This window comes from Adiantum capillus-veneris, chromosome 20, assembly GCF_014529385.1.
Source record: "Adiantum capillus-veneris isolate H3 chromosome 20, ASM1452938v2, whole genome shotgun sequence".
NCBI lineage: Eukaryota > Viridiplantae > Streptophyta > Polypodiopsida > Polypodiales > Pteridaceae > Adiantum > Adiantum capillus-veneris.
The window spans coordinates 13,235,435-13,379,613 of record NC_140950.1 but is presented as its reverse complement, the minus strand read 5'-3'; the positions used below and the strand labels follow the sequence as shown (position 1 = coordinate 13,379,613).

Genomic DNA, 144,179 nt, shown 5'->3' with positions numbered 1-144,179 from the left:
TTGAAGCATGCATTCCCACTAATATTTGCCATCAAGGTGCTCGAGGTCTACAGCTCCAAGGGCTATTTTCACGTCGCCGTCCGTTGTTGCAGGTCAACCAACTTTGCCTCAAAGCCAAGGATTCAAAAGCCTCAAAACTCACATATTTGAAAGCTATCTAGGCATTCAATCAAGGACTCAAGAATTTCACCACTTTGCTCATTGTGAAGAGTGACTTCGCTTTGTTCACAATCAGTGTAACAGAGGATCAAAGTTCAAGGGGGAACTATACTCACTTGCAATTGGCACATATGTATGCTCAATCCACCATGTATGAAGCACATGTGCATCAAGATCACATGGATATGTATTTTTACACATGTATCTTTGAGGGTGATTTCAACCTAGACACTGCCATGATACATGGTAAGACCTTCCTCATGAGGCATCAGATAATTCACACATGGACACTCACAACACTTGAAATATATGTTTATTTTACTCCATTTTTTGTGGAGATTGCGTTCTTGTTACTCCAGACAAACAACATTGACAATGAAGAACGCCACGACTACATGGCGACAATGTATGAAGCCAACATCAACAATAACGAATGACGACTACAACACGATGAATACACATTACACTAAGGTTGTATGATAGTGAATCCCGACACACTAAGCTTACCCTAAAACCCATGCATGGATGTATCCAAGTGTGAACCCAAGCGTGATGCATCTAATTAGAACCACGTCTTGATGAATCCGAATGTGAACTCAGGCCTATTCGTAAAGATGTCATTGTGAACCATGAGCTAATGAATCCATTGAGAACTAGCCAAGATGTATCCAAACAATCCTATGATAAAATTAGGTTTAAGGGGGTGATGGTTAGGGTTTAAACCTACTTCCATCCTATGCCTATGTGAACAACCCCTAATGGTGCTATTCTCACACAGTCTAGTGGAAAGCAACCCTATACTTTGCATGACTACCTATATGCCACCTACATGCCACTACAGAGTGCCACCTCCTATGCCATGTATTAGGACATATGGCTTAACATGTGGCTTAACACTAGACTTGTAATGAGATAGATATTTTTTGCTAGTTTATTGTTTGCGGGTCACCGCGACGGACGTCCATAGCATAGCTCTCACTCATCAACATAAAATATCAATACAAGGGAAGTGACCAGGATGAGGCATGGAAACTCACTAGGGTGTCATTCCTAATGAAGTGAACTCGATGAGATGCAACTACTAACTCTGCCAGCAAATCATACGCACTAAAGCTAAGTAATCTACCTATGTCCTTCTACACAGCGCTACAGTCATCACGCCCGTTTACCATGCAAATCATGTCGGAATCGCACGAAACTTGAAGGGGAGCTACAGGGGACTATTTAAAATATATCCTATCACTGTCAGCATTCTTGAGAGGTACAAAGATTGCGATCGTTCATCCCAAAGTCAACAAAAACAGTGAATAGGTGATCCCAAAGGGTCGTTTTAAGGTCCCTGAAGCCTCTCTTAGGGTCAAAACAACATAAAATACGTGTTTAAACACTCTAAATAGCGATTTAAGGTCTCAAACTCGTAGTTGAGCACCTACACCGAATCTTGAATGAATACACTTGAATGGAAGAGCAAAGTAAGAGGAACACAATGCAATAAACGAATCTAAATTCGGATTACCGTAGCCACAGTAGCGAAAATTACAAGTTGGAGCAAGATAGAGCTCTCAAACGTACGCTGTCTTCTTCACATAAAAGAGGATTATGTTCAAATTTACAAAGCTGACCTTTATAGTTTAGGTCTTTACAAATGGCTTGTCCGGCCAAAAAGTCCTAAACTTCTAACTGGATCTCCACTATACAAATGCTCTCGGAAAAATAATCAAAAATATCTTTACAAGTTCTCGGCTTAGAGAAGCTCTTTTACAAAAGGATGAGATTTTCGCAAAACTGTAGATTCCCTGAAAAATGTGACTCTTTCTCTAGAGACCCTTGCTTCGTTGCTTCGTCCGCCAAACACTCCCCCCTTCCTTATCCTTGCACGTCTTCGTGCATGTTCAGAGTTTTGGTCGTTGATGGGGCTCCAAGGAGGCAAGTTTTGCTGAAAAGCTTCGCGTGAGGAGTACAGCCTCCAAGGCTTCTTGATGCTGTCTGAAGGGGTTTTCACTTAATGTGTGCTGGTATGCTATGTACCATGCCTTGAGGTCCTACGCCATAGGATGAAAGATTCTTGAGTTGATTTCGAAAAAACCTGTGACGAAGGCCTCCTCGAATGTCTACAAGTAATGTGATGGTAGGTATATGAGTCTGGAGTACATTGCCATCAGGATATGTCGTGGTGGTGAATCTTGCAAATTCCAGCAAATTCCTCAATGCCCTTCTAAGAACAGATTCCACGGATGATCATCGTCTTCAGTGTCCTTGAACACCTGGATGCAGGTGACGATCATCCAGGCTATCTTTACCATCATCTGACAGGCTACGTCGGGGATATCCCGCAGCAAGGTGATTGTTGAATTGAGAGTGTTGACTACATAGGCTATTGTAGGAGGATTTTGCACTATCAGGACTGGGTAGTTCAGCTTTTGCTGCCTTGAGCCTTTCCATGTGGCAAACTCCTTCCATGTGCGTCTTCTAGGGACTGGGCAGAAAGTAGGATCTATTTGAATGTGTTGAGGAGCGTTGTGGTAGTTGGTTAGATCCTGTGGCCGCTTGTCCAGCCACTTCTGCCTCCACTTTGGGTGGTCGTCTATGAGTACCTGTGCTTCTTTAGTTATCAGTGCTACACCTTCGTAACCCCCGTCTTTGTTTCGTGGCAGGGTCGGCCACATCTTCTCCTTCCATAGGATTGCTTCGTGGCATATCAAGGGAAAAGGTAGGTACTCATGGCCAAACCCCTCCACCTGCTCTTCTGGCTGTAAGAACGCCAGGGCCGCTGACTCCATTATCTTCTTTTTGTATATTATGTAATCTTTTGCTGGTCCCTCTGGCATTTCCTTGATGGTCTGAGTTAGATCATCTCTTATCTCCAGATTTGCCTCTTCTGATCCTTGCTCTTGTTCTCCTTGGTGTGATGTTTCAGGCAAGTCAGGCATTTCTTGTCTTGGCAGCAGTTGCGGTTGCACTTGGGCTTCCTTTGTTCTGATTTGCGGTTGAGAACTCAATGCTTCTTTTTGTTTCAGCAATGTGTCACTGATCTGCTTCTGAGTCTCTAACTTTGCCCTTGCTTGTGCGAGTTGCTGCTCTAGCTCTTTTACTTTTTGCTCGTTGGCCACCGTCTGGGCCATCATTCCCGATAAGAGTAGCTATCTTTGAAGTTTTTCTTGCTCTAGCTCCCCTTTCAGCGTCGCTAGGGTGTTCACTACTGTAGCATTGTTTGATGTGGAGACCAATGCTCCAACAGGTTCCTGGTTCGCCATCAAGGTTGTTAGTGTACTTTTGACAGTGAGGTATGAACTATTAACTCTCTGGAACCTTGCGTTTTCGTAATCGAGTTGCTCCGTCGCTTTCTTTACCCTTGCTGTCAAATCTTGGCATTCCTTTTCTTTGGTTGTCAACTCCGTCCTGACATCCACCAGGTCTCTGATCAGAGACTGCCTGTTGTCACTCAGTGTCTCTTTCCTACGTTGTGAGCTCCAGTTGTGCTCACAGGCTCTCTAGCTCCTCTTGCCCAGATTTTTGCATGTGTTGAGCCTCCTGTACCAACTTTCCTTTTCTTCTAGCACCACGTGCTGCCATCGGAATTGTTTTTCCAAATCTTGCAAGGTTTTTCTGTAGTCAAAATCAGCCATAGCCTAACGGGCTTCTTGGTACCCTATTGCTTCAGGAGGGGGCACAGACTCTTTGTGTGCAGATGATGGAGGGGGAGGTGGTGGTTTTTTGGTTGATGGAGAAGAAGGAGGAGGAGGAGATTTTGGCGAGGGAGGAGGTGGTGATTTCTCCACTTCTTGTACATGCCTCTTTTTCGATGCATCTTCCCTTGGCTGTGAAGCAGATGCGTCTGCTTTTCTTTTCTTTAAAATCTTTATTATTCTTTGGCGAGTCCATTCCGCTGCTTGTCGTGCTTCCACATTCTTCTCTCTTTGAGCTTTCTTCAGCTGTTCTGCTTGGTTCGTGTCTTTAGCCACTTCTTTCTCCTTTGTTCCTTCAGTGGACTGAGAAGAAACGTCCACTTCTGCAGCCTTTTGTTCCGCTTCTAACCTTTGTTTTTCACCCGTATGCGAGCTGCATTTTCTATTCTTGCTTGTCTTTCCTTCTCGAACCTTAGTTTTTCTGTTTGTTGTGTTGCAGTAGCTCTTGCTTTTCTGTCATCCCGCAACTTGGTCCTTCTTTCCTCAATTCTTTGTTGGGCCTCTGCATATGGTTTTTGAAGGTTGGACTGCGGCACTGCACTTCTTTCCCTTTTTCTTCTCTCAAGCGGTGTGGTGGTGTCTTCCTCCTCGCTTTCTTCAAATTCAAATGGTCCTTTGTCTTTTGACCCTTGAGAGTTTCCCTCGTCTTCAGTCTCCGTCTTTTCTTCATCACTTGAGCTTTTGTCGGATGCCTTGGCCGAGCGTGATGATGTTGCGCTAGTGGTCATCCTTACTGAGTGAGCAACCAACTTTGCTTTCTGAATCAAGGCCGTTTGAGAATTGGCCGCCGGCAGGTCTTCAATCATTCCCAAAGCTTGGTATGCTATTCTTGTTAGCACTGGCCTTGCACTCATGTAGCTTTTGTTCTCTGCCGAGCCTTTAAAATTTGCTTCGATCAAGTTCTCCAAGATGTAAGAACCATAATCGCATCGGATAGTTCTGTTTTTAACTGTTGCTAGAGCCATGACCACTACAATGTGCAGGATCGGCTCGGTGTAGCGAGGAGGCTTTTGTACCCTGAAATGTTGAGAGATCAATCTCATTGGTAACTCCAGCTCACCGTATATCATGTCACTGTACTTGTACTTGTTTCCTTTTGCTTTGATAAATGCCTTCTTGTTATCCATTGACTTGGTCTTTGCCAGCAAGTCGTGTTGCCCTGGAAGGAAGTGCAAAGCTTTGTTGATGATTTCTTTGGTGATCTTTACTTTTACCTTTGAACCATCCTTGTCGATGAGCGTTGCTTGTCCATCAAACTGTATCGAGCTCATGAGCTCGTGGGCCCTCATGTAGTATGTTCCCCATGGCTGCAATCTGAAAAACTACTCCAAATGAACAGCCCGCACGGCTTCGATGACCTCCGGCCTTTGGTGGAGATTCCATATTTCCTGTGGCATGATAGTCGTCTTTACCATGTCACCATTAGCATCCCTAAACTTTGCGATGAAAATGTGAGCAGGGATCTGAGCTAGTGTTTCATTCGAGATGTGAGATTTTTTGTTTGTAGAGAGCTCATCCACTTCATATGGTGCTGTTGTCCACTGCCTTGCTTGATTTTGGAGAGGCATTCTGTGTCATTAGAATCACAAGCTATCAGGATTTTCCTTTCGCAAACAATAGCGTTTAGACTTTTAGTAAAAAACAGTTCAAAAGTTAAAATTGATCATAACTTGAACAAATCTCATCCATTCTTGTCCATATTTCACCAGTGGGACTAGGAAGACTAGAGCTATGATTGATTGAAATCTGAGCCAGATCTGGGCCTGAGGTACACCTATTGCAATCGTAGTACAGTGCCCAAAATGAGATTTGATCACATGAGTGGTTTGTTGATAGCTAGAGGGTCATTTTGGTCCACTTTGTCTTTTATTTGAACCACTTTTGAATTTACAAGTCCCAATTTTGGGTTACAAGGGAGTTTTGGACTAGACTTTGATTTTTCATGGGTTTTTGATGTCCAATTGGCTTGAAGCTTGATGTGTGACTTGAACAAGATGTGTACAAGAGATCTATTAGGTTTTGGTCAAAATCTGATGCTGAGATACACCGTTCACGATCATACTACCTAGTCTTTTTTGGGTGAAAACTAGATGGCTTTAGTCTCCTATGCCTGCCTAGCCCACTGATGATTTATTTTCAAGTTTGGACTTAAAATGAACAAATTAGAGCAATTTTTCACTGTTTGATCTTATTTTACTAAGTCTAACCATATTGGGTTTTCCTGATGAATTCTGGTTGGAGCCTGGAGTTAGTTGATGTTAGTTTTTGAGCTTTTATTGCTTCCATGATGTGTTGCTATCATCAGCCTACTCCACTGTCTGATTCTGACCTGATCAGGCACTTTTTACCCCGTCCTTGGAGATTTTCCAGACTTGTGCATTTTTCAAGCATTCTTTGGATACCAAAGGGATAATTGGGCATCTCTAAGTCGCCTTTTAGTCTTTGACATTAGTTCAGCCAAATTCTTTCCTTGTGTGATCACTCGAGACTGAAATGGTCATCTCCGTCCTGGTAGGAGATTCTGAGCTCCATTCAGGGTTTTCTACTACCGTGCTGACTCCTAGTCGGACAAGGACGCCTTTCAAACCATCCATCATAATTTTCAGTCGAATTTTGGTATTTGTAGGTCAATTTTCCCGATTCGGGTGTGTTTGACAAATTTGGCCCATTCTATGAGCAAAATTTGTGCATTTTTCATGAAAATTCAAGAGAGTGTATCCCTCACTGAGTTCTAAGCCTGGGCCAAGCCAAAATTTGTAAAATCTGATCCTGGGGCACCGATCGCGATCGTTCCATAGAACCCAAATTTATTTTTATCACCTGCAGGTTGTTGGTGAAGTTGAGGGGAGGCTTTTTGCAAATTCTGTGTCAATTTTGGTCAGTGGGGTACACCGATCGCGATCGTTGTACCACCACCAAACTAAGATTTGATCACATGGCTTTGTTCCTGACATTGTGGGGAACACATTGATGTGCTCTGTGCTTGAAAAAGTTTTGTTTTGATGCCTCTAAGGGCCCTAGATCTACCCGACCTAATCTGCCTTTGATTTGATCCATTCGCCCGTTTGTGCAATGATTCCCGCTTGCATGCGTAATAGACTTGATCTTTACTTGATAAGGAACATACCTGTGAAATCTGCTATGAAATCCTGGCTCCGATCGTTTGTATGGGGTAGAAATGTGGCAGTTGCTCTAGGTCAAGAAGCTCTCTTCTTCTCTCTCAAAATGTGAAAATGATCAATGAGCTAGAATTTGGCCTACCTGACCCATATCTTCCCGAGGTTTTCGTGACATAGGGCTGATTTTCCTTACCTTTGATCTCGAGATAATTTGTATACCACCTGTGGGTCGAACCGTTCGTCGTTCTGGCGTCGTATCACCGTTTGATGCGATTCTGGGGAAATGTGGTCATGATCATTAAGGCTGAAATTCGGCGTCTTCAGATTAGCTTCATATCTTCCATGCTTGATAACCCTATCATGATACTTTGGCGTTTGCTTCCAGAACTTGATTCCGACATTGTGGGCGATATTTTTTAATTTTTGGAAGATTATTAACGAAAATCAAACAAAATAAATTGAAAATACTTATTAACTGGCGAAAATTAGCTTAAAAATATTATACTCACCCCTAAGCATATATTTTCACTAGAAGCATCCCAATGCTCCAGATTTTGTCATTACAGCTCATTATTATGCTGGTTGGATGATAAAAAGGCTAAAAAATGCCAGATTTTGATCAAATTTGTTTGAAATTGAACTCTAAAAATGAAAAAAAAAAACAAACACACGCATTATGTACATATATACACGTTGGACCCCTTAATGGTCCTGACTGCTGCTAGATTCAGCAGTTACTCCCCCCTTCCTAAACTGAGTCATCCCGGACGAAGGTTGTGTGCTTGTGCATGGGTTTTGAAATCTGTGTCTATGCACGGCCGTGTAATGTGGCCCTATCCTCATGTTTGAGACAATGCATTGGGAAACAAAGTGTTGTGCAAGATGCGGGGACTGAATGTAATTTTCAGTGGCTTTGGAAGGCGAGGCTAGCTGTTTATGGAACAGAAGAGCTTGCAGTTTAATTGCTCTCTCCTTGATTGTTGGTTTTTTGATGGCAACTATTTTTGGAACCCATTTGTATTCAGTTTTTTTCATATTTGCCAATTTTAATGTAGGTTCCTGAATTTTCTTAGGTTTCCATTGCCATTTTGTTAGTTCAGGCTTCCTGTGTTGACTTTTTGGTCTCCCTTAGATCTTTGTCGCCGAATTTTTGGTTGTCTCCAACTGTGGTTTCCATTTCCACTCTGGATTAGCTCCTGAAGGTCTTTGATATGGTGTTGCTGTCGTCGGGAGTTGTGACTTGGGCAGCCATATCTGTCTCTGTTTGTTCTGTATGACAGTTTTCTTTATCCATACTTTTCGAACAGCCGCTTTTGGTGTTTCTGGCTAATGAGTTGATTGCTTTTTGTCGATGGGGATAATCAGCCACCACGAGTGATCTGTTTTGGTGAATGGAGTCATGTACGTGTTGGAGTTGTGTGTGTACATCAGCGCATGTTCTCACCATTCGGTAACTGCATTGTACGTTCTCATCCATGGAACTCCCAAACATAGTGATTCTCTGATTCCTCCGTCTTTCATTACGAGAAATTGATGAGGACAACTATTTCCATCAATATTGATTGGTAAGTTCACTATGCCCAATGTTGGCATTTTTGCCCCGTTCGTGGCTTGTAAATATCGTGTGGATTGCACTAGGGGTTCATCAATAAGCATCTTGTAAGTGGAGAAGTTGACCACATTGACTCTTGCCCCTGTGTCAATCAATGCTCGTTGACATCTGTCATTCGGAAGTCTGACATTGATGCGAACATCAATTCCTATTTCCCATTGCTCATCAGTGTGAATTATAGAAAGAGGAATTTAAGCCGTATCTGCTGGTTGAGGAAGTCTTTGTTGTTGTAATTTTTGTTTTCACTTTAAAATCCTGATTCTGGCCTCCTCCTGTGCTTGAGCTTTTGTCTCATTTGCTTTGTTCTTGCGCTCCTTCGCAACATGGATTTTGGCAAGCATCTCTAAGGTTAGTGGTAGATTGTACTTCTTTAACCTGCATCCACTAATCCAATTAGGCATCTCCTCTCCCTCTAATGTCGCAAGCTTAATGGCACCGCTAGATGATATGTCATGAATCACATAGGGTCCATTGCCTCGCTTTTTGAGTTTCCGGGAATGTTGTTTCAAGGTATACATTAAGACATAATCCCCCGTAGCAAATTCCTTGCTGATAACATGTTGATCAAAGAATGATTTCATGTTTCGTTTTTTTGCGTAGATTGATGCAACTGCTCTCAATCTAGTTTCATCTAGTTTTTCCAGGATATCTATTTGATTGAATAATTCATGGCCCGTCGATTCTAATTCTTTAGCTACCCGAAGTGTGGGGATAAGAAATTCAAGTAGAAAAATCACTTGAATTCCATAAACCATGTTGAACGGAGTCGTTCCGATTGAGGTTTTGTACACTACTCTATATGCCCATAAAGCTGAATGCAGCTTCTGATCCGAGTCGGCTCTCGATTCGCTAACACTTTTCGTGAGAATTGTCACCAAAATCTTGTTCGTACTTTTTGCTTGGCCTTTAGCTTGTGGATGATATGGAACTGACTTCTTGTGAATTACCATGAAATAATCCAATAGGAATTCGACCACTTCATTGACGAAATGAGTCCCTCTATCGCTCACTATCTCTATTGGTAAGCCATATCTGGTGAAAATGTTCTCATACAAAAACTGTGCTGTCATTTTTGCATCATTTTTGGTTGTTGCTTTCGCTTCAACCCACTTTGTTAGATAATCTGTTGCCACAATAATGTATTGAGCGTGCGTTTTATATCCAGGAGGCGCAATTGGTCCTACAAAATCTATTCCCCATTTTGCAAACGCTCTTGCCCCCATCATTGGTCTCAAGGGCATGTCATCTCGTGCTCTAGGAATCTTTGTCCTTTGGCAATCATCACATCGTTTCACAAACTCTTCGGCGTCCATGAATAGTGTAGGCCACCATATACCAGCAATAAGAATTGCTTTGGCCGTTTTGTCAGCTGAGAAATGTCCTCTGGCCTGTCCGCCATGTGCTTGCTCTAAGATAGGAACGTATTCCTCTTCCGTCGCACACATTCTCAATTGATTGTCCTTTCCCCTCTTGTAAAGATTGTCTTCAATCAATACATAGTTTTTTGCCTCTTTCGTGATCGTTTTGATACGTGATCTACTCATCCCTTCAGGCAGTATCCCGGTGGTGAGATATTCTACAATGTAGTTACTCCATCTGGGTGCTATAGATAATTTGAACAGAGTCGCGTGTTCTATCGGCTTCTGAAAAGTGCAGATAATACATGATTTGATATGCATATGAACACTTTCTTGGATTTTCGACCAATATACACCCATTCTCATCAATCTTTGATACGTCTGTGCATGCCCATTGTGAATCCCCGTTGTTTGTACACGAGACTAGTTTAGATACAAGTTCTGTTCACTTGATTCAACACAAAGCCTAAGGATTTGATCCGATCCCTGTTTGTATAGCCTTCCAGCCAGCATTACCAATGATCTAGATGTTGCAATGGTAGATGGTTTTCTTGTCAAATTCAATGACCCAATAGTCAACAAAGGAATTACATCCTCGCTCCATCTTGGAACCATTTCTATGTTGAAGAGATATGCATCTGGCAAATCATCATCCACTTCTACAGGGTTTTCTCCATGCACCATTCTAGATAAGTGATCCGCTCTTTGGTGTGTAGTTCCTTTTTTGACTACAACCGTGAAGTCAAACTTAAGTAGTATGATGAACCATCGTACAATCCGCCCAGTACTGCAAGGTTTGTTTACCAAGTACAGCAGTGTTGGTGATCAACGAAGAACACAAATTTATTGGAAAGTAGGTAATGTATAAACTTTTTCACAGCATAGATCATACCCAAACCCTCCTTTTCAGTTGTTGTGTAATTCTTCTCTGCATTGTTTAGTTGTCTACTGGAGTAACTGATCGAAAAATTCATGTTGTTTTCTCCAGGTTGTGCAAGTATGCATCCTATAGCATATGCTGATGCATCTACGTGGACGTGGAATATCTTTTCCCAATCTGGAGCTTTCAAAATTGGAGAGGATATCAATCTTTGCTTCAAAGTTTGAAAAGCTTTCTCGCACTCATCTGTCCACTCAAATTTAGTTATCAACGCATAAAGTGGTTTCGAAATTATAGCGTATGAGTAGATAAATCTGCGATAATATCGACAATGGCCCAAAAATGCTTGTACCTCCTTTACCTTTACTGGTCATGGTAGATCAACAATTACGCTGATCTTCTCCATGTCTATCAAAATACTATTTTTGGACACTATATGTCCCAATATTTTGCCTTGTCTCACCATGAAGACACATTTCTCCGGATTTACGCAAATCCGATACTGTTTGCATTTGTTGAACACTTTGGTCAAGTGCTCTATGTGCTCCAATCTTACGAGAGAGTGAACGCACAAGTCATCCATGTAAATTTCTAAGAACTATCTTAGATATTCTTTAAAAGCATGACCCATCAACCTCTGAAATGTGGCTGGTGCATTCGTTAAGCCAAAAGCCATTACCCTGAATGCAAAAATGCCCCATTCAGTTGCAAAATCCGTCTTGTGCTGATCCTCTGGCTTTATTGCGAGTTGGTTGTAGCCTGAAAATCCATCTAAGAAACTGTAAACTTCTTTTCCTTCCACTCTTTCTATTACATGATCAGTAATGGGTAGGGGATAGTTGTCCCGAATTGTAGCAGCGTGTACCTTCTTGAGATTGACGCATACTCTCAACTTTCCATTTTTCTTCGGGACCACCACAATCAGTGAAACCCAGTCAGTGTGCTCAATTTCATAAATAAAACCCAGTTAGTGTCCCGAATTGTAGCAGCGTTTATCTTCTTGAGATTGATGCATACTCTCAACTTTCCATTTTTCTTCGGGACCACCACAATCAGTGAAACCCAGTCAGTGTGCTCCTTGATCTTCCTTACAAACGTCTCATTGTAAGTATAAGGACGTTGTCTGCTTGGTTTAGCGTCATTCTTAAGGGGTATTGTGTGTTGACAGATACTTGGATCCACCCCCTTAAGATCTTTGTATGACCATGCAAACACATCTCAATACTGTTTAAGAGTAGCTATCAAAAGCTTTTCCTCTTCTTTAGTAAGATCCATGGCAATATATGCAGGTTTTGGATCTTCTCCTGGCTCCGCTAGATCTATTCGTTTTGCTTTTTCAGGATCGTCGTATGATGTACCAGGTTCTTTCAATTCCCTCATCGGTTGTTGCACTATGATTTTTCTATCTTGTGTAGTATACTTCTTATAATGGGACGGCACATCCATCTTGTCAGAATTCGTGTCCTCATCTATTTCCATTTCAGTTATCCATATGTCTTTGAGGGTCTGTTTGAGCTTATTGTACTCTGCTTTCCTCTCTATTTTGGTCATTCTAGACCCTGTTTCCCCCTCCTTATGTGTCTCAGTCATTTGCTTTTCGCGCTTGTTCTTCTTGTTGTTTTTCCATGGTTTACTTTTGATAAACCGGCCAGTGACCTTGTCTTTGACACAATCGTCATCTTTTACAAGCCTTAGATATCCCGTTTTGTCATTGACAAGAGGCATGGGTTTATGCTTATTTGCTCTTGATTTCCTTGTTCTCTTTGATCTATACCGCTCTTGTCGACTAGGTTTTTGGTTAGGAAACTCATAAAACCTGTCCAGTCTCGACATATACTTCCTATTCGTCTCTGATCCACTTGATCTTTCGTCATCGGCATCTATCATTTGGATTTCATCACCCAGAGGAGGGTCGCCGCTTAGTGAATCTGTGAATTCCTCCTCTGTTCGATTCCTATCGTCCACTACAGATATCTCATCAACTATTCTCTTACACTCAGTCTCACGTAGTGGTTCTTCTTGTTCTTCGCTCTCTGATCCTAACTCAAGGATGACGCTAGCCATTTGCAACGTTACTAGGTCGTATCCTTCATCGTCACAAAATTTTATAGGCGTGCATTCATTAACACATACATCCAAGGTTGACAATATTTGAGTCCACCCAAATGGCTCAAATAAATGTTCATGGAAAGGTTCTGGGAGATAAGCCTCGTCTTCTATGGACCTTTCCAACACACATTCCTCTTTGATTAAGTCCCCACAATCAGATGCTCCACACATCGAGACATGTGCTTTTGTTTGTAACCACGTAGGTATTTCTTTTCCATTCACTGTGGTTGAATCAAATTCTTGCATTGGTGTTTTTGCAACTTCTCTATAGCTGTGATCTTTCATGTTGATTTTCGTTATTAGCTCCTCATGCCTTAGGTAAATTTGGTCGTACCCCCAATCTTGTATCATTTTGAGTTGACGCATAAAAGGTCGCCCCAAAATAACATCAAAGTTGTTCGTTTTCCCGAAATCTACCACGGCAAAGGTGTGCTCATAGTTAATTCCACACGAAGATACAACTATTTGGTCCAAGACTCCCAATGGTCTCTCTACATACCCATCTGCAAGTTGGAGTTTCATTCTCATCTTTCTAAGAGCTGGACGGCCCCATTTCTCCCATATTTGCTTTGTCGCAATCGCAAATCCGGCTCCACTGTCTAGGATAGCTATTGTCTTTATATCCTGATATTCAACAGGTAAGGTTGTATTACCTTCCTCACCTTCACAGTATGTTAAGTATGGAGCCTGATTTACCCTTGTAATTTTCTGTGGTAAAAGCACACATTTGTAAGGCCCCCATTATGAGGAGAAGCCATTGTGCATGAAGGAAAATCACTCACCGGAAACCAAAATTTTCACAGTCAAAAATCAGGGACAACTTTTTCCGCCCCTGAGACTTTTTTTTTCCCTCACCGGAATATTATGGCCGGACGGCGACCGGAAAGCGGTCGAAAAACAACCGTCGGTTGGCCGGTCGCAGGTAGTCAATGGCCGGTGGTCGGAAGTCAATGGCCGGTGACCGAATTCAATGGCCGGTGGCCGAATTCAAAAGCGGACTTGTCTTCTCAAGGGAGGCCACACATGGGCGGATTAGAGGATCCGATTTGGACTTATTCACACAAGGGCGGCTACACATGGCTGCCTCTCATAAGAGAGGGCAACCCTTTTGGCCTATAAAAGAAGGTCGTTTCTACACACATTTCATAGTGTGAACTTGATGCAACAAGGTGGGTGTGAGGTGGTGAGAGTGAAGCAAGGCGGGAGCTCCAAAAGGGTATAAGCCATTTGTAAACTACTTCTTGTTTTGAAGTACTAAAGCCATTGAGTGGCTGCTTTCCCGTGGACGTAGCCCACACTGGGTGAACCACGTATATCGTGTGTACTCTCTCTCTCTCTCTACTCTATAATCTCGTGTATGTAGATCTGTCTCTCTCCATTAAGTAATCTACTCAATTATCTATTTAGCTACGTCTTATTTCCTAACAACTGGTATCAGAGCAAGGTTTGCTCGTAGCTAAATTATCTCAAGGAAAGGATTCCTTGAATTGAGTGGGAGTTATGGCGGAGGAAGGAAAGCTCAAGATTGAGAAGTTCAACGGTAAAAACTACCAACATTGGAAGATGCAGATTGAAGACTATCTCTACCAAAAGGACCTCTATTTTCCACTAGGCGGTCTTGCAAAGAAGCCCGCAACGATGGCAGATGAAGCATGGATTGTCCTTGATCGAAAGGCACTGGGAACAATCCGGTTAAGCTTGGCGTCAACGGTGGCCTTCAATGTTTCGGAGATGGAGACCACGGAGGACTTGATGAAGTCACTTGACAAATTCTACGAGAAACCATCGGCATCCAATAAGGTATTTCTTATGAAGCGCTTGTTCAATCTAAAGATGGCAGAGAATGGTTCAGTTGCAGAACACCTAAATGACTTTAACACAAACATAAGTAAACTTCGATCGGTGAAAATCAATTTCGATGACGAAGTGCGAGCTCTTCTTATACTATTATCTCTATCGGATAGTTGGGACAGCCTTGTGATGGTTGTAAGTAATTCTATTTCTGGCACAAATACTCTTAAGTTTGATGATGTTGTGGGTGTTCTCCTAAGCGAGGAAATACGAAGGAGAAGCACAGGAAAATCATCAAGTATTGCATTGTCAGTGGAAACAAGAGGAAGGCCTAAGGAGAGGTTCAAAAACCAAAAGGGTCGTGATCGCTCAAGGCGGAGCAAGTCACGCACAAAGTCAGTTCTTGAATGTTGGAACTGCGGCAAGAAGGGCCATGTCAAGAAGGATTGCTGGTCCAAGAAGAAGAAGGCGACAGAGTCTCAAGACAACAAGCCAACATCGGTGGCCAATGTGGCAGGTAAAGTAGATCAAGATGCTCTAATTCTCTCATTAGACAATGTGTCTAATTCCTGGATAGTAGATTCCGGGGCTTCATTCCATGCGACACCACACAAGCAACATTTCCAAGACTACACCAAAGGTAATTTTCGGTATGTATACTTGGGAGATGATGAAGCTTGTGAGATTGTCGACAAAGGTACAGTTTCTGTCAAAACTGCTAACGGAAATGAATGGAAGCTTAAAGATGTTAGGCATGTTCCTTCTCTTCGCAAAAATTTCATCTCTACAGGACAATTGGACGATGAAGGTCACAACATTGCATTCGGAAACAAACGGTGGAAGATCTCAAAGGGATCATTGGTGGTTGCCAAGGGAGAAAAGGTCGGTACACTTTACTTGTGTACTGTTAGCACGCAACCTTCAGCTTGTGCAGCAACAACATAAGTTGACAGTGCAGTGTGGCACTACCGGCTTGGGCATATGAGTGCCAAAGGAATGCAAATCCTTCAAACAAAGAAGCTTCTATCAGGTTTGAAAGAAGTGGACTTAGAGTTCTGTGAAGATTGTGTTTATGGTAAACAAAAGAGGGTAAAATTTCAAAAATCAGGAAATGAAAGAAAAAATAAAAAACTTGAGTTGGTTCATTCTGATATTTGAGGTCCTGCAAGTACACCATCACTTGGTGGCTCATTGTACTATGTAACATTCATAGACGATGCGACTAGAAAAACATGGGTTTATGTCATGAAGAATAAATCCGATGTATTTTCCATATTTCAAAGGTGGAAAGCCTTTGTGGAGAATGAAACAAGTACCAAGGTTAAATGCCTCAGATCCGACAATGGAGGTGAATATTGCAGCCAAGCTTTTGAAATCTTTTGTGCTAGCAATGGCATTCGGAGGCAAAGGACAACCCCAAGGACACCTCAGCAAAATGGTATTTCGGAAAGGATGAACAGGACAATCATGGAGCGAGCACGAAGCATGCGGCTACATGCAGGCCTACCGCTTGAGCTTTGGGCGGAATCTGTAAGTACGTCTGTGTACTTAATCAATCGGTCATCCTCAATGGCATTGGATGGGAGAGTTCCAGAAGAGGCATGGACAGGTAAACCGGTGAATTATGCATTTCTCAAAGTGTTTGGGTGTGAGGCTTTCATGCACATAGATAGAAGCCTAAGATCAAAGCTAGATGCAAAGTCTAAAAAGTGTTTCTTCATTGGCTATGGAGAAGGTGACTTTGGGTATCGCCTATGGAATCCTGAAGATGGTAAAATCTTAAGGAGTAGGGATGTAATTTTTAACGAACAAAATAAGTACAAAGATTACTTGGAAAGAAATCAAACAAAAGAAACAGGTGATGAATACATGGAGCTTGAGGACGGGGAAGACTCAAGGACTGCAAACGGTGACAATGTGCAACAACGTCAACCAAATGAGGAGCCTCAACCTATTCCCCGAAGATCTACAAGAGCAAGTAGATCTCCAGAAAGGTTTGTTCCTTCCTTCAACCATCTCTTGATCTCAGATTCTGGAGAGCCGGAATCATACAAAGAAGCTATGCAACATGAATCCAAAGAAGAATGGACGAAGAGCATGCAAGTGGAGATGGACTCACTACATCGCAACCAAACATTGGAATTGGTTGAGTTGCCTAAAGGTAAGCGGGCACTTCAAAACAAATGGGTGTACAAGGTGAAGGAAGAAGAAGGTGGGAAGAAAAGGTACAAGTCTAGGCTGGTGGTAAAAGGTTTTTCTCAAAAGAAAGGTATTGACTTCAATGAAATATTTTCTCCTGTTGTAAAAATGAACTCAATTAGGCTTGTCTTAAGCCTTGTGGCTGCTCATGATCTAAATCTCGAGCAAATGGATGTAAATACGGCATTCCCTCACTGTGACTTAGAGGAGGAAATCTACATGCTTCAACCAAAGGGGTATGAAGTAAAAGGTAAGGAGAAAATGGTTTGCAGATTAAAGAAGAGCTTGTATGGTTTAAAGCAAGCATCAAGACAATGGTACTTGAAGTTTGATCGATGGATGTTGGATCATGGATTCACAAGATGCAACTCGGATCCCTGCGTCTACACGAAGAATTTGGGAGATGGGAAATTTATCATCCTAATGTTGTATGTTGATGACATGTTGATTGCAAGTGCTAACATGCAGGACATCAAAGACCTAAAAGAGGAACTGTTTAAATCTTTTTCAATGAAAGATTTAGGTGATGCAAAGAGGATACTTGGTATGAAAATATCCAGGGATAGGACGAAGAAGACAATAAAGCTATCTCAAGAAGATTGCATCAAGAAGGTACTAGAAAGGTTTGCAATGCAAAATGCAAAACCAGTTTCTACACCTTTGGCTGGTCACTTTAAACTAACAAAGGATATGTGTCCAAAGACACAAGAGGAGATAGCCTATATGTCTAAAGTTCCATATGCTACAGTGGTAGGTTCTCTAATGTATGCTATGGTCTGGACAAGGACAGACATTGCACATGCAGTGGGAGTTGTGAGTAGGTTCATGGACAACCCAGATAAAGAGCATCGGCAAGCTGTGAAGTGGATACCAAGGAATCTAAGTGTGATTTTTTGAAAGGAGAAATTCACTATCTCGGGCACAGGTAATGGGCTACATATGGATCAATCCAAAGTGGATACAATCCGGCAGTGGCCTTCTCCTAAAAATCTAGAAGAGTTACATATTTTTTTAGGATTTGCAGATTTTTACCGAAGGTTCGTTTAAAAGTATGCTAATATTGTTGCTCCCATGACGGACCAATTGAAAGGCAAAGGCAAAGCTTTTCAGTGGGGACCCGCTCAACAACATAGTTTCGATACGCTCAAGGATGCATTAGCTACACCTTCATACTAACTATTGTAGATCCTTTGAAACCATTCGTTTTGGAAACACATGCCAGTGACCGTGCTATTGGAGCAGTCCAGACGGGCGGCCAATTGCCTTTGAAAGCAAGAAGCTTGATGCAGCACAGCAGAACTACTCTACTTATGAACGTGAACTATATGCAATAGTGTCTGCCTTAAAAACATGGCGACATTATTTGTATGGTGCTCAGTTTGAGATTGTGTTTGACCATGAAAGCATCAAATGGTTCACACAACAAATGGATTTGAAGGGTTGGAAAGCTAGGTGGGCTGAGAGATCCTTTAGGAATATGATGCCAAGCTCCAATATCGTAAAGGACGATACAATGTGGTGGCTGACGCTCTAAGTCATATGCCAGAGATCAATTCTCTCTTGTTCACGGAACTTCGTAGTGAATTTTTGAATTCTCTAAAGGGAAAATATGAGCAGGATGACGCATATTCCAAAGTGTGGAGCCATGTACAAATGAGGGATCCTTCTCACTCCAATGATGGTAGTGTAGCGTTAACCTCCACACATAGTTCTCCTCTATCGAGTGATGAACTACAGCGATGGAAGCATTTCACCATCAACAATGGGTACCTACTCCATAAGGGGAGAGTTTGTGTACCGATGGACACAGACATTCGGTGCCAAATTCTTTATAAATGTCATGATAGTCCAAGTGCAGGGCACCCGGGTATTAGAAAGATTTATGCTTTCGTACGATGACAGTTTTACTGGCCAGGTTTACATGGCTTTGTTCAAGCTTATGTATTGCATTGCCAAAAATGTCAAGTTAACAAAGCCGAGCGCCTGAAATCAGAAGGACTCTTACATCCTTTGGAGATTCCCAATGGTAAATGGGAAAGTATCTCTATGGATTTTACTGTGGGTTTACCAACCATTGTACGAGGTCATGACTCGATATGGGTGATCGTAGACCGGTTGACTAAACTATGTACGTTTATTCGAACCAAATCAACGATTAAGACTCTAGAACTAGCCAAGTTATTTGTGGACAACCTATACAAGTTGTATGGTTTGCCAAGTAACATTGACAGTGATCGTGTTCCCAAATTTAACAGTCATTTTTGGATGGTTGTGTTCAAACGATTGGGTACACAACTAAACCTCAATATAGCCGATCATCCACAAACAGATGGTCAGACTGAACGAGTTAACCAAGTGCTAGAGGATATGCTAAGAGCATACGTTAGCAAGAAACAATCAGACTGGGAAGAATATCTACCTATTCTCGAGTTTGCCTACATTAGTGCTAAGCATGTCACAACTGGATTTAGTCCTTTCATGCTCATCTATGGTTTTCAACCTAGGTCACCAAATCAAGAATTGTTAGGTTAGCTTTTTCACTTTGGCCATCCGTTTGTAGGTGATAGGCCAAAGAGAAGTTTAGCCTTGTCCCTAAATTCTCAAAGAGACCCTTCCAAAAATTACTGGTCATTCTAGTATCTCTATCCGACACTATGGACATTGGCAAGCCATGCTACTTGAAGATTTGTGATATGAAGAGGGTTGCCATTTGATGGGCTTTGATAGTCTTTTTGATAGGTATAAAATGAGCTTGTTTGTTGAACATGTCTACTATTGTTCATATTCATGTATTCCCATGGATAGATGTAGGCAATCCAAAGATAAAATCCATGGATATGCTCTCCCATGGTGAATTAGGGATTGGCAAAGGTTGAAGCAATCTAGGTTGCTTCCCTCTATCAAACTACGTCTTTTGGCATACCACACATTTAGAAACATACTCTTGTATATTTGCTTTCATGGTAGGCCAATAGAAATATGTTTCAATACCTTTTAGGGTAGACTGAATCCCTCTATGCCCCGCATAAGGAGGAGCATAAGATTCATACATTACTTTCTCACTTAGTGAGTTGGTAACGCATAGTCTATTGCCATAGAGAAGATAACCATCTTGTAAAGTAAATAGTTCCTCTTTCTTCCCTAGTGCAAGGGCTGAAATCATATCTCTAAAATTGGGATCAATAGCATACTCATCTATCATAGAAGATAGATCATTGTGAATTGCTATGGAAACCGCATTCACTCTTGACCGTCTTGAGAGTGCATCGGCTAATTGATTATGCTTGCTAGCAAATGTGAGCAATATGAAAATGAAATTGAGAAGGGGAATTTGCCCACCTCATTTTTTTGTCGGAGAGCTTTGTCTACATCATGAAGTACTTAAGGCTTTGGTGATTCGTCCGCAGAATGAAAGGAGTCCCAGTAAATAGTGCTTCCATGAGTCTAAGGCATGTAGAGCTGCGAGGAGTTCTTTTTCATATATGCCTAGAGCTTGCTCAATAGGGTCAAGTCTTTGACTTTCATAGGCTATGGCATGCCCTTCTTGGAGCAAGACAGCTCCAAGGCAATCACCACAAGCATCACATTGGACTTCAAATGGCTTTGAGAGATCCAGCAATGTAAGCACAGGTTGAGAGATAAGCTTTTCTTTAAGCCTTTTGAAAGCATTTTTCTCCTTGGCAGACCATGTATACCTAACGTTTCTCTTTGTTAGGTCATGTAATGGTACCACGATTTGTGAGAACTTTCCTATGAAGCGTCTATAGTATGCACACATACCTATAAAGCTTCTTAGTTCATGAAGATTCCTTAGATTAGGCCATCCTTTTATTACCTCTAGCTCTGATGGATCCATTTGGATGCCATCTTGAGAGATAATGTGACCTAAATATTGAATCTCTTGTAAGAAAAACTCACTTTTCTTTCGGTTAACATAAAGTTTATTCTTTGGTAAGACTTACAATATTACCTGGAGATGTTGCTTGTGTTCGTCTAATGAATTGGAGTAGATGATAATATCATCAAAGAACGCTCCTGTAAAGGTTCGGTGAGTCCTGCATAGCTTCTCCATCAAGCGGTTAAATGTAAAAGACCAAACGTAGTGCAAACTGCGGTCTTTACAATGTCTTGATCAACTATGCTTATTTGATGGTATCCGCTTTTTAGGTCAATCCTACTGAAGTAGGTCGACCCTTGCAACTTATCAAATAGGTTTTCACCCGTGGAATGGGAACCCTATTTTTGATAGTGATCCTCTTTAGTGCTCTATAGTCGACACACATACGATATGTGCCATCGTTCTTTTGCATTAATAATACGGGTGAGCAGAATGGGGTGAGCAGAATGGAGATGAGCTAGGCCTAACCATGCCCTTCTCAACTAACTCATGCACTTGCTGCATAATCTCCTCTTGTTGAGCTTGAGAAACCCTATAAGGAGGTTTATTAGGCGGTGAACTTCCTGGAAGAAGTTCAAATGCATGGCCATCATTGCCTCGTTTAGGAGGTAGCTCACAAGGGATGTCGTCAATAAAAACATATTGAAATCCCTTGAGAAAATTGGATAACCCTAATTCCTGGTGATTGTTTATATTTTCTTTTGCTAAAGCATTAGGTTCATTTTGAGAATCTTTAACAAAAATCATGTACATGGAAATAGAGCTCTTTATTGACTTATTGAAAGCTTGTGTATGTACAATGAGTATGATGTTACCCAACTCCTTGGCATCTATGTACATATCTTTTTCCCTGAACCTAACGTAGATTTTCCTTTTAGGGAATTTAACATTGGCAGCCATGCACTCAAACCATGGTGCCCCTAGGATTACATCCTCATGCTTGAGAGGAGAGATAAAGAAGTCCTCTTTGTCCACATAGTTTTGGACATGGAGCCTCAATTTCCTGATTAAGGGAATGACTGAAGCTTCTTGCCCCTTGAAAGCACCATCGGCGGGTAGGACATGTCCCATCTCATAGGCTTGGAGGCCTAGCTTGGTGGCCAACTCTATGGATATGAAATTGTGAGTAGAACCAGGGTCAAAGAGAATAAAAGCATCATGTTCTCTTACCTTTCCCCAAGCATGGCATAGAGGAGATATTTTGTGGTGAGTTTCCTCTTCTTGGATTTTGACCAAGGTATCTCTAGGAGGCTCATGGCGGATGTTCTTTTGGAGGCAAGCACGATATGCATGCCCTTGCTTGTTTTATTTGAAACAACGGTTATCCTTGCGATAACGCTCAAGCTCTTCAGGAGAGAGTTTGTTTTTGCCTTTGTAAACTCCCTTCTCCTTAGCTTTGTTGTTATTGGAATTGCCCTTAGGAGACTTTTGGACATTGTCCTTCCCCTGAGGCTCATTGGAACACTTGTTTTCCGTGGGCTTAAGATTTCTCTTAGCCCCTATTTAGAAATTGATTTGTGAAGCCACCATGGTATGGTGTATGACCGCCGTAGATATGGTGCATGGACACTCCGCCATATCTTCAGTTAAGCCTGCACAAATTTTTTGTTTTTGTTATCCAAAATCCATCTTTTTGAAGACAGTGGCTTTGAGATGTAAGTCCCAAAACTTGTCTACATATTTGTGAATGGATTCGTAGGGAGAGAGCTTCAAGCTTCGCCATTCGGTGAGTACTTTGTCTTTGGCATCGGTGGCTAAAAACTTCTTCATGATGGAAGCTCTTAAAGCTTTCCATGTTCGTGGGGCTTCACCATTTGCCCGTAGGCTAGACCACGATTGCTTGGCGGACTTTTGAAAATGCAGAGCTACATGGCATAGCTTAGAGGACTCCGTGAAGTCCTCATCTCCAAACGCAACATCAAATTGTTGGATGAAAGCCAAGACTTTGTCTGTAGCACCAAAGGTGCCATCGTAGGTAAGGAAAGAGATGTTCTTTCCTCCCTCTTTGAACTTCTTGAGCTTGGATGGCCTCTTCCACGCGGCATATGATTTCATATGGCCTCTTCTTTTTGGTGGTTCAAAAGTTGCACCATCACTTTCTTTAGAAGATGAAGAATTTGAGGAAGATGAAGAAGAGGGTGACCTCTTTCTCGCCTTTTTCTTGCCTTGTTCCTCTTTGTCTACACCATCACTTTCTTCATAAGAGGAAGAGGATCAAGAAGATGGATAAGAGGGTGACCTCTTTCTCACCTTTTTCTTCTCTTGTTTTTTATCATCCCTCTTTGAATTATGGTATGGAGAGGTGTGCAATGGTCTTCTTTGTTTAGGAGGTGATGGATAGCCTTTTGCCCGCCGTCTTCGTGGAGCCATATCCGCCAAGGTGGCAGGAGACTCATTTCTTTCTCGTTCCTTTGGTGGGGGCTCTTGAGCTCTCCTTTGGGAAGGAGATGCGTCATCAAGTAGTAACCTTTTGAGCCCTTTGTACACGGATCCTCTTCTTCGTCTCGAATCTGAGAGAGGCCTCTTTTGGAAGTCTCACAAGGAGGCTTCCTAGGTACTCTCTCTTCTTGGTGGGGAGTTTGGAGAATCCCATGAGCACAAAGATGCCGTTGCACTTCACTTTGGAGGGATGGATTGCCCATGGCTTGTTGAAGTCTAGAAACAAGGTAGTTAACAAGCATAGGGGCATCATTAGTAACCTGCTCATTAGCAATGTTAACCCTCACGCACATTCCTATCACCTAAGACGGACGTCGTATTATTTATTTGGTAGAGCCAGGTACCGGGCTTGTCAGTCCAATAGGAAAAGGGTAAGAGTGATCGCCGATGAGAGGCCCACTCTAATTGGAACATTCAAGGGATTAGTTGGCTAAGCATGGGTGCCCAAGTGTGAATGGGGCGAGCTCATATAAAAGTCAACTAAACCTAAAATTCACTCATTCTCTCATTTGTGCAATTGAAGATTGCTCTTGCTCCATCTCCATCTTCTTCTTCTTCATCTCCTTGTGTGTGTGTGTGTGTGTGCGCGTTTGTATGCGTGAGAGAGAGAGAGAGTGCGATCGAGCATTTGCGACGAAGGCACGACCACAGCAAAGCGGTTGAGCGCGGCGTAGCGGCGGCTCCTTCTTCTTCACGACGAGGAATCCTCCATAACAGCAAGCGTAGAGCGGTGAGTGACACAACATCGCCATCTTTAAGCTACTAGTTTAGGCTAGTTGCATGCTTGGAGCCATTTGTGGCTCACATAGTGTATCGGCAAGTTCCTTGCATTGACACGTGCGACAGATGCGCACATTTTTGGTGCCATTGCCGGGGAAATGCCATACACTAAGCTTGAGCGGCACTCTGTGCTTCTTTGTGGTGCAATTTCAATTGTCGGAAAGGTAGGGAAGGAAGGTGTGTGTGTTGAAAAGAAGGATTTTGTTTTGCTACTGTGTATTTCTTTGTTAATGAGGTTTTGAAAGGTACTGTGTTTTCTCTGTGATAAGGTGTTAGTATTAAGGTTATTAGTTATGTGTAACGTAAAGTACAGTAGTAGGAAGTAGATCTGTTAGAGCTAATGAAGTGTGTTAGTGTGTAACAGTAGGTGTATTAGTGTGTGTGCGCTCGCGCGCAGACCGCGACGACCTTATCTCCACAAAACAAAACAAAAAAAATTAAAAATTTTAAAGGTAGGACCAGGATCGGGAATATCTCCCAAACCCAAACCCAAGCCCAAGCTCACGCTCAGGCTTTCAGTCACCCTTTAAAGTTACATATTTTAGCCTCACACGTAGCAAAAAATCGACTTTTTTTAGGACCAACGGAGCTTCAGGTGACCGAACGTTGTGTTGTAAAGCACACCGCAACCCTTTGAGTGATACGCTCGTTTCCAGCTATCACACACTTTAATTAAAAAAACCGATCATTAAAAAAATTAAAAAACATCAAAAAACGAGTAAAAACGGACGCCAAAAAAAGTAAGCGGTTAATCTTTGAGGTTATTCGTTGACGCTTGTAGGGTGCCAAAGGCTCATGCATTTGCGCTCTGGTCGTGTGCTAGAGACGGAGCAACTAGAGAGAATTTCGACTTACGCGAGTTCTCATTATCCACCTACCTTAGGTTCCGGGCCCTCAGCGGGGACCCAAAGTAGTACAAACCAAGACCCGAACATAGCGGCTAGTGACTCTTCCTCTGACTACAACATCATGGAGGGTTTCCCAATGCCTAATCTCGATAGATCAAGCCAAGACATGCATGCCATGGGCCCACGGTCCGGGCTGAGCGTGCTTAGCCGCTTGAAGGAAACCTTTAGTAGAGCCACTCGCTCCAAACATGGAGCTAATGATGTAAATGAGGGGGGTGGGAAAGTAAATTTTCCATTCATGACCAACGTAGACGCTATATCATTAGAGAATGTGCACGTGAATACTCCATTCACTGCACCCCTTGACTCTTCAGAGCTATTTTCCTCCGAGGTTATATTACCTGATGGTAGAAGCCTTGCCGAAGTGCAAGAGGTTGAGCGATATATCATTGCGGCTAGGGAAAAGGAAATCGAGAGCTTACGCAAGGTGAAGCAACGAAGAGAGTTAAAAGCGAAAGCCCCTATGTCAATATCTTTGCTAGGAGAGCAATCAAGTGCTCCAGAATTAGCGACCACTAAGGGTCAACCCATAAAGAGCAACATTGCATCTAGCTCAAAGGACACCCCTAGCACCTCAAGCCTAGATGGAGCATTCCTAAATGAGAACTGGGAGTACGAACTACAAACGGAAACTCTAAGTGACCTATACACAAGTCACACCTATCACGTGGGTTGGTTAGATGTCCTACAATCGACAACGGGTGCTACTAGTCTTGAGGATCAACAACAAAGAGTTTGTGAGATCATCCGTAGGGTTATTGATCTAGAGAGACAGAACAAGGGGATCCACATACCTTCAACGGGTCTCATGAGATTCTTGGATACAGGGAAGGATAAGCAACCGACCTTATCACAAATGGAGACTCCCTCGGTAAGTCCGATGGATCCTCCATATGTTGTTTTGCCAGGGGTCTTAGTGCAATCTGAGCCCACAAGTGATAGCTTTACCTTTCCAAGTCTAGCTCATCTTTCCCTTGATGACACCACGGCTACCATGCCTACCCCAATGATGGGCATGCCAAGAAACACGCCATGGACCTCATTTGTTAGTAAAGCACCGCTACATGGTAGCTCAATGCCTGCAATAGTACCTAAAAGTGTGTACCAATTATATACACCCATAGGTCCTCGTACTCATGTAGTCCCTACCCCTCCCATTGTTTCAATTACCAATGCTCCACAACCACAACACCCAAGCTCTTATTTTCATGGGACCGTACCGGCTAGCATTAGCATGTCACATCTGACGTTTGCTATGCCCAGGGCCACCCATATGAACTTTGGGCTGCCACATGGCACAACACCGTACCAAATGTGGAACCCAAGGGCTTCCTATGCGTCAAGCCCAATGCCAATACCTACTCCACATGTAGTCTCTGGAGCACCTTCACCCACGGTGCCTTCTCACGTAGGTGACTTGGCAACATTTGCTTAAGCTATCGGTCAATCTATTGCTGAGAATATGCATAACACGCCTGATAGAGAGCCTAGAAGTAAGGCAGTACAAATAGCCAAGCTCACACAAAAAATTAGTGGAGACAGGGATGTGAGAAAGCGTATCGAAGTGTTTGAACAAATATGCGATTCTCTAGGAGAACACAATGACCTGCATAAGAGTAATGCTTTAAGCCTAATCTTAAGTGGGAAGGCAGGAGATTGGTATAGAACCCTAAGGGTGGAAGAAAAAACAATTTACCCTACTCTTAGGAGACTGTTCATCAAAGAATACATACAAGAGGGAGTGCTTTGGGGTGTAGCCTCTCAGCTCCAGAAAGCCCAACGAGAGGAAGGAGAGTCGGTGAGAGACTTTATTAGTCGCTTGAAGCATTTGAATTCTCGTTGTAATCCAAACGAGTGCTTCAATAATAATCAATTTCTTGATAGATTCATTAGGGGATTACGACATCTACAATGGCCTAGTCATTAGAGGTATCACCACTTGGGAGGCAGTCACCACCAATGCGATCCAATTGGAGGATAATTTAATGATTCAAGGAGAAAGAGTGTTTGTTGAGCCTAAATCTATTAGCTCGCAAGCATCGGGGCATCAACCAATGACCCTAAAGCCTATTGTTAAGGAGCCAAATATATCTGAGATGACTTTAGCAGATCTCACCAAGGCTATTCAAGAAAGTCTTAGAGGCAATCGTGCTCCGCAAAACAATCATATGTATCCAAGAAGGGAGCAACAATGGTGCTCAATATGCTATGGACCGCATAGTACCAGGAGTGCCCTACTTTTAGAGTAAAATTGAATGGGAACTGCAATGCCTATGGGAGGTATGGTCATCAAGCTAAGTATTGCATAGTATTTAAGCGCACGATGGCCAATAGACCAACCTTAGCATGGACAGACACACCTCGAGTGCCAGCATTGATGTACGCCCCACCTCTTGAACAAGCAGCACAACACATGGTCCCTAGGACCCAAAATGTTGTTCAAACAACACCCTTACCACCTCCAGTGCTAGGACCGCAACCACCACATCCAAGAATCATTTATGTGAATCAAGTGGGTTGTGAGTCATCTATTGCTTGTTTGGAAGGCTGTGAGGAAGATATAGATCCTATTATTGCCTATGGGATGGATGTGCTTGAAGAAAGTCCACAATACTACATGGAGGACTATTGAGGACAAGTCAAACCTGTCTATCAAGTATCTGCACTTGCTGCAAGAGGCCAAAATGTCAATTACACTGCTAAGAGACCACCTCTTCAATGCTATGAGTGTGGAGGTCCACATCCTGTAGCCGAGTGTCCTATTAGGCTACAAAAGAATGCCACACTAATGCAAACCAATCAAGCAAGCACGTCTACAATGCCGATACTCATGTGTAATCGATGTGGCATAAATCATTTGACTGCTTAATGTCCAAATAATCCAAATGCACCGAAGATCATGCCATTAAACTTAATTGAGGTTATCGAGGAGCCATCACAAAGTACATCTGTGGTACCAGTAAACGTACTCACACGATCGATGCTCCAAAAACAAAATTATATTCTTGAGGAAAGAGACACGGCATCAATTGCCCAATCTCAGAAAAAGAAGAAAACACGAAGGAAGAGATCGCAAAAAGCAACGAAGTCAGACCCCAATTCAAAGACCAACATAGGGATTGGTGATGACCCCGTATATATGAACGACGCTGAAGAGGATTCTGATTCAGGTGAAACCATGGAGACCAAAACAACCACTAAGATAGAAACCAATAAGGAAGATCTTCATGAGCCACAATGGCCAGGATCCAAGAAGAAGATAGGAACTTATCCAAACCCTACGGAGGAGATCAAGCAAGTCAAGCAATTAAGGAGTTTGGTAGAAGATACCCAAAGGGATCTAGAACCAGCACCTAGGCAAATCCAGATTGCAGACACCGTGTCCCCTACGCAACAACAACCTCACCAAGTCCATAGACCCTTAGCAATACCTAGTGTCATCTAAGAAGAAAGTGACTTAAAGTCATGGGAAAGTGGGCGTACTCACTTCTTGATGGAAAGAATGTTTACAGAGGGACTACCTGATCCTATCGAAGAAATGGAGATCCCATCTTCCCCACGTCAAGGGATTGAAGCCCAAAAGGTGCCGTTAAACATTGCCAAATTGATGGATTTCATGTCTTTAGAAGTTAGAACCACCATCATGTCCAAACTATATAAAGACCCTGAGCTAGTCTCAGCTCTTCGAGCCTTCCTCAATGGAGAACTGAAGTTTGGGCTACCACAATTTTCACAGATGGATGGAGCTGGGGAGATGCCAATAGAGGAGGAACACTTAGATCCACAACCCAACCTAGATGAGAACCTTGCTATAGAAATACATGTTAACAATTTGGGACAATACTTTGAGGGTGATGAATCCAATGCGACCATACTAATCACTACTAAGGGATTAACTGTGAAGGGAATCCTCGATGGTGGTGCTGGGGTTAGCATTGTGACTAAAAAATTTTGGGAAACTATGGGAAGACCTCACCTTGCGACCACAACCATAGTAGTGAAGATGGACAATGGGTCTATTGTTAAATCTATTGGGATGCTAGAAGACCTCAAGATCAAGGTCTTTGGACATAAAATAAGAGTTACCTTCATTGTTATGGATTTCTCCAAGCACACTATGGCATCTGAGATGATCTTAGGATGTCCTTTTATGAGGAAAGCAAAAATGGTGCATGACTGGTCTAAAAACCATGTCTACTTGCAGTTCCAAGATTCTGTCATTTGAGTGGATCTTGTAACTGGTCGAACACATCCCCTAGGAAACAGGTTTATAATTGATCATAGATCTGACACCATAGTTCACTCGGCCCCATTGCAGTATTGTTACACGTGTAAAGCAAACACTGATGTTGGGGAAGATTCTCCTTATATGGATGTACTACCTGGGATGACTGAGTCGGACAATGTGGATTGGGTCCACCTAGTAGCAACCATAGACACTTGGGGAAATAGGGAGACGACCTGGGTAACACCTGAGGGGGATGAAATGCCCGTACCCTTAAATATGCTACAAGCAATGCATATAGCTTCTGACAAGACTCATCCTAATATAACAAAGAAAACATACAAGTGGGTCCCTAAAGCTTCTTTAGCGACCATAGCTAGTGCTCAAAAAGAGAAGCCTTGTAAGAAACGTCCCACTCATCCCAAAAAATGTAAGGAAACGTGGCGATGGATTTCTAAACGACTATTGGAAGCCCAAGGCTACTATCAAGGAAATGATCAAATATGGGTGCCAAAACGTAGATTGTGTTCTTATTTGTCACCTGACCCATGTGCACCCAATCCTGTAGCTCCAAAACGAATTGACGATCATAGAAAGAAAAAAAATCATAGAATGCTATACACCCGCTCTAGAGCTAGTTTGGGTAAAGAAGAAAGAAGGATTTGTTCCACCTAGCTCAGGGAGGGGGGAGTCCCATGAAGCTTATAGCTCCTCATGTAATGCATCCATAGAGGTAAAAGCTTCTCCACAGCCTCCACCTACAATAGTGGACCTCCATAAAGCTACAAAGGAATCCACGCCTCCCAGCGTTCAACAATCACCTGATGAACCACTTCAAGTTCGATCCTGGGAGAGTACCTTACCACCCTTGCAACTCGGCAAGGCACCTAAGGTAATAGAAAACTACTGGAAAAAATCATCACCTATTACCAACTGGAACAATTGGTTTCAAAGGGTGACAAACACATTTCAAACGGTATAATCTACCCAAGGAAGGGGGGAGTGTTTGCTGACAGTCATCATTCACTCACTCCCTCTCAACCTTCTTTCCCTGACCTCTCAATCACCAATCTTAGGGAATGTATATATAAAGCCTTATACTCACAAAAAAAGAAAAAAAGTAAAGAGCAAGAGCAATTAGCAAACAAGTGTGCACAATAAAAGTCAAAACATTGACCCAGACCTAAATATTCACATCCGATATGATCAAACACCTTTGATCCTCATCACTCGAGTGATGGAGGGTAGGTAAGATTAGTACGATAGGAGTGTTTCTGTTTTAGAGTTTAGTGATTAGCAAAGTTCTTTCTTCCCATTGATGTGCCTTCTAGAGGTATTCTTGTGTTTCCTAGTGTGTACAGGAATGTGTTGTTGTTGTTAGGATTTGGAACTTCATGGGATCTTTCTCTCGTTCACTCTTGAAATCAAGTGCGATCATCAACACAAACAGGTGTTTCTTATCCATTAGCATTGCCCCTTATCTTTTTGCATCCATGTTTGTCTGCTTTAATTGTGATTGGTAGCATAATATCCAACGCATTTGGTTAGTATCAAACATTAAAGTCAATGTAATTTTTTGTCATAATCACTTGTCTTGGTTTAAAAATCAAGCAGTCCGACTAAGCTAGTTTGACCAAGTTAGACGTTAGAGATCTTCTCTTAATACCATGGGGAATGCCTTCCTAATAATCTATGGTTACTTAGGTTCTTAATCCAATTTAGGCAGCATTGTGTGCAATGTACTAGGGTTTTCTAGTGGGCTTAGTCTCTATTGACCTTTAGCTTAAGTATTATAAAGGGAGTTTACTAGTGCGATGAGTCTGGGGAGGGTAACACTATTATATGACCCCCAAAGTTACAAAATAAAAACGCTGAAAACAAACAAAAAAAAATCAAAGTGCCACAATGTAAAATCTTAAGCTGGAAGCAAAATCTCAACTTGATTTGGTACTTCACTCACATGTATCGCCTATGGTACTAGAGCCCTAGAGGTTTCCAGTGTGGGTGCTTTTCCTTGAAAAGCAAAAAACCCAAGGCATACAAAATAAGCACATACATCAAAATTGAAACAATGTGAAAAGATTTTAGGGGGTTAAAGAAAAGTAAATCACTCAGGCGATGATTTCATGAGAAATTCCTTTTATCGTAGCTTAACTACAAGGTCTTCTAGGTATAGCCTCTAGTCAGCCCTCGAACATGAAATACTTGACTCTCGTGATTAAACGACTTAATTGACCAGAGAAAATGAGAAGCTTGCCCATGGTATTAATAGTCAATCTTTAGTGCCTTTTGGCTGTTAAATTAGAGACCCGAGACTTGTTTAATTTTTTACCTTTACAACTATTTATGCATTTGATTATATTGCAATTTAATGTTTATTACTGACAAATGGTTTAAAATTTTGTTACCAATCAAATTGTCTGCCTACAATTGCATATGATTTTTAATTGTATATGAGAATGCAATTACTGTGCCAATGTTGTTTGATTTTGCACTGACTGAAGAAGGCTAAGGACAGTCATCTCAAATGCTCTTCCACCTCGACGAGAGAGCTTCAACTCAATAGCTTCCGAGGATGGAATCTACATTAGGAAGGGGGGCATGTTAACCCTCACGCACATTAGTCAGGTACCGGACTTGTTGGTCCAATAGGAAATGGGTAAGAGTGATCACCGATGAGAGGCGCACTCCAACTGGAACATTCAAAGGATTAGTTGGCTAAGCATGGGCTCCCAAGTGTGAATGGGGCGAGCTCATATAAAAGCCAACTAAACCTAAAATTCACTCATTCTCTCATTTGTACAATTGAAGAGTGCTCTTGCTCCATCTTCCTCTTCTTCTTCTTCATCTCCTTGTGTGTGTGTGTGTGTGTGTGTGTGTGTGTGTGTGTGTGTGTGTGTGAGAGAGAGAGAGAGAGAGAGAGAGGGAGGGAGGGGGGGGGGGGGGGGGAGAGAGAGAGAGAGAGAGAGAGAGAGAGAGAGAGAGAGAGAGAGCGAGCATTGCGACGACAACACGGCGGTGGCGAAGCGGTTGAGCGTAGCGCAGCGATGGTGGCTCCTTCTTCTTCGCGGCGAGGAATCCTCCATGACAGCAAGCGTAGAGCGGTGAGTGACACACCATCGCCATCTTTGAGCTTACTAGTTTAGACTAGTTACGTGCTTGGAGCCATTTGTGGCTCGCACACAGTGTATCGGCAAGTTCCTTGCATTGACACCTGCGATAGACGTGCACAAGCAAAATAAAAGCTATCAACACTAATTTCACTCTCTTTACTATTGTCAGCCATTCTAACATCTTTTAGGTGTAACTTTTTTAGGTGTACTTTGGCACTTCAAGCCCTAGTTGCTACTCCTATTTACCCCTTTAGAAAAGCACTCAATCTCCTGTACCCGTGGCTTGAATATCATTAATTTCAAGGAATAGAAGAGAATGTCTTTCAACACCAAAATAGTACCGGCTCTTGTCAAGCTTCTAATAGCTCAATAGTGCTTGGATGGAGAGAGCAATAAAAAGCATAACACCTAGTTAGATAGGCATGAACAATACTTCAAAAGAGAGAGAAATTAAGCTATTGACAAAAATTGAGGACCGGATTTACATGGAGCTGGTCCCCTTTCCAAAAGGCTATTTATTATAGGTTTTCCCCATCAAGGGAGACATTTTACAATACAATACTTTGTGTTCCTTCAATAACTTGCTGGTGCAATGAAGATGGAAGCTTCAAGCACCATGCACACACTTATAAAACACAACATCAATTCCCTCATGGTCTCAAACCCAAGACCTCACACACCTTCAAAGATGGTGAGAGCTAGCGGGGTATGAGAGTATATTGAGAGGAAGAAGGAGTAGTCTTATGAGAAAGAAGTATATCTCTCTTATAATCACTCATAATAGCTTAGCATAGCTTAGTAATTAGCATGGTAGAGGAGATGAGCATGCATTGAAGCTTGTCTCTTGGTTGGATTTGCATCACAAAGCCAAAAGTTGTTGGTGTAAGCCTCCCTTCTCACAAGCTTGGAGTAGATGAAGAGCTTTCTATTAAAGCTTGAGAAGGAGAGAGAGAGAGTCTTCTTGCTTCACACATGAGATTTTTAAAGTGTGTGTGTTAATGCCTTGCCAAAATTAGCCCCCCCTCTCTCTCTTGGTCGACCCCTCTTGCAATTTACTCATGTGTGGCACCCCATTGGACCCTACAATGCTTATCCAATCATAATTGAGAAGCATAAGTGATAGCCTTGTGACATGTGTCCCCCTTTCCCCTTTTGTGAGATCTTTAAAAAATTGAATATTGCAATTAAAATCTCATTGGACCCCTTTGTCTTCTGGCCAATAGGAAACAGGCAAGCCATTGGGCTGTTGAATGCTCATTGGACCCCTTGGGAGACTGTCCAATAGTCTTATAGAGAGCTTAATTCCTATTGGTTCTTTTATCAAGTGTTTTAAAATGAACTAAACTAAATGTACTCTAGCCTAATTCTCATTCGTCCACCTCTATGGCTATCCAATAGGATTTGAGTGCACCTTGGGCGCAACTAGACTAGGGAGCTGACATGTGTCCCCTATTACCTTTGTGTAAAGGGCTTGCAAGAGTGAGTGTGCGTGTGTTTCTCTCTCATTCCCTACTAAAAGGGCTCGCCCCCTCCTATGTAGGGATCTAGGAAGACTTTGTGTACACTTACAAAGCATCCAATTCTCCTAAGGTTTGACCATTGGAGTTACCCTTTGAAATTTGGAACCTTAGCATTTTGGAAGTCTTAATGGGCTGAATCTAAGGTCTTTGAAGCCCATTGCTTGCACATTTCTCTTCTACAGATGATCCCCCTTTGGATCCCTATTTTCCCTCCTTTGGATCCCTAGTGTGACCAATCTGCTAGCCTTACCAATAATCTAGCTTTTTCTCCCCTGGTACTTCCCCATATTAAATGATTAGTTTAACATGAGAAACTCATTTAGGAGAATTAGATATTAGTTATTATGACAAATCCTCTTTCCCAAGCCAACGGGGAGAAAGAACTACCAAGTAAGAGGTAGATGAGGGTGAAAAGAAGTATTTCTTTATTAAAAAAAATAGTATTTTGTATATGATTACTCCATGGGAACTCTCTTAGCATAGCTAGAAAAATAGAGAAGAATAAGAAGATGAACTTTCATGAATTCTTCTTGCTTGGATTTGCATCCATAGCCAAGAGCTTGAGGATAGAGACCATCCCGTGAGCTCCTGAGAGAGAGAGAGAGAGAGGAAGGGGGGGGGGGGGGGGGGGGGGGGGGGGGGGACTTTCTTGACCACAATGGAAACTTGAGAGAGTGTGAGAGAATAAGAGAGCATGCGAGAAAACACCATGATCCCCTCTCTTTTTCTCTCTTGCACACTTGCTAATTTCATATGGAATGCTTACCATATAGACCAATGAAAAGTAAGCACTTAAAATGCAACTAGTGCCTGGTCTAACACTTGTCCCTTCTTGCTATATTGAAAAAAACTTGCCGCCCCCTTCTCTTTTGACTTGTCTTGGCAAGTGTACACACACACACACACACAAACACACACTGTCCAACTTTCCATAAAGCAACTGTGAGCTACTTTGGACATGTAGCCTCGCCAGCCTTAGAAGAGAAGAACTAGAGTCAACTTTCTAAATATGGTAGGACCGATTTAACCTTAGTCCTTTCCTTTTTTCTTCCATTAATTTAAAACCATAGAATTACCTTCAAGTTACTCAACCCATGTACTAGACCTTTGCACTATCCTTTGGAGGCTCTAGAAAGCTGACTTGGGCTAGAGTCTACCTGCTAATTTGAAGCTACTAAATTAGGATGGACTCTGGTAAAATTAAACTTACCCTTGGGCTTTGGAGATTCACCTTCTGTGCAAAAATCTCTGACATAAATACAAATTCCTCTTGCACATTCCATGCTTTGGCTGCCATGCATACCTTTAAATGGACCCGTAGTCGCAAAAAATCTTGGAGAGTTTTTAAAAACCTCTCTTTAAAAAAAACATCCATTATGTATGTACTACTCCACAAATAGCTATTTCCTCAATCACATGAGCAAGGAGGTGCATTTGACTAACAAGAACGAATCAAGTAAATGCATCCTCAATGGCACACACTGTTTTCATGACAAGCGTTTGAATAGCAGGGATGGCATCTATTTCAATTTGTTTCAAGCTCACAATTCTACCAGATAGCACACAAGAGTACACTAAGTGCATGTTGTAGTGTATATAGAATAGCTTACTGGAATATAGCTATGATGTACCTTACTAACTTGTCAAGTTTGAAAATAGTTTTCCTCACTTTTTTCTCCCCACATGTGCACATACTCATGTGCAAAATGAACTACAATGTCAAAAGATTAAGAAAAGATATTATTTTATTCATACACAACATTCAAGATTTAAACTAAGTGAGGGAACACCATAAACATTGAAGAATTACCTATAGCATCTTGCACCAATCGTGAGACTTCAATCCATACAATCGCACACTTTTATCTTTCTTTGCCTTTATTAAAGCTCCCTTTAGTGATCTCATGTATCATATTGGTGTGTGAATAGAGACAATGGAACCCTTCACTTGATCAAGCTCATCTTTGGCTAGAGTCCATGGTGCTTTAGAAAGCACAATATTTCCATTGGGGCCTTGAGAGGAATCCCAATTCTCGAGCAAGTACTTCCGAGCGGACAAGAAACCGAGCAAGCATAAGCAATGACAAAGATTAGATCAAGATCTCAATAGTTACTCTATAGAGTATAGTGTAGCAAAGTAACCATGTTGCATTTCAAATAGTCTCAAACAAAAGAGCCATACTCTTCCTTTAATGTGTTCACACACATTAAAATAGTCTCAAACAAAAGAGCCATACTCTTCCTTTTATGTGTTTACACACACATTGATACACAGTCATATCCTTGCTTCTGAACCATCTTGTTGAGCATATTCCAAAACTCTATTTGTGCAAAATTATTCTCCATGGTAAATTCACATGTTGCAATTGTCATAAGTTCGTGCACAAATAGATCAAAAGATGGTAACTCAACATCATAATGCGTAGGTAGATCTTGAGCTTGAATGATATCCTTTGCTTGCTTGAGTGCCATGTGTAAGCTACTTTATGAAGGCATTGCATGTAGTATACCAACTACTCTGGAGGGACCATCGGACTATTACTAGTGTGTCCTTCATTCCAATGCCTTGTATGCTTTCAATAGTAATGCGAACCTTCTAGAATTGACATTGGCCATGATTGAGAAGGAAGATTTTTTCACCACTAGCAAGTTCAGGAGCCTTTATCTTCACTTGCTCTCCCATTAGAGTTAATGGATGCAAATGAAATGCATTAGTTATTTCATAATGTTGTATCACAAAAGAGATGGAAAGTGTGCATAGATGCTATCGTTAAACATAAGAACAATCTTGTGGCCACATTGTCGTCCATAAATGGTAGCAGAGAGGGAGTCACAAAACCTTTTGCTGATTCGAGACATGCAAGAGAAAAGGAAGCAAACGGGTGTGTGTGTGTGTGTGTGTGTGTGTGTGTGTGTGTGTGTGTGTGTGAGAGAGAGAGAGAGAGAGGGAGGGAGAATTGATACTGCAGTGCGGGCCCCTCTCTTGGATTGCATGCTTCCTCTTCGTCGTGGATCTCTCTCTCTCTCTCTCTCTCTCTCTCTCTCTCTCTCTCTCTCTCTCTCTCTCTCTCTGTCTCTTTGAACATTCAAGCGAGACTTCATTATCTTCACTAACTGGGAGAGATGGAGGGCTCAAATGAGAGGCATTTGGTTAGAGAACAGTGGCAAACTTTCGATGTAGATAACAACCAGAACAGGCATGTTCTGTAATCAAAACTGACTCATACCCTCAAGGTAATGCAATGAAACATGACGCAAGTAAATTGACAAAACGGGAGCAGGCACAGTGTACACGACAAAATAGGACCTTTCAACCAAATAAAAGGTTTTTACAAACTTCTCAATTAGCATACAAAGGAAGTGAGTGTCAATATCTGCTCCAAGTGATGGAGGTACAATGATCATCGCTCACTTGGTCAAGAAAGCCCAGAAAACGGTGTTGTGGCCAAGGTCGGAAAGATGGGCGGTAAGGTTGTCAACGAGGCCAATGCTCGTGTAGATTGCTTGGAACCAAGTACCCATAACGACCAACATAGCGAGTCCACCATTCTATATCTCCTTAGTCCTAAGCTCCTTGATCTTCTAAGGAGAACCAGAGCCCCAGCCAAGAGGGTCGAACCAGAAGCCACCAGGATATCCAACATTTGTGCTTGTTAGCTTGTTGTTGGTGAAGATGGGATCAGTATTCATTGATCCTGGAGTAATGATGTCTACCATCTTCGGCCCTCAGCCCAACCTAAGAATATAAGCTCCAATACGTCGAAGAGGGTAGTCGAATCTGTGAAATACTAGGCCTCTCTAGCTGAGTACCAGGATGGGGTGTTCAAAATTCCTACTTTGGTGAGAGCCTCTGTAATGAATATTCCAGTAGCACCCAACATAGCCCACCTGCAGTCCACTATCTCTGATTGCACAAACCACTTGAGAAGCTCAGGCTCGGATCCAAGACCAAGGGGGTCAAAGCCAAAGTCCCCAGGTAGGCTTTCATTAAGCCATTCCAGAGGAGTGCTGCCAAGGAATCGCAAAGGCCTATTGGCTACTATCATCGAAACAATGAGGGCCCTCTTTGATGGCACAATCGTAGCTGTAGTGAGTGGAGCTTGCAATGCCCGTCTGGACACAAAGGAGCTCTTGCTCATGCTAGACGCTGCCACAGCTGTGAGGCTGCTAGAGGAGCACACCATGGATGGCGTAGCCACAAGCTCGCCATGATAGATTGCAGTTTGCCGATCTTTCTTCTGGGCTGCTACCTCGCAATCACAAACACAGATTCTGTTGGGCGCCCACAAGCACAATGACTCTCTCTCTCTCTCTCTCTCTCTCTCTCTCTCTCTCTCTCTCTCTCTCTCTCTCTCTCTCTCTCTCTCTCTCACACACACACACACACACACACACACACACACAAAACTCAACTCTGTCAAAGAGCGCGCTCGGTGCGTGCTCTTTGAGAGAGTTTCACACACACACACACACACACACACACACACACAAAACTCAACTCTGTCAAAGAGCGCGCTCGGTGCGTGCTCTTTGAGAGAGTTTTGTTTAGAGCGAGAGGGGAGAGAGAGAGAGAGAGAGAGAGAGAGAGAGAGAGAGAGAGAGAGAGAGAGAGAGAGAGAGAGAGAGAGAGAGAGAGAGAGAGAGAGAGAGAGAGAGAGACTCTCAACACACACGGGGCAAGCGGACACTCACGAGCAGCCATGGTGATTCTGCGAGAAGTGCAATGGCAAGTGCGTGATTTGCGATTTGTATGTGCATCCGCCATGCACAATGGCATGCAGTCATGGAGGCAGGTATTGTGCAGGGAGGAAAAGGTGTTTTGCACCCGATGAGGGTGTGGGTTCATCAATTAATGGAGGCAGCGTGGGAATCCTGACGGATGAGGAAAGAGGGTATTGATAGTTGCCAGCCCTGTAGCTAGAGAGAGAGAGAGAGAGAGAGAGAGAGAGAGAGAGAGAGAGAGAGAGAGAGAGAGAGAAAGAGAGAGAGAGAGAGAGAGAGAGAGAGAGAGAGAGAGAGGCCTCACCGAATGTGAGAAGTAGCTTCAGCCTTCCAAGATTGTTTAGAGGCTACTTTCCGACCCTTGACGCATAGAAACCCTAAAAGATGTCGACTTTTCTCTTCACCTCGGAGTGAGTGAATGAGGAACATCTAGACAAGCTGTGGGATCAAGTGTCTGTGCTGGATGCATGCCTACAACAGGATCAAGAGAGTAAGGTGGCTTGTGAGACGTGCACCAAGACTAACATGGTGATGATCTTTGGGGAGATTACCACCAATTATGATAGATATTAACTATGAGAAGATTCGGGGCAGTCGCTGGGAAATTGGTTTGTGTCAAATGATGTGGGTATTGATGTTGATCATTCCAAGGTTTTGGTTAACATCAAACAGTAGAGCCCATACATTTCTCAAGGTGTGCATGGACATTTCACAAAAATAAGGAGGAGGAGATTGGTGCAAGAGATCAAGGGCATATGTTTGGTTATTATACTGATGAGATTGATAAGGAGCTTATGCCCCTCGGCCATGTCCTGGCTACCAAACTAGGTGCCATGCTCATAGAGGTAAGAAAGAATGGAACTTATGCATGGTTGCCCAAACGACAAAACTCAAGTAATATTTGAATACGAGAATGAAATGGTGCCATCAATGCCATGGTTCCCATCATAGTTCATATGGTCTTGATCTCTATGCAAAACAATGAAATAGTTACCAATGACAAGATTGCCACTGATCTGAAGGAGCATGTTATCAAGTCTATGATACCTAAGAAGTACCTGGATGAGAAGACCATCTTCCATCTGAATCCTTTTGGAAGGTTTGTGATTGAGGGGCCACAAGGTGATGTTGGCCTAGCAAGAAGGAAGATCATTATTGATACATATGGTGGTTGGGGAGCTCATGGCGGAGGTGTTTTCTTAGGCAAAGACCCTACCAAGGTGGATATATAGAAAGTAGAGCCTACATCATGAGGCAGGCTACCAAAGAGTGTTGTAGAGCGTGGTCTTGCATGCCACTGTTGATTCAAAGATTCTGGAAATAATCAAGTTTCCTCATCCCTGCCCCTACAACTAGTATAGAAGCTGTTGTATTGATGCTCTCGCTAAATTCTTCTGAGATTTAGGTATTCCATCGTCATTGCATTTGCATAAAACTTCTGGAGCGGCATTAGTTTGTCAGACGTAATATAATATCAACTAAATAATCAAAGTGTAGAATAACATTTCAAGAACTCATCATGTGCCCTCCCATTAGCAGCATATAAAATCATGCACAAGAGCACCCACGCACACAGAATCCCTCCTGGTATGATCTCTATCAACCTTAATGACGTTCATCGAGAAGAGTGTCGCATTTTGGTTGCAATGACCCTGATTTCACCTAGGAAGTAGTTAAGCCTTTGAAGTTGAGAAGGCTTAAGATAGACCTCAAAACTTGCCTTATATTTATTTAGTTTGAGTGGCACATTGGTATCACTACTACTAAACTGATTATATACATAAATTCCTTTTATTTTGTGTGTGTGTGTGTGTGTGTGTGTGTGTGTGAGAGAGAGAGAGAGAGAGAGAGAGAGAGACTATTCAAAGGGAAAGGAGTTTTGCACAGGATGAGGGTTGTGGGTTCCGCAAATGGAGCACATTGCAGGCGTAGTTTAGCATGAGAAGCTCTAATGAGGTAAGAGCATACCTAAATGGGCAACTAGGATGACATTTGTTAAGTATGGAGCCTGATTTACCCCTTGTAATTTTTTTGTGGCAAAAACGCACGTTTGTAAGGCCCCCATTATGAGGAGAAGCCATCGTGCGTGAATAAAAATAACTCGCTGGAAAATAAAATTGCTTGTCGGAAACCAAAATTTTCACGCCCAGTCTCAAGCCGGAAGCAAGGAGTCAGGCAAATTTGGGTACCGAAAGCACAGCTTAAGGACAAGCCGATTCAAATCTGGGTGCCCAAAACATCATCGACAATACCAAAGACGGTTCCAAATGTCAAAACACAGAGATGAACATCTCCGAGTAGGGAACCTAGCACGAAATGGATTTGGCACAAAAAAGTGCACTTATCTTCTCCACAAACGGGAAAACCAATCAAGCAATGGAGAGTTAAGCCTCAGAAACCTCAACCATACCGTTCTACACCAAGCAAACCAAGGTATCAATGGCGAGTAAAAGATCGACAACAGTCAAAAGTGATACCAACAACTTAGGAAATCAATGTGCTAAAGCATCCTGATGGCACAATCAAGCAAAGAGCACACATGTTACAAGATTTGCTCTTTGGAAAACAGCATCAGAAAGCCTTGACATCAGAACCCCTTGAGTTAATTACTCAAGACCCAACTCTTGCACACATAATGGTTTGAATTGCATTGATCTTCAAAGCATGGTAGAGCCAACCAAGGCTATGCATAGACACGATTGTTCAACCCATGCTCACAATCGTCCCGGAGTACGCCATCTAGGAGGGGTGGAAGAGTACTAAATAATTGAGGGCAATTTTTGAAGAGGGAGTAAAAAGTTTGATGTTAATGTGTGATTTTTTGCAAAATTACATAGTAATGCCCTTATAAATCATCAATAGGGGAATTTAACTGATGATATCTTCCCAATGAGTGTAAATAGTGTATATACTATCAAAAAATCATCAAAAATTAGTCATTTTTTATAAATTTTTATCATTTTTCTCGATGTTGAGACTTAAAAATAGAGAAATTCAATAAAAACAATAAAGCTGTGTTTTTCAATGAATTTTCTTAATTATTGAATTTTCACTTTACTTTTTTAGCGCATTTTCTTTGATTTTTTCAATAAACAGGTCAAAAATTAATATCAAATAGCAAAGGAGCTCAGATGGAAAAATTGAAGACATGGTGGTGATAAAAAAATCAAGGCGGACAAGCACAAAAATTTCAATCAAATCTGAAGATGGAAGTAGGAAGCCTAAATTAGGCGGCCAAACCTACTTTTGCCAAATTCTTGCAGAATGAGCTACAGGAATCCGATTGGGAAAATTTTTGAGTTTAACATAGATTTCACGGCCTAGTAGGACTAACGGGGGTATCTGAGAAAAAATGGTTCGAGAAGCTCAGGTATAGATATCCCAGGTAGGCTAAAACCACCTCATTTCCACTTGTTGCCTTTGGAAAGAGAGCTTTCCAACCTCTTTCGCGCATCTTTTCCGGAGTCTACAGTCACCCGTTTTCAGCGTCATCTCATACGAGATATGAGGGGTAAGTTATTTACTCAACAATGATCCATTTTGTACGGCCGGTAGCTAGTCTAAACCCCTAGAAAAAACCCTAGAATCCGAGCAGTGCACGAAGACCTACAACAAAAAATCGACCATAGCGACCCGTCAACTCAACCAAATCGGATAAGATTTGAACCGTAGCATGCTCCAACATAATAGAACACTTCTATATCACCAGTTGACCATTCGGCAAGGGTAGAGGGGGTCCCAAATAGAAAAGCTAGGTTTTTGGCAGATGCCAAAATTGCATTCTGACTCCACGGAGAGCTTACCTAAAATCAATCAAGCGAAGCCCTCGAAAAGCAGAAAACGGCTCAAAGGCTACAAAGCGTCAAATTCGACATACGGGGTCAAATTGACTCCAAATGGGCCAAAATTGGATGAGTTGCTTCACGACTATGTTGCGGACAAGCCCATAGCCTCAAAAGTGACTAACCAACTCAACAAGCAGTGTAGTCACAGAAATCGGTGATTTCAGAGTCGACAAAGCACAAAGTGATGCCAACAAGACCAAACTTTGCCAAATTCAATTTAGGACTTGTTTTAGGTGTATAGAAGGTGTTTAGGTCAAAATTTTTAAGTGTTGCAAGAAAAATGTGACTGCTGTAAATAATCGTGATTATTTACTTTTGCACTATTTTCGCTTGAAAGTTCTATCATCACCTCACCTATCACTTGTACACACCTATTACATGCCAAAATTCAAAGTATGAGCCAATAACTTGGAAAATTGCCAAAAAATGCAAAGAAGTCCTTGCAAGCCAAATTTTGAGTTATGAGCCACATTTTTTGATCCAAATCACCTCATATCACATACACAAGGTCTATACAATGCCTAGAACCAAGTTGTACCAAAAAATGTTCATTTTGGTAGAAAAGTTAATAATTGCGATTATTTACCTTTTGGCTGAAATGGGAGAAAATTGAAACTTTGCCATCATAGATCCAAAGTACATGATGTCCTAAGGCCACTAGCCAAGTTTGAATAAATTTGGATCTCAAAATCTCAACATTTCTTTACATCTACTATTTCAGAGACCTAAAGCCTTAATCTGGCACCATTTCACCCAATGCACTCAAATGAGGCCATATTTCACTCAGAGTATCAATTTGGTATATACTTCATGCCTGTAATGCCAAATTTGCAAAAAGTTGAAAAAAATATTCAGCTGTAAATAATCGCGATTATTTACTTTTGTTGCAAATTTTTGTATTGACTTTATGAATTTGATCTTTACATGTTTTTATGCATCTATGCATGCTCAAAAATTGATTTGAAGCAAATTGGACCAAATTTGTCAGCATTTCAGACCGAAGGACGTTTCAGAGAAAATCTGCCAAATTTGCTAACTTCGACACTTTATTTACTCAACAGGAACCATGCAAGCTGCAAAGAGGGCCAAGAAGAAGCTCTCGCAAAAGGAGAAGCTGCAAGAGTTACCACCATATCAACTAGACCCGATTCAGTCAAGAATGCCAAAGCGACCTATCTCTCAAAGGAACAGCTTGAAGAGCACAACACCACAGTGTTCTCACCGGCAAATTCAAGAGCGAGGAAGGACATCAGGTAGAGCTGCAACTTCTACCAAAAGAAATGTATGATGTCACCGCAAAGCCCGAGACCAAAGAAGCCAAGCGAAGGCTAGGACTCATAGATTTCTTTGAACAAGAGCCGTGTGGAGTGGACTTCCAAAAAACTTATGAGCTTTTGTCCATGATCAAAGAAGATGGAAGCTCAAATCGCTGACCCACAAGGGAATAAGGTTGAAATAGCGATTACCAAGGAGATAGTGGCAAAAGCACTCAGACTGCCAACAGAAGGAATGACAATGAGAGCAAGAGATAGAAAGACGGTCGTAACTTTCACCAAGGAAACCGCGACGGCCACATTTGTCGACCTCATTCAAAAACAGGTGGAAGAGCCTCCAAGGTTGTACCACCACCAAATCATGTGGTTGCCACGACCTTTACACAAGTTCTCAAATCAACAATCAGGCAACCAATTGACCATGCACAATATATTTTGTCCACATTAAAGGGGCAAATAAAGAAGGGAAAATCACATATCTGGGTGCACCAGAGGTTTTGACCAGGATTGCTTACCATGCCATCGGCATGGCCGACAACTTGTCGCCTGCCCCGTATTAGAACACTGGAATAACATCAGCACACCCCTCCCCTCGAGCTACAAGATCTGCTAAGGGAACATACAAGTCAGATTAAGAATCTGCTGAGAGCTCGCCAGAACGGCACAACAGTGAAAGCTTGGATAACGAGGAAAAAAGAGCACGACGGGAAGAAATGAAGAGAAAAGCCGTGGCAGCACACCAGGAGAAACCTGTACAAAAACAGGCCCGATTTGAAAGAGAGAAGCAATCTTACGAACGCAGTCGCCAAGTACAAGGCAAGGACCCAACAAAGTGGGTACCCATTGAACTTAAAGGACCAAGAACTAAGCATCATACCAGGAAACAGGCTAAAGATACCACGGAATCACTGGAAAAGATGTATCAAGAAGCAGAAGCCTTGAAGCTGAGAGAAGCCCAAGAAGCGGCAAGGAAAGCGAAAGAAGCGGCAGAACATCAAAAGCAAGCAGAGGAAGCAACTGAACAAGGAGCAACACAACATGATCAGGGTGATGTGTCTCCCCGCCCTTCTTCACCTATTTCTGAACAGCATGATCACCCCATGCCGAGTCCACCACCTTCACCAACAAGCAAAGCCACAGAAGCTGAACACACAAAAGAGGCAGAGCATGAACAAAGAGAAGCAGCTGAACTGACACAACAGGCAGCTGAATCTACACAAGAGCAACACACAGAGCAAGAGCCAGAACCTGAAAGGAGAGTGAGTCTTGAACCAGAGGAAAACACAAAGTTTGAGGAACCAAGAGAACAGAAGATTGGGGAAACACCCTCTACCTCAACACAGCAGGAGAAGGCCGAGGCATCCATGAAGCCTAACGATGACAAAGCGGAAGAGGATCTGCCCACAGCCACAAGGGCAGCAACAACCAGCCGCCATGACGCCGCCAAAAGATACACAAGAATCTGCAAAAACATCAAGTCAACTAGCACGAAACAAAGATTGGCAATCAAATGACGAAGTGATCCTGCAAATTAATGAGTATGCTAAGCAAATGCAAGACATGACTGAACGACTTCGCTCAGCAACACTTAGCCGTAGCACAAGGGCCAAAGAAATAGAAATGGTGATTGACGCACTCCAAGGGGAGTTAGACGACCAACTAGACGTCATCATCGATCTACAAAGGCAAGTGCAGGAGTTGAAAGCGGAAGCTGAACAACATCAGCTCGCAAGTTATAAGCAGCAGAAAAAGATGGGAGAGCTTGGTGAATTGCTTACGAAATTGTCAGATGCATGCAAAGCGAAGGATGAACAGCTGATAGAAGTCACAAATGAACTTCTAACTACAACCCTGTCAGTTTAGAAGATTCAGGTTCAGTTAGATGTAGCCAATGCCTCCGTACAGTACTCAAAGCAAAGAATAAATGATCATGCAATTTTCATGTGGCAAATCAGAGAAAATCCAGTCGTAGCCTCAATCAAAGGAACATACGAGGTCTACAAAGCATTAGAGGAAAAAGAACAAGGGCCTCGAGCTGGAACTAAAATTGGAGCAGTCTCAATGCAGAGACCTGGCTTTAATGCGGGTGCAAAGAGAAGACAAGCTGCTAAAAGAAATAGCTGAACTTAAAAGATTCGACCAATTGTTGCGAGAGGGATGGCCAGAAACACAAGAAGAGGCAGGAATTTCCGAGCAACCACAAATAGAGATCCCCTCAGTTTCATTTGCTGAGATGGACAACTAACTGAAGAGCTAAGTATGGAGGAGGAATTTCAAGTACACATAACCGAAACGGATATAGTGCCAATGGTCCAAATCTCAAAGGCTGAGGAAGATGCACTGAAAGAGAAGATTACACAAGAGGTAGATGAGCAGTGGAAGTCAGCAATGGATTGGGAGCTGAGAGTCCTTCATTTCGTCAACGTTACACAACACACTCAATCAAATCAATGCGCAATGGCACCAACAATCCCTACCTTACCCTCTGATAAAGGTGGAGTTGCTCCAGGTAAAGGAAAGACTGTACAAAGACATGCAAGAAGAAGGCGCAGATCAAGACCACCCAAAGTGGAGGCTCAGCTGGGTGAACAAGAATCCAAGGTATTTGATTATGTTCACAAGAGCACCTGCGGCCATACAAAAGGATCCTACTTTCTGCCCTGTACTAAGAGTAAGGGCCTGGAAAGAACAGGAGGCATTAACAAAGAAGCGGCCAACTTGGCTTAACTACCCCCGATTGCCTGCTCCAGAAAAGGGACCGCCGACTGAAGAGTACATGGTGAAAACCCTAACGGGCGCCATGTCCTTTTGTAAAAGTCTACCAGATTTATCATGTGCAATGTTATATAAAATCTGCCACATGTTGCTCACCTGCATCGAAGTCTTCCATGAGCCAGAGCAAGTAGGTGCCCCTTGGATGTCATTCCTCAAGGGTAATAAAGGATTATGCTATGACCTTAGTGGTCAACCTTCCGAAGAAGTCCTCTATGGCTTCTATGCCAGATGCATGTTTTTACCTTCTCACAATATGCTGGCATTTGAGGAAGCATTCTAAACAGGGTTCTTCACTTGGCGAATGAAAATATTTGGACCAGTGATCAGCAACCTAACATCTAGGTTTGTAGGCTACTCAACGGTGGAGCTGAAAAACAGAGTCACTATGCAGTTCTTGCAAGTGCCAGATAAAGAGAGGAAGATCAGATACCAAAAGGCACTAAATGCGCTTAAAGACCGCCTCGCCAGCCGTCAACCTGAAGACTACTTCAGCCCATAAAGCTGTCTTAAGGGACGACACAGGCGAGGAGGGGGGAATGTTAGCAGTAAGCTAACACGGATACCATTTATCGGAGCTCTCATGTAAAAATACTTATTATTTTTTATATATCAAGAATATTGTAACTCCTATTTTTCGAGTAAACCTTGTAATAGTTGAGCAAAGGCTACAAGCTTCCAGATTGTATCAACGTGTCATTACCTATCTTTAGTTAGAGATCCCAGATTATTAGTTTTGACCACCAAAAACCTTGGCTAAGGTATAAAAGCCAAATTTTGTAAGTTAATTGTAAGTTCTGGATAATGAAATAGCACTCACTTCTGTCCTTCTCGCGCTTCCTACTCCCTCTCCGGTTGTCACATTGCAGTAGCAATTGTTGCATTGTAACCGCAAGTAAGAGCTCTACGCATTGAGGTAAACACGTCACAGTGTTTCGTAGCTTTTGGCGTCGCCGGCGACGCGGGGCCTAATTTCATCATAAGTAGGAATTTACACTTCAAAATAAAAAACTAAGCATAGGCGGGATATTGGGGCATCATTGCTAAGCATTTAGGTGCATTCTGGGTCGAAAACGGCTAGGTCAAAAATCCATTGCTGTTAATAATCGCAATTTTGCAACGACCATAAGCATATGTGCTTAGGTCTTATAAACTTGTCATCGAGAAGTTTCGCTACGTTTGGATGTCATTTGATGCTGTAACGGATGTGATTTGTTTGTCGATGATCGATTGGCTTTTGGTGATTTCAGTCACTTGAGTGTAACTTGAGTTAGATTCGAGTTGTTTGTTGTTTTCTGAGAGATTGACAACCTCTTGTAGCCTCTATGCACTAGTCGGGTCAGCTTCGTCCCATGGATTGACAATTTAATCGTGGTTCTCGCTGAAACTGCAATAAAATACGATAGTGAGGTTAGACACACGTCCCACAAGGACAAAGTATGGTGTGGAGCCAAGCTTGAAATATTATTCTTGCATGGTTTATCTTAGGGCTTTGGAGCATGAAGAAGCGATTTGTCACCTTCTCTATGGGAAAAACCAATTTTTTTTTCTCAAGCTTGTATTTCATTGAAGATTTTTTAAAGTTAGAGACTAAGCCAAAGAAAGTAAGTTCTCTAATTTTTGATTGTTTCGTGTTCATGTGTCCTCAAATAAAGCTGAATTCAATCCAAAAACCAACATGAATCTTAGGCCAATCGTTGCTTCAAAGTTGAGAACAACAAGACTGTTGTGATGAACTGAACCAAGATGAGGAGGGCGAGGAGAAAAAAAGAAAGTTTCTTTCTCTCACACCTTCAAAGTATAATAACTCCACCTTCAAAGTATAGGAACTCCACCTAGAGGGTTGCGATTATCTTTGATAAGAGACCTTACAAAGACTCAAGAGCAAGCTACCATCGATACAAAAGGTGCATTTATACCCCGTCTTCCAATTTTATGAATGTGATATAAAAAAGTATGTAGATAAATTTACATCACTTACATCATGTGTCGTTAAAGCAATCAATTCACATCACTTATATCTAAAAGGTTGTAGATGAAGATAACAAGGACCCTAATGAGCGAGCTCAACTTCTACAATGTCCAATGAGTGGACACCAAGAGAGTAGGCCATAGCATATCATTCACGTCATTAAGGATTTCACAAGTCTGCATGAAATTAAAGGTAAAGAATTCTTCCTTGTGCAACTGGAGTATTTTTAAAAGAAAGTCCCTCTAACACTAGAGGCAAAGCGTAATTTGGAGGGGATAAAAGCAACGGGGAAAGAGCACATTCCCTATGTTATTTATTAACAATGTGGAGAATAGTGCCAACTCCACACCATAGAGAGTCTTATCATATAGTCCTTTTTCTTTTTAACGGGCACAAGTATCCCATGCACAAAATGCATCTCTTTGCATTTCGAGAGATTATCATCTTTAAATTCTTTTCCTTCATGCATTGTCTAGCTCCAAATTCTAATCGTGTCGTGAGGTCACAGAGCTTTGAGGAGAAGCTTCGAGGAGATATGTTATGAAACATTGAGAATAAGCTATGCTATGAGGTGGCATGTACAACACTACTCCACTTTTAGAATTTACACCATTTCCTTAGTGAAGCAATCAAGGCAAACTAGTAAGTTGCACAAAAGTTTTTTGAGGAGTTAATTAGTGGGTATCTATCAAGATGCTCTTACGTGTTTGGTGACAAAAAGCTAGGGCTGGCGCGCGCGCGCACACACACACACACACACACACACACACACACACACACACACACACACAGAGAGAGAGAGAGAGAGAGAGAGAGAGAGAGAGAGAGATGTCACATGGGAGGAGGTCTGTTGAGCTTTGTTCAACGATCTTTTGGGGCTTCGTCAAGGGGAATCATGAAGGGGAGTTTAGGAAATGAAAAGACCTATGAAGATGAAAAGTCAAAAGACTTTTATTTTTCCCTTAGCTTGTTCTTCTCTAGAAAATGTCCTTCCACTATGTAGATATAGATATAGATAGTGATTTTTTGTATTTTTGTTTTTTTAGCCATATGTACCAGCGATAGAGGATTTTGCATCTTTTTTCTTTTTCAGAATTTACACCTCTCACCTTATGTCCTCCACATTTAGTGGGGCAATGAAGGATTTATAACATGCTGAGCTCGCTGCAACATCGCCAGCTTCCTTCTCAACTTTGCAACGGGCCATCTCGGCTCGATCACCATCCCTTCTGCAACTCGGCCCGTTTCGTACATCTTCCTTGTTCTACCCCTACAACCCTGTCGTCGTAAGTCTCTCTCTCTCTCTCTCTCTCTCTCTCTCTCCGCCTCTTGATGTTCTTCATACATGACTCCTTGCAAATTTTGGTGCAGTAGTATACAGCAGAAGCATCCTTTGAGAACTGCGAAAATGGCATCTACCAAGGCAGAAGTCCCTTCTACAACAGAAGAGCTGAATCTCTTGGAACACTACGAACTTCTTCAATCAATTCACCGGATTCCAAGCATCGACAAAGCTTGGCTGTTGCCCTCCAGGACAGGTGTGCAGCAGTTTCTGTGGCATAGTAGTACTTTTGATGCTCTCATTACGCCTCCGAATCACCACCTCAAATTTATGGCACTTGAGCTTGCAATCCACACACCTGATGACATTAAGCACACAAATTTTCACTGCTGCATATCAGCAATTCACAATGGCAGATGGTTGAGCTGTATGCACATGTTTTGATTTCTTGTGGCTCTAAGTTGTCCTTAGCCAGCTCTAGAGCACTCTAAAGTGTGCTGTCAACATGCAGGACATAGTTTGGAGGCACTGGTTGCAATGAGTGAAGTCAATCTAGTGGCCAACAGCAAGAGAAAATATCTTTCATTCATCAATATTCCAAAAGAACAGGAGAAAGAAGCCACATGCAACTGGTCAGCCTTTCCTTTTGAATTGACAGGAATATCTCTCTTGCTCCCTTCCTCGTCTGGGCAAAAACTTCTTGTAGTCAGAAACAGTGACTCTACCCCCAAAAATGGTGCTAACCCTACAAAGTTGGAGGTTTGGAATTCTGCTCAACTTGTGAAAGAGATATGGGTTCCCGCATCGATCCATGGCTCTATATATGTTGATGGATGGTAATGCTGAGTGCTAAAATCACTTTCAATAGTCAGAAAATCGACTTCAACTGTCACTATAGGTTCATAGCATTGACAGGCTGTAGTGCTTTGTGTTCTATTCCTGTTGGCTGTCTGCTTTTAAAGGTTTGAAGGAGTGTCATGGAGTCATGATGAGTCCTATGTCGCATATGTCGCGGAGGAGCCAGTTATTGGCAAACCAGTTTTTGGGAAAGCGCTTGTTTCATCCAGTACTCAAGCAAATGACAACGATGTTCATTCCTGGAAAGGCCAGGGAGACTGGCAGGAAGATTGGGGTGAATCATACACTGGGAAACGCAGACCATGTCTCTATGTAGCGGACCTACAAAAGTAAGTGGTGTGGCAGCCTGTCAGCTTATCAGTGTTTTGTCCAGTCATAGTGCTACAAATGGTAAGTTTTCTCTTCTCTATGCTTGTAGTGGATCTGTACAGAAGGTGGATGGTGTTCCCGATGATTTGAGTGTTGGCCAAGTCACTTGGGCACCAGGTGATTCTCGGCTGCTGATATTTGTTGGGTGGCCATCGACCTCAAGTAACTTCAATACCTTAAGAAAACTTGGGATTAAATACTGTTACAACAGGCCTTGTGCCCTCTATGCAGTACAGGCTTTTCAAGATGAAAGGTGAGGTTCTTTGCAGCAATTAGGCCCCGGTAAATTACAAATATGTTCTATGTAAGAGTTTTGACAGGCTGAGTTTGTGCCACATTGCAAACAGGGTCTCAGATTCTCCAAGCAGCGTATGCAAACTGACGAATTCCATAACAAGCGCTTTTTTACCACGCTTCAGGTGAGGATGTGTTCCATCAAGTGTGCTTGAAGTATTAGTTGTCCTTCAAGGGATTTTAAGACAACTGCGGAACAAAATTCTGCTAGTACTAGTGGAACCGAGCTATGCTGACATACCGGGGGGTTTGTGGTGTTTATTTATAATATTTTTTTTCTTGTGAAAACTAACTATGATGAAAGTAGGTGAAATAAGCTATGCTATTATACAACTTTTCTGTTTGAAATTTGTGTTTTCCTGGATTTAATTACGAGAAAAGGCTGCGTTGTTTGCAATCAGCACTTTTGTGATAGTTCTTCCATGCCAAAGTTTCCTGCTGTCCATTTTTCAGTTGTGCTTAGCTGTTGCAAAAGCCTGGTTTTTGGCACTTTTCAAGAATGAGTCAAGTTTGCATACTTCATATTTTTCTATGTGAGCATTTTTTAGATTTTGCTTGTCAGATGGTGGGTCATGCGGAATTGTGAGCTACAAGTATCTGAGAACCACAAATGAGCTTACTGGTTATTTTGCGTGTGGAGTATAACCATAAGATAAGGTCATCCTAAAGAGGTACCCAAAACAGGTGGTGCAAGCCTTGAATTCTAGACTCTGAGTGAAACCTTGTGCAGCTGAAGCACTCCTAAGTTATGGACAGTTCTATTTAATGTATGTGGGCATTCATTCAATACTGGGAGGTGAGTCAACTGTTTGACCTTATCTGAGGTCTTAGGTGAACCTTTTCAAAGCATGCAGATTTTGTGCTGCAGAGGCATTACCGTAGTTCTGATGGCATGGTGCATGTTCCTCCATTTCTCTTTGACGATTCTTCACATCTCTTTATTGCATTGGAGGTCGACTGGATTGCATTGTGGTTTGGTAAGGCATGTCAGTTTTCTGGTGATATGGGTGAAAAGGTGTGAAGCTCTCTCTTTCCTTTTAGATAGAAAATGCTGTACTTCTACTTTGAACTTCTAATTACCAGTTCTTTAAATGAGTGCTGTACCAATTATTGACTATTTGTAGGGAGAGAGAAAGTTGTTGCTTAACTTCTATTCTGACCATCTGATTTGTTGGCCAATCATTTAATAGCGTACTTGTGACTTGTATCATACAGGGTCAGAGGAGTTGTTTTTGAGGTGTGACACGAGTATAGAACGTGTTATGGTTGTCACATATGTAAACAGACAGTTCAGTTGCCAAAGTATTAGCTGATTGAATGTCAAGAGCTTAGATTGCACCTTTGCAGGTCACACTTGGAATTCAAAGGGCACATAATCGCCTGAATGTCATCTAAGAAATTGCAATGTTTGAAGGCTTCATCGACTTATTTAAGTTAGGGAGTAACATATGTATTGGCCTCTTCTTTCTGATTGTAATGCAGTCCAAATGGAAATTGCCTTATGTTCTTGTCTGCTGAAGGAGCTGTCACCACTGGAGTCCACAGTGGGACAAACTCATTACACGTTGTGGAATGGCATGGACTTGAAACTTCAAGTTCAAACTTAGACATCAGGGAGGTGGTAAGTCAAGAGAGTTTGACCATTTATTTAGTTTTTTTCTACTTCAACTTTGTTCGAATGTAATTTTCTGTTACTTCAGGTGTCTGTGGCACAACCGGCAGGGGGATTTCCAGGCCTATATTGTCAGAGTGTAATTGCATCCCCATGGCTATCTGATAACCAAACTATTTTACTGTCATCTCCTTGGTACAGCACCCAAGTGATCCTGGCTATCGACATTGGAAGGTGCATTATTTGAAGTTGACAACCAGACAACAACGCCCCCCCCCCCCCCCCCTCCTGGCGCCCCCCTCTCTTCACACACACACACACACACACACACAAATGAAATGAAATGAATTGAAATGTTATATTAACGTCTTCAAAAGGCCAAAGTGACCTATGAGACCAGAAAGTTACAATGTGGTGGATCTGATACAAAGTCAGAGTAACAAAAACTAACAACATAACAAAACAAAACAAAAAAATACTATGGGATCCGAGACTGGTCGATGTGAACTAAGCAAAATGGGCAGCTGGCCGGGATAGCTAAATCACAGGAGATCTAGCATTGGGCACTGGCGGATCTCATCAATCTCCTCCATAGTCAGTAGTATGACTGGGTGTCGTGCATGCCTGGCCAGAGTGCTCCGAATCTTCTGATGAAGCCTCCGTCGATGTTGTGTAGTCCTCCGCAGTCATGGGCGCCTGGATTTCCCCAGCTCACTCGCTCGGTCGATCAATGTGCCTCTTGTGTGAGACAAAAGTGAGCTCTTCTATGGTAGTAGCTCCTGCGGCTGCCCAGTGTCTGCTCTAAAGAAATCTGTCATCCGTCTCTGAGACTGGCTAGCCTCTCCACTCATCAGGCTATCTCTGTGTGCGTAGCTCGAGCAAGAACAAACTCAAGCATCTCTGATCCTCATATCCCATGACTCTGGAGAGTGGTCCAAAACCCCCTCTGAACAAGCAATGGAAGCGGCCTCGTATCTCGTAGTAGACGGGGCAGGGGCATGTGTAGTGCAACTCTGTCTCAGGCTCCATGTCACACAAGGGGCAAGTCCTGGCCTTTGCTGGTACTCCGCTGTATCGCCCAGTCTCAATCCACAACTGGTGAGAAGATGTGCGTAACTGGCCAATAGCACATCGTATCCCATGAGACAAGTGGGTGTCCATGTATCTGGGTCTCGTCACAAAACCATCCTCCGTAAGCTGGAGAAGATGCTCTCTGTAGAAAGCCATCTTCGTGCCCAGCTCCTGCGCCGGCTGTATCCATGTCCTCCTAGTGTCTAGCTGGGTCAGGTCTTGGCGGATGAGCCTGGTGATCTCGGACTGTGTAAGAGTGAGAGATGGTGCATCCAATGAGTACTGGAAGGGTAGCAACTTGTCTATGCTGAACCCATGCGCGTGAAACCATGATGTCATCTCCCCATACCAGCATGCTGTATCTCCCTGCATGGCTAACTGTTGAGAGGACTCAAGTGCAATGCGAGCATATCTGTCTCTAGGAAGTTCCCACATGCGGTGTATGAAGGAGACTGATCTGGTGAGCGCCTCACTAATGGGGGGGCCACTAGCTCTGCTCGGATAATGGCATGTGGTGCTGATGCCTTGAGGGGGGGAGAGAGAGAGAGAGAGAGAGAGAGAGAGAGAGAGAGAGAGAGAGAGAGAGAGAGAGAGGGGGGGGGGGACGGGCGTACGAGGGGGAGACGAACTTTCTATTTGCTGTGCCCCCTCGCGTCTCAGCAACGTGCAACTGCTCTTCGTGCTTTGGTCTGCCTTGCTGCACCGTCTCTGCCTGCCGCAAGACGCTCTTTGTGCACAGGCTTTCTTGTGATGGATGCTCCAGTTGTTCGCCTTCTGTAGATAAATCCTTTGCCCCCCCTCAAAACACACACACACACACACACACACACACACACACACACACACACACAGAAAGCGGGGGGGGGGGGGGGGGGGGGGGGGGGGTGGTTACGAGGGAGAGGTACGCTGCTCTAACTTTCTATTTGCTGTGCCCTCTCACTTCCCTCTGGCGGCGTGCAACTGCTCTTCGTGCTATGGTCTGCCTTGCCGCACTGTCTCTGCCTGCCGTAAGTGGCTCTCCGCGTACAGGCTTTCATGTGATTGTGTTGCTAATTGGACTATTTTCTTATTTTTAATGATTAATCTCTTTTTTAGGATATTTTATTATGTGCACTAAGAACTGTTAAAAGATTGTAGCTACAGGAACTGCCATCAAGAACGGACAAACTCTGATGTGTCATTTGATGGGTGACGGTAAACATTGCGAAGGAGTTTCCGTAAGTTCGGTGGAAAGGGCCGGGTTACGAGTGCCCTTGATGCGTCACATGATGGGTGACGGGTGCATCAGTAAGGGGGCATTCCGTAGGCTAAGGAGGAAATCCGAACTAAGTAAGAAAATACGCGTAAGAACGCAAGCACAAGAATAAAGATGGGTTCAATGAAGCTTTTTACGAAAAGCAAGAACAGTCGCGGGAGGACAGATGTTTTCCCGCGAGGAGTCTGTGTCTGCATTGCATCTGTGTCGTGCCTTGCACCCGGGGATGCCTGGAATGTGTCCGTGTAGCATTGTTTTCATTGACTAAGTGAGTTTTTAAAGTTTGAACAGGTTCACACTTTATTTTATTAAAGTGGCCGGTCACTTTTAAGTGATCGGGCCTTTATTAATAAAATAAAGCAAGTCCTTCAAAAAAAGGCAGCGCTAGAAAAGCTACGCAGAGGGGGGGGGGGGCTGAATTTGCGATCTTTCTCTCTCCTCTCTCTAGGGACGCTGGCTCTGCTTTTTGGGCCTCTATTCCCGCCAGGTGTCAGAGCCTATAAAAGGGCAGCAAGCGTTCCAGTTTTGATACGCCGGGAGCAGCAGCAAGAACTAGCGCTGGGATTCTGGAGCACGTGCTGGCGATAGAATTTGCAAGTGATCGCGTGACGACTGAGTACGGAGGTCGATTCTCCGAGCAAGGAACGACAGGTATAAGGTGTTGATACGCATTGAGAATTGTTGCTTTGTGTGGTTTGTTTTGCAGGAATCTCCCGTCTCACGGGAAGGCCCTTCACGGGAAGTACGGCTTCACGCCTAAGTCCCTTACGGGAAAGTACGGCTTCGCGCCTAAGTCCCTTACGGGAAGGAATGGCCTTGTGCCCAAGCCCTTTACGGGAAAGCACGACCTTCGGGTCTAAGATTACAGAACGGAGGGGTTTCCTCGGGTTCTCGTGCTTGTATAAGAATTCTCCCTGAATAAAAGAATACTCTTAACGGGGGGGGGGGACCAGCCCATCTTCTGGTCCCCAATACTGTGTCGATCTTCTCCCTTCTCTCATGTTTTCAAAGAATTATAATTTTCAGATTTTCTAAGTGCTCGTGTACGCTCCCGTTTTGTGACAGATTGATGCTCCAATAATCCAACCACCCCCCCCGCGACCGCCCCAAACCCAACCATTCGCCCTCCTCCCTCCCTTTCCTCCTTGGTGCCTGTGGTTGTTTAATTGTTTTCTGTTTTGTCATTCTTAGGCAGGTACATTTCTTTCTCGTTTTCCTTTCTTGTTGCTTGATACTGTTGCTTGCTTGTCTATGCTTTGTTTTCTTTGTGTGAAATTGCTTGTGCATGGGGTTTCACTTGTGTATGGGGTGTGTGTGTTCTGTGTGATTTTGCATGTTCTTTTCTCTTTCTTCTTTGTTTGCTGGGCACCTTGAGTGTGGTGAAAAGTTGGAGGATTTCACAGCCTTTTCTTCAGTTCTGTCCAATCCTTCTTTACGCTTCTGCAGGTTGCAGAGCGTCATAGCCCTGTTTAATATTGCAAGGGAAGAGTCTCTCTCTCTCTCTCTCCAGGATTTTGATGCAAAGTGGGTGTGGAGTGGTGATGCCAATTGTGTCAGAGTGCACCGTATGGCCTTGGAGATCCAGAACGTGATATTGGAGATTCTTTGGTGAAGTTTTTGGTCTCTTCGTTGCAAGTTTCGGGTGGCGAGTTTCAGGATGAGTGCTCAATGCGTACTCAAGGTTTCTTTTATTTCATGAGAGGGATGTGCAATAGACTAGAGAGAGGAGAGATACAGTGAGTGAAGGTTTTGTGAGTGTAGAGAGAGAAAGAAGACCAACACCGGATGGGGTCCAAAACCCCCTTCCAAGGCCCCCCCTCTCTATCGCTACATAGGTATTTGCTTTAGATTGCACAAATACTGATACAATGGTCCTAGATGCTAAGATGCTGACGGGATCTTGTGATAGATGCTTGGATCTGCGAAGCTAAAGGCTGAAAATGCAAAACGTGAGGGGAACTGCTGGGGATTTGCAATCTGAGACGGGGCTATGGTTGAAAACTAAAACCGATGAAGATCTAGGGCTGAATCTGCAAAATGCTGGATGATCTGGGTTGCTAGGCAGATCTAGTACTTGGCTGAAAACGCTGATTGCTGATGCAAAAAGGTTGGTTGGATCTGGTGGTACTTGGTAAAAATGTCAAGGGATCTGCTTCATGAGGGACAACAGCTCTGGAAACTTGATGTAGAAACCTGGTAGAGCGAGTTGAGAGCAGATCAACAAGTCAGCAAACGTAAACCCAAGTAAACCCAAGCGAAGAACACAAGAAAACAAAGAAGGCAAGAACACTGGGGAAGATAAGAGCAAATAAGAAACTGAGGAATCAAACGAAAGAAACATACTCCAAAAACAAACTCCTACGCTCCCACCCAAACACACACCCCTATACGTACTCACTATCCCCAAAGAGTATGAAGAAAACAGAGCGTGCAAAACCAACTTTACACACACACACACACACACACACACACACACACACACACACACACACCTAGCAGAGCAAGAATTGCAAGCTGAAAGAAAACAAAACAAGAAAAACAAACAAAAAGCAAACAAAGAAAGCAGATTTGCCTAGCAACTTTTACCATAGTTTCGCTAGGGCGAGAAACTTCCACTCCTCCACGGATACCAACCACTGCAACTCGATGTAGGGCCTTGTACATGCAAGGCTCGCTGCAGGCCTGGTTGAAGCATGACCGGGGAGCCCCTCCAAGGGGTTTCCTCTACACTGCACAGGGGAGGCCGACGATGCAACCTAATGCTCACATTTTGAGTAGCAAACAAGAGCACGCATTGTGGGGTAAAGGTTTCCAACCAAGATGGAAGACCTTTGGTGAAGGCAATGAAGTAGAGCTTTGTAAACCTTAAGCGGCTACCATAGTGGGAAGTACGGTGGTTGCTTAAGGTGGGGAGCTGTTCGTCACAATGGAAAATCAATCCACTGCTAATTGAGGAGTGTTCTTGATTTTCAGCATGGAGCTGGACGAGATCTGGGCTATGTTCTGAAGACCAGAAGGTGATTCGAGTGCAACAGTTCATGCCTGATGCCTTAGCAGATTTTTGCTGCTTGTTGGAGACTTGTGTGCGACAGAGGGAGAAGAAGAACGGCATTGAAGAAGAAGAATGTTGTGGAGAGCTCTCATGATCGGGATGCCAGAGAAGTCGTCTAGGTAGACATAGTGGATGATGTTTAGAGCGTTTGCGAAAGTCTACTCTGGGGAGTTGTAGGAGTTACTTGAGAGGAAGATTCCAATGTTGCTAGGGTCTCTATAGGATCATGCCACCAACTACCAGGACTGGAAGGCGGGTGTGTAGGCGGTATTAAGGACTGGAAGGCGGGTGTGTAGGCGGTATTAAGCTGATCTCTTCGGAAGATATGGCTATAATCTTGGTGACGCATTTGACTCCCAAGTGAAATGCTTTCTATTTAGCCTTGATTTTTGGGGAAGACTAGTGATTTGACATGGGAGAAGCTTATTCCCATGGTGTTGGATCAGGACGACCAACTATGGAGGTTCGTATTTAGAGGGGGCTTAGAGGCAGACTGGCCATCATGGCTATCACATGATATTGACTTTTAAGGAGGTGTCTCTTGATTAGTGTCTAGATGCTCGTTGGTAGCCTGTTTGAGTGGTGGGCTCTTAGGGGTGGTGCTCTTGTGTTGACCTGGTTTTCACCGCAAAGGAGGCATAGCTTTGGAGGTTGCAAATCTGGCAGGGACAGCCACTGGTTGAGTTGGAATGGGATTTTGGTGACTGGTAGTGGCCTTCTTTAGAGGCTAATGGGGCCCTCTCTTTCCTTTTTTGAGTACATTGTATCCCTTGGGAGGAGGATCATCTTGAGGACACATTGCCTGGCTCATTGTCCACGTTAGAGGTACGACAAGATCAACTCATCTCTCCAACTTTTGAACTTTTTGCGACAGTTTTGGTCATGCATTTGGAGTTTCAGGATGTGCCGCTAGGTATTTTCTTTCATGTGAACGATTGTTTATGCAAGATTGCTTATGCAAGATTGCTGGTGGCACTTGACTTGAGATTACTGGTCATGATCCACCTTGCTAGAGATGTACTTTGTAGCATGAGTCCTGTTTTTGTCTTTGTCCGTATGCTCAACCAATGTGGAGGGTAGTATGTTATTTTCTAATCAGAGCTGCTTTTTCCAAAGCGTGAGAAATCAATAGCAACTGTCACAAACGGGAGCGCATAGCAATATATAAAATATATATTCGTATAAATAGGATTTATCACTTAATACTGAAGCCAGAGGATATAGAGAGAAATAAATAGAGAGAGATATAGAGTGAGAAGATCGACACAGTACTGGGGGCCAGAAGATGGGCTGGTCCCCCCCGTAATAGTATCTTTATTACTGAGGAGAAGTCTATACAAGCACTTGAACCGAACGTATTACCACGTTTGTTCTAGAATAAGACTTGATGGTTCCTGGAAGCCTCGGCTTCCTATTCCTAGGGCAAAACCCTATTCCAAGAAACTTCCGTTCCTTATTCCAAATCCTCGAGAATCAAGGTTCTCGCCTCTGGATCTCACCTTCCAGACTCAGGTCATGGCATCCCTGCAACGCTTTTCCGACTCTGTTTCCAGAGTCCTCTTCTTGCAAAATAACTCCGCTTTTGTGGACACGAAGTCCTTCCCTTGGGAATTTCAACATCCGGATCACATCTCGAGAGTCTACCTCTCTTCGATCCGTGGATCTGCTTCCCAAACTTGGGTACGAAACCCTTGGGCTGATTTGGCTCGAGTTCCTTAGAGCGCTTTTTCCTGCAGAGGCTCATGCCTTCCTCTGCTCCTACCCCCTCACTAAGAGGAAGTACACCATACTTAGAGATCATAACATGAAAATCGTTACCTTCAAAGTCTCAACGCTCGAAACGCAACTGGGTTCTCAAAAAGCAATTCCCTGGAAGAGATCTCTACATAGAAAATCCTCTCTTCCAATCCTACACACAAAAGAGGTGTGTTCTCGGGTTCCTTCTCGTAAATCAGCCCCGTCTACGACGTTTATGGGCTGAAAACAGCGAAAAAACAGCAACTTGTCGCGATGGAAACACGCTCTGTAAGCACTTCTTTGCGAGGGAACTCGCGCATTGGGTCTTGGCGACATCTGGTATACTTGGGGCAGCCATAGGCATCACCCGCAACGTCTTCTTTACGGCTGAAATCTACAGCAGCATCTCCTCCATGCAAAGACTGGTCTTCCCTTTGGGCGAGAGTGTGTGATGCTTTTATAGCTCCCTGGCCACGACAAAGATAATAGAGCATTGGTTGCTTGCGTAGAGATCGCGGCCGTTTTTCCTTTTTTTTTTTTCTTGGCGCTGCTCTGCCAGAAAAAGAGAGAGAAAAATCGCGCTGGCTGGTTTATACTGCTTTATTTAATCATAGGCGGCCCACTTATTAAGTGGGCGGCTGGTCACCTTTAAAAATGGTCTGAATTTGTCCAAAAACTCAATAAAACCTTATAAGTTAAAAACAATGCTTTCACAGCACTTCGTAGGCATCCCTGGATGCAATCACATGCACAGTTGCAATGCAAACATAGACTTCCTCGCGGGAAAGCATTTGCTTTCCGAAAAGCAATCCCGCTTTCTTAGAAAGCATCTGTTTTTCCTCAAAGTTTCCTCTGAACCCATCTTCATTCAAGTGCTTGCTTTTCCTTGTGCACAATTCTAACACAGTTTGAAATTTCCTCCTGACTATAGATATTCCCTTTCTGATGCACCCGTCACCCACCTTGTGACGCATCAGGAATATCCATCACCTAGTCTTTTCCTACCGAACTTACGGTACAATCTCCTTCACGATGCTCTTTGTCACCCATCCTATGATGCATCAAAGATGGTCGGATACTCATTCCCAATGCTCCCTGTCACCCATCCGATGTGACTCATCAGAAGTACCCGTTTCTGGTGGCCTTAGAGATATTTCTGTTCTCAGTGCTTTCGTCATTACTTTGAATGACGCACTAGGAATACTCTGTACTCGGATGTCTCTAGTGAGAAAAACCCTCTCACTTAAAATACCAATAATTCATTTAGAATTCTTTCTCCTTGGTGTTCCAAGCGAGAAAACTCTCTCACTTTTAAATCCAATAATTCATTTAGAATTATTTTTATGTCAGATAAAGCCAATTTAGCAACATCCCTCTCACTTATAAATAGTTGTCCTCAACTGTAGAGGTCCAACTGAACTGCCCGGAGAGAAACCGAAAAAATTCAAAATCTTGTTCAATGGTAAGTTGAGCTGATCCTTTCTCAGAAGAGAACCTAAAAATTAAATTAAACAAAAATTCAAGAATTCAATACTTACCTTACCGGTTCATGTCCTTCCTCTAGTACCTCAAGGATATCCTTCACCAATCATCAAACTTATGAGCCATGTAAGTACTCGTCATTTGCGTCTTTCCAACAAATTGGAAGTTTCCTTATGCGAGAATCTGTTAACTCAATTCCACCTTCTCAATCCGGAGAAGAATAATCCTCCTAGAAATCAATCTAGGTCTTTGTCCTTGCGCATAATTCTACGCTGTTAGTCCTAAGATATTAAACCTCTTGTGTCCTCCCACATAGGGAATGCCCAAGTCATAGAGTATTAAGCTCGATGTCTTTCTAGGCTGCGATCACCTTGAAGAAGGTTCTTGTTCCTGGCCGTCGCTCAACGTAGGTAGACGGTTCCAGTCCGAAGATTCCATGTGTACGGGGACACTTTCCAATCTTTTTCTCCTTCGAGTTATTACTACCAGCAGTGTTTTCCCGACGCGCATTAGCGTCTCTCCCAATCTGTGAACATAAGTTCAAACTCGGCCCTTTGAAGGGCGAACCTGCTTTAGATCTCAATGATGTTCTCGCATGTATGGTTAAGGTAATTCTTATCATTTTAAAACGATTGGTGAATTATACTCTTATGAACGTAATTGTTCGAATTTATTCCAGCAGCGTGTAAATGCTACTTGACCTCCTCATGGAGAAACATATACCGCAACCAAATGTTGCTACTGTAATGGTAAAAGCACATAATGTACTCGATAATCAAAGACCATTAGAAAACCTCTAGAGAAACTCAAATGTCTTCTACCGAACACATCTCAAATAGAGATTCTCGTGTCGGAATGTCCTTGCGCGCAAAAAGGCGCTCAAGAGAGTATAACAAACTTGCGTCCAGTTCCTTGGCATAGGTCTGCATCTTCGTGTTTTATCCATGTACCCAAAGGTGTACATAATTCTTAAGTTGTGTTAGAGTTTTGGTGAACCTGGGAAATTACCTTCCCTTCGTAAGATCCGTAGAGCTAGACGCTCAGCCTGACGATCCCTTGGCTCGACCTTAGAGCAAAACCTGCTCATCACATAAACTTGGATTTCAAATGTGGAATTGTACGAGCATAGGCCAAGGCCATCTCTTGCTTCTTCCCTCATAAAGAGAGTATTCCTCACTTGTGCAAAAAGCACTACCATATCTTCCCTTACCGGGTAGGGGGTGTGGGCTTAAAGAGTACTCAAGCTTAATGAAAGTTTTTCTTTGCTTGAAAGCTCAGAATGGTTCCTTCATAATTTCCTACCCATAGTAGCAGGTGATCTGTTCGAGAATTACCGGATACCAGATCAATCATGGACCTTCTGGATGGCTAAGCAAAGCAGCTTATCGTATAAAACAATGTTCTGACTCAACCCTACTCTCATAAACACTCAAGAGCGATCACTCCTGGTTAGGCATATGCATTCCTTGTGCAAAAAGAAAATGCACTTTGTAACTTTCTCAAAGATGTAACTTTGATCAGACCTGCCCTCTGAGTTTGAGGGTCTTCTATTCAAAAACTGAGGAGTTAGATTGAATTCCCTTACTCCAAACTTTCTCTGAATAGCAACGTATCCTTTGAGGAGAGGTAACAAAAATTCATTGTTTCTGTGTTCAATGGTTCCCCTCCCACTGCGGGGATTAGATTCTATGTACACTAAGGTGTACACTTTCAGCTTTTATTGCTGACTCCATCTGCTGCAAAGTATCTTGCAGATGCGTTTACAAATTCGGGCAAAAGTCCTTCGTTGAATTTCATCATCTTTCCTTCCTAAGAGAGGATCAAGAGTGGAGCTACCTTGGCAAGAGTAACCACTACTTGCTTTGACTCGCTCGTGTTCCTATTGGGCAAACCGATCCCAATCTTCTTGGATTTTTTCCTCAAAGCATAGAGGAACAAAATTTGTCGGAAAATTCAGCCTTGAATTGAATCCAAGTCTTGCTGTAAGTTCCTTGCAGAGCTTTGGTATACCACCAAGTACTTGCAATCCCCCTTGAGGTGTTTGGTCACATGCCTCACCTTCAACACTTCTCAGAAATTGCCATTTGCAAAGGCAACTTCAATCTATTTACTGCTTTCAGGACATCTTCCCTTCCGTCAAAAGTATCAAACTTGACTAGAGTGTTCCTAGGTCTAGAGACCTTCTTCATATCCTTCTCGAAATGACGGGATTTCTTGGCTATGGTTCTGGATTGATATTCATGGATATCTTTTGGGTTCTGAATGATCTTGAGAATTCCGCTCCTTGGATTCTCTAGGTTCTTGAGCATCATGCTCGTCGCCTTCTCAGAGAATCCCAAGTCTTGTGTCGACTTCTTGCAGAGAAATTTTCCCAACTCTGCGAGCTTTTCCTTGCAGGACTTAGGGTTCCGCCTGCTTACTTCTCTCTTGGGTTGTCATGGCTTCTTCCCGTATCTTCCCAGAGTCGTCCACCTTTACAGAGAAAGAGAGGAGAGCATGCTCTGATACCACTGTCACAAACGGGAGCGCATAGCAATATAAAATATATTCGGAAGCCAGAGGATATAGAGAGATAAATAGAGAGAGAGATATAGAGAGTGAGAAGATCGACACAATACTGGGGACCAGAAGATGGGCTGGTCCCCCCTCCGTAATAGTATCTTTATTACTGAGGAGAAGTCTATACAAGCACTTGAACCGAACGTATTACCACGTTTGTTCTAGAATAAGACTTGATGGTTCCTGGAAGCCTCGGCTTCCTATTCCTAGGGCAAAACCCTATTCCAAGGAACTTCCGTTCCTTATTCCAAATCCTCGAGAATCAAGGTTCTCGCCTCTGGATCTCACCTTCCAGACTCAGGTCATGGCATCCCTGCAACTCTTTTCCGACTCTGTTTCCAGAGTCCTCTTCTTGCAGAATAACTCCCCTTTCCTGGACACGAAGTCCTTCCCTTGGGAATTTTAACCATAGCAGCTAAAATACGCGTATTTTATTTAGAATACACGACGTCCCGTATTTAAACGTACAATACGTCTCATAACGTTTTATATTCTAACGTTTTTTTCCTCAAAACGCATGTCTTTTTCTAATTGATCAATTGTGTTTTAGAGCTTCATGGTGGTTGTTTATGTATGCTATGGCTAAATATTGAAGAGTCATTGAGGAGGTCCACGAAACCGCTTCATTTGTTCTTATGTAAGTATCATATCTAAAAAAATTGAAGTATTTTATTTTTGATTCTAAAAAATACGTCTAGTATGCGTATTGTACACCGCGTATTAAACGTCCCGTCCCGTACCGTAGCTGCTATGATTTTAACTTCCTGATCACATCTCGAGAGTCTACCTCTCTTTGATCCATGGATCTGCTTCCCAAACTTGGGTACGAAACCCTTGGGCTGATTTGGCTCTAGTTCCTTAGAGCGCTTTCTGCTGCAGAGGCTCATGCCTTCCTCTGCTCCTACTCCCTCACTAAGAGGAAGTACACCTGCAAACAAATACTTAGAGATCATAACATGAAAATCGTTACCTTCAAAGTCTCGACGCTCGAAACGCAACTCGGTTCTCGAAAAGCAATTCCCCGGAAGAGTTCTCTACATAGAAAATCCTCTCTTCCAATCCTACACACAAAAGAGGTGTGTTCTTGGGTTCCTTCTCGTAAATCAGCCCTGTCTACGATGTTTATGGGCTCAAAACAGAGAAAAAACAGTAACTTGTCACGATGGAAACACGCTCCGTAAGCACTTCTTCGCGAGGGAACTCGCGCACTGGGTCTTGGCGACATCTGGTATACTTGGGGCAGCCATAGGCATCACCCGCAACGTCTTCTTTACGGTTGAAATCTGCAGCAGCATCTCCTCCTTGCAAAGATTGGTCTTCCCTTTGGGAGAGGGTGTGTGATGCTTTTATAGCTCCCTGGCCACGGCAAAGATAGCAGAGCATTGGTTGCTCGCATAGAGATTGCGGCCGTTTTTCGTTTTTTTTGTTTCGTTTTTTTTGGGTTTTTTTTTTGGCGTTGTTCTGCTAGAAAAAGAGAGAAAAATCGATGGCTGGTTTATACTGCTTTATTTAATCATAGGCTGTCCACTTATTAAGTGGGCGGCTGGTCACCTTTAAAAATGGTCTGAATTTGTCCAAAAACTCAATAAAACCTTATAAGTTAAAAAAAATGCTTTCACAACACTTCCCAGGCGTCCCTGGATGCAATCACATGCACAGTTGCAAAGCAGACATAGACTTCCTCGCGGGAAAGCATCTGCTTTCCCGAAAAGCAATCCCGCTTTCTTAGAAAGCATTTGTTTTTCCTCAAAGTTTCCTTTGAACCCATCTTCATTCAAGTGCTTGCTTTTCCTTGTGCACAATTCTAACACAGTTCGGAATTTCCTCTTGACTATGGATATTCCCTTTCTGATGCACCCGTCACCCACCTTGTGACGCATCAGGAATACCCATCACCTAGTCTTTTCCTACCGAACTTACGGTACAATCTCCTTCACGATGCTGTATGTCACCCATCCTATGACGCATCAGAGATGCCCATTCCCGGATGGTCGGATACTTCTTTCCGATGCTCCCTGTCACCCATCCGATGTGACGCATCAGAAGTACCTATTCTTGGTGGCCTTACAAATATTTCCGTTCTCAGTGCTCCCGTCATTACTTTGAATGACGCACTAGGAATACTCTGTACTCGGATGTCTCCAGTGAGAAAAACCCTCTCACTTAAAATACCAGTAATTCATTTAGAATTATTTCTCCTTGGTGTTCCAAGCGAGAAAACCCTCTCACTTTTAAATCCAATAATTCATGTAGAATTATTTTTATGTGAGATAAAGCCAATTTAGCAGCAACAACACACGAATAGAAACTTCAAAATTACTGAAAAGTCCTACTTCAAAATGATTCATTCATAAATTTACAAAGCAAAATATTGTCAGTTCATTTATAATTTTCTATCTAGTATTTGTTCTGGAGCGAGCATCTCCTTACCCTGTTCTATTTTCAATCTTGTCAGTCATTCTCATTCTTGTGCCTTTTTGGGCCAATTTGCAGATATATGTCCTAGTTCACCACATTCAAAGCACTTTCTCGTTTTGAAATATTCGTCTTTCTGTTCTTCTGTCAGTCGAGGTCTGTATCGTCTGCTTCTGTTATGACTTGTTGAAGGTTCATATGTTGGATAAGTCAAGTTACCCGAATGCATAGCAAAGCCTTGCTTAGCATGTCCCATCAAGTGTTGTATGGAGTCAGATTTTTGTAGCAAGCAATAGTCTTGTATCTCTTTGGACAGTCCACAACAAAATCGCTCGATTTGCTGCTTGAAACTGATCTTCTTAAAGGATGAAGCCAATAGAAAAACATTCCAAAATCTCTTAAAGTAAGTATCCAAAGTTCCTGCCTTGAACATTTGAAGATGATTCCAGTCAGTAATCACGTCTCGTTCGTATTCTTGAGTGAGCCACGAAGAAATAAAGGGTCTCTTGAACTTTAGCCTCTTTGTCGGTGCTTCTTTTCTTAACAGATGAGTGGACCACCATTTTTGTGCATTGCTTTTTAAAAAAATGATGCTGCCCGTCGAATCTTGGAGTGCTCTGTATAGCGGCCTCCAAAATATGCTATGTCAAACTGTGGAATTAAGGCTAAATCCTTAGGAGCATCTCGAAACCCTCAAAAGTTTATGCTATGTCAAATTGTTGAATAAAGGCTAAAGCCTTAGGAGCATCTCGAAACTCTGAAAAGGTTTCAAACTTTATTGCGTGTCCACCCTCCTTGGATTCCTTTGTCTTTTTGCCCTTGTCCTCGAGAAAATCATATTGATTGGCTCTGTAAAAGTGCTTCCTTTTTGAATAAAACGTATGGTCATCGGAGTCCTCACTCTCAGAAGAGGATGAATCCTCATCAAAACTGTCAGAAAAGTGTCGGGATCCGCTTTTCTTTGCCTTCTTCTTGTTCTTTCCCAATCTTTGGTTCTTTCGTGAATTCTTGCCCTTTTTGTCCTCATCACTTGAGTCAGAAGAGGATGAGTTGTCCGAGCTGTCAGAAGAAGCTGAGGACGAACTGGACAATCCTTCGAAGCGTACATGCTTCTTCTGTTTTCTTGCATTTGCAAAAGAGGATTTTCGACCCAAACAACCATGGTAGTCAGTTCGCTTGTTGTGTTTCTTCAATTGCTTCTTCTTTGCCCCCAAAAGTTGGTTGATCCGTCTTTCAACAATGTCCTTAAGTTCGTCTTCAGTAAACATCCGTGGGACATGAGGTTTCTTAGGGCTGGCTTTATTGGGGAGTCCATGGATTTCTGCCAATGGGAATGCACTTCATCGATCGGGTGTCAGGTCATAAATTTGGCATACTGGGGATCCTTTGCAAACTGAAGCATCTGCTTTGCACAATCATCAACCTGCTATTGACGCTGCATCTCCATCAATTGATACACCGTAGGCCGAGGTTGCCCATACTCTTGATCTGCTGATCCATTTGAATTTCCCGTGTTGCCTCCCGTTCCAGAAGTGTCAGTAGGGTTCGTCTAATTCTTGCGGGATTCGTCGTTTGAATCCATGTGTGTCGCGGTAAGAGGATCGGATTTCTTAATAGAAGAGAAATCCGTTGTGCTATGATATTATTGTTACAGACTTGGGCACCCCAAGTCGGAAATCTGGCACGACACATGAGAGAATCACTTAAAATATTTCACAACTTTATCACGCTTTAAATTTAGAGTCAACACGGCCTGGCGTAGTTCTGCGCTCAGAGGTAGTGGCCCCAAATCTGGCGCCCCTTTTGGTATTTATTTTTATATTAATACTTGAGCAAAGTACAAGACCCGCGGGACCTCTGCTGTCTGACTCTGCGTCTAGATGCTCTGCAAAGTGAGGTCCCTAGGGTCTACTTATTCTTACAAGGGATGCCCCAAAAGCAGAGCCCCAAAATTAATAAACTCAAAAGCAATTTGTCTCGAAAGCATATGGTCCCAAAAAGTGCCAAAAAGCATCCAACGCAATTTGCGGAAATCCGTACAGTAGCCATGTCAGCAGTCAACGCTTTTTGTGGAGAAGCCGTACGGCAGCCACGTAAGCATGTCAGCGCATATCGCGGGAATCCGTACTGTTTGTCCACATCAGCAGTTGGGCAGCAGTGCCATGTCATCATTTTGTGACATACCCCCCTCTTAAAAGAATATTAATCGCCCTTGATTACGCTTGCAAAATCAGACATAAGCCATAAACCAGCTCAATTTTCACTCGCTCTAAGTAGCGATGCACTAGACGACACAAATCTAGCCTCGTACAAAGACGACAGTCACATCACATTCAGATCATATCACATAGAATCCATTTTGATCTAGGACCATGATTCCTGGCAACGTATTTAGCAATCGCATCTAGATCCGCAATCGTGTGTGAGTTATCATTTCCGGGAATTCCAAGCCATCAATCAGACACTAAGTTCATAGTGAACATACTATTTCGATCATTGTCAAGTTTGGATCTTTGTTCTTCTTTGGTTATTTGCAGCCTCTTCTTCGTAGGTTTGTAGTAGTATTTATTTTTTGATTTCGTATTTAGCTTACGTTAGGACTTAAGAATTTGTTTCTTTAGAAGTTGTTGTGTGAAGTTTGATTCCTAGGATTAAGTTTTTAAGATGCCTTATCTTTTTTTGTTTAAAGTTTGAGTACTTGTTTTAAGTTTTAGCCAAGTAAGTTGTGTCAACTTATTTTGCGCATGCCTTTTCTAAACCATTCTTAAGTTAATAATGTTTTGTTTTATCTAGTTTTGTTTTGTAGCAAATAAAGTGATTTAGTTTTTTTTTTTCCTTCTCTTTTCTTGTCTCCCTTGCTTTTATAGTTTTATGAGTGCTTTATTCCCTCTTATATTTCGTGAGTTTAGGGTTTAGGGCATGGCCTAAGGACAAAACTTGACTTAGAGGACCTTAAAAACCAGAAGAAGTTTTCCAACTTACAGTTTATGGCCGAGAGGCCTAAAGGGGTCAGATTTTTAACCCTAACCCCTCCAAACTTGCAGAACTTGGGAGAGGGGCCTAAAACCCTTAAAAAATTAGCAGGGCCCAAAATTGCGTAGAATTGATGACATGGCATGCTGTATGGACTGGCCCACGAATTGGGGAAGAGCAGGTGAGGTGGCAATGTATATGGACATCCCACTGGACGCTTACTTTTGGAGCCTGATGCTTTTAAACTTACAGCTTTTCATGTAAGTGCTTTTGGATAGGCCAAGGGTCTTAATAAGTGTGCCCAGGGCCTTACTCTTGGCAGTTTGCTTGGGAACGTCGCCAGAGAGGACCCTCAGACATTGTACTTTGAGAAGCATAAGAATAAAGAAATACCAAGAAGGGGCACCAGTCTTTGAGACCAGTGCGTTTGGGTGCAGAACTCCACCGCGCCGTGTCGTCTCTCCTCTTCTCTCTCCCTCTATTTTCAAGTTCTGTTCAGTTGTTTCCAATTTCTCTCACATGTGTTGTTGTAGATCTTCGGCTTGGAGTGTCCAAGTCTATTACACTCCCCTTCTCCTAGCTTTTGTTGTATCACCTATCTTTTGTAACTTTGCATCACTGGTAGTTTTTCTCGTATGGTTTGTAATCATTGAATATTCAGGGGTTTTCACTATCAGATCCATTATCCTTGTATGCCTATAGGTTGATGTAATGCCTTCGGGCGTGTAATCTGAATACATAATACAAAAGGGTACCAAGCCCCACTTCTTTTGCAACGAAATAAAAAGAGAGAGAGAGCAGAGAGCTGTTTCTCCTTCAGCTCAGGCCACCCTGACATCAAGAGGAGGCCGAAAACTTCCTCAGTCCCCTGCTCCTAGCTTTTGTTGTATCACTTATCTTTTGTAACTTTGCATCACTGGTTGTTTTTCCCCTATGGTTTGTAATCATTGATATATCAAGGGTTTTTTCACTATTAGATCCGTTATGTGTGTGCCTTCGGGCTTGTAATTTTGATTCTTTTTTGAGGGGGGGGGGGGAGAGAGAGAGAGAGAGAGAGAGAGAGAGAGAGAGAGAGAGAGAGAGAGAGAGAAGAAGAAGAAGAAGAAGAAGAAGAAGAAGAAGAAGAGAGTTTTAATTTCGTAGGTAACTATCCCAGGAGACCTTAAAGATCTAGCCGACGAGGAGTTAAACTCAAGACCTGTTATTCAAGAGGGAAATGATATAACCAATCTACCACACTTAGGAGAGAGAGAGAGAGAGAGAGAGAGAGAGAGAGAGAGAGAGAGAGAGAGAGAGAGAGAGAGAGAGCTGCAATGTCGAAACCCCAGACCTATGCTTCCTTTCTCGTTCAAAACCCTAATCCCCATCCTCTCCACCTTCCCTTGCCCTACCCCCGTATTCCCCTGCCCTGCGTGCTGCCTGTGCAGGTCACATTGTTGCTCGCGTAGCCTCTCTGCCACCCGTTTCTTTCTCTCGTCCATGTGTTAATGCCTCTGCTAACCTACCTGCCATCGCTCTTGCCCACCTTGCCCACGCCTTTGCCCCTGCACGCCCATGCTGTCCCGTTTGCTCCCGCCGCTTCCCCTACTGTCCCCGCTTGCCCTTGGCACCTGTCCGCATGCTCCTGCTGCCCGTCCTTGCTAGCCTCTTCCGCCCTCGCAACCTAGCCCTCCCTGTAACAAACTTGGACACCCCAAGTCTAGATTCTGTCGTGACACAATAAAGATTCACTTCAAAATACTTCACAATTCATGAGTCGACACGGCCCGGGCAGGCGTAGTCCGTGCCAAGAGAGATTGGCTCCAAAGACTGGCGCCCCTTTCGGTATTTCTTTTTATATTTATCTTTGAGCAAAGTACAACTCCCGGGGGTGCTCACTCTTAGACTGCGTCCAGATGCCTTGAGAAATGAGACCCTTGGGACTTATTTATTGATACAAGGGATGCTAAAAGCAGAGCCCCAAAAGCAGTAAACTCAAAAGCTTCTAACTCAAAAGCAGAGGGCCCAAAAAGCAGCTATCGCTATCTGCGGAAATCTGTATAGCAATGCCACGTCAACTCTCACCATATAGAATATACTCGGACAAATAGAATTTATAGTAATATAGAATATACCCGGACAAATAGAATTTATAACTTAATACTGAAGCCAGAGTATACACAGAGAGAGAGAGAGAGAGAGAGAGAGAGAGAGAGAGAGAGAGAGAGAGAGAGAGAGAGAGAGAAGATCGACACAGTACTGGGACGAGAAGATGGGCTGGTCTCCCCCCGTAATGGTATCTTTATTACTGAGAAGTCTATACAAGCACTTGAACCAAACGTATTACCACGTTCGTTCTAGAATAAGACTTGATGGTTCCTGGAAGCCTCGGCTTCCTATTCCTAGGGCGAAACCCTATTCCAAGGAACTTCCGTTCGTTATTCCAAATCCTCGAGAATCAAGGTTCTCGCCTCTGGATCTCACCTTCCAGACTCAGGTCATGGCATCCCTGCAATTCTTTTCCGACTCTGTTTCCAGAGTCCTCTTCTTGCAGAATAACTCCGCTTTCGTGGACACGAAGTCCTTCTCTTGGGAAGTTTAACTTCCGGATCACATCTCGAGAGTCTACCTCTCTTCGATCCATGGATCTGCTTCCCAAACTTGGGTACGAAACCCTTGGGCTTATGTGGCTCTAGTTCCTTAGAGCACTTTCTCCTGCAGAGGCTCATGCCTTCCTTTGCTCCTACTCCCTCACTAAGAGGAAGTACACCTGCAAACAAATACTTAGAGATCATAACATGAAAATTGTTACCTTCAAAGTCTCGACGCTCGAAACGCAATTCGGTTTTAAAAAAGCAATTCCCTGGAAAAGATCTCTACATAGAAAATCCTCTCTTCCAATCCTACACACAAAAGAGGTGTGTTCTCGGGTTCCTTCTCGTAGATCAGCCCCGTCTACGACAATTGTGGGCTGAAAACAAAGAAAAGCAGCAGCTTGTCGCGATGGAAACATGCTCCGTAGGCACTTCTTCGCGAGGGAACTCGCGCACTAGGTCCTGGCGACATCTGGTACACTTGGGGCAGCCATGGGCATCACCGACAACGTCTTCTTTGCGGATGAAATCTGCAGCAACGTCTTCTTCTTGCAAAAACTGATCTTCTCCTCTGAGTGAGGGCATGTGATGCTTTTATAGCTCCCTGGCCACCCAGCAAAGATGGCAGAGCATTGGCTGCTCACATAGAGATCGCGGTTGTTTTTTTTTTTTAATGGGGATGTTTTGCCAGAAAAAGAGAGAGAAATCGCTGGCTGGTTCGTATTTTAAAAATAGTATGAGTGTGCCCAAAAACTCAATAAAACCTTGTAAGTTAAAAACAATGTTTTCACAGCACTTCCCAGGCGTCCTTGGATGCAATCACATGCACAGTTGCAATGCAGACATAGACTTCCTCGCGGGAAAGCATCTACTTTCCCGAAAAGCAATCTCGCTTTCTCAGAAAGCATCTGTTTTTCCTCAAAGTTTCCTCTGAATCCATCTTCATTGAAGTGCTTACTTTTCCTTGTGCACAATTCTAACACAGTTCGGAATTTCCTCTCGACTATGGATATCCCCTTTCCGATGCACTCATCAACCACCTTGTGACGCATCAGGAATACCCATCACCTAGTCCTTTCCTACCGAACTTACAATACAATCTCCTTCACTATGCTCTATGTAACCCATCCTATGACGCATCAGAGATGTCCGTTCCCGGATAGTCGGATACTTCTTCCCGATGCTCCCTATCACCCATCCAATGTGACGCATCAGAAGTACCCGTTCTTGGTGGCCTTACAGATATTCCCGTTCATAGTGCTCCTCTCATTACTTTGAATGACGCATTAGGGGTACTCTGTACTCGGATGTCTCTAGTGAGAAAAACCCTCTCACTTAAAATTCCATTAATTCATTTAGAATTATTTCTCCTTGGTGTTCCAAGCGAGAAAACCCTCTCACTTATAAATCCAATAATTCATTTAGAATTATTTTTATGTCAGATAAAGCCAATTTAGCAACATCCCTCTCACTTGTAAACAGTTGTCCTCAATTGTAGAGGTTCAACTGAACTGCCGGGGAGAAACCGGAAAGATTCCAAATCTTGTTCAATGGTTAGTTGAGCCAGTCCTTTCTCAAAAGAGAATTAAAAAAATAAATTAATTAAAAATTCAAGAATTCAATACTTACCTTATCGGTTCATGTCCTTCCTCTAGTATCTCGAGGATATCCTTCACCAATCATCAAACTTACGAGCCATGTAAGAACTTGTCATTCGTGTCTTTCCGAGAATTTGTTAACTTAATTCCACCTTCTCAATCCTGAGAAGAATAATCCTCCTAGAAATCAATCTAGGTATCTGTCCTTGCGCGTAATCCTGCGCTGTTAGTCTAGAGGGTATTAAACCTCTTGTGTCCTTCTACATAGGGAATGCTTAAATCATAGAAGACAAGACCAGTGTTAGCAACTTCCATAAGCTGAGTGAGGGTAGCCACTCTGTTCTTGGTACAATAATCATGAAGCCCTTTAGGAAACCCACAACAATACTTCTCTATCTGCTCTGTCAATGGCACAAATCTGTAGGAGGTCACTGAGAGTAACGCTTTACAAAACCTCCGATCGTGCTCCAGTAAGCTCTTGCATTTAGCCGAAGTAAGCTGGTGCCAATCTGTCATGGCGTTGGCTTCAAACGAACATTTGCTTGAAGTAAACCCAAGTGGCGAGTGCCTGTCCTTGCATTAACAACGTCGTCCACCATGTAAGCGCATTGTCCTTTAAGAAAGTGGCAGCTTTCCTGACCTTAGAGGCTTCTGTAAAATTTCCTCCTGCATAAGCTGTATCAAATTGCTGGAGGAAAGTGAGAGCCTTTGCTTTATCCTCAAAGCCATTGAAAGTGCTGAACTTCACAGCTGCACCACCTTCTTTGTAAGCTTTCGACTTTTCTAGTGCCCCCAAATTGTCATACGGAATAGTCTGCAACATGGGCATTGTAGTAGGCATCATCGGCACATCTTGGCCATTAACATTTTGCGTCAGAGGTGCCATATCTGGCTGTTGTCCATAAAAACCAGCCATGCCAAAATGACCCCGTGGCACCCCAAACTGGCCCTGGTTGCACTGAAAACCTTGCTGCATACCGATGCTACCATACATGGGGTTTGGCATCATGCCTTGCATACCCCCAAACACTGTTCTTGGCATGTACGGCTGACATCCAGGCGCATAACCAGCCATACTTTGGAACACTGATCCACCCTCGAAATACTCGGGATGTATCGTGGGTGGTGGAAAACCTGGGTGCATTGCCTGGTAACAAGTTCCCTGTCCATTCAAGACAGCATGCGGGCTCTGAAAGGTGGCGGGCAGAACTGGCATAACCTGTGGAATAGGCGTCCTAACCACCTGTTCAAGCACGGGAGGAACCTGTTTTGGAGCCCTTAACTCTGCAACATGCGAGTGTTCCCTATCCTGTTGAGTCGTATGAAGTACTTGGGCTTGAGCCTCAACAAGCTCTGTACGCGGTGTAGGTTGCCTATTTTGCTGTTGCACTGGTGGCGCTTGCAAGAACTCCATAAACCTTGGATTTTGCACCAGTTGCGAAAAGACATTCACCGCGGCAACTAACTGAGTCCTGAACGCATCATCCTCAAGTTGCCCAGCCATAAAGCCCTGTACTACTGGAGGGATAGTAACATCAACAGGAGGTACAGACTGACATGGCCGTGAGCTCTCGCCAATCTCGAACACCATAGTAGGTTCCTGTCTGTCCTTCAAAGAGGAACCCTCTTCCATAATGCCCTTCCCATTGTCGGCCATAGTGTAATCCCGCGTTCCTATACTTTGTGTCTTTACCCAAAACAACCGAGGCTCACTCTTTAAGGAAAAAGTGATTGACGTCCCGGCAACGGAACCTTGAAACCGGCCCATGGGGCGGTAGACTTTGTCTTTCACCCGAAATTCTTTACTTTAGACACACACACAGAGCACTTTGCAAAGGGAACATGCGACGGCAATTAACACTTATGCACACACACGGCTCAGAAGCTAGAATGCTCCGAGCAAACGCCGACAACGTGTAGGCCCCAAAATTGGCGCCCCTTTCAGTATTTCTTTATATTTTGAGAGGGTAAATTACAAAGTAGAGTCCTGGGAATCCTTTACTTGTATCTAGCTAGATACCACCTGTCTGGCCAAATTTCGGCAGCATAACAGCCCCAAAACTTGCACGAAACCAATTTCCCTGTTGGAACTCACTTCCACTGGCATAAACTCTCTGATTCCTACCCAAAGACAGTAAATTCAGCACACTGTATTTACTGGTTTTTGCCCTGTTTTCAGCCCTAAACAGTCCCCGAACTGTCCTCTGCCAGTGGGGCACTGTTTCCAATGGTTCTGGTGTCCGTATGGCTGAAAAACAGTCAATTTACAGCGCATACATGGCACTGAAAACGCACCTGTACGGTGAAGTTATGACTCTCACCGGTGCCTGCTTTGGAGTAGCAATTAGCTACCCTTGTTCCTACTCAAGGAGGTTCTTGCCTCAGCACAAAAGCATGAAACCACACAGTTGTACATCAGTCAAATGAAGAGCCCTCTTGTGGGGCATCACATAACTGCATGTAGGGGAGAGAGAGAGCAGTGTGTAGTGTTCAGGGCTTCACTCCTAGCACCACACTATACATTGAGTGGAAAGAAAGCACTCCATAGCTCTTAACATGTGACAATTGCAAAATAAGGCCTCTCCCAACTTAAAAATCAGCGCCACTTCTTGATGCAAGAGGAAAGTGCACAAGAATGTGCCACTTGGCGCGTTTACAAGTGTTTTTCCGTTTTGGGGTTGCCGCCTAAAAATCTCCCGACTGGTTGCCCAGTTGACTTTGCGGCAGAGTTGTAAAATGTTCCCCTTGTCATTCCGCAAGTAATGACGCGAAAGAACACATTTCATGGCCTAAAATAACAGTTCCCTAATTTTTAGGAGATGCTTCCGTTGGGCTCCCACTGGTCATCTGACTATCTAACCTCATTGGGACCGCATCCAAAAGTGCAATGTGGCCCAACTGTCGGATACTTTCTGTTGTTGATCCCACCTTGACTTTATGCCTTTATTGAGTTCACTTCCTAGTATTCACCAACTTGCTAAGTGCGATGGGGGGACCTACATGACCTTGCACTGAGCCTAGACATCCTCTTACTATACGAATTCCAGCGCCGACCAACTTCCCGTCTGCGGGTGAAACTACCATTCACATTGGCCATACAATGTGTAACCATTTGCAACTTCAAAAAGAGGGTCTCAAAATAAAACAAAATCATTGGAAAGAAATCAACAACTAAGGTTAGCAATTGCCACATCCTCGTGACATAGTTAACAGTTGCCACGTCCTCGTGACAAAGACCGCTCCCAGAATACGACCACAAGCGTCACAATAAACTTCGAATGGCTTTTGCAAATGTGGCAAAGCCAATACTGGTTTAGTAGTCAATTTTTCTTAAGTGTCTAAAAAGCAGTCACCTATGTTGGTCCCCACGAGAAAGGGACTCCTTTCTGAGTCAATAAGTGCAAAGGCGAAGCTATCTCTGCAAACTTCCGCCCAAAAAGCTTCTAACTTTATGAACATTCTTCAAGTCAAGCCAATCGGCTAGTCTCAATTTTGGCCGGGTCCATCTGTACTCCTGCTGTGCTGAGACAATGTGTCCCAGGAAATGTATCTCTAGCAAGAAAAACTCGCTCTTTTTGGCATTAATAGCCAATCTGTGATCACGCAATGCCTGAAAGACCTGTAGCAGATGGTGTCGATGCTCTTCTTCATCCTTGGAGAAAATTATAATATCATCAAAGAAAGTGCCCACAAAAGATCGATGCTCTCTAAAAATCCTATCCATCATTCGGTGGAATGTTGCTGGAGCATTGGTAAGTCCAAAAGGCATCACCAAAAATTGGTATGTCCGAAAGGTTGTCTTGTAGACATCTCTCGGAGCAATTCTGATATGATGATATCCACTTTTCAAATCAATCCTGCTAAAACAAGAGGATCCCTGAAGTCTGTCAAGAATATCATTGATCCTTGGAATCGGGAATCTGTTCTTGATGGTGATTTTATTAAGAGCTCTATAGTCAATGCACATTCTCCAAGATCCGTCTTTCTTTAGTACCAATAAAACCGGAGAACAGTAAGGTGAAGTACTAGGCTGGAAGAGACCCTTTTCAAGAACGTCTTTCACTTGGTTCATGATTTCTTCATTTTGGGCTCGGCTAACATGGTAAGGTGGCCGGTTCGGTGGTGTGGTTCCAAGAATCAGATCATTAGTGTGGTCCTCAGGACGAGATGGGACCTAGACATCTGTGCCATTTGTAAAAGTGGCTACTATCCCTTTTACAGTTTTTTCAGATACCATTACTTTTGAGTGGAAAGGGGTGCTGCATTCACAGAGGATTGTGGTCACGGGTAGATCGAACCAGTGTCGTAGATGTCATGAGATAGGACACTTGGTAAGGGATTGCCCTAAGGTGCGATAGCAGAGACAGAATGTTGGAGAAGGAGACCACCCTCATGGCCTCAACAAAGTTATGCACAGCAGCAAGACTCCTCGCAGAGTCAGCAGCAGCTGAGTAGGCATCTCTTATCCTGATATCTCATGATTCTAGCCAACGGTCCAAAACCCTCTCTGAATAGACAGTGAAAGCGCCCTCGTATCTCATAGTATACCGGACAATGACAAATGTGATGTAGGCATATACTGGCTTCTGCTGGTACTCTCCTAAATCTGCCAGTCTCAATCTCTAGCTCCGGTTTGATCACATATCCATCCTCTGTTAGTTGGAGGAGATGCTCTCTATAGAAAGCCATCTTCGTGCCCAACTCTTGTACCTGCTGTATCCATGTGCTTTTGGTATCTAGCCGAATCAAATCCTGACGTATAAGTCTACTGGTCTCTGTCCGTGTGAGAGAGAGGGAGGGTGCATCCAAGGAGTACTGGAATGGAGGCAGTCATGCTGAAGCCATGTGACTGAAACCATGATGTCATCTGCCCATACCAACATGTTGTGTCCCCTTGTGGCGCTAGCCGTCGGGATGACTCAAGTGCTAGCCGAGCATATCTGTCTTTGGGAAGGTCCCATAAATTATGCATGAAGGAAACTGATTTAGTAAGGGCCTCAACTACGAGAGGAGGGGCAGCTAGAGAGAGAGAGAGAGAGAGAGAGAGAGAGAGAGAGAGAGAGAGAGAGAGAGAGAGAGAGAGAAATGAAATGTTATATTAACATCTTCAAAAGGCCAGAATCACCTATGAGACCAAACTGATACAAAAGTGGTGAATCTGTTACAATGTTTGGGTACCTTAGTACTAAAATGCTAAGTGTGAAAATAAATGTGAAAAAACTAAATACAAAGTATTAAATAAACTTCTTAGGAGCATTCTGGGTGTCTGGCTAGAATGCTTCTAATCCTTTGTTGTAGTCTCCTCCGGTGAAGTGTGCTTCTGCATCTCGGTCGTGGTCGTCTCGATTTCCTAAGCTCAATCGCCCTGTCAATGAGGGTGTCTTTGGTATGAATGTGGGTACTCCTTTGTGTTGGCTGCTGGCCTCTTGCTTCTCCTTCCACTCCTGCTTCTCTCGATCCGAAGAAATCTGTGATCTGCCTCTGAGGCTGTAGTGCTCTTTGTATTCTCATTAGATTATCCCTGTGCCAATGTAGTTCCAGAAGGTACAAGCCTAAGCATCTTTGATCTTGGTATTGCATGACTCTATCTAGAGGTCCAAAGCCTTCTTTAAATAGGCAATGGAAACGCCCACGTATACGGTGCAATGGCATATGTAGTGTAATTCTGTCTCCGGCTCCATTCCACATAACTTGCAAATTCTGCTCTCAGGTGGGATTCCCCTAAATCTGCCAAATTCAATTTCCAGCTGGTGTGAGGATGTACGAATCTGACCAATAGCACATCTCAAACCATGAGACAGGTGGATATCCATGTAGCTCGGGCGAATCACAAATCCATCTTCAGATAGCTATAGGAAGTTTTCTTTGTAGTCGGCCATCTTCGTGCCCAATTCTTGTGTAGGGTCTACCCATGTCCTCTTAGTATCCAACTGTATAAGATCGTGACGGATGATTTTATTAATCTCCGTTCGTGTAATTGCCAGTGATGGAGCCTCAAGAGAGTATTGGAAGGGGGGAATTTTTCCATACTGAACCCGTGTCTCTGAAACCACGAGGACAGTTGCGCATACCAGCATGATGTATCCCCTTTCATTGCTAATTGTCGAGAGGATTCGAGGGCCAGTCTAGTATATCGGCAATTATTTGTATCCCACAAACCATGTATAAAGGACACTGATCTGGTAAGAGCTTCAATTTCTATCGGAGGGGCAGCTAGTTCCGCTTGGGTAATCGCGTGTGGTACGGAGGCCTTGGCTCTAATCATTCGGGAAATCATAGATACCAAAGGTCTCTCCATTGACTTCCAATTATCCTGATCCACAGATGGTCCCCAAATCTGGACCCCATAAAGCATAGTCGAAGCCACCACAGTATCAAAGAGCCAAAGTTTTGTTCGTGGTTCGTGAAACTGCACTTGTGAACACATCCTCTCCAACCCTCCCAAGGCCGCAGAGGCTTTGGACAATCTAGCATCCGCTGCTTTCTTAAGAGTAAACTTCGGTCCTGCAAATACCACACCAAGGTATGTGTATGCATCTGTGTACTCTATTGTATCCTGGCCATATGCAAATGTAGGTGCCGATCTCCTAACCCACTGCGGTGTGGTGTTAAACACCATAACTTTGGTTTTACCCAAGTTTACCGACAGTCCACTTTCCTCTTCGAATTTATGTAATGCATCTAGCTGCCTATGCATTCCATCTGGTGATTTTGCTATCAATACAATATCATCTGCATACAACAACAAAGGGATCCATGACCCTGCAAGTTGAGCACCTCTGTCACCCTCTCTATCAATGTAATCTAATACCTCATCTATGTACATACCAAATAAAGTAGGGGACAGTGGGCATCCCTGCTTTACTCCAACGGTGGAATGAACAATGTCGGAATCCCCTTCTGGAGTACGTACATAACTAGGTATTGACCCGTATAAGGCCATGATCCCCCAAATAATCTCTTTGGGGACCCCTAACTCTTGCATCCTGCGCATCAATCTGGCCCTTGGTACTGTATCAAAAGCTTTCCGAAAATCCACAAAGCAACAATACATCCTTCTCCCGCTTGCTCTTCCTTCCTCAATAATGGCTCTGAGCGTAAGAATATGATCTAAAGTGGAATAACCCCTCCTGAATCCAGCTTGTCTTGTTGCCCTTATGCCCTCATTCTTTGCCCATCTACTCAATTTTTGTTCAAGAATGGATGCGTACAGTCATGTCAATTTGTGACCTACCATAATGGTACGGTAGTTCCCGGGTATCGTAGGATCCCCTGACTTGAAAATAGGTACAATAGTAGATAATTTCCAAGATTCAAGTAATCCTTTACACATGACCCGATTAAACAGACGAGCAAGGACTAGATCCCTGGCATGGATCAGATGTTCTGCTACTAAACCATCATGATCATATGCTCTTCTTGTCTTCATCTTATCAATGGCTTTTTTCTCCATTTCCGTAGTAAAGAAAGTACTAGTAGCAGGGCATGGCTCTAGCGGATCTGGTAATGGAGGCTGTCAAGATACCATATATAATGATGTTACATATTGACCCCAAATCTCAGGAGAAGTAATCATCGGAGGCGGTGAGTGCTCGTGAAATAAACGCCAGGCCTCATGTCACAAAGTGATGACGTGGCTACGGACAGGAGAAACCCTAATTTCTGCCAGAAACCCTAAAATTCCTGCAAACCCTTATTTTTGCCAGAAATTCTAATTTCCGGAAATCACGGAAGCTAATTTTTTTATTTATTTATATAATGATGAGTGACGCGAATCTTGCTTTTTACTCTACGCAAGGAAAGGAAGAGAATGCTTTTTTTTTTTTTTAATAAAAAAAGAGAAGAGCGTGAGAGAGAAGAGCTTTTGAGCTCTTATGCTTTTAACTGGAAAGCTTTTGGGGCTCTGCTTTTGGGCATCCCTTGTACCTTTAAATACGTGGTGAGGGCTTCACTTCTCAGAGCATCTGGACGTAGAGTCTGAGAGTGAAACCCTAGCCACACTCTTGTACTTTGATCTGATTAATATAAAAAGAAAGACCGAAAGGGGCGCCAGTCTTTGGGGCCAATATCTCTAGGCACGGAACTCCGCCGGGCCAGTGCAAATCTATTGTGATCTGTGAATTGTTTTGAAGTGGTTATTTGGTGCTGTCGCGGTTGATTCTTGACTTGGAGTGTCCAAGTATGTTACAGTGGTATCAGAGCATGGTCGATTTCTCTTCTATGGGAAATCCAATCCCCGAATTTTTTTTCCGTAGCACCTATGGCTTCAGGCAATGATCAGTCAACTCCCTTTGCATCTGGAGATGCGGGCAGGGATCACAACGAAGATTCCGGTACGGAGTATGGCCCACCTAGGCCTACTCCAGCGGAGCAGTGAGAGATGGAGCGTCGAAAATTGATTGATGATGCAACAAAGATGATGCTCAATTTTGCCAAGGACCCGAAGATGGCAAAATATATGAACCAGACCTCTTTGGAAGAGGTACAGACGGAGTGACAGAGAACCACAACACCAGTCCCGAAACCCGCTCTCAAGAAACCTTCTGCCTCCAAGAAATATACGTAGAAGGAACTGGAGAACGTGGTTGATGCACGGATTGCTCAGCTTTTCGACGTGCAAAAGAAGGACAAAAAGCACGGCAAAAAGCAGAAGAAAGGCACTGACTTCCCGGGAAAGAAACTGAAGAAGTGCGCCAAGTTTGAAGGTCTACCTAGTTCTTCTTCTTCTTCTTCTTCTAACAGTTCTTCTAGCTCTTCAGAGTCGAGCGAAGAAGACAGAAAAAAGCAAAAAGCGAAGCAAGAAACAACGCTTCGGAAAGGGCAAGAAAAAGGCAAGGAAGTCTAAGTCTCGCCCAGTGAGTGACACTTCTACAGAGGACTCGTCTACGGACAGTTCAGACTCTGACAACGGAAACTTTTATGCGAACAAGAAGAATTTTTTCAAAGCCAACCAGTATGACTTTCTCGAAGATAAAAGCAAGAAAGTCCGAGAGTTTAAGGAAGGTGGCCAAGCACTTAAGTTTGATACTTTTTCGGGATACTCCAACGCTTCGAAAGCTTTGTCTTTTATACAACAGTTTGACATCGCTCTCGCGGGAGGACGCTATTCAGAGCACTCCAAGATTCGGAGAGCTGCCTCTTATTTTAAGGGGAATGCTCGCACTTGGTGGTCCACGCTTCTTTTAAGCAAGACTGTGCCAGTTACATGGCTGAAATTCAAGAGGCTTTTTATTTCTTCTTGGTTGACTCAAGAGTTTGAGCGAGATATACGAGTTGCTTGGAACCATCTCCGGATGACCAAGAGCGATACAATGAATTCTTACTGTGAAAGATTCTGGAACTCTTTTCTACCTGCCTCTTCATTCAAGAAGATCTCGTTGAGAGAACAGATTGAGCGGTTTACCTTGGGTCTACCTACAGAGATCCGAGACCACTGCTTGGAACAGAAGTCAGCTTTTATTCAGGAGCTGATGAGTCATGCGAAGCGGGGCTTTGCAATTCACTCTGGCAGTCTGACCTACCCCACAGATGAGGTCACGACACAAAAAACGGACAGACTTCTGGGAACGAAAGTAGAAAAAGAAAGAGCAAGCAAGAGAAAAAGGATGTACGTTCAGAAATCAGATTGAGCGGTTTACCTTGGGTCTACCTACAGAGATCCGAGACCATTGCTTGGAACAGAAGTCAGCTTCTATTCAGGAGTTGATGAGTCATGCGAAGCGGGGCTTTGCAATTCACTCTGGCAGTCTGACCTACCCCACAGATGAGGTCACGACACAACGAACCGGACAGACTTCTGGGAACGAAAGTAGAAAAAGAAAGAGCAACCCAAAGAAAAAGGATGCACGACCCACGCTTACTCCTCAGGAGCGGACTCGCTTCATCAGGGAGGGGAAGTGCTTTGGATGCGGGGAACATGGACATATCTCCGCGAAGTGCCCTAAAAAGGCACAGAAAGAACAGAATGACAAGGATGACGAAAGGCTTGAGAGTTCGAGAGCAGCTGAGGACCGTGTACGAAAAGGCAAGATGAAAACAGGATTGGTTTCAGATTGTGTGGGTACTGATCCCGACACCATGGATGAGAGTACAGAACTTTGCCGAACTTGGGGCAAAGTGAAAGATCAAGAGGCCCTGATTTTCTTTGATGGAGGAGCCAAGGCCAACTTCATTTCACCGGAATTGGCGGCGCGGCTCGAGATTACTCCCGATCGGATGAGACCACTTGCAGAGGCAGTTCTAGCGGCACCCGGCAGGGACGTAGCCATTACAATTGTCATTGGCAAACTTCGGTTGCATTGTTAGGGGTATTTGGGGCATGAGGACTTCTTCATCATGCCTTTGGAGGGTTGTGATGTTCTCTTAGGGATTCCCTGGTACCACAAGAACAACGCCGTGGTCGATTATCGAGCGAGAAAAGCGACTTTGACTACAGAAAAGGGCAGAACAATTGTACTTGATGTTAAACTGAAGGGCGAGTCTGTCCCTATTGTATCCAGACTCCCTATTGTATCGGCTTCGGCCATTTCAAAATTAATGAAATCCAGTCTGTTTGTTTACTCGATCTTTATGAAAGAGTTGAGTGATGATGATAGGACAAATATGTCTAAACTTGATAAAGAATGCCAAGATTTTTCTCCACACTCATACAGATTGCTTTTTAGAGGGCCTGAAGATCAGACCATTGACCTGATACCTGGAAGTACACCACCGAACCGGCCACCCTACCGTGTGAGCCGAGCACAGAATGAAGAGATTATGAACCAAGTGAAAGACCTCTTGGAAAAGGGTCTTGTCCAGCCTAGTACTTCACCGTATTGCTCTCCAGTGTTGTTGGTTTTGAAGAAAGACGGATCTTTGAGAATGTGCATCGATTATAGAGCTCTCAACAAAATCACCATCAAGAACAGATTTTCGATTCCTAGGATCGATGATATACTCGACAGGTTACAGGGATCCTCGTGCTTTAGCAGGATTGACTTGAAGAGTGGATATCATCAGATCAGGATAGCGCAGGGAGACGTCTACAAGAGAGCTTTTCGGACGACTTTTGGGCTATTTGAGTTTTTGGTGATGCCTTTTGGCTTAACCAATGCTCCTGCGACATTTAACCGGATGATGGATAGGATTTTTCGAGAGTACAGGCTATTTGTTGGCACTTTCTTTGACGACATCATTGTTTTCTCCAAGAATGAGGCAGAACACAGAGATCATCTGCTTCAGGTCTTTCAGGCATTACGAGATCACAAGTTAGTGATTAATGCAAAGAAAAGTGAATTTTTCCTACCAGAGATACATTTTTTGGGACACATTGTGTTAGCAGGAGGAGTGCAAGTGGATCCGGCCAAGATAGAGACTATCCGTGATTGGCCGGACTTGAGGAATGTCCATGAAGTTAGAAGCTTCTTGGGACTGTGTTCGTACTACAGGCGGTTCATACGAAAGTTTGCAGAGGTTACTTCCCCTTTACAAATCTTGACATAGAAAGGAGTACCTTTTTCGTGGGGACCCACAGAGGTGACTGCCTTTCAAACATTGAAAGAGAAATTGACTACGGGACCTATTTTGACTTTGCCGAACTTGCAGAAGTCATTTCAAATATACTGTGATGCTTGTGGTCGTAGTCTGGGTGCGGTCTTGATGCAAGAAGGCCATGTCATAGCTTACGAGAGCCGTTTGTTCTCAAGGCCGGAGATGACTGTTGCTAAATTGGCTTTATCTGACAGAAAAATAATTCTAAATGAATTATTGGATTTATAAGTGAGAGGGTTTTCTCGCTTGGAACACCAAGAAACTAATTCTAAATGAATTATTGGAATTTTAAGTGAGAGGGTTTTTCTCACTGGAGACATCCGAGCACAGAGTATTCCTATTGCGTCATTCACAGTAATGACGGGAGCACTGTGAACGGGAATATCTGTAAGGCCACCAAGAACGAGTACTTTTGATGCGTCACATCGGATGGGTGACAGGGAGCATCAGGAAGAAGTATCCGACCATCCGGGAACGGACATCTCTGATGCGTCATAGGATGGGTGACAGAGCATCGTGAAGGGGATTGTACCGTAAGTTCGGTAGGAAGGACTAGGTGATGGGTATTCGTGATGCGTCACAAGGTGGGTGACGGGTGCATCGGAAAGGGGATATCCATAGTCGAGAGGAAATCCGAACTGGAAAGAGGAATACGCGTAAAGACGCAAGCACAAGAATAAAGATGGGTTCTGAGAAGCTCTTCTTAAAAAGCGGAAAATTTGAATGAGTTTTCCGGGAAGAGCAAACGCTTTCCCGCGAGGAATCTATGTTTGCATTGCATTCGTGCATGTGGTTGCATCCAGGGATGCCTGGGAAGTGCTGTGAAAGCATTCATTTTAACTTATAAGGTTTTATTGAGTTTTTGGGCAGGTTCAGACCAATTTTAAAAATATGCCAGCCGTCCACTTAATAAGTGGGCAGCCACTTAGAAAATAAAGCAACAAAACCAGCCAGCGAATTCTCTCTCCCTATTTTGGGTAGAACAAAAAAAAAAACCGCCGCGATCTCTCCGCGAGCAGCTATTCGTGCCGTGGTGAAAGAGCTATAAAAGCACCACATGCCCTCACCGAAGGGAGGTTACCAACGTCAGCAAGAGAAGACTCTGCCGTCAGATAACGCAAGAGATCGCGAGACTCCGAAACACGGAAGTCGCTTTTCCCGCGCAAGAGTGACAAGTATCTATTGTGGATTCGCCATACGAATTGTTGTCGCGTGTTTACATGTGTGTTTGCAGGTACTTCATCACGAAGGAGAAGCGAGAAGGCATTGGCCTACGCTTGGGAATTCCGGGAACGGAATTCGGAAATTGTCTGTAGAGTCTCGACTCTGAGTACAGACGGAAAAAGGATTGAGAGCTCGTCTCTCGGATTTCCCTTACGGGAAGGAACGACCATCGAGTCAGATATTTAGAACGGAGGGGTTTTCTCCGGTTCTTGTGCTTGTAAAAAGATTCTCCCTAATAAAGGATTCTCTTTAAGGGGGGGGACCAGCCCATCTTCTGGTCCCCAGTACTGTGTCGATCTTCTCACTCTCTCTCTCTATTTATTTCTCTCCATATCCTTTGGCTTCAATATTAAGTGATAAATTCTATTTATCCTAGTATATTTTATATTGTTATGCGCTCCCGTGTGTGACAGTGGTATCAGAGCATGGTCTCCTCTCTTTCTCTGTAAAGGAGGACAACTCTGGGAAGATACGGGAAGAAGCCATGACAAGCCAAGAGAGAAGTAAGCAGGCGGAAACCTAAGTCCTGTAGGAAAAGCTCGCAGAGTTGGGGAATTTTTTTTTTTGTCTCTGCAAGAAGTCGACACAAGACTTGGGATTCTCTGAGAAGGCGACAAGAGCATGATGCTCAAGAACCTAAAGAATCCAAGGAGCGGAATGCTCAAGATCCTTCAGAATCCAGAAAATATCCATGAACATTAAACCATAACCATAGCCAAGAAATACTGTCATTTCGGGAAGGATATGAAGAAGATCTCTAGACCTAGGAACACTTCCAGTCAAGTTTGATACTTTTGACGGAAGGGAAGAAGCCTCGAAAGCTACCGCTTTGATTCGACAAGTTTGAAGTTGCCTTTGCAAACGGCAATTTCTGAAAAAGCGTCGAAGATGAGGCATGTGATTCAACACCTCAAGGGGATTGCAAGTACTTAGTGGTATACCAAAACTCTGCAAGGAACTTACAACAAGACTTGGATTCAATTCAAAGCTGAATTTTTGGACAAATTTTTTTCCTCTACGCTTTGAGGAAGGCATCAAAGATGATTGGGATCGGTTTGCCCAATAGGAACACGAGTGACTCAAAGCAAGTAGTGGTTCATTCTTGCCAAGGTAGCTCCGCTCTTGATCCTCTTTGAGGAAGGAAAGATGAAGAAATTCAACAAAGGACTTTTGCCCGAATTTTGTAGACGCATCTGCAAAATACTTTGCAACAGATGGTAGAGTCAGCAATAAAAGATGAAAGTGTACACCTTAGTGTACATAGAATCCAATCCCCGTAGTGGGACGGGAATCATTGAACATAGAAAGTTTGGAGTAAGGGAATTCAATCTAACTCCTGAGTTCTTGAATAGAAGACCCTCGAACTTTAAGTGAGAGGGCAGGTTTTCAATCAAAGTTACATCTTTGAGGAAATCATAAAATGCATTGTGCTTGTTTGCTCTCTTGCACAAGATATGGTTATGTCTAACCAGGACAATCACTCTCGAGTGTTTATGAGAGTAAGGTTGAGTCAGAACATTGTTTTATACGATGAACTGCTTTGCTTAACTATCCGGAAGGTCCATGATTGATTTGGTATCCGGTAGTTCTCCAACAAATTACCTGCTATTGCGGGTAGGAAATTATGAAGAAACCATTCTGAGCTTTCAAGCAAAGAAAAGCTTTCATTAAGCTTGAATACTTTTTAAGTCCACACCCCCTACTCGGTAAGGGAAGACATGGTAGTGCTTTTTGCACAAGTGAAGGAATACTCTCTTTACGAGGGAAGGAACAAGTGACGAATACGGCCTGTGCTCGAGGAATCCAAGAATTATTGATGAGCGGGTTTTGCTCTAAGATCGAGCCAAGGGAGCGTCAAGTTGAGCTCCTTCGCTCTAAGAATCTTACGAAGGAAAGGAAATTTCCCAGGTTCACCGAAACTCTAACACAGCTTAAGAATTATGTACACTTTTGAGTACATGGATAACACACGAAGATGCAGACCTATGCCCAGAAACTGGACGAGAGTTTGTTATACTCTCTTGAGCGCCTTTTTGCGCGCAAGAATATTCCGACACGAGAATCTCTATTTGAGATGTGTTTGGTAGAAGGAATTTGAGTTTCTCTACGGAGAAGAGGTTTTCCGATGGTCTTTGATCATTGAGTACACTATGTGCCTTTACCATTACAGTAGCAACTTTTGGTTGCGGTATATGTTTCTCCATGAACAGGTCAAGTAGCATTTACACGCTGCTGGAATAAATTCGAACTATTCTGTTTGTAAGAATATAATTTGCCAACCGTTTCAAAATGGTAAGAATTACAAATGGGAGAATATCCTTGAGAATCAAAGAGGGTTCGCTCTATTGTGAACCGGGTTTGAATGTACGTTCAGAAAATGCTATGGATTTTGCAAGTCGTCATTGATGCTTGCAAAGATGGCCTCTGCAAGGAAGAGACGTTAATGGACGTCAAGGAAAACACTGCTAGTGGTAATAACTCGCAGGAGAATAAGATTGGAAGGAAGTGCCGCCATGCACAAGGAATCTTCGGATTGGAACCGTCCGCCTACGTTGAGCGACGGCCCGGAACAAGAACCTTCTTTAAGGTGATCGTAAATTGTGAAAGAAAGACATCGAGCTTAATGCTCTATGACTTGGGCATTCCCTATGTGGGAGGACACAAGAGGTTTAATATCCCCAGGACTAATAGCGCAAGGTTATGCGCAAGGACATAGACCTAGATTGATTTCTAGAGGTTTATTCTTCTCGGAATTGAGAAGGTGGAATTGAGTTAACAGATTCTTGGATAAGGAAAACTTCCGATCTGTTGGAAAGACGTGAATGATGAGTTCTTACATAGCTCGTTAGTTTGATGATTGGTGAAGAATATCCTCGAGGTACTAAAGGAAGGACATGAACTGGTAAGGTAAGTATTGAATTATTGAATTCTTGAATTTTTGTTTAATTTAATTTTTAAGTTCTCTTTTGAGAAAGAACTAGCTCAACTCACCCTTGAGCAAGATTTGGAATCTTTCCGGTTTCTCCCCGGCAGTTCAGTTGGACCTCTACAGTTGAGGACAACTATTTATAAGTGAGAGGGATGTTGCTAAATTGGCTTTATCTGACAGAAAAATAATTCTAAATGAATTATTGGATTTATAAGTGAGAGGGTTTTCTCGCTTGGAACACCAAGAAACTAATTCTAAATGAATTATTGGAATTTTAAGTGAGAGGGTTTTTCCACTGGAGACATCCGAGTACAGAGTATTCCTATTGCGCCATTCAAAGTAATGACGGGAGCACTGTGAACGGGAATATCTGTAAGGCCACCAAGAACGGGTACTTTTGATGCGTCACATCGGATGGGTGACAGGGAGCATCGGGAAGAAGTATCCGACCATCCGGGAACGGACATCTCTGATGCGTCATAGGATGGGTGACAGAGCATCGTGAAGGGGATTGTACCGTAAGTTCGGTAGGAAGGACTAGGTGATGGGTATTCCTGATGCGTCACAAGGTGGGTGACGGGTGTATCGGAAAGGGGATATCCATAGTCGAGAGGAAATCCGAACTGGAAAGAGGAATACGCGTAAAGACGTAAGCACAAGAATAAAGATGGGTTCTGAGAAGCTTTTCTTAAAAAGCGGAAAATTTGAACGAGTTTTCCGGGAAGAGCAAACGCTTTCCCGCGAGGAATCTATGTTTGCATTGCATTCATGCATGTGGTTGTATCCAGGGACGCCTGGGAAGTGCTCTGAAAGCATTGATTTTAACTTATAAGGTTTTATTGAGTTTTTGGGCAGGTTCAGACCAATTTTAAAAATATGCCGGCCGTCCACTTAATTAGTGGGCAGCCACTTAGAAAATAAAGCAACAAAACCAGCCAGCGAATTCTCTCTCCCTATTTCGGGTAGAACAGAAAAAAAAAAAAAAAAAAAGGCCGCCATCTCTCCGCGAGCAGCTATTCGTGCCGTGGTGAAGGAGCTAGAAAAGCACCACATGCCCTCACCGAAGGAAGGTTACCAACGTCAGCAAGAGAAGACTCTGCCGCCAGATAACGCAAGAGATCGCGAGACTACGAAGCACGGAAGTCGCTTTTCCCGCGCAAGAGCGACAGGTATCTATTGTGGATTCGTCATACGAATTGTTGTCGCGTGTTTACATGTGTGTTTGCAGGTACTTCATCGCGAAGGAGAAGCGAAAAGGCATTGGCCTACGCTTGGGAATTCCAGGAACGGAATTCGGAAATTGTCTGTAGAGTCTCGACTCCGAGTATAGACGGAAAAAGGATTGAGAGCTCGTCTCTCGGATTTCCCTTACGGGAAGGAACGACCATCGAGTCAGAGATTTAGAACGGAGGGGTTTTCTTCGGTTCTTGTGCTTGTAAAAAGATTCTCCCTAATAAAGGATTCTCTTTAAGGGGGGGGACCAGCCCATCTTCTGGTCCCCAGTACTGTGTCGATCTTCTCACTCTCTCTCTCTCTATTTATTTCTCTCTATATCCTTTGGCTTCAATATTAAGTGATAAATTCTATTTATCCGAGTATATTTTATATTGTTATGCACTCCCGTTTGTGACAATGACAGCACAGATTTATGAGAAAGAGCTTTTGGCGGTTATCCATGCTCTTACTCAGTGGCGGCATTACCTACTCGGAACGGATTTTACTTTCTTCACAGACCATCAAAGTTTGCGCTACTTCTTGTCAGAGAAGCAGCTTTCGGAAAAGCAAATGCGGTGGGCGAACATCTTGTCACAGTTCCACTTCCAGATTGTCCATGGCAGGGATAGAAGAATGTGGTGGCAGATGCTTTGTCTTGGAAACCGTTGATTCTGGCTATTTCTGCGATACATTCTAGGAGCTTCGAGGATATGGTCGATCAGTATGCCACAGATACAGATTTTGCAGATATTTTCACACGGATACGGGATGGGGAGACGGTAGCTGGATACTCCCTTCGGGAAGGCTACTTGATGAAAAAGACTATGTTGTGCGTTACACAGCCGTTGAGCGAAAAGCTTATGACTGAATGCCAGTGTCCACCTTTTACGGGTCACCGCGGCATTGCTACCACCATGAAAGGGGTAGAGAGATATTTCTTTTGGCCGAGACTCAAGAAAGATGTGGAAGAGTTTGTGCGCAGTTGCTTGGTATGTGAGAAGGTCAAGTTTGACAGGCATAAGGCACAGGGATTGTTACAACCTTTACCCATACCCACCCGTCCCTGGGAAAGTATAGCAATGGATTTCATTTTTGATCTCCCGAGAACACAGGGTAGTCACGATGGTATCTGGATTGTTATTGACAGATTTAGCAAACATGCTCATCTCATTCCAGTGAAGAAAACAGTCAAGCCGGATCACTTAGCGAGATTGTTTGTGGCCCAAATCTTCAAATTACATGGCATGCCTGAGACGATTGTCTCCGACAGAGACCCCAGATTTACGAGTTTGTTTTGGAAGGCAATTTGGGAGAACATTGGCACGCGGTTGCAGTTCTCGTCATCGTTTCACCCGCAGACTGACGGGCAATCCGAGATTGCCAATTCAGTGGTTCTAGATTTATTGAAGTCTTATATCTCATATCAGAAGACTCAATGGGAAAGATATTTACCTTTGGTGGAATTTGCCTACAATAACACGATACACTCTTGGACGGGGAAGGCGCCATTTGAGATTGTTGAAGGTGCTGCGAAGGTTCCACCCTTCTTGAGCATGAAAGAATAGATCTTTGAAGCGGATGAATATACGCGAGATCTGGATACGGCTTTTGCCAAGGTTCGGGAGACTTTGCAGAGTTCTCAAGAACGGCAGAAAAAGGTAGCGGATAGCCATCGTCGCGACATGAAATTGAAGGAGGATGATTGGGTGCTCTTACGTTTTGAGAAGGCACGCCTACGAAAGAAAAAGGGAAAGGAGAGGCTTTTCCAAAGCTTAGTATGCGATACTATGGCCCTTGCCAGATTACTGAAAAGATAAATGATGTCTCCTTCCGATTGAAACTGCCAGATACTTGGAGGATTCACAATGCTTTCCATGTGAGTCTCTTGAAACCTTTTAAAGGTGATGTGCCTGATGAGCAACCCGAAGTGGAAGAAAACGAGGAGATCCTTGTTCCTGAACAAATTTTGGCTCATAAGGATACGAAGAATAAGGGTAAAGTTCGAAGGCGGTTCTTGGTTAAGTTCAAGAATTATCCTGCACTTTATGCGAAGTGGATGGAGGAGGAGGACCTAGCAGATACTTCTCAGATCGTGAAACTTTACCTCGATGCTTTTGGTTTAGCATAGTCTACTCCAAACGGAACCTAGAATTGAGCTTGGTCGGAGATCTGGTGTAGTGGGATGCACAAGAGGGGAGTCACTCCGCTCCCTTGTCAACAAATGCCTTGATTTAGATACTAGAGTCACTGATGTCTCTTTGAGCTTCAGGGATATTGAGAGCTGACAGTATTCTGCTGTATGACTTTATGAAATGGAATTCCTGATAATGATACTGATTTGTTCTTGACTTGTTTTGAGTGCAGGAACTGATAGACGAAATGACTGCAGCATTTTGGTCTACTTGTCTCGAATAGACATGGTTGCAATAGGGGTTAGTCAATCGGACATCGATGAGCCGATTGGACCTAGATGTGATTGCTAGCTACATTGCCGATAAATCATGGTCTAAGATCCGAATGAATGTTGAATGTCATGTGATGTCTAGTGATGTGACTGTTGATTTTGTACATGTGCTAGATGTGTGTTCCTAGTACGTAGGTACTAACAGTCAGTGTCTGCTAAGACGGTTTATGGCTTTTGTCGGTTTTGCAGACGTAATCGCGGTCGATTACAATGCTTTCAAGAGGGGGGTATGTCACAAAGTGATGACGTGGCTACGGACAACAGAAACCCTAAAATTCCTGCAAACCCTAATTTCTGCCAGAAACCCTAATTTCCGGAAATCGGGAGGCTAAAAAAGTATTTTTTATTTATTTATTTTTAATTTTTATAATGATGAGCGACGCGAATCTTGCTTTTTACTCTACACAAGAGAAAGGAAGAAAGTGCTTTTTTTGTTAATAAAAAAAGAGAGGAGCTTGAGAGAGAAGAGCTTTTGAGCTCTTATGCTTTTAATTGGAAAGCTTTTGGGGCTCTGCTTTTGGGCATCCCTTGTACCTTTAAATACGTGGTGAGGGCTTCACTTCTCAGAGCATCTGGACGCAGAGTCTGAGAGTGAAACCCTAGCCACACTCTTGTACTGTGATCTGATTAATATAAAAAGAAATACCGAAAGGGGTGCCAGTCTTTGGGGCCAATATCTCTAGGCACGGAACTCCGCCGGGCCTGTGCAAATCTATTGTGATCTGTGAATTGTTTTGAAGTGGTTATTTGGTGCTGTCGCGGTTGATTCTCGACTTGGAGTGTCCAAGTCTGTTACACCTCATGTGAGTCCTGACTCAAGAAGAGTTGATATAAATCCTTCTCCAGTTTGGCTAAAAATGCCCTTTTCTTGCGAGGTACTATACGCCGAAGAGCAATCCGAGACTGCTTAAATGTGATGATCCCAAGTGTAAGCTCTTTCTAGACCTGGGTTCTCGTCTCTGTGCATTCCTCGTCATACCAACTGTTTTGAGGCATGCTCCTAGATCCTCTCTTTTGATCAGGTTGAGTATGTGGGTATGCCTCTTGTGCTGCTCCATGTAGTATCTCTGTTAACTGAGAAGTAATCTCCTCTACAGTATATACTGGCTCGGCTGCCCACATCCTATTATAGATCTTTTCCACATAGACTGAATCAGTCTCTGGCGTGAAAGTATATCTTATGTGTGTCTTCTTCCTTTGTACTTGAGAGGCATTGTATTGGAAGGAGATTGATAAGGTCAAGAGAGCATGATCCACTGCAATCCCAACCGGTCTAGGTCCCACCTTAAAGTCCTCGATACTAGAAATAAAGCTTCGTGAAGTCATGACATAATCCACCGTACTGGCCCCATGCCTGTGCAGGAAGCATGTGAATCCCCCAGATAAAGGGAAATTCTCTAGACCATTAAGTATGGCCAAACCATGTATAGTTGCCATCTCCATGAGATGTCTCCCATATTCAGTGTGTTCTTTATCCTGTGAGTTTCTAGTAAGCCCCCTCTGTGATAAATCCACTTCTCTGAGCATTTCCTCATAAGTATCATAGAATACTGCTTGAGAGTTGGCCGTTCTGGCATTAAGGTCTCCTAAGAGAACGATGTCTCCATCTCTAGAGACCTCCCATATGTCATTATTCAATATGGAGAAAGGGGACTGTCCTTTAGGTGTGAGGAGTAGACTGATGTACTTGGAGGGAAGTAGCATATAGAAATATATAGAAATCTTACCTGTCTCGGCTCTCATTCTCACCCACATATACCTTGCTTGCTCATCTTTCCTGATAATCTGTAGTAGTGGTTTCAGCTCCTCTTTAAATAAGACTGCTACTCCTCTTGAACCCCGGCTACCCCGTAGAGATCTCTTGTCTGGTCGACCAGCTGTTTCCCATAAATAACCCTTCACATATGGCATAAGCTGTCCCGGTATCTAGTGTGTCTCTGAGTAGAAAACTATGTCTCTGTCCCTAAAGCTGTCTTCAAAGGCACCTACATCTAGCCTATATGATCCATTACAATTCCACGCCGCTATTCGGAGCGTCGCCCCATAGGTCTCGCACCGTCATGATGAGCGCTTTTCCAGAACCACTACTTTCCCTCCTCTATAAAAGGCGATTTTCCCCTTTTCTCTTGCCGCCCTGATCTCTGGCATCAACTCTTGCATGTGTGCCACTTGTGCCAATGTAAGGTCATCTCCCAGGAAAATACCGGTTTTCTTAAGAGTTGGCCTCTTCTTTAGAAATTCTTTCCTTATTTCTATATTCGGGAAGCGGAGAATAAGTGCCCTATCCTTTACGTTTTCCTTCTCATCGATTCCTTTCTTGCCCACTCTCCATGCACTTGTGTGAGTAGGCTCTATGATGCCCATGCGTTGTAGCAGTTCCTTCACTTCGTCATCTACATTCATGTAGAGCCCGATTCTTCCTTTTCTGCTCTTCCTCAATGGTCATATTAATAATGGTGGAGGTAGGTGTGGTCTCGGGCATCTGGGCCTTCCCTTTCTTCACATCTTCAATCCATTTCTCTGCTTCATCAACCTTTTCTCGTGTCTTCAAAAGACGTTCCACCCATGAAGATGCCGTTTTCGATTTCTTTTCATCTCCTTCCCGTAGAGCTTTCATCTGATCCTTCATGTCCTCGAGCTCCTTTAGCACCAAAGGTTGGTCGTCTCCCTTCTCCTCAGTTGCAGATTTGCAAGCCGCAAGTTCTCCTTTTAGCTCCTCGATTATTGCATCTTTTTTCCCCATGTGCTTTTCCATATTTGTATTCCATGCTTCAAAACTTGCTACTGCCTCATCGAGTTTCTTTTGCATAACGCATTCTGTTACATTTACTTCGGCCTTGATTAGGTTTCGTCTTTCCTTTTTCAAGATCTGAATTTCCTCATTCTGTATCCCCCAGATCTCTCTCCTTAGTTCTCTCATCATGTCTCCATACATGGAGTTCCTGTAGCTCTCAGCGCTCGTGTGCATTTCCTTCCTAATGTCATCCCTCATATAGTTTAGCTCTGATTTGAGCATCACCTGGACCTTCTCCATCATTAGGTCATCATGTATCCCGGAGGTTTTCCCAACTCATAAGGATCCTGGTGATAGTACAGTATCTCTGTTTCTCCGTTTAAATGTAGTTGTTGTTTTTTTTTGGGGTGGTGTAGCTATCTACACCCGGCCCTTCCCCTTCGGTAGGCGGATCCATCGAACCCAAGCCACAAATGTGGCGACCCCTGCTACTTATGGAATCTTCGGCAAAGGCAGCGCCTGTCTGCAGCTGTGGTGGCGCCCAAATTCGGCAGCCCTTCGGGGTGGCGCGCGGCAGCGCCCACAGAGAGAGAGAGAGAGAGAGAGAGAGAGAGAGAGAGAGAGAGAGAGAGAGAGAGAGAGAGCCTGAGCGCTGCCAATGGCACACACCTACGCGCTGCTCACCTGAGAGAGGACGAACCTACTCACCTGCGCGCTGCCAATGGCACACACCTACGCGCTGCTCACCTGAGAGAGGACGAACCTACTCACCTGCGCGCTGCTGATGGCACTCACCTGTGCACTGCTGAGAGAGAGAGAGAGAGAGAGAGAGAGAGAGAGAGAGAGAGAGAGAGAGAGAGAGAGAGAGAGAGAGAGAGAAGAAGAAGAAGAAGAAGAAGAAGAAGAAGAAGAAGAAGAAGATTTTAACGTCGTAGGAATCTATCCCAAGAAATCTCAAAGATCTATCCGACGAGAGTTGAACTCAAGACCTGTGAGAGAGAGAGAGAGAGAGAGAGAGAGAGAGAGAGAGAGAGAGAGAGAGAGAGAGAGAGAGAGATGAAATGATATATTAACGTCTTCAAAAGGCCAAAATGACCTATGAGACCATCAGATACAAAGTGGTGAATCTAAAACAATGTCTGAAGTACAAGTACAAAAAGTACTGAAAGTAAAAATGAAAACTGAAAATGAAGTGTGAAATGTGAAATGTGAAAATGTAGAATAGGCCCTCAATGACAATCTGGGTGTCGTGCTAGAATGCCTCTGATCCTCTGTTGGAGTCTCCATCGATGGAGTGTGCTCCTGTGTCTCGGTCGTGGTCGCTCGATCTCCCGAGCTCAGTCGCCCTGTCAATGAGGTGCCTCTCGTATGAATGCGGGTACAAACCTGTGCTGGTGGTTGTTCTCTTGGCTCCCTCGATCCAAAGAAGTTTGTGATCCTGATACCTCATGACTCTATCTAGGGGTCCAAAACCCTCCCTGAATAAGCAATGGAAGCGCCCTCGTATCTCATAATACATAGTGCAGTGGCATATGTAGTGTAGCTCTGTCTCTGGCTCCCTACCGCATAGTTGACATATCCTAGACTCCGGCGGTATCCCTCTGAATCTACCCGTCTCAGTCTCCAGCTGGTGTGAGGATGTGCGCATCTGACCAATAGCACATCGCAGACCATGAGACAAATGAGTTTCCATGTAGCTCGGACGAGTCACAAACCCATCTCCTGAAAGTTGGAGAAGGTGCTCTTTGTAGAAAGCCATCTTCGTGCCCAACTCCTGCATCGGCTCTACCCATGTCCTCCTGGTGTCCAACTGTATTAGAGAGAGAGAGAGAGAGAGAGAGAGAGAGAGAGACAGAGAGAGAGAGAGAGAGAGAGAGAGAGAGAGAGAGAGAGAGAGAGAGAGAGAGAGAGATTAATTAATACTGCAGAGGGGATGTATATCGCGTTACACCTGAGAATGATGGCTCATCATGGAGCATTCTTTCTTTGTATGATGACTACATACTAGCAGGTATATGATGTTTCTGAGGTGCTCAGCACAATCTGCATGTAGCAATTTTGTGCTATTTAAGTGATACGCTCTCATGTCAGCTAGAAGCAGTTTTGGCGAGCCACACAGCTTGAAGCTGGGAGTACCAAGATCATCATCTGGGGCTAAGACTTGGGAATGGTTTGATTTGTGCAATCCTTACTTAAAGCTGTCTGACCAGGTAAACATCTCACAAGAACAGCATTAAGGTATTCTGCTGAAATATTTGCTAAGCTGTGTTCCTTACAGGTTGAGTCTATTCTGTCATCAGTCTCATATGAGACCATGAGTATCACTGCTCCTTCTGATAAAGGTAATAAAATTTAACTTGGCTACCCTTCGATTCATTAATGTATCAATGAAGCTTGATGTTCCCTATATGAAATAGGAGTGTTGCATTATGTTTAGTAAGATACATGAAAGCATTTTAAATTATTATAAGGGACTTTGATACAACTGTTTTGGTTGAACATAATATGCAATCTTAGTAAATTGAAACTTTCAACGTGCAAAAATTTCCAGAGAAAAGGGACAGAAGGGGGGAAGGGGTTGCAACTCTTTTCAATAATCGTATATTGCTTGCAGGCTTGGAACAGCATTATGAAGCAATATTTGTCACAGCTTCAAGAAAGGATTCGAATGATGCACCGGCAAAACGTCCATTGGTCGTGGTGGTACATGGAGGTCCTCACTCTTTGTACACTACTAGCTTCTCTAAAGCATATGCTTTTCTTGTTGGGTTGGGACTCAATCTGCTCCTTGTAAACTACAGGTACTTTAAGCTCAAATTGCTACCCAAATAAGAAAACTTATGAGGCTTTGTTCACTGCTGTCTATTTTCACAAGCTATTGCGGTCTGTGATGTTAACATCTTAATAAGACTGTTTTACAGAGGTTCCTTGGGATTTGGGGAAGAGATATTGCAATCACTTCCTGGAAAGGCAGGCCATCAGGTGAGTGTACTAAGTTAACAAAAGCCATTTTTAATATGAATTGGTTGATGTGTTTTTCCTTCAATGCAGGATGTTGCAGATGTTCTTGGAGCTTTGGATCTTGTTGTTGGCAAAGGCCTTGCTGACAGTGACAAAGTTGCAGTTCTTGGTGGATCACATGGAGGGTTCCTATCTGCACACTTGATAGGACAGGTAAGGTTTCTGTTTCTGAATCAGTTTCAATTTTTGAGTTTGAGAATTTTCATAATTTAAAAATAATTCTGTGCCTCTGGCTTCTCTGCAAGCTCACAGTTCTCTTTAATGTCCTGTTCAATATGCTCGTCCTATCATGCGTGCAAGATAACTTGCAGTTTGAAGGCTAGGATTTTGCAAGAAATTCTTCAAAATACCCTCATAACCGCAATGTGAATACACATCACAATTTTTTTCTGTCTTGGTAGCTCGAACATAGCTTTGTTTACTCATTTCAGCCTTTTAAACACTCATACCTTTGCATAGCTTTGGTGGTTCAGTTGTTCTCTTCCTCACATTTTCTGGTAAGAATAGTCGTGGTGTCATTTAGAGGGGGCTCATGGCTTTGTTTCCGTGTTGATCAACAATCTCTGATGTTGTCATGTCTCATATTCAATTATGAAACCTTGGCATCAAATTTAACTGTAGTTATTCTGTAAAACAATGCTATGCAGATTATTTCTAACAATCTTCAGAAGCTTATGTTTACAGGCGCCTGATCGCTTTGTCACAGCTGCCATTATCAATCCTGTGTGCAACATCTCCTCAATGGTTGGTACCACTGACATTCCTGACTGGTGCTTTGTGGAAACATATGGGAAACCTTGCCTTGATGCTTACTCAGATGCCCCTTCACCTCAAGATCTAGAAAAGTTTTTTCTTGCATCACCGATAGCTCATATCAACAAGGTACTTACACCAGGGTGATTTTATTCTGCTGAAAGGCAATTTAACTCTACTTAGTTCTATTCAAAATGGGATCTTTGGGCTTGCAAACAGGTCAAGGTTCCATCTCTGTTCTTGTTGGGAGCTCAAGATCGAAGAGTTCCCATTTCTAATGGGTTTCAGGTGTTGTTCACAGTTCCCCACTGCATTTGGTGTTGGTTGATAGGTTTATTGCATCCTTGTCGCAAGTAAAGCTACGTGGTCTCCCTATTTGAAGTACTGAAAGTCCTTTATAGATATGGATTTTTAAATTTATTACACACAGCATTTGTTATAAACACTTCAACATTCACTATCCTGTCTGCATGGCTCCCACTCATGGACACATCCCCATGCCACAGACACATCTATGCTTACTAGAGCGAAAAATGATTGCCGTCGAGTTCATTTTTTGTGTGACTTTTGCTCTAACATTGTATCATGTTTCATGCACAGTATATACATGCACTCCGGGCACGTGGTTTGAAGGTGAAGGTGATTGTTTTTCCAGAAGATGCACATCCTATCGACAGGTAATTAGTTGAACTGATTAGTGTATGGAGGGATTTTATCACTCAAGGAAATTCCCCATTGCATTTCTATGTCAACAGTTAAGAAATTCGGACCCAAAGTTTCGGAGAAGCATGATAACTAGGTGAAAACTCACGATGGCCCCCCTAAAGAGGTCTAAATATGAAAACAAGGCGTGTGGAGATGGATGCTGGCGCTGCTTTTCACTCTGGTTGTAGAGAGAGAAATGAAAAAGAAATGATATATTAAAGAGGGAGAAAGGCTTTGGCCTCTCAACCTAGGGGCTGTGGGTTCAAATACCCCGTTGGGTCACACTCTAGAGGGACACCTTGTGCTCACCTGGTGTTCACGTTGCTAGGGCTCTTGCCCTTGGACACTCCAGTGCATCCTCCTCCTGGGGTGCGTCAACCGAGGAGGAGGTTCCTAGCTGGTTGCTAAGAGCTCTCTCCGTCGTTCCCAGCACGTGGTGCATCAACATGGCTAATATTTGGAAGGGATAAGCACCTCCCCCTGTGGGCTCTCTGGTGTGTCGGAAAAAAAAAGAGGGAGAAAAACAAAACATACTTCCACAAATTTGAAGGGTACTCCGTTCTACATGGGCTGAAGCTCCCTAGGCAATGAGGCATACACCATCGATGCCTTTCTGCCGAAGGCTGTGCCAATAAACATAAGAGGTAAAAAATTGGTTATAGAGCAAAGATGAGATGAAGATTAAAGTATTCCACAAATATAGAGAGAATTTGGAGGAGTTCAGTGTAAAAACCTTCAATTTTTCCCAAAACTTTTTGACAAGTTTTCCAAGTTTTTAGATCAAAAAAAGAAAATAGAATTGCACTGATGCCTCAGATGTGCCAGAAGGATTTTGTGGCACGGTTGCACATTAAATGTGGATGGTACTCACAATTCCTCTCTTTTTGCTGCAGGCCACAGTCAGAGTTTGAGGTTTGGCTCAATATCGGAACATGGCTAAAATTTTATCTGGAAAGGAAAGGCGAGGTTCCCACATAGGTGCAGCTGAGTATTCCAACGGAGGAATGGAGGAAAATTATTGCATCATTCCTCCTTTACTTACATTTCATTCTTGTGCCCCATACAAGCCATTATTTTTCTGTCTGTGCTAAGTGGCTCAATCGAAGATTGAAAACTCATTGATGCAAAGTTGTCATCCGATTATTTGATGATTCAAGAAGCCAACAGAAGTCTTCTATTTTTGGCCCTGTCCAACGTTGAATGGAGGAATAAGGCATAATAACGAGCCATGTGTTGTATTTATTGACTGTCCATTATCCACTAATATTTCGTCATGTGGGAGCAATCCTTAACTGATAATGTGCTCCTGCTCCCTAGGGCCTAAGCTCCCATCTACCTTAAGGATGAAGGGAAGGCTGCTCTCTTTCTCTCACAATGCATGTGTCTGATCTAGGCAGGCCTGGTTCTCAATATCCCTTGTTGCTTTCCGGATGCCTCCTCTCTCTGTTGTGGTGCCGACATGGAGACGTTTAGCAGCCCCGTTGGAAAAAAGTGCACACAAGCCCATCACGCCCCTGCCCTTCCTCAATGGTCGAGTGAACGATCGTATCCCCCCCCCCCGGTCCACTATCTCACACAGGGTCACCTAAGTTCAGGGGGGATGTACGGGTTTGATCTCCGCCATCTGATCGCCACGGTGAACTTAGAGTCAACTAGGGGCAAAATGGCGCCCCAAGTTCACCTCTAATTCAGTGGTCTCGCGGGGTGTGGGTCGAACCAGAGATCTCCCGGTTGCTGCACAAAAGCCCTACCGTCACGCTAGCGTGCTTCAATGCGCATGTTGGCACAACAAATGGTGAAACCTTATAAGGTTTACCCAATAAGGTTTACCCACCTCTAGTTCATTGGGGCGATCGGACGGTCGAGATCAAAGCTGCTCCGTTCCCCCAAATCTGGGCCCTAGATCCCCTCTGGGCGAGCCCCCGTGTGAGCTAGTAATCACCACCCCCACCTGCCCACCCTCTTCCCCTTGCCCTCCTTTGGTCACATACCTTGTTTGTAGACCTCTCTTGTGCACTCTTGATTTGGACATGTGGCAGGCTCAACTCACTCTTAATTTGGGCAACCCATGCGTGATGATATGGTTGCCACACTTGGATGTATCAAGGGTGGGTTGGACAACTTCATTGCAGCCAAGACCCCTCGTCTAGGTCTCTGAACCCGTGTCTTAGGATGACACAAAGGAACTCTTGACTAAAGCACTACAACCATAACATGTTGGCGCTACGTATATTATCTACTGCCATAGCCTTAGTGTGTGAGGATAAAGGAATGAGGTGAGGAGTGCTAGCGAGAAGAGATAAACATTGAGAGGGAGAGAATGGTGTGTGAGGATAAAGGAATGAGGTGAGGAGTGCTAGCGAGAAGAGATAAACATTGAGAGGGAGAGAATGAGAGTATGACCCAAGCGAAATAACTCAATAATTGAAGGGAATGCTTATACAATTAATGAATGAGAATGAGACCAAAGGGTCGTCCATGTACTAGGATAGTGACTTTGAACATTCAAGCGATAAATCCTCCTAAGTATCATTGTCCTCAATAATCGACAACTTAGCTATCATAGCCTCTCTCCAATGAAAGTGAGACATAGCCTGCTCTACAAAACCGGGCCCATGCATATTCCACAAGTGGCATAAATCACTTCTTGTGAACTGTGAGTCACCCAATCGAGAGAAGCTTGCTGAACAATAGTAAAATTAAATAATCAAAAAGCTCAAAGTAGAGCGTGAACGAGGAACCTTCACCATGGTAGAGGATATGGGGGTAGAACTACCATCTATCAACTCGAACAGAGTGTAGCTTATGTATCTAACAATTGTAAGGGGCGACTTTAGTAGACATGTTATAAACAACACTTTAAGGGGGTAGTGTCAGAAAAGATTGTGCATGTTCCGTGTGGATAACACCCCTTACTAGAATATAGCATATTCAATGGAATATGCCATCCTCTCAGAATGTTCTAAATGCCAAAGGAATATCTATGATAAAGGAAGTCCCAATGGCATTTAGGAAAGTTCTTGAAACTTCTACAAAGATATATCCCTTGATATTTTCTATGAATATTTTTGCATGGAAAATAGGTAGAATTGATGTCTTTTGGCTAGGATGTTTGGATAGCACAATAGCAACTACAAATTGAAAATAATTGATAGGCTTATAAACAGACCCTCATGCAATTATCGGAAAATATTTATTGAGAGTAGTATAATTTCTTTAGCCAAACCTATTTCATTCAATTGCTATTCTCTCTCATACTTTCCTTTTTCTAGTAAGTTATCAGTGATGCGCCACAAGAGTTATGCTATGCCTTAAGAACCCCCAAATGCTAAAGTTAATGAATAATCTCTCTCAACTGTTAGCTAATCAATCAAGGTGCCCACACTCATATATAATGCATATGATGTGCAAGACTATGCTCATTTGTGAGAGCTTCTATGTGTCAAGAGTCGTTGAAAGCCAGATTTGATTATCATTTGCAACTTTTACCTCTTTTATGTGGTCTTTGATATCGTGTTAGTCTATACACAATTTGATGTGTTTTGTGGCTTAGTTGATATATTACGTGCATGGTGATATCATATTTGAGCATCTTTGATGCTACTTTGATTCGCTTATGTGCTTATGGTCATGTTGAGGCGGTTTATCATCATTTGATGTGTGTATATGGCAAAAATTGACGTGTTTTTGGCAAGGCTATGCTCTTTTGATTGATATCTCTCGATTGCATGCTTGAGACGAGATTGACTCGGGTAGGAGCTTTGAAAGTTTGCTAGTTTGGTGCCTGTGTGAGTGCAACATCTGCAATTTTAGCAAATTTTAGTCTCTCTATATCTACCGAGTATTTGTGGTTAGAGCCTTTGTACATTTGTGTGGTCATCACATTGTCGTTGCCAGCAAGTCTAGTATAGGCATGTAAATGACTTTGGCATATATCCTTAAGAGCCTTTCGGAGGGTTTTGGTGAGGTCTTTTCTAAAGCCTTGCATTGGGAGCATTAGTACCATTGATCGAGTGTAATTAGGTTTGTTCGATAACCCCGTACACAACTGCACCATCCATTAGGGTCAACTTCGAGTCCAACTATGCTATGTTGAGTCAACTTGATTTCAATTTGAGCTATGTTTTTATAATAGTAATTTTTGACTTATATACATAAAAATTACACTTTTTCTACTCAATTTCTGTAATTCTCTTGCCATATATTATGTACTTGATATATGTGTATTTCTATCTTGTTGTTTTGACTAAAATAGGGTCAAGCTATTTGCTAAAACTACGCTAGCTTTTCTTCGTGTGCTTGCTGTAGTATGTGTTTGAATATGACAACGTCTACATCAAGCATGAAACTCTTTTAACATAAAAAATTAATGATAGCAATTTCTCATTGTGAAAAGAGAAATTCCAGCTGAAATCTTTTAGAGGTTTAGCTATCTTCCAAGCCTATTATCATGTATGATGATGAAGATTTTCTTGAGTCGAATGAATCGAATAAATTTACCATTAGATTGTACTTGGTAGAATCACTATAAATTCATATATCAATAAGAAGACCACATATTCGCTAAGGAAGAAGCTATGCAACACTTATGAGAAAGCGATTGCTTCCAACAAGGAGTACCTTATGGAGAAGCTCCTTTGATTTGAGAATGCTAGAAGGTAGCTCTGTCACATCGCATCCAAATGAGTTTCATTATTTAGCAGGCTCAGAAGTTGTATATATGCTTGTTATGCTTAGTATTTGCAGTATGTGGCACGTTTGTTTCTACCATCAGGAGTTACTTCTTGGCAATAGGATGAACTTTGATGATGTGGTTACGAACAAGCTCACAAAATTACCGGCAAAATTCTTAATATCTATGAACAATTATTAGCTCTAAAGGCATTATAAGATATGTCCATGTGGCATGCACATATAACCCCATTTATATTTGAACATAGAGCCATGTACATGTGACCAAAACAACTGAAACAAGCATAATAAATATTAAGGAAGTGAAGATGGCATGCCCAAAAAAGAAGGAATAGTATTGTGAAGGATGTGTCAGTAAAAGGGCATGTGAGAGAGAGAGAGAGAGAGAGAATGAGAAACAGAAGGAAGCGAAAGGGGGGGAGGGGGGGGGGGGGGGGGGGGGGGGGGGGGGGGGGGGGGGGGGGGGGGGGGGGGGGGGGGGAGGGTAGGTTCAAGAAGTGGGGTAAAAAGCAAAGAGAACTGTCTTGGTTTTTTTAATCTCAAACTTTAGAACTAAAGAACAAACAATGATTTGAAGATATCCACTTACAACTATCATTGCCCCATCTCCAAAGCCAAAAGATCCAACAAAACACCCAAGCCCTTGCCACTAGCAGAACAAAACACCAACGAACAAGTCAACTTCAAATTAAGGGCAAGGGTGTGCTGTTTTCTTCAGTGCATTGGGATTCATCGCTTCAAGTATAATCATGGTTCTCTGAAAGCAATTAATGAGGAAAAAGGTCATGCTGACAAGTAAAAACTTCACTCCTAAATGTCCAAAAAAACCGCATTCATCCACACTATCCAGTATTGTGTTTACCCAATCAACTAGATTACATCCTTTGCAAGGCTGCCCACCTCACAACCCTCAGGATACCAGGTAAGCCACTCCTTATAAAGAAGACTCCATTCAGGGACAAGGAGCATTGGCTACCAGAAGTTACCACCACAACACTCAAAATTGCTGAGCTGAAATCAGAAAATACATTATTCATAATGATCCCTCAGCTTCAGCCGACCCTCTTCATATAATCTCATTGAACTTAACCTCTAGAAAAATCACAAATAGACAGTTAATAGGCTACCTACATTGTACAAGCATATCAGTGGATTTGACCCAATGTACTCACAAACATGATGCCAGATGCTCAAATTTCTAAACTACACTTTTGTGTCAATGACCATCATGTGCATACATCATTAATAGCTCTTCGCCTAGGCCTGTATTGATTTCATAAGGCACTTGAGCTTAGCAGTAAGCTAAACAAAAGCTGCGCGTCGATTCGTAAATTACAAACAATGCGCAGGGAGACTCCCCCCCCCCGAGGAATGGATGTGAATGGCTATGGAAGAATCCACCATCAATAGAGCAAACTTCCAAGCATGAGCCAATCAAAAACATAAAATCACATACTGAGACAGGAAATTGCCCTTGTTACATCATTACATCATTAATAGCTCTTCGCCTAGCCTGTATTGATTTCATAAGGCACTTGAGCTTAGCAGTAAGCTAAACAAAAGCTGCGCGTCGATTCGTAAATTACAAACAATGCGCAGGGAGACTCCCCCCCCCCGAGGAATGGATGTGAATGGCTATGGAAGAATCCACCATCAATAGAGCAAACTTCCAAGCATGAGCCAATCAAAAACATAAAATCACATACTGAGACAGGAAATTGCCCTTGTGTTCATGTCCTTTGAAGAGTCTTATGGGTGAGTTGCTATGTCCTTTGTCTCATCAACCTTACTATCTGTTTCATCGACAGAGGTAGGTTGACTGGAAGTTACTACTGGCTTTGTTGCTTCACATGAGCAAGTAGAGTTAGAGATGTGGTTATTCATCACCACGGCAATATCAGATGGAGAGGCACCTGCTAGCTCGAATTTCTTCACTGCACCGTCCAACAGCATCTTCCATGATGGGAGACCAAGCTTATACTGAACTTGAGAATGTTCAAACAATATGTTGCCCCAAAAAAGGTTAATTTGAAATCTCATGACTAAAAACTGTTCCTTAGTCTCAGCTTCCGATAGCTCCTGGGGAGCATCTCTATGACCTTTACCTACTTCTCTTTGAACCACCCGATGACCTGCCTTCGCTTCATTAAGCCGCACTTCTTCCAAATTCTCCCACATTCCAAATGCTATTTGCATTCTTTCTTCAGCCTTGCTAAATAAGCCAAGCGTCTGTGATGAATCCCAAGATGTTAAATCCACCTGGCTCGCTACGGCAAGAGACCACCTAAGCTTTGCACTCTCAAAACTCTCCTGCCCAAGAGCTAGAACCCCCTCATAAAAATCAGGCTTCACCTTGAGAGCCTCCTCATACTTCGACCTGGCTTGCTCATACTGACCCTGTGCCCAATCATACGCCATCTGTAGCTGCTTTTGATACTCACCTTCACCATTTGTTCCCTCCAATGGTATGCGTTTTCTTGCGGCACACATGTAAACATTACCCCAATTGAAGAATGCAAGTGCTGCAACTTCCTGGAATTTGCATGCAGCTGCTTCGAATAAGGGCTGCGCATCCTCACTTGTAACCGTCTCCTCTAAGGCTTCAGAGCAGAGCTCCATTCCAAGCTCATGAAGATCAATGTGCACATCTGGATCTACTCCAATGTGCGTGCGGAAAAGTTGTGCAAAATCCACAAGCCAGTCATCCATCTCTATTTCCTTACTTTTATTTTCGTCATCATCCTTATCACTGCTCTCCTCACAGCAGCTGCCTTGAATACCAGCTTTTCTATCCGTAACTATTTTAAGATCTGTCTCAGCATGAGGCGAACTCAACTCTGCACTTTCTTTGCTAGAATCCAAGCGTGGTACCTCTGTGCTGCCCTCAACCCCATTTTCTACAGGACCCTCATCCTCCTCATCCTCCAAAATTGGCTCCTGCTCAGCCGGCACCTCAACAATATGCAAGCGTAATGGCTCAACCAGGGGAGTAGGACTAGCACCTCCTACCTCACAGGAACGAGGCTCAGTAGAGTGTATTTTCTTTGCAAGCTCCGCTTCCAAAGCTGCTTCCGCAAGCCTGAGCTCCTCTGTGCTGGTTATTGTTACAAGATCACCATCCACGTCTCTGTATTTAATCAGGACTGCTTTTGATGATGGAAATCTCTTCCTGACTAGCTCCCTAAGTTCCTTGACCTTGCAAAGAAGGGGCATCATTGCAAGCCTTATATCATGATCATAAACAAGTTTCAAAGGCCTCATCGGTACACTTGCCTGCTTTTTGACACAAGAAGACGTGCCTGTTGAGCCGGACCTTGTTGTCTCAACAGAAGTGTGAATTTCCTGAGGTTTTGTAGCGAACTGCATTTTCTGAGATTCGACATTCGCAGTCTTGCTTTGCAAGGGCAATGTTGTCCCACTGGCAACAGGGGGGTGGTCAGGCCACCCATGCTCAGTGGCGTCCTTCACATTGTGCATGGAAGGAGATGCACTGCTTTGCCTGCCTTCAGGAATGAACATAACATTCTGCCTAGCATCAGAGAAAGGAATTCTGGTATGAGGTTGTTCAGGCTTACCTCCTTTCTTCTTTATAACAAGTTTGGGAGGACCTTTGCCAGCCATAGGACTTCCATTGACTACCGAAGCTCCCAAAGCAGCTGGAGATGTCCCAGAATGCATCGGAGGAGGAGATACCTGCACGGACGAAGGGCGGCAGCGAGCAAGTACCTCCTGATTATTCTCCTCCTTGTTTCTAAGAGCTGCTCGAAGGCGTCTTGCAAGCTCTAGTGCATCTGGATTGTTCCCATCCGTTTGCAAGAGAAGCTGAACATCCTGCAGAGCAAACTCTGGCTTCCCAAGAGCTTCTAATGCCCTGGCGCGTCTGAAAAGGGCACGACCAAAGCAAGGGTGAGCTTCAAGTGCAAGGCTGCATTCTCTAACAACTGCCTCATATTGAACAGGCTTCATCTGCATGAGGCAGGCAGCCCTGTTACTGTGGAAGACAGCTCTGTCAGGATGATTGCGGGGAGTAAGCCGGAGGGCCTGCTCGTAGTTTTCCATTGCACCATGGTAATCTTTGCTTTGGAATCGTCTGTTACCTTCCTCCTTAAGCTCGCGTGCCCGATGAAGAAATACAGCAGCCAAGTGTTCCATCTTCAATGACGCTGAGGACGCAGGAGGCATCTCTGTTGTGGGAATAGCAGCAGCAGCAGAGGTAGGCACGTCAGGCCTCTTAGTCTCAATCTTTCCGGGCATGTCAGTCACCGAAGTAGACCCATTGGGCCTCTTCTTCCTGCTGCCAGACTTACCCATGAAATCACAGCAGGAAGCGGCTCTCTCAGAGTTCTTGCAGAAAGGCCATTACAATGAAGCTAGCGTCAGAGAGGAAACAAAGTTTTTCAGTTGGGCGCAAACCTCAATTGCACATTGCTCTGAGTAAAGCCCAATGCGCCAAATAAGTGAGTTCTGGCCTTCTTGTAAGCGCACGCGCACAGAGAGAGAGAGAGAGAGAGAGAGAGAGAGAGAGAGAGAGAGGGAGGCCCGCACCAGTGATGCAGAGAGCTCACATGTTTAGGGTTTCTAGTACCTTCACTAACCACTGCTGGTCGAGCAGCCAAGCTTCCTAATAAGAATCTCTTTCGTGGACGTAAGACTCTGAGCCAAACACCTTAATAAGCAGAGATTAAACAAGTGATGAAATCACGAGGCCTGCCTTGAACTTCAAGTGTAGAATTGACACAGATAAATACAAGCCTGTGAAAACGCTCTAGAATGCTTCGAAATATTGCTCATCATTCTGGTGGAAGTTTTTCTTATCAATGCATCCAAGTGTGCTAGCAAGGAAAGTGCGGGTGTTTTGGGCGACTTATACACAATGATGAGATGCAGATGCACACAATCATGGATGGCAAAGAAGCATTCCACGATCTCAAGACCAGGAGATGAGAATGTTTGTGGGGAGTGCAATTCAAGAGAAGCTTTGTAGTATACAAACAACCCAAAGCCAGTGTTGTGATAATGCGAGAGAGAGAGAGAGAGAGAGAGAGAGAGAGGTGGACCAAACATGAGAGGGGGTATACTCTCCCACACACACACTCTCATTGTGTGAAGTGCAAAGTGCAAAGTGCAATAGCTCCATCTCCTTCTCCAAGCTTGTTGAGAAATTAAGAGCCTACACCAACACTCTTGGCTATGGAATGCAAATCCAATCAAGAGTCACGTTTCAATGCTTAAGCTTGCCATCTTCTTCATCTTCATTACTATGTTGTTATGCTATGCTAACAAGAAGAGTGATGATAAGTGAGGAACTATTTCTTTCTCCTATGAATGATTCTTCTTTCTCTTCTCTACCCTCATTCCCCGCTAGCTCTCTCCACCTTCGAAGGTGTTTGAGGCCTTGGGACTGAGGTTTGGGATAGTTAATGCTTTTTGCAAAGTTGATGTTATGCTCGTGATGCATGAAGCTTTCCATCCTTATTGCATCACTTAGGTCACAAGGAACACAAAGATTGTATTGTATGAAGCTTTCCATCCTTATTGCATCACTTAGGTCACAAGGAACACAAAGATTGTATTGTACCAAGTCTCTCTTGATGGGAGAATTTATAATACAAATACCTTTTGGAGGGAGGACCGGCTCCAAGTAAATCCGGTCCTCAACTATTGTCATGTTCTCTAATACTCTCTCTTGCAAAAGTATTGTTCATGCCAAGTTAATTAAGTACTATGTTTATGTTGCTACCATCAATTAAGTTCACTCTCTATGTTCTCAAAGTAATCTCACAAAAATGCTCACTCTAATTCTCTTAATTTCGTTATTCTCCAAATTCATAGGCCATTTCCATTATATTTCACCTAGATAGAACCCAAGACCTTCCCAATAATTATTTTCATTGTTTTAAAAAACAAGTTTTTCATATCTTTCAAAAAAGCATCTATCACCATTCTTTAGCTCCCATTGCACCACCTTTTGGTATTTTTATTTAGATAGTGCTTGATATTTTCTATTTTGCCCAAAGAACAAGGCATATATGTATGTGTATGCGTATGTCATTTGCACTTTCAGTTAGGTTGTAAGTTTAAGTTTTAAGTATCCCTCAAACCATTTAAGTTTTAAATTTGCGCTTTTAGTTAGGTTTATGTTTTAGGTTTAACCTAAACCGTATGCGTATTTGGTTTAGGTTTTGAATTTGGAAAGACCTATAGATATAACACACAAGAGAAATCAGGTGCATGCTCAAGACTTTAGATGTGCAATGCATGCCAAGAAGATATTTTAATCGCTCTCATAGGGTCACAAGGTTACTGATGTATAGCGACAAGTCAATACTCCATGGTTTCAACAGACTCATAGTTTCTACCAATTGCACTTGAATCTCCATAATCAAAAGCTCAACAATATTATCAAGCAATGCATCAATGACCAGGTCATGTCCAAGCACAAATGAAAGGTCGCACAAAACATCTCGATTCATAGGCAACAAAGAGTAGAAATTTGAGTATATACTCAATTGATGTTGTTTGCATGAAAGGAATTACAACCGAAAATCATTGCAACTAAAAACTATGGAAAAAATCGCTCAAGCGAAAGCTAGGTAAGCTAACTGCAAAAGGGAACTATGTAATATTGGCAACAAATAGGGGTTTAGGACAGTTTCAAAAGAGATCACTACAGCTTCTCGTGTGGCAAGAGGTTTTATGTGCGCTTGAAATCAATACATGCCCTTGATTGTCAATAGTGAATGTGCCAATGCCTTTGAGGCTAATGAAGGAGGACTTTAAATCAATACGATTTTTCTCATACAACTCTAAGGAGGAGCATTGCATACCAAGGACTTGATCAACTACTTTACCATGCAAAGTAACATTGATACTCTTTCTATCTCGGTCTCAGTAATCTTAGCTTGCAAGGAGGGAACCTTGAGAATAATCAAACCTTTGTCACATGAGAAGAAAAATGAAATTGATGCTTGGCAGCTTGCTCTATTTCCCTTGCAATAGTCACAAATGTACTCTAAACCAAGGCTGTTCACATTTACCACCTCAAGGGAACCAAAGACCTATCAAAAAAAAAAATCAATCAGCCTTTAAGAGCATCAAAACATGCTACAAACAAGGAGCTCAAGCTCTTCCCAAAACCCAAATTGGCAACTTGCTTGATAAGATGGATCTCAAAAATCCACGGTAGCTTGTCCGTGAGAGGGCATAAGATGGTTGCATCAACAATCGAGAGAGTATTGGATAATTGCTTAAACACATTTATGTTGTGAGCAACACATGAGAAGGAACCATTCTCTTTAACCTCATTGACCATATTATGGTAGTCCAACCTCCTTGATGGCACAAACAAGAGCTACAAACAAAAAAGTTTTATAATGATAGAGGACGTCAAAATTTATTAAACAAAAATCCAAAATTAATGAGAAGTAATTCCTTATACTTGCTCTATCACTTGAATCTAGACCATCAGCAATGACAAGACGAAAGCTATTACCACCATCCCTCCTAGCTGCATTGTCTATCTTCACAACCATGAAAGCTATACTAGGCACAAAGTCCACTGATGTGGAGGGTAAGCAACAACCAAATCTCTTATTTTATGTTTAGGAAAGAGGACTAACTTACATTCAAAAGGTTCAGCTTCAACTACAAGAGTTGTTGGATCAACATGCATGGGCCACATGCAAGTGCCTCATCATTGCGCACCAAAGCACCCTCTATGCGCAAGAACTCATTCACCTCAAATATCTCAACAAATTAAGGAGTATAGACTTCCAAAACCACAAAAGTAATGGTGTGTTTCGACTCCTTACGGATAAGATCTTCCTTCAAAAACCTATAGTAAGTGCTCTCACAAATTTTGTATGTGCCATACTTGGCCAAAACCTTCCCCTCAAATGAAAATTGAAAGTTTAAGCTCTCAAAAATTTGAGAGATTAGAAGGGGTTCAGGGGGCTTTGGGATCAAGAGAAACTGAGAGCTAAAAGTATCTACAATAGGCTTATTTTTAGACTATTGTATATTAACACAAGATTGCTTATTGGTAGAGCGAGAAATACTATCTTCCTTCTCCTTGCTTGTAGTTTTTCCTAAAGGACCAAACAACGCATTAATACACAACCATGTTCACAACCCTCTCATAAGATAAGTCTTAAGAACATACCTCTAACAAAGCTCAATGCTTTCTTGATAGAATAAGATGAAGAGGTCTTCTTAAGCTTTCCCTAAGGGCTCAAGCTTTTAGAGGGAGACAATTGCAACCAACACAACCTGGGGATGCAACTACACTACCTAAATTCAAAGGTATGACAACACAAGGTCTTGGAATATCTAGATCTTCTTCCTTGCACACAAGAGGAAGGTGGGGCAAAGGAGTTGTTCTAGCATCTGCAATAGAAACATTTGGAACACACAAAGGATCAAGATTCAAAAAAAGAAAGCAAGAGTCAAATCAAGAAACAAGTTCAAGGAGTTCAAACCAACCAACCATTTTGAAATGCATCTTGTAAGCAACAAGAGGGAAAGCTACAGGTCTTTTAAGATGTAAAGGTGGAGAAATCTTTTTTTCTACAATCCCAAGACTGCTAACTTAGAACTGAGCTTGCATTGAATGCAAGGCATAGTAAAGGAAGACTATTGCAAGAAAACTCTAAGGCAATATCACCAAAATGCAAGTATACAATAGATTGGTTTACCAAGGCTTATATTTGCAGCATGAAAGCAATTATTAGACAAAGAGAAGATCTTTCACAATATCTTTTTAGCAATGTTTATGATCTTTAGTGTAACCTTCAAGCTCATGGCTTTAAATGTGAGGCTATCAAAAGTAGGAAAGACGATATATCACATTTCTTTTTTGCATGGTGTTCAAATAAAAAGATACCTAATAGAGTGCCACTTAGAGAGAGAGAGAGAGAGAGAGAGAGAGAGAGAGAGAGAGAGAGAGAGAGAATGCTAGTTCTAGAGAGAGGTAGAGAGAATACTAGAGGTAGAGAGCTCTAGGAATAACTTTGTTGCTTACTAACATTTATTGTATTGATTTAAAAAGGAGAAAGATGAGCTAGAAACATAATTTTTATAGAGATCTCTTAAATTATCTTTGCCTTCTATTTTGATTTTTTGCAACGCCTAAATGAAGAAACAAAAGGAAAGAGAGGGGGATGGGGAGAGAAGAAACAAGTGCATAGTCTCAAAACTTAAATTTAAATGTGGACATGATGGCTTTGAACATAAATAAAATAAAGTACAAGAAATTTCATGAGCTTTTTCCCAAACTCAACGCTGATTGAATTCGCAAAGCTCTAGAACTCCCACATTAGTTTAAACATCTATAATGAGTCCATGGATCCCACAAGATAACAAATAATATGACAGGGTTCTGAATAATCTAGAAGAGTTCTACTAAAAAACCTAATATGATCCCCAAAGAAGTGATTTTCTCAATTAAATGACCCGAAATGCCTCAAAAACATGTGTCAAAGAGACATGCCATTTTATTCATCAATGCAAAACGCTCTCAAACAATAACCCGTTACGCCTAGGACTAATTGCTTGCTCAGCTACATCACGCAAACTAATAGACAACGCTCCTATCATTGCAAAGGAAACAAGATGTTAAACTTCACGCAAAGCTCAAACACCCACACCTAGAGATTCTAAAAAAATCCTAAGACTGCAATCCCAAACCCATAGGAGTCTTCAAAAATCAATCGCAACCCTCTTCCCAGTTCCAACACCGCATCAAAAATTCAAAAGGATTTGCAACACACAAAAAATAGCAAAATCTACCACCAACACAACACACTGAGAATATTTCATTTTATTATTTTAAATGTAACCAACAAATTATCCAATAGGCATTGCATTAACCCGCTCGCCAATGCAATGGTGGACAACAACATCAACACAGACCTCGAGTGCACACACCTTGGAAGGGCTTCTCTAAAACAAACATCATGAACCTGGGGCAGCAAGCCCATCATGGGCGGCACCCACGCCTTCTAGCTCGTCACTCGTGATGCCTTCACCGCCAAGTATTGTGTTTGCCGCAACAGTCTACACCACATGTTGAAAACTCTACTCCACTTGCAATGTTCTGCAATAAACAAACCCTAAAGCTCCTCAAACAGGGCACACATGCACTCACGAGGGCAAACTCCCCACCTAACCGAAAATATGGCCAAGTGGCACAATTATTCACTTATTAAGGCTCAAAAAGGGGAGCAAAGAAGCTTTCCAAGGTAGACATTAGCGTCCTCTGAAATAAGCTCAGCACACCGTTGCTCATGTGCACATATCTTGTCCACAAGTGAGCCACGACCTGCAAAGAGGCTCGCGCAGGAGCCAAGTGGAAAGCTTTGCTTGAGGCGTGCTATGAAGGGCATGAAAAACCAAGAGAGGTTGAGGACTGTTGAGAAAAGCCAAGGATAAAGAAGAGAAAGTGAGCAAGGTAAGGGACCTATGTTTTTAGGGGACTCTCCTCATCTCAAGACCTTTGAGAGGAAATAAGAACCTCAAAAAGTGATGAGATAATAAAAACCTCCACAATGCCCTACCTTTTCATGGGCCAATGATAGCGTTTTGGCAATCGCACCTTCTTGAGAGCCTATTCACCCACCAACATAGGATTCGGCCATGTTGGCAACATTCTTAAACACACTCAACAACCCACTACGCCTAGTCATAACTTTCTCTTGAGTACTCACTGCATCACTCACCAATCAAAAAAAATTCTCCCAAAAACTTATTTTAGCTAGCCAAACAAAGAAGTCATAGCCTACATTCTATTGTAAGAGACCATATCCCATGCACAAGTTTGCAAAGACTAGATTTTTCTTTTCCAAGAGCCCTTAACTAACATAGCAATGGCATCATGAAATTGTTCACCCCTCTCTTCTTCTTGCATGCTTCAAGTTCCTCATTTGGTGAGAGAATCTCACTTTTCTTAAAAGAAGATAGCGCAACACTTTGTAATTCTTCCATATTGGGCATATCCTAGAGTCACATGTCAATGACTTGTACACTGGTAGCTATACTAGACTCGGCATAAATACTAACCACCATATAGAATTTAGAAACAGGATAACACTTTCTTGCCCTCCCTACAATGCATACTCTACAATAAATGCATTCCAAGATATATTCCAGTAGACTACATCTTTGACTGGTGCACATCAAAAACCTTATGTGCAAGCCCTGCACAACATTCCAGATTCCCTTTGACACAAACATGGATTATCATGTAAGCCCACATTGGGTAGCTATCTCCATCCAATTTTTCTCAGCAACAAGCATCTTAAAAACATATGTGTAACAACAATGTGCATAATGCATCAAACTTGATAGCTTGAGGGTTTCCTTGGGTCATAAGTCTCCAAGTACTAGCAAAAGTCTAGTTAGAGTCTAACAATGCATCAAGAACAGTCTATATAAGTGAACTGTAAGAAATAACTTCATTTGCAAAAATGAGTTACTCATTTGATATTCTTGATACTAGCAAGAAAAGTATCCATGTCATTTTCCTCTTGCATAATCTTTAACTCTAGGTCTTTACATAGCAATGCAATTTTTGTATTATTGTTCTCTGCAAAAAGACCATCTAGAGTATCTCAAGCCTATTTTGCTGATTTTGTTGAGCGAATGTAGGAGTAATAGTCTTATATTCAATCAATGCATGAGCTTGTGCATCTCTTACATCCCAATGAGATCGCTCAACTGTGGGCAAAACAACTCTGGCAAGACATCTACTAGAACCTACAACATTCTCTATATAGACTGTATCCAGAAAAGGCAGATGTACATCAATGCCTTGCATAACATTCCAGATACCCTTTGACACAAGAACATGTATCATCATGTAAGCCCACATTAGGTAGTTACCTCCATCTAATTTATTCTCAACAATAAACATCTTGAAAACATGTGTTGTTATCAGCCATGTTGAGTGATTACACTTGCTGTGAAAACTACCCAAAAGAGGAAAACGAAAGTAGGATTAACACGTGCTATACAACACAATGGTTAACAAATCCTTCTTTGAGAGGGGATTTAGGTATACCTGGCTACCGTGGAGAGGATTAATTTTGTAGCTAGGAGTGATTTAAGGATTTGGGATTTTCCAATTGACAAGAGGGGAAGGAAGATAACCCTACTCGGAATGATCCAAAGAGAACTCCTTTGGTTATGATAAAATTACCCTTCAAAACTCAACCCCTTCTTGAGAGAATCGGATGTTAACTTAAGTATGTCATAAAAACTTTTACACACATAATTTATGCAAAAATCAAGAAAAAGTTGTGGGCCTTTCATAAGAGCGTTTCTTTTGAAGAAATTATAATTCCTCTTTTTAAAAAATAAGGTTAGTTCCAAAACGAATTCCATTACTTAGTTGCCTTTACTTTATGACATTTACCTTTATAAGAGTAATTTAGGTAAGAGAATAAAAGTAAGTTAAAAAAACAATCAAAGGTTTTTTTTGCGGGAGATTAAGGGATAATTAAAGATACTAGTCACCTTTCATCATGCATACTATCTAGGTAAATATGATCTTCAATCTATGGTTAAAGAGAGTGTTTTCTACTCTCTCTATGCCATGTTAGTCTGGTAATCTAAAGAACTTAAAATATTGGTTAAGCTAGCAGACCGGCCACAGTAGGGATCCAAAGGAGGGAAAATAGGGATCCAAAGGGGGGGCCATCTGCAAAAGAGCCATGTGCAACAATGGGCTTAAAGGACCCTAAGGTTCAGCCCATTAAGACTTCCAAAATGCTAAGGTTCCAAAATTCAAAGGTTGTGTCCAAAGGTCAAGCATGGGGGGAATTGGATGCTTTGTGTGTGTCCCAAAAGTCTTTATCAATCCCTACATAGGAGGGGACGAACCTTGGGAGTAGGGGATGAGAGAGAAACTTAGACACACACACACACACACACAAGCTCCCTTTACACAAAGGGAATGAGGGACACATGTCAGCTCCCTAGCCCAGATGCCCACAAGGTGTACCCAATTACTATTGGATGGCCTTGGAGGTGGACCAATGAGAATTAGGAATCTAGTTTACTTAATTTAAAAACACTTAATAAAAGAACCAATGAGAATTAAGCTCTCTAGAAGACTCTTGGACAGTCTCCCAAGGGGTCCAATGAGCATTCAACAGCCCAATGGCTTGCTTGATTCCTATTGGCCAAGAGGCAAAGGGGTCCAATGAGAGTTTAGTTGCATTTATTAATTACATAAAGCTCTCACAAAAGGGGAAAGGGGGACACATGTCAGAAGGCTATCACTTATAATGCTTAATTATCATTGGCTAGCCCTAGGGAGGTCCAATGAGACTGTAGCATGAGAAAATAGCAAGAGGGGTCGACCAAGAGAGAGAGGGGGACTGATTTTTGCAAGGCATTATCACACACACACTCACACAATCTCATGTGTGAAGTAAAGAAGACTCTCTCTCCTTCTCAAGCTTTAATGGAAAGCTCACCACCTACTCCAAGCTTGTGAGAAGGGAGGCCTACACCAACAACTCTTGGTTTTGTGGATGCAAATCCAACCAAGATCCAAGCTTCAATGCATGCTCATCTCCTCTACCATGCTAATTACTAAGCTAAGCTATGCTAATATGAGTGATTATGTGAGGAGATGTACATCTTTCTCGTAAGAATACTCCTTCTTCCTCTCAATCTACTCTCATACCCCGCTAGCTCTCACCATCTTTGAAGGTGTGTGAGGTCTTGGGTCTGAGACCGGAGAGAATTGATGTTGTGTTTGATAAGTGTTTTGCTTAGTGCATGAAGCTTTCATCTTCATTGCACTAGCTAGTCTTGAAGGAACACAAAGAATTGTATTGTACAATGTCTCTCTTGATGGGAGAAACGATAATACAAAGCCTTTTGGAGGGGGGACCGGCTCCATGTAAATCTGGGCCTCAACTGTTGTCAATAGCTTGAATTCTCACTCTTTGAAAGTATTGTTCATGCTATCTAACTAGGTGTTATGCTTTTTGTTGATCTCTCCACCCAAGCACTCTTGTGATTCTCATTAGGAATCCATTCTAATGAAATGCCCACTATGTTCATATTAATTTCCTAGGCCATTAAGTGTTACATTGGTATCAGAGCACAAGGTTTCTCTTTTCTTGCTCAAGAAGGGAGGTCCTCAAGCTACCTATAAATGGTTGGTATTATTAATTGCCTGTGAGTAAGTAGAATAGGGATTTTTCAGCCTTGCAATGTGCCTGCCTTCATGCAGCTAACGGGGCATGACCGTTGAGAGCTATGGTCTTAATAGTGGAGTCCTACGAGGCTTGCACTATTGAGCTATTAGAAGCTTGACAGGAGCCGGTGCTGTTTTGGTGTTGAACGACCCTCTCTTCTATTCCATGCAATTAATGGTATTCGAGCCACGGGTACAGTAGCTTGAGTGCTTTTTCTAAAGGGGTAAAGAGGAGTAGCAACTAGGGCTTGAAGTGCCAAAGTACACCTAAAAAGTTTACACCTAAAAGTTGTTAGAATGGCTGACAATAGTAAAGAGAGTGAAATTAATGTTGATAACTTTGATTTTGCTAATGAGAAAGTGAAGTGCAACGGCAGCTCCGTGCTCATGGGATTCTCCAAGCTCCCCACCATGATGAGAGAACACCTAGGAAGCCTCCTTGTGAGACTTCCAAAAGAGGTCTCTCTCCGATTCGGGAAGAAGAAGAGAATCCATACGAAGGACTCAAGAATTTACTTCTTGATGATGCATCTCGTTCTCAAAGGAGAACTCAAGAGCCTCCACCAAAGGAATTGAGTCTCCCGCCACCTCGGTGGAGATGGCTCCACGAAGATGGCGGGCTAAACGCTCTCCATCACCTCCAAAACGGAGAAGACCATCGCACCCTTCTCCACACCATAATTCAAAGAGGGGTGACAAAAAGCAAGAGAAGAAAAAAGCGAGAAAGAGGACACCATCTTCTCCATCTTCTTCATCCTCTTCCTCTTATGAAAGTGATGGTGAAGACGATGAAGATCAAGACAAGAAAAAGGCGAGAAAGAGGTCACCCTCTTCTCCACCTTCCTCAAATTCTTCACCTTCTGAAGAAAGTGATAGTGAAACCTTTGAACCATCAAAAAAAAGAGGCCATAGGAAATCCTATGCCGCATGGAAGAGGTCGTCCAAGCTGAAGAAGTTCAAAGAGGGAGGGAAGAGCATCTCTTTCCTTACCTATGATGGCACCTTTGGTGCTACGGACAAAGTCTTGGCCTTTATCCAACAATTTTATGCGGCGTTCGGAGATGAGGGCTTCAGGAAGTCCTCTAAGCTATGCCATGTAGCTATGCACTTTCAAAAGTCCGCAAGGCAATGGTGGTCTAGCCTACGAGCCAACAGTGAAGCTCCACGAACATGGAAAGCTTTAAGAGCTTCCATTATGAAGCCGGTTTTGGCCACCAATGCCAAAGACAAAGTACTCACCGAATGGAGAAGCTCAAAGCTCTCTCCCTATGAATCCATCCACAAATATGTAGAAAAGTTTTGGGACCTACAACTCAAAGCCACTATCTTCAAAAAGTTGGATTTTGGAGAGCAAAAGCAACAATTTTGTGCGGGCTTAACCGAAGAAATGGCGGAGTATGTCAACTCCCAAAGGCCACGTACCATATCGACGGTAATACACCATACTATGGTGGCCTCTCGAATCAATTTCCAAACGGGGTTCCAACAAGCCTAAGGGGAAGGACAATGTCCAAAAGTCTCCTAAGGGCAACTCCAACAAAGCTAAAGAGAAGGGAATTTACAAAGGTAAAAACAAACTGTCTCCTATAGAGCTTGAGCGTTATCACAAGGATAACCGGTGTTTCAAGTGCGGCGAACAAGGGAATGCGTACCGCGCTTGTCCCCAAAAGAACAACCGCCAAGATCCTCCTAGAGCTACCTTGGTTGAAATCCAAGAGGAGGAGACTCACCAAACTCACCACAAAGATCTCCTCTATGCCATGCTTGGGGAAAGGTAAGAGAACATGATGCTTTTATTCTCTTTGACCCTGGTTGAGGACCGGATTTGCATGGAGCCATTCCCCCCTCCAAAAGGCTTTGTATTATGGTTTCTCCCATCAAGAGAGACATTGTACAATACAATTCTTTGTGTTCCTTCAAGACTAGCTAGTGCAATGAAGATGAAAGCTTCATGCACTAAACAAAACACTTAACAAACACAACTTTAATTATCCCCGTTCTCAGACCCAAGACCTCACACACCTTCGAAGATGGTGAGAGCTAGCAAGGTATGAGAGTAGATTGAGAGGAAGAAGGAGTATCTTATGAGAAAGATGTACATCTCCTCACATAATCACTCATATTAGCATAGCTTTAGCTTAGTAATTAGCTTGGTAGAGGAGATGAGCATGCATTGAAGCTTGGCTCTTGGTTGGATTTGCATCCACAAGCCAAGAGTGTGTCGTTGTAGGCTTCTATCTCACAAGCTTGGAGTAGGTGATGAGCTCTCCATTAAAGCTTGGGAAGAGATAGTCTTCCCTTTCTTCACACATGAGATTGTGTGAGTGTTTGTGTGATAATGCCTTGCAAAAATCAGCCCCCTCTCTCTCTTGGGCGAGCCCTCTTGCTATTTGCTCTTGCTGAGCCCTCATTGGCTCTCCCCAAGTCAAGCCAATGATTATTAAGCAACATAAGCGATAGCCTTCTGACATGTGTCCCCCTTTCCCCTTTTGTGAGAGCTTTAGGTTATTAAATAATTAAACTAAACTCTCATTGGACCCCTTTGCCTCCTGGCCAATAGGAATCAGGCAAGCCATTGGGCTCCTGAATGCTCATTGGACCCCTTGTGAGACTGCCCAATAGTCTTCTAGGAGACTTAATTCTCATTGGTTTCTTTTATTAAATGTTTTTAAATTAATTAAACTAGATTTACTCTAGCTTAATTCTCATTGGTCCACCTCCAAGGCCATCGAGTAGGAATTGGGCACACCTTGTGGGCATCTCGGCTAGGGAGCTGACCTGTGTCCCTAATTCCCTTTGTGTAAAGGGAGCCTGTGTGTGTGTGTGACTTTCTCTCTCATCCCCTACCTTTAGGGCTCACCCCCTCATGTGTAGGGATGTGTGTTGACTTTGGAGAGCACACAAAGCATCCAATTCTCCCTAAGCTTTAACCCTTTGGACACAACCTTTGAATTTTGGAACCTTAGCATTTTGGAAGTCTTAATGGGTTGAACCTTAGGGTCTTTTTAGCCCATTGTTGCACATGGATCTTTTGCAGATGGCCCCCCCTTTGGATCCCTATTTTCCCTCCTTTGGATCCCTACTGTGGCCGGTCTGCTAGCTTAACCAATATTCTAGCTTTTTCTCCCCTAGCACTTCCCCACATTAAATGATCAGTTTAATATGAGAAAATCATTTAGGAGAATTAGATATTGATTATTATGACATTACCTCTCTCTTGAAATCATAGTCGTCCTTGACTATGGTGTAGAGAAGATAAAGCATATTCATGAGTCCTTTTCTTAGCGGGTAGAGGATCCCTATGTTACCCTACGACATCATTCCACAATGGATGACTAGTCCATTTGGCGCTTCAGAGCCTGAGGCTGCCGCAAGCATGTCTGCACATTAGTCTTATCAATCTCCATAGTAGAGTGACAAGCTCTACTTGGTGTTTGGGAGACGTCGTCTCCGCAAACTTGATCTAATCATGCATACTACTTCATTTTTTTGCACAATAAAGAAAAAGAGAGTCTTATAAGACAAAAAATTTGTTCATTTTTAACATTTTGTATATTTGCTTACTTTTGGAAAGCATTGTAAGCATTGACAAGGTTTAGGTTATCCTTTAATTGTATGCCTTGCATTCATCTAGCATCTTCAAAAGGATAATTCTTAAACTTAATAAGATATCATCGGATAGTCTTACCGCCTCTTAGTACCTTGTCTTCATGTCGGAGAATGGACTCGGACTGCAGCACCTCTTCTTGGTCCTCGATCTCCGGTGGGTCTTCAGTAGTTGGTTCTTGAGGTGGCTCTCCTTTGTAAGGCTTTAATAGGCTCACATGGAAAGCATTGTGTATGAGCCAATGATTGGGCAACTTGAGTTGATAGGCCATCTCATTGATTGGCCTAAGAATCTGGAAGGGACCATAGTACCTTTTTGCTAGTTTAGCATAGTACTTTTGGTGGCCCGTAGGATTCTTGCCCGTCGTGTGCCTTAATCGAGCCTTGGGAAACTTTAACAAGACCCAATCGTTTTCTTTAAAGGCTTGGGCTCTTCTGTGCTTGTCAGCAGCAGCCTTTGCCTTTGCTGTGAGATAGAGATAGCATCCTTAATCTTTTGAAAAGATTCTTGTAGGTCTCGGCTATACTCATCTGCAGCGAAGATCTTCCCATGTACCTTAAGTAACAAGGGACTTTTTGATCTTCCCTCAATTACCTCGAAAGGTGCTTTTCCCGTGGAAGTATGTACAGTGTTATTGTAAGCATACTCCACTAAGGGTAAGTACTTCTCCCATTGGGATCTTTGATCTACTTCCGTTACATAGGCTTTTAGTAGATCGAGAATTGTTAGGTTAGATATTTCACTTTGGCCATCCGTTTGTGGATGATAGGCCGAAGAGAAGTTTAGCCTTGTTCCTAAATTCTCAAAGAGACCCTTCCAGAAATTACTGGTCATTCTAGGATCTCTATCCGACACTATGGACATTGGCAAGCCATGGTACTTGAAAATTTGTGAAATGAAGAGGGTTGCCATTTGATGGGCTTTGATAGTCTTTTTGACAGGTATAAAATGAGCTTGTTTACTGAACCTGTCTAGTATCGTCCATATTCCCGTATTCCCATGGATAGACTTAGGCAATCCAAAGATAAAATCCATGAATATGCTCTCCCATGGTGAATTCGGGATTGGCAAGGGTTGAAGCAATCCAAGTTGCTTCCCACTATCAAATTTTGTCTTTTGGCATACCACACATTTAGAAACATACTCTTGTATGTTCACTTTCACGGTAGGCCAATAGAAATATGTTTCAATTCCCTTTAAGGTAGACTGAATCCCTCTATGCCCCGCATAAGGTGGAGCATGAGATTCATACATTACTTTCTCACGTAGTGAGTTAGTAACACATAGTCTATTGCCATAGAGAAGATAACCGTCTTGTAAGGTAAATGGTTCTTCTTTCTTCCCTAATGAAGGGCTGAAATCACATCTCTAAAATCGGGATCAATAGCATACTCATCTATCATTGAAGATAGATCATTGTGAGTTGCTTTGGAAACCGCATTCACTCTCGGGTGTCTTGAGAGTGCATCAGCTACTTGATTATGCTTGCCAGCAATGTGAGCAATATGAAAATGAAATTGCGAAAGGAAATTTGCCCACCTCATTTGTTTGTCGGAGAGTTTGGTCTGCGTCATGAAGTACTTAAGACTTTGGTGATCCGTTCGCAGAATGAAAGGAGTCCCCAATAAATAGTGCTTCCATGAGTCTAAGGCATGTAGAACTGCAAGGAGTTCCTTTTCGTATATTCCTAGAGCTTGCTCAACAGGGTCGAGCCTTCGACTCTCATAGCCTATGGCATGCCCTTCTTGGAGCAAAACAGCTCCAAGGCAATCACCACAAGCATCACATTGGACCTCAAATGGCTTTGAGAGATCCGGTAGTGTAAGCACAGGTTGAGAGATAATCTTTTCTTTAAGCTTTTCGAAAGCATTGTTCTCCTTAGCAGACCATGTATACCTAACGCTTTTCTTTGTTAGGTCATGTAATGGTCCCGCAATTTGTGAGAACTTTTCTATGAAGCGTCTATAGTATGCACACATACCTATAAAGCTTCTTAGTTCATGAAGATTCCTTATTTTAGGCCATCCTTTTATTACCTCTAACTTAGATGGATCCATTTGGATGCCATCTTGAGAGATAATATGACCTAAATACTGAATCTCTTGCAAGAAAAATTCACTTTAATTTCGATTAACATAAAGTTTATTCTCTCTTAAAACTTGAAATATTACCTGGAGGTGTTGCTTGTGTTCCTCCAATGAATTAGAGTAGATGATAATATCATCAAAGAACACTCCAGTGAAGGTTCGATGAGGCCTGAACAGCTTCTCCATCAAGCGGTTGAATGTGGCTGGTGCATTGGTCAAGCCAAAAGGCATGACAATGTATTCGTAAAGACCAAATGTGGTGAGAATTGCGGTCTTTACAATGTCTTGATCAACTATCCTTATTTGATGATAGCCACTTTTTAGGTCAATCCTACTGGAGTAGGTCGATCCTTGTAACTTATCAAATAGGTCTTCTACCCGTGGAACGGGAAACCTATTCTTGATAGTGATCCTATTTAGTGCTCTATAGTCGACACACATACGATATGTGCAGTCTTTCTTTTCACTAGTAGCACAGGTGAGCAAAATGGAGATGAGCTTGGCCTAACCATACCCTTCTCAACTAACTCATGCACTTGCCGCATAATCTCCTCTTGTTGAGCTTGAGAAACTCTATAAGGAGGTTTGTTAGGCGGTGAACTTCCTGGAAGAAGTTCAATTGCATGGTCATCATTACCTCGTTTAGGAGGTAACTCACAAGGGATGTCGTCAATAAAAACATCTTGAAACCTCTTGAGAAAATTGGATAACTCTAATTCCTTTTGGTTGCTTTTATTTTCTTTTGCTAAAGCATTAGGTTCATTTTGAGAATCTTTAACAAAAATCGTGTACACGGAAATAGAGCTCTTTATTGACAATGGGGATAGTGTTACCAATTTTCTTAGCATCTATATACATGTCTTTTTCCCTGAACTTAAAGGAGATTCTCCTTTCAGGAAATTTAACATCGGCAGCCAGGCGGTCAAAACCATGGTGCCCCTAGGATTACATCCTCATGCTTGAGAGGAGAGATAAAGAAGTCCTCTTTGTCCACATAGCCTTGGACATGAAGCCTCAATTTCTCGATTAAGGGAGTGACTGAAGCTTCTTGCCCCTTGAAGGCACTGTTTGGGGGTAGGACATCTCCCATCTCAAAGGATTGTATGCCTAGCTTGGTGGCTAACTCTATAGATATAAAATTGTGAGTAGAACCAGGGTCAAAGAGAATAAAAGCATCATGTTCTCTTACCTTTCCCCAATCATGGCATAGAGGAGATCCTTTGTGATGAGTTTGGTGAGTCTCCTCCTCTTGGATTTCAACCAAGGAAGCTCTAGGAGGATCTTGGCGGTTGTTCTTTTGGGGACAAGCGCGGTACGCATGCCCTTGTTCGCCGCACTTGAAACACCGGTTATCCTTGTGATAACACTCAAGCTCTTCAGGAGAGAGTTTGTTCTTACCTTTGTAAACTCCCTTCTCTTTAGCTTTGTTGGAGTTGCCCTTAGGAGACTTTTGGACATTGTCCTTCCCCTTAGGCTCATTGGAACCCTTGTTTTCCGGGGGCTTATTATTTCTTTTAGCCCCTGTTTGGAAATTGATTCGAGAGGCCACCATAGTATGGTGTATTATCGTCGATATGGTACGTGGCCTTTGGGAGTTGACATACTCCGCCATTTCTTCGGTTAAGCCCGCACAAAATTGTTGCTTTTGCTCTCCAAAATCCAACTTTTTGAAGACAGTGGCTTTGAGTTGTAGGTCCCAAAACTTGTCTACATATTTATGGATGGATTCATTGGGAGAGAGCTTTAAGCTTCGCCATTCGGTGAGTACCTTGTCTTTGGCATCGGTGGCCAAAAACTGCTTCATAATGGAAGCTCTTAAAGGTTTCCATGTTCGTGGAGCTTCACCGTTGGCTCGTAGGCTAGACCACCATTGTTTGGCGGACTTTTGAAAGTGCATAGCTACATGGCGTAGCTTGGAGGACTCCATGAAGCCCTCATCTCCAAACGCCGCATCAAATTGCTGGATAAAGGCCAAGACTTTGTCCGTAGCACCAAAGGTACCATCATAGGTAAGGAAAGAGATGCTCTTCCCTCCCTCTTTGAATTTCTTCAATTTGGACAACCTCTTCCATGCGGCATAGGATTTCCTATGGCCTCTTCTTTTTGAGTGTTCAAAGGTTGCACCATCACTTTCTTCAGAAGATGAAGAATTTGAAGAAGGTGGAGAAGAGGGTGACCTCTTTCTCGCCTTTTTCTTGTCTTGATCTTTGTCGTCTTCACCATCGCTTTCATAAGAGGAAGAGGATGAAGAAGATGGAGAAGAGGGTGTCCTCTTTCTCGCCTTTTTCTTCTCTTGCTTTTTATCATCCCTCTTTGAATTATGGTGTGGAGAAGAGTGTGATGGTCTTCTCTGCTTTGGTGGTGATGGAGAGCGTTTAGCCCGCCGTCTTCGTGGAGCCATCTCCGCCGAGGTGGCGGGAGACTCGCTTCTTTCTCGTTCCTTCGGTGGAGGCTCTTGAGTTCTCCTTTGGGAAGGAGATGCATCATTAAGAAGTAGATTCTTGAGCCCTTCATATGGATTCTCTTCTTCTTCCCGAATCGGAGAGAGACCTCTTTTGGTAGTCTCACAAGGAGGCTTCCTAGGTGTTCTCTCGTCATGGTGATGAGCTTGGAGAATCCCGTGAGCACGGAGCTGCCGTTGCACTTCACTTTGGAGAGATGGATTGCCCATGGCTTGTTGAAGCCTAGTAACAAGATAGTTAACAAGCATTGAAGCATCATTAGTAGCTTGCTCATGAGCAAAATCAAAGTTATCAACATTAATTTCACTCTCTTTACTATTGTCAGCCATTCTAACAACCTTTAGGTGTAAACTTTTTAGGTGTACTTTGGCACTTCAAGCCCTAGTTGCTACTCCTCTTTACCCCTTTAGAAAAAGCACTCAAGCTACTGTACCCGCGACTCGAATACCATTAATTGCAAGGAATAGAAGACAGGGTCTTTCAAAACCAAAACAGCACCGGCTCCCGTCAAGCTTCTAATAGCTCAATAGTGGTTAAGCCGTAGGCAAGCCCCGTAGGACTCCACTATTAAGACCATAGCTCTAGACGGTGATGCCCCGTTAACTACACGAAGGCAGGGGCACTGCAAGGCTGAAAAATCCCTATTCTACTTACTCACAGGCAATTAATAATACCAACCATTTGTAGCTAGCTTGAGGACCTCGCTTGTTGAGCAAGAAAAGAGAAACCTTGAGCTCTGATACCAATGTAACATTTAATGGTCTAAAAACTATGTGTAGCGGAAATTAGCATGAACATAGTGGGCATTTCATTAGAATAGATTCCTAATGAGAATTACAAGAGTGCTTGGGTGGAGAGAGCAACAAAAAGCATAACACCTAGTTAGATAGCATCAACAATACTTTCAAAAGAGAGAGAAATTAAGCTATTGACAACAGTTGAGGACCGGATTTGCATGGAGCCGGTCCCCCCTCCAAAAGGCTTTGTATTATGGTTTCTTCCATCAAGAGAGACATTGTACAATACAATTCTTTGTGTTCCTTCAAGACTAACTAGTGCAATGAAGATGAAAGCTTCATGCACTAAACAAAACACTTAACAAACACAACTTTAATTATCCCCGTTCTTAGACCCAAGACCTCACACACCTTCGAAGATGGTGAGAGCTAGCAGGGTATGAGAGTAGATTGAGAGGAAGAAGGAGTATCTTACGAGAAAGATGTACATCTCCTCACATAATCACTCATATTAGCATAGCTTTAGCTTAGTAATTAGCTTGGTGGAGGAGATGAGCATGCATTGAAGCTTGGCTCTTGGTTGGATTTGCATCCACAAGCCAAGAGTGTGTCGTTGTAGGCTTCTATCTCACAAGCTTGGAGTAGGTGATGAGCTCTCCATTAAAGCTTGGGAAGAGATAGTCTTCTCTTTCTTCACACATGAGATTGTGTGAGTGTGTGTGTGTGATAATGCCTTGCAAAAATCAGCCCCCCCTCTCTCTCTTGGGCGAGCCCTCTTGCTGTTTGCTCTTGCTGAGCCCTCATTGGCTCTCCCCAAGTCAAGCCAATGATTATTAAGCAGCATAAGTGATAGCCGTCTGACATGTGTCCCCCTTTCCCCTTTTGTGAGAGCTTTAGGTTATTAAATAATTAAACTAAACTCTCATTGGACCCCTTTGCCTCCTGGCCAATAGGAATCAGGCAAGCCATTGGTGGGCTCCTGAATGCTCATTGGACCCCTTGTGAGACTGCCCAATAGTCTTCTAAGAGACTTAATTCTCATCGGTTTCTTTTATTAAATGATTTTAAATTAATTAAACTATATTTACTCTAGCTTAATTATCATTGGTCCACCTCCAAGGCCATCCAGTGGGAATTGGGCACACCTTGTGGGCATCTGGGCTATGGAGCTGACGTGTGTCCCTAATTCCCTTTGTGTAAAGGGAGCCTGTGTGTGTGTGTGTGTGTGTGACTTTATCTCTCATCCCCTACCTTTAGGGCTCACCCCCTCATGTGTAGGGATGTGTGTTGACTTTGGAGAGCACACAAAGCATCCAATTCCCCCTAAGCTTTAACCCTTTGGACACAACCTTTGAATTTTGGAACCTTAGCATTTGGAAGTCTTAATGGGCTGAACCTTAGGGTCTTTTTAGCCCATTGGTGCACATGGCTCTTTTGCAGATGGCCCCCCCTTTGGATCCCTATTTTCCCTCCTTTGGATCCCTACTGTGGCCGGTCTACTAGCTTAAGCAATATTCTAGCTTTTTCTCCCCTAGCACTTCCCCACATTAAATGATCAGTTTAATATGAGAAAATCATTTAGGAGAATTAGATATTGATTATTATGACAGGCACCATGGTTTGATCGCCTGGCTGCCAATGTTAAATTCCCTGAAAGGAGAATCTTCTTTAAGTCCAGGGAAAATGATATGTATATAGATGCTAAGGAAATGGGTAACACTATACCCATTGTACATACACCAACTTTCAACAAGTCAATAAAGAGCTCTATTTCTGTGTACATGATTTTTGTTAAAGATTCTCAAAATGAACCTAATGCTTTAGCAAAAGAAAATAAAAGCAACCAAAAGGAATTAGAGTTATCCAATTTTCTCAAGGGGTTTCAAGATGTTTTTATTGACGACATCCGTTGTGAGCTACCTCCTAAACGAGGTAATGATGACCATGCAATTGAACTTCTTCCAGGAAGTTCACTGCCTAACAAACCTCCTTATAGAGTTTCTCAAGATCAACAAGAGAAGATTATGCGGCAAGTGCATGAGTTAGTTGAGAAGGGCATGGCTAGGCCTAGCTCATCTCCATTTTGCTCACCTGTGCTATTAGTGCAAAAGAAAGACGGCACATATCGTATGTGTGTCGACTATAGAGCACTAAATAGGATCACTATCAAGAATACGTTTCCCGTTCCACAGGTAGAAGACCTATTTGATAAGTTACAAGGATCGACCTACTTCAGTAGGATTGACCTAAAAAGTGGCTATCATCAAATAAGGATAGTTGATCAAGACATTGTAAAGACCGCATTTCATACCACATTTGGTCTTTACGAATACATTGTCATGCCTTTTGGCTTGATCAATGCACCAACCACATTCAACCGCTTGATGGAGAAGCTGTTCAAGCCTCATCGAACCTTCACTGGAGTGTTCTTTGATGATATTATCATCTACTCTAATTCATTAGACGAACACAAGCAACACCTCCAGGTAATATTTCAAGTTTTAAGAGAGAATAAACTTTATGTTAATCGAAAGAAAAGTGATTTTTTCTTGCAAGAGATTCAGTATTTAGGTCACATTATCTCTCAAGATGGCATCCAAATGGATCCATCAAAGTTAGAGGTAATAAAAAGATGGCCTAAACCAAAGAATCTTCATGAACTAAGAAGCTTTATAGGTATGTGTGCATGCTATAGACGCTTCATAGAAAAGTTCTCACAAATTACGAGACCATTACATGACCTAACAAAGAAAAGCGTTAGGTATACATGGTCTGCTAAGGAGAACAATGCTTTCGAAAGCTTAAAGAAAATCTTATCTCTCGACCTGTGCTTACACTACCGGATCTCTCAAAACCATTTGAGGTCCAATGTGATGCTTGTGGTGATTGCCTTGGAGCTGTTTTGCTTCAAGAAGGGCACGCCATAGGCTATGAAAGTCGAAGGCTCGACCCTGTTGAGCAAGCTCTAGGCATATATGAAAAGAAACTCCTTGCAGTTCTACATGCCTTAGACTCATGGAAGCACTATTTATTGGGGACTCCTTTCATTCTGCGAACGGATCACCAAAGTCTTAAGTACTTCATGACGCAGACCAAGCTCTCCAACAAACAAATGAGGTGGGAAAATTTCCTTTTGCAATTTCATTTTCATATTGCTCACATTGCTGGCAAGCATAATCAAGTAGCAGATGCACTCTCAAGACGGCCGAGAGTGAATGCGGTTACCATAGCAACTCACAATGATCTATCTTCAATGATAGATGAGTATGCTATTGATCCCGATTTTAGAGATGTGATTTCAGCCCTTGCATTAGGGAAGAAAGAAGAACCATTTACTTTACAAGATGGTTATCTTCTCTATGGCAATAGACTATGCGTTACTAACTCACTACGTGAGAAAGTAATGTATGAATTTCATGCTCCTCCTTACGCGGGCATAGAGGGATTCGGTTTACCCTAAAGGGAATTGAAACATATTTCTATTGGCCTACCTGGATTGCTTCAACCCTTGCCAATCCCTAATTCACCATGGGAGAGCATATCCATGGATTTTATCTTTGGATTGCCTAAGTCTATCCATGGGAATACGGGAATATGGACAATAGTTGACAGGTTCAGTAAACAAGCTCATTTTATATCTGTCAAAAAGACTATCAAAGCCCATCAAATGGCAACCCTCTTCATTTCACAAATTTTCAAGTACCATGGCTTGCCAATGTCCATAGTGTCAGATAGAGATCCTAGACCGACCAGTAATTTCTGAAAGGGTCTCTTTGAGAATTTAGGGACAAGGCTAAACTTCTCTTCGGCCTATCATCCACAAACGGATGGCCAAAGTGAAATAGCTAACCTAACAATTCTCGATCTACTAAAAGCCTATGTAACGGAAGTAGATCAAAGATCCTAATGGGAGAAGTACTTACCCTTAGTGGAGTATGCTTACAATAACATTGTACATACTTCCATAGGAAAAGCACCTTTCGAGGTAATTGAGGGAAGATCAAAAAGTCCCTTGCTACTTAAGGTACATGGGAAGATCTTCGCTGCAGATGAGTATAGCCGAGACCTACAAGAATCTTTTCAAAAGATTAAGGATGCTATCTCTATCTCAAAACGTTGTTGTTGACAAGCACAAAAGAGCCCAAGCCTTTAAAGAAAATGATTGGGTCTTATTAAAATTTCCCAAGGCTTGATTAAGGCACACGACGGGCAAGAATCCTACGGGACACCAAAAGTACTATGCTAAACTAGCAAAAAGGTACTATGGTCCCTTCCAGATTCTTAGGCCAATCAATGAGATGGCCTATCAACTCAAGTTGCCCAATCATTGGCTCATACACAATGCTTTCCATGTGAGCCTATTAAAGCCTTACAAAGGAGAGCCACCTCAAGAACCAACTACTGAAGACCCACCGGAGATCAAGGACCAAGAAGAGGTGCTGCAGTCCGAGTCCATTCTCCGACATGAAGACAAGGTACTAAGAGGCGGTAAGACTATCCGATGATATCTTATTAAGTTTAAGAATTATCCTTTTGAAGATGCTAGATGAATGCAAGGCATACAATTAAAGGATAAGCTAAACCTTGTCAATGCTTACAATGCTTTCCAAAAGTAAGCAAATATACAAAATGTTAAAAATGAACAAATTTTTTGTCTTATAAGACTCTCTTTTTCTTTATTGTGCAAAAAAATGACGTAGTATGCATGATTAGATCAAGTTTGCAGAGACGACGTCTCCCAAACACCAAGTAGAGCTTGTCACTCTACTATGGAGATTGATAAGACTAATGTGCAGACATGCTTGCGGCAGCCTCAAGCTCTGAAGCGCCAAATGGACTAGTCATCCATTGTGGAATGATGTCGTAGGGTAACATAGGGATCCTCTACCCACTAAGAAAAGGACTTATGAATATGCTTCATCTTCTCTACCCCATAGTCGAGGATGACTATGATTTCAAGAGAGAGGTAATGTCATAATAATCAATATCTAATTCTCCTAAATGATTTTCTCATGTTAAACTGATCATTTAATATGGGGAAGTGCCAGGGGAGAAAAAGCTAGAATATTGGTTAAGCTAGCAGACCGGCCACAATAGGGATCCAAAGGAGGGAAAATAGGGATCCAAAGGGGGGGCCATCTGCAAAAGATCCATGTGCAATAATGGGCTTAAAGACCCTAAGGTTCAGCCCATTAAGACTTCCAAAATGCTAAGGTTCCAAAATTCAAAGGTTGTGTCCAAAGGTCAAGCATGGGGGGAATTGGATGCTTTGTGTGTGTCCCAAAAGTCTTTATCAATCCCTACATAGGAGGGGGCGAGCCTTGGGAGTAGGGGATGAGAGAGAAACTCTCACACACACACACACACACACACACACACACACAAGCTCCCTTTACACAAAGGGAATGAGGGACACATGTCAGCTCCCTAGCCCAGATGCCCACAAGGTATACCCAGTCCCTATTAGATGGCCTTGGAGGTGGACCCATGAGAATTAGGCTAGAGTAAATCTAGGTTAATATATTTAAAAACACTTTAATAAAAGAACCAATGAGAATTAAGCTCTCTAGAAGACTATTGGACAGTCTCCCAAGGGGTCCAATGAGCATTCAACAGCCCAATGGCTTGCCTGATTCCTATTGGCCAGGAGGCAAAGGGGTCCAATGAGAGTTTAGTTGCATTTATTAATTACATAAAGCTCTCACAAAAGGGGAAAGGGGGACACATGTCAGAAGGCTATCACTTATACTGCTTAATTATCATTGGCTAGCCCTAGGGAGGTCCAATGAGACTGTAGCATGAGCAAATAGCAAGAGGGGTCGACCAAGAGAGAGAGGGGGCTGATTTTTGCAAGGCATTATCACACACACACTCACACAATCTCATGTGTGAAGTAAAGAAGACTCTCTCTCCTTCTCAAGCTTTAATGGAAAGCTTACCACCTACTCCAAGCTTGTGAGAAGGGAGGCCTACACCGACAACTCTTCGCTTTGTGATGCGAAAATTTAGATACAAAAAAATAAATAAATAATTTCTTTCTCTCAAAGAGAAAAAAGACGACACATGTCCAAATGAAATAATAAAATATAATGAGGGAGAGAGAGAGAGAGAGAGAGAGAGGTGGACCAAGCATGAGAGAAGGCGTATACTCACCCACCCACACACACACACACACACACACACATTCTCTCATTTGTGTGGAGTGCAAAATGAAAGAGCTCCATCTTCTTCTCCAAGTTTGTTGAGAAGTGGAGAGCCTACACCAACACGCTATGGAATGCAAATCCAACCAAGAGCCATTCTTCAATGCTTAAGCTTGCCATCTTCTTCATCTTCATTATTATGCTATTATGCTATGCTAAGGAAGACGAGTGATGATAAGTGAGGAACTATTTCTTTCTCCTATGGAATGTTTCTTCTTCCTCTTCCCTACCCTCATTCCCCACTAGCTCTCTCCACCTTCGAAGGTGTTTGACGCCTTGGGAGTGAGGCTTGGGATAGTTAATGCTTTTTGCAAAGTTTATGTTAAGCGCGTGATGCATGAAGCTTTCCATCTTCATAGCATCACCAAGGTCACAAGGAACACAAAGATTGTATTGTAACAAAGTCTATCTATAATACAAACGCCTTTTGGCCGGCTTCAAGTAAATCTGGTCCTCAACTATTGTCATATTCTCTAATACTCTCTCTCTTGCAAAAGTATTGTTCATGCCAAGTTAATTAATTACTATGTTTATGTTCCTACCATCAATTAAGTTCACCCTCTATGTTCTCAAAGTGATCTCACAAAAATGCTCACCTTAATTCTCTTAATTCCGTTATTCTCAAAGTTCATTGGCCATTCCCATTACAGACCCTGACTTTAAAGACATAATGTCAGCCCTTGATTTGGGGAAGAAAGAGGAACCATTCATCTTGCAGGATGGTTATCTTCTCCATGGAAATAGGCTATGTGTTACCCACTCCCTTCGTGAGAAAGTCATGTATGAATCCCATGCTCCTCCCTATACGGGGCATAGAGGCATTCAACCTACTCTTTGAGGAGTAGAGACATACTTTTATTGGCCTACCATGAAAGTGGACATACAAGAGTATGTTTCAAAATGTGTGGTATGCCAAAAGACCAATTATGATAGAGGGAAGCAACTTGGATTACTCCAGCCATTGCCAATCCCTAATTCACCATGGGAGACTATATCCATGGATTTTATCTTTGGATTACCCAAGTCGATCCGTGGGAATTCGGGAATATGGACAATAGTCGCAAGTTTAGCAAACAAGCACACTTTATTCTTGTCAAAAACACTATTAAGGCACACCAAATGGCAACTCTCTTCTTATCCCATATTTTCAAACACCATGGATTACCAACATCCATCGTGTCAGATGGAGATTGTAGAATGACCAGTAAGTTTTGGAAAGGTCTCTTTGAAAATCTAGGTACAAGATTGAATTTCTCTTCAGCCTATCACCCACAGACGGATGGCCAAAGTGACATAGCCAATCTTACGATTCTTGATCTACTAAAGACCTATATTATAGAAGTAAATTAACGCTCACAATGGGAAAAGTACTTACCTCTTGTAGAGTATGCGTACAATAATACTATCGTTACTTCTACGGGAAAAACACCTTTTGAGATTATAGAGGGAAGATCTAAAAGTCCCTTGCTACTTAAAGTACATGGGAAGATCTTCGCTGCCGATGAGTATAGCCATGACCTGCAAAAATATTTTCAAAAGATTAATGAGGCTATATCCATCTCTCAACAAAGGCAAAAAGCTGTTGTTGATAAGCACAGAAGGGCCTCAACATTCAAAGAAAAAGATTGGGTATTAGTTAAGTTTTCCAAGTCTCGATTGAGGCAAACGACGAGAAAAAATCCTATGGGCCATCAAAAGTATAATGCTAAACTAGCAAGAAGATACTATGATCCTTTTCAAATTTTGAAGCCAATCAATGAAGTGGCTTATCAACTCAAGTTGCCCAACATTGGCTCATACACAATGCTTTTCATGTGAGCCTACTTAAGCCCTACAAAGGAGAGCCACCAAGTGAACCAATTATTGAAGACCCTCCCGAAATAGAAGACCAAGAGGAGGTGCTACAACCCGAAGCTATCCTTTGCCATGAAGACAAGGTACTACGACATGGTAAGATTATGTGATGATATCTTATTAAGTTCAAAAAGTATCCTTTTTGAAGATGCTAGATGGATGCAAGGAATCCAGCTCAAGGATAGTATGAACCTTGTCAATGCTTCCAATGCTACATTAGAGTAAGCAAATATACATGTTAGGCAAGCTAGGGCTGAGCTTGAGGTGGGAACCCAACCTAAGCTTGAGGTGCTTGTCGTGCTTGATGACTAAGGTGCTTGAGGTGCTTGTCAGGCTTGATGACTAAGGTGATTGAGGTGCTTGTCATGCTTGATGAGGAAGGTGCTTGAGAAGCTTCCCATGCATTGGGGGTAAGGTGCTTGAGTCAAAAAGAGACCCTACAAAGGAGGGGGAAAGCCCCAAAGTTAGGGGAATCTTTGACTTAACCTCCCACTCACCCAAAGGCCACCCCCTTTTCTCAAGGGACACATGGACACATGTCAGACTCTCCCTATGCCTAGCCACATGGTGTGCTTTAATGCTATTGGCTGGGCTAAAGAGGGGTCCAATGAGCTTCTAGTTCCATCCAGCAAATATCTAGATATTTTCAGGCTCTCTCTGTCAAAGGGATAAGGAGGACACTTGTCCAAAGACTACCCATGTGCTTGAAATGCATGTTGCATGTGATTGGCTAGGGGAGAGGAGTCCAATAAGCTTGAAGATTGAGCAAAAAGGGGGGGCTCGCCCAAAGGAAGCAAGGGGTATGCTTTGGGGGTATACACCTCTCACACACTCACTTTTTCTAGTACATTCTCACTTGATGAAAGTGGAGGAACTCCACCTCCTTCTCCAAGCTTGTCGAGAAGTGAGAGCCTACACCAACACTCTTGGCTATGGAATGCAAATCCAGCCAAGAGCCATGCTTCAATGCTTAAGCTTGCCATCTTCTCCATCTTCATTACTATGCTATTATGTATGCTAACAAGAAGAGTGATAATAAGTGAGGAACTATTTCTTTCTCCTATGAAATGTTTCTTCTTCCTCTTCCCTACCCTCATTCCCCGCTAGCTCTCTCCACCTTCGAAGGTGTTTGAGGCCTTGGAACTGAGGCTTGCCATAGTTAATGCTTTCTACAAAGTTTATGTTATGCTTGTGATGCATGAAGCTTTCCATCTTCATTGCATCACCTAGGTCACAAGGAACACAAAGATTGTATTGTACGAAGTCTCTCTTGATGGGAGAAACTATAATACAAATGCCTATTGGAGGGGGGACCGGCTCCATATGAATCCGGTCCTCAACTGTTGTCATGTTCTCTAAACTCTCTCTCTTGCAAAAGTATTGTTCATGCCAAGTTAACTAAGTACCATGTTTATGTTGCTACCACCAATTAAGTTCACCAGCTATGCTCACAAAGTAATCTCACAAAAGTGCTTTATCTAATTCCCTAATTCCGCTACTCTCAAAGTTCATAGGCGATTTCTATTACAAAGGCCCTTGCTTCGCATCTCCTAAAAACAACCCAGAGCTTCTTGCCTGCACGCCTTGCTACCTATGGCTAGCAACAACACAAGGCATGATCTGTAGGAAAGGCTACACCCCTTGCCAAGCCAAAGAGCTTACCCTCTGCATATTCCCCAGGATTCTACATGCTCTTCAAGGGAGGCCATGTTCTATGTGGCAGGGTTGGGAAGATGTCATAGAGGCCTCCACCATGAACCAACTTAGGAGGAGTGATTTTTAAAGCCCATATCAACCTCTTTCACAGAACACATGCCTTCAGGATGTACACATAGGTGATTGCATTTGGACAGAGGCCCTCACTTTGCATCCGTTGAAAATAGCCTAGACATTTATGTCGCTGCTCTTGTTGTGTATATACCGCAATCAATGCACACCATTCCAAATAGTAAGCTTCTCAAGCACTTTTTGTGATTTTTGAAGTGCACCACATTTGGCATACATATCGACCAAGGCAATGCCAAGCACGACATCTCTTTTCAAGATCATCTTGCACAGAGCCACAGTTCTTCAAGATGCACGCATAGGTCATAGCGTTTGGAGAAAGGCCCTCGCTTCACATTTACAAAAAATAGGTTTGAGCTTCTTGGCCTTGGCCTTGGCCTTGTCAAGCATATCCTGCAATCAATGCGGTCCAAAAGATGACATCCTGCACAGGAGCACCACATTTGGCATACGTATCAACCAAGGCATTGCCAAGCACCACATTTTTTGCAACCCCTAACTAACAATATCAGAGTGAATTTTGTGTAGAGCCACATGCCTTCAAGATGCACACGTAGGTGATTGCATCTAGCCCTGCTGTGCGTATCCCGCAATCAGTTGCATGCCATTCCGAGCAATTAGCTCTCCAAGCACTTTTTGTGCTTTCTGAAGTGCACCACATTTGACATACATATGGACCTAGGTAGTGCCAAGCACGAATCTCTTTCAAGAGCATCTTGCGTAGAGCCACATGCCTTCAAGATGCACGCGTAGGCAATAGCGTCACTGAGATTGGAAAGCCCCATACACATGCTAATTCTTTGGGTTTCTGCTTTGGGAAAAAATCAAATCTCTCTCTCTCTCTCTCTCTCTCTCTCTCTCACTCACACACACACACACACACACACACACACACACACACACACACACACACAATGCGTGTACCTTCACTAGAGGGAGAGGTAGACGTGGAAGCAAGAGAACACTCATCTAGTGGATCCAAAAATCTACTCTCTCTCTCTTTAGTTCATGCATGTGGTGGAAGATGCCTCTCTTGTGCTATTTAAGCACACCATGTAATCACTCTTTCAATTCAATCAAGTTATATTTTGATTCTACACTCTATTGCGTATTGCTTAACTATGTTAGAACCCCCTTAACCTTTCACTCTGGGTTTAGAGATTTAAGGGGAAGCATGGCACGGCGGGTGCTCCACAAGCTCAAATTTTCTGCAGAACTTCCCTTGCCCACCAGCTCGCAAGTCGCTAACTTCTTCTTAATTTCTCATCCAAATGGTGCATGCATTCGTCTGCAGAGGACGTCCTCTGCTTCCACTTGTGACAAGGAGGCTTCCATTACTCAAGCTCTTGGTTCGCGCAGCAGAAGCCCATGTTCGATTGCCCTCTCTTCGGTTAACTTCTTTGGAAGCTCAGTATATCATCGCCATCTTCATCTCCATGAGCAAAGCTCGCCTTCTTATTTCTGTTATGCACAGAAGCGTTTCATGTCTACTCCCAAGATCAAGCTCAAGGTTGATAGAATGCTGGATGCTCACGCAGAAATTGATAAGGTTTTACGTCCCATATTGAAAGTTAAGGCCTTGATTCTGAGGCAGGAGGGTAAATTCATCAGGGTTAGGTATCTTGACATCAAGCAAAAACAGATTGGGATTGCGAAAAAGCCTGTTCGTGCCAGAGGTTTCCTCAAGAGGTACCCAAACATGTTTGAATTGTTCTCATTTCCAAAGGGAATCCAAGTGTATTGCAGGCTCACCCAAGCCATGATCGATCTCCTTGAAGAAGAGAAACAAATATACCGGGAAACAGAGGAGAAAATTGTACTGACTCTTAGAAAGCTTCTTATGATGTCTAAGGATCGTCGCATCAAGTCTGGCAAGCTTGACTTTGCACGAAAAGCATTCGGATTACCTGCGGATTTTGCTACCAGGGTAGTCCCTGCCTATCCCCAGTACTTCCGTGTTGTGGGGAGCGGCCCATCACCCTTTATAGAGCTAGCGGCATGGGATGAAGAGATTGCGATCTCTGAACTTGAGAAGAAGGCCAAAGAAAACGCCTTGAAAGCTGGTAAAGGTGAGATTCAAACTCGAGGGCAGCCTCTTGAGTTCAAAATCGCCCTTTCTCCCGGCATGTTTCTGAAGAAGAAGACTCTTGATCTACTAGAGAAATGGCAGAAGCTTCCCTATGTGTCCCCATATCAAGATCATAGCTGGGTACCCAAGGGCACCCTTTTGGCACAAAAGAGGGTTGCAGCAGTTCTGCATGAGTTCTTATCATTGACCATTGAAAAGAGGGCGCTCATGCTACTGCTTGGCCGGTTTCGCGAAGAATTTGATCTGCCACAGAGCGTCGGCAAGCTTGTAAATGGCCTCCCTGGCATTTTTTACCTGAGTCTCAAAGGGAATATAAAGACAGTTTTCTTGAGGGAAGGCTATGCCTATTCTGAGCATATAGAAAATCATGTTCAACTGGGCAAGAAAGAGGCTCACATTATTGAAGATCATCCTCTACTACAATGGAGGATGAAGATTGCCAAAATGGCATGGGAGGGGCCACGTATGTATGCTACTCAAATGGTAAGGGCTAATGCAGGTCGAAAGAAAGTTGCTACTTCTCCTGATAAGCTGTCCGACTCAGATGAAGAGGGGGAGGATGCAGCTTCGGGTGCGTTGGACTTTGATTTTGAGGACTCGGAATGCGATGAACTAGATGCAGGCAATGAATGTTTTGAGGAGGAGGAGGAAGAGGAGGAGGAGGAAGGCACGCAGATCCGCAGGAAACAAGGGAAGGCAAGAAAAGAGGTTTGGTAAGGGGCTTCTGACGGTTTTTTCTTGGAGCTCTTATGGTGCTCGGGCTACAGATTTTTTTCTTGGCCCCATGTATGACCAACACAACAGGAGGGCATCTCCCCTAAATACAATCAGTTTTGTTAAATTTGCTCAAGGCATGCAGTCTTTTAGTGTCCACAAATGTATTCAATTTTTATGATATGCATAGGAAGGCTTCTCTCAAGAGATACATATACCTGCATTTCAAAGGGATCTGGTGCTATGTAAGACGATAAAGTGGGCAGTATGTAAGGCAGATGCGATCAAGGTTGCTTGAATTTCTTGACATTGTTTGGCACGGTGCACGATGCTGACATTGACATACGGATTTGTGATGAGATTGTTAGCCCGAGGTTGGTGAAATAAAAAACACTTTGCTTTGCAAGGCTTTGGTTGGTGCGTGTGCCCAATGTGCTATTGTCTCTCAGAATGCATTGATAGACAACCTATGCCAGCAGGGGCTCTTGCCTGCTTTCACCCGAATGCAAAGCAATCGTTTCACTACAGATGTAACCTTTTGAACGGCACTTTAGGGATGTATGCCTAGCAATGGCTGGCCAACAAAGGTTTGGATGTTTCCACTTGATGCAACAGAAGATATTCCCCTTATGCAATTACTGCTATTGATGTGCTCAATGCATTCAGTCACTAGGTCTCAGGGATGAGGATCAAAAGTATCCATAAACTCTTTGCAGGCCGGGATTCACAGCAAGGGAAGATATTCCCCTAATGCAATTATTGCTATTGATGTGCTCAATGCATTCAGTCACTTAGGTCTAAGGGATGAGGGTCAAAAGTATTTATAAACTCTTTGCAGGCCTGGATTCACAGCAAGGTAACTTACATACACCTACTAAACAGACAGGACAGAGAGTCTCATTGCCAGACTTTTTCTTTTTCAGAGTTTCCTCTATCCATGCAGTTGCCTGCTGATTTTTTCGCTCGAGGTGCATGCAGACATCCTGAGGCTTAGCCTAGAGATTGCCTCTTGCAGATAGAGATCTCCTTTTATGTCATTTTCTGAGATACATGGTATTGGTGTCAGAGGTTGGGACTGCTTGGATTTGTGTGGAGAGACTTTTGAATATGAGTACTTCATACACATTGCACAGCATCTCGAGATGCAATACGGAGGTGGTTTAAGATATAATGGGGAGGTTGCCGTAGTCAGACACATTACATTGTTGGCGCCTACCCATCGTCTTTATCTTTGAGGATGAGTGGTGTCCTTCCCCCCTTTGAGGTGTGGAGACCTAGAAGAGCTGCATCTTAGCATAAGCCTTAGGACTATGGTCTGCAAGATGACAATTATGCCAATTTTTTAGAAGGCCACTTCAGCCTACAATGCATGGGAGTTCCTGATGAAGCACTCAAAGGTGGACCTGTACAGAATTGTCATGGAGGTAGGTGAAGAGCTCTAGGCCCTCATCAGTAGGTTCAAGAGTATGTACACCCAACTTGTGTTCTCATCCAAGCAAAACTGGATGATGTAAGATAAAGTTGCTGTTCTATTGAGTGCACTTACGGCAGAGTATGCCCAAATTGTCCTAGTCATCGAAGAGAAGGAGCCATGCCCTAAGCTTGAAGATATCATCAACTCCTTACCTGGAGAGGAATGGAAGCTCAAAGAGAAGAATGGGCACCCAAATCTCAGGAGGTCTTATGCTGCTTGGACTGAAGACATTTTATCTTGGCGGACCAAGAAAATATGATTTTGCCTGGCACAGTAGCAAGATGGTTGTGTGGTCCAGCATGAAAGACCGCAGACCGCATGTCGTGCTGAAGAAAGGATGCTTGCCTTGGAAGTATAGGTGAGTGCCATTTCAATGGAATGCTTCAGTGCGGAGAATGATCTATGATGTGTGAAATGAGAGGCACATTGCTGCAAATTAAAGAGAGCTGGACTCAGGCGAGACTTTACTATACGACCATGTGATTTACACATTGAATGAGGACTTTTAATGCTTTCCCTAATGAATGTCTAAAAAATATTGTCTGTGTACAGGCCTGTAAAAAGCCGAGATGTGCTGCCCACAACTCATCAATGTTGCACACACTTAAAATTGAGTTTTGTATGATGACAAGGTTTAAATACTTTTCTAAGGGCTGCATAGATCCTAGGAAGAATTTACAAAAAAACTTACTGGTTGAGTGATTGCTTACCTTCCTTGTGATGTCTGCCCTTGTCGCTTCAGTGACGGTGGGTTCAATAATCGTGGCCAAGCATCTACCAATGGCTTTCTTACTGGCTTGTAATGGGTTTAATAGCCATGGCTAAGGATGTTAGGAAGTTTGGTAGGGCTCCTACTATGTTGTAGCAAATCAATCAAGAGTATGTGAAGCAAAAGCCAAAAGAACTTGACAACTTTCATACCCATCTCGAGGAGATATTGCTCTGTATTGTTTGGTTTATCCTCGAAGTTGATCTTGCAATCTCTTCTTTGGCTGTGAAATCGGGAAGATTGTGTGTTGATGTTAGTGGCAGAGGCAAAATTGGTTAGCAACCATGAATTTCTTGTCATCAGGTGATTTGTGTCTTTTAATGTGTTGGGTGCCCGTTATTGTAAACAAGAAGCGAGTCTGTAGAATCTCATGTAAGAAGTCCTATACTCTCAACCTCAGCATCAGCCTATGGTTCATCACAATGCTTTGTGGTCCCAAGTTTTGCCCAGGACAACTCATTTGATTGAACAAAGTTTAAGAGAAACAAGGAAACCTGTTGTGGGCTATGTATACTTCACAATACCATAAGGCCTGTCAATTTTGCATGGGATGAGTCCATGCCAGAAGCCATAGTGTCCTAGTAAGCATTTGCAATTCTTCTTTTGCTCCCTCCTTGTAGCTTATGCTCAGGAAGGATATGAGCATATACTTCTCTGTATAAGATCTAAGGGGACTTCTACAATATTTGGAGCTGTTGCGGTCTATTGGTGAAAGCTTGTGCTAAGTGTCACATGGCATCTACTGTAGGCCACTTACTTTTCACTTTGTTTGTCTGTTTTGTACCCATGTTTATTTATGTCTTCTTCTTGTAGTTTAATTTTAAGATGTACTCTTTCATTGTCACTAGATACATCAGCTGGCAGAATTTTGTGGAATTTTTGGCTGATTTATAGGTGGGTGTGTCAAGACTTTGATCAATGGCATTCGAGCTTCTTTTGAACCGATTTTTTTCTCAAAAAAATTAAAAAAACTTGTGAAAGCTAGGCCACTTGATGTCTGAGAAGACGTGCACACATCTCACACATTCTTAAGAGTAAAGAAGCACGCAAAGTTTTCATAAACTTGCTCTAATGCATGGAAAATGCAACTAATTCAAATTTTTTTAAAGAAGCCTGTGCTTGATCATAATGCCCTGGATAGCAAGAGAGGCTGGCTTTTATAAACACAAACTAATAGCTTCAAGATAATAAAGATACATGAACAAATCCGCAGCAATAAAATGAAGTCATAGAATCTCCGGCTAAATTGAGCAATTAGACGTGGATTTGTGCAACCTTGGTTAGTACTTCACAGTTGTATATTGTAGGCAATTGACACATTGAGCTAACTGCAAGAAGCAACACCGGCACCACATACACATATCCCTTCATATGAGGTCTTCAATTGTAGTCCTTCGATACATGATATGTTT

The 144,179-nt window shown here is 42.9% G+C and overlaps 2 protein-coding genes, 1 long non-coding RNA gene and 3 pseudogenes across 3 annotated transcripts; 4 read left to right on the top strand and 2 right to left on the bottom strand.

The window, feature by feature from the left end:
- Positions 1 to 37,204: 37,204 nt before the first annotated feature.
- LOC147432129 (chlorophyll a-b binding protein, chloroplastic pseudogene) lies at positions 37,205 to 37,980 on the bottom strand (annotated as a pseudogene).
- Positions 37,981 to 39,273: 1,293 nt separating this feature from the next.
- On the top strand, positions 39,274 to 39,721 carry LOC147432128 (S-adenosylmethionine synthase 1-like; annotated as a pseudogene).
- A 9,788-nt stretch (positions 39,722 to 49,509) lies between these two features.
- AARE (acylaminoacyl-peptidase-like protein) lies at positions 49,510 to 101,330 on the top strand. The gene is made up of 18 exons (XM_086492131.1): positions 49,510 to 49,667; positions 49,753 to 49,919; positions 50,175 to 50,499; positions 50,626 to 50,850; positions 50,940 to 51,143; positions 51,238 to 51,309; positions 52,667 to 52,805; positions 52,885 to 53,030; positions 97,538 to 97,620; positions 97,701 to 97,819; positions 97,888 to 97,951; positions 98,224 to 98,410; positions 98,531 to 98,591; positions 98,661 to 98,783; positions 99,315 to 99,512; positions 99,603 to 99,671; positions 99,984 to 100,060; positions 100,982 to 101,330. The coding sequence occupies exons 1-18, from the start codon at positions 49,534 to 49,536 to the stop codon at positions 101,064 to 101,066; spliced, it is 2,478 nt and encodes an 825-aa protein (XP_086348257.1). The 5' UTR covers positions 49,510 to 49,533; the 3' UTR covers positions 101,067 to 101,330.
- On the top strand, positions 51,835 to 52,682 carry LOC147432127 (uncharacterized). The gene is made up of 2 exons (XR_015185520.1): positions 51,835 to 51,980; positions 52,053 to 52,682. It is a non-coding gene; the product is annotated as an uncharacterized LOC147432127 (long non-coding RNA).
- A 5,096-nt stretch (positions 101,331 to 106,426) lies between the features above and the next one.
- LOC147432125 (protein CLMP1 pseudogene) lies at positions 106,427 to 109,540 on the bottom strand (annotated as a pseudogene).
- A 29,274-nt stretch (positions 109,541 to 138,814) lies between these two features.
- On the top strand, positions 138,815 to 142,796 carry LOC147432124 (protein ROOT PRIMORDIUM DEFECTIVE 1-like). The gene has a single exon (XM_086492130.1). The coding sequence runs from the start codon at positions 138,896 to 138,898 to the stop codon at positions 140,525 to 140,527; it is 1,632 nt and encodes a 543-aa protein (XP_086348256.1). The 5' UTR covers positions 138,815 to 138,895; the 3' UTR covers positions 140,528 to 142,796.
- The last annotated feature ends 1,383 nt before the right edge of the window (positions 142,797 to 144,179 follow it).

What these genes read in the sequence shown, in the direction of transcription:
- AARE (XM_086492131.1), top strand. Translation starts at nt 49,534, where the DNA reads ATGCTGAGCTCGCTGCAACATCGCCAGCTTCCTTCTCAACTTTGCAAC. An exon ending in ACTTAGACATCAGGGAGGTG is followed by an intron (nt 52,806 to 52,884) that starts GTAAGTCAAGAG and finishes CTGTTACTTCAG; the next exon opens with GTGTCTGTGGCACAACCGGC. An exon ending in CACTGCTCCTTCTGATAAAG is followed by an intron (nt 97,952 to 98,223) that starts GTAATAAAATTT and finishes TATTGCTTGCAG; the next exon opens with GCTTGGAACAGCATTATGAA.
- LOC147432124 (XM_086492130.1), top strand. Translation starts at nt 138,896, where the DNA reads ATGGCACGGCGGGTGCTCCACAAGCTCAAATTTTCTGCAGAACTTCCC.